The sequence below is a fragment of the Acanthochromis polyacanthus genome, chromosome 5, assembly GCF_021347895.1.
Source record: "Acanthochromis polyacanthus isolate Apoly-LR-REF ecotype Palm Island chromosome 5, KAUST_Apoly_ChrSc, whole genome shotgun sequence".
Classification (NCBI taxonomy): domain Eukaryota; kingdom Metazoa; phylum Chordata; class Actinopteri; family Pomacentridae; genus Acanthochromis; species Acanthochromis polyacanthus.
The window spans coordinates 27,964,238-28,086,181 of NC_067117.1; the positions used below are offsets into that span (position 1 = coordinate 27,964,238).

The 121,944-nt window shown below is 40.8% G+C and overlaps 4 protein-coding genes and 1 long non-coding RNA gene across 8 annotated transcripts; 2 read left to right on the top strand and 3 right to left on the bottom strand.

Annotated features, from left to right (window-relative positions):
* Positions 1-2,561: 2,561 nt before the first annotated feature.
* LOC110955761 (constitutive coactivator of PPAR-gamma-like protein 1) lies at positions 2,562-29,441 on the bottom strand. Of its 2 annotated transcripts, XM_022200885.2 has the most exons (17): positions 28,684-29,435; positions 25,392-25,638; positions 24,690-24,772; positions 20,559-20,687; positions 20,018-20,108; positions 18,767-18,855; positions 18,426-18,676; positions 16,367-16,451; positions 16,063-16,284; positions 15,744-15,915; positions 14,092-14,341; positions 13,817-13,931; positions 12,981-13,190; positions 10,019-10,220; positions 8,703-8,841; positions 7,543-7,639; positions 2,562-4,031 (listed from the first exon to the last, which is right to left on the bottom strand). In XM_022200885.2, exons 1-17 carry the CDS (start codon positions 29,155-29,157, stop codon positions 3,711-3,713), a joined length of 3,177 nt encoding a protein of 1,058 aa, XP_022056577.2. In that variant the 5' UTR covers positions 29,158-29,435; the 3' UTR covers positions 2,562-3,710. The 2 variants fall into 2 exon arrangements, with proteins under 2 accessions (XP_022056577.2, XP_022056578.1); XM_022200886.2 differs by lacking the exons at positions 2,562-4,031; positions 7,543-7,639; positions 8,703-8,841; positions 10,019-10,220; positions 13,817-13,931 and having other exon boundaries at positions 13,007-13,190; positions 28,684-29,441.
* Positions 29,442-32,616: 3,175 nt separating this feature from the next.
* On the bottom strand, positions 32,617-49,090 carry cass4 (Cas scaffold protein family member 4). Its single transcript, XM_022200887.2, has 7 exons — positions 48,920-49,090; positions 37,391-37,813; positions 36,663-36,746; positions 36,445-36,561; positions 34,704-36,017; positions 34,498-34,578; positions 32,617-34,094 (listed from the first exon to the last, which is right to left on the bottom strand). Exons 1-7 carry the CDS (start codon positions 48,920-48,922, stop codon positions 33,678-33,680), a joined length of 2,439 nt encoding a protein of 812 aa, XP_022056579.1. The 5' UTR covers positions 48,923-49,090; the 3' UTR covers positions 32,617-33,677.
* Positions 37,807-43,488, top strand: LOC127534100 (uncharacterized). Its single transcript, XR_007942056.1, has 2 exons — positions 37,807-38,839; positions 43,350-43,488. It is a non-coding gene; the product is annotated as an uncharacterized LOC127534100 (long non-coding RNA).
* A 742-nt stretch (positions 49,091-49,832) lies between the features above and the next one.
* cstf1 (cleavage stimulation factor, 3' pre-RNA, subunit 1) lies at positions 49,833-65,590 on the bottom strand. 2 transcript variants are annotated; one of them, XM_051948508.1, is made up of 6 exons: positions 65,491-65,590; positions 59,207-59,420; positions 58,844-59,121; positions 58,555-58,752; positions 58,035-58,425; positions 49,833-50,485 (listed from the first exon to the last, which is right to left on the bottom strand). In XM_051948508.1, the coding sequence occupies exons 2-6, from the start codon at positions 59,373-59,375 to the stop codon at positions 50,226-50,228; spliced, it is 1,296 nt and encodes a 431-aa protein (XP_051804468.1). In that variant the 5' UTR covers positions 59,376-59,420; positions 65,491-65,590; the 3' UTR covers positions 49,833-50,225. The 2 variants fall into 2 exon arrangements, with proteins under 2 accessions (XP_051804468.1, XP_022056581.1); XM_022200889.2 differs by lacking the exon at positions 65,491-65,590 and adding an exon at positions 59,763-59,877.
* Positions 62,971-79,166, top strand: znf831 (zinc finger protein 831). Of its 2 annotated transcripts, none has more exons than XM_051948448.1 (4): positions 62,971-63,163; positions 65,298-69,562; positions 72,558-72,841; positions 75,183-79,166. In XM_051948448.1, the coding sequence occupies exons 2-4, from the start codon at positions 65,347-65,349 to the stop codon at positions 75,966-75,968; spliced, it is 5,286 nt and encodes a 1,761-aa protein (XP_051804408.1). In that variant the 5' UTR covers positions 62,971-63,163; positions 65,298-65,346; the 3' UTR covers positions 75,969-79,166. The 2 variants fall into 2 exon arrangements, with proteins under 2 accessions (XP_051804408.1, XP_022056580.2); XM_022200888.2 differs by lacking the exon at positions 62,971-63,163 and adding an exon at positions 63,340-63,634.
* The last annotated feature ends 42,778 nt before the right edge of the window (positions 79,167-121,944 follow it).

Below are 121,944 nucleotides of genomic sequence, written 5' to 3' on the forward strand. Positions count from 1 at the left end.
ACGTTCAGAGAATAAAGGACGAAAACAAAAAAACGTAAAAATTCCTTACAAAAAAGATAATAAAATGCGTGTTTTTATTCATAATATTTAGCATTTTACTTATGTAACAATGTACTCTCTCTGTCTCTCTCTCTATATATATATGTGTGTGTGTGTGTGTGTGTGTGTCTGTGTGAAATTTATAATTTTCTTAAAATTTAGTATATTAATGATCTTTTTGTGAGGAATTTGTTTTTGTTTGCTATATATATAAAAATAAAAATAACCATTATAAATAAAAATAGATTTATATTAAAAACTATTAAAAACGATTAATAACTATTATGTTTTGTGTGAAATACTCAGGAATTAGTTATTAATTATTGTACATTATGAAGAAAAGCATCTTTCTGTGTTTTTTGTTTTTGTTCCTGATTCTCTGAAAGCTGGACAGAGTTTGGTCTTTGAAGCCTGAGATGCTTCATGTTGTACATAAAATTGTAGCCATCATGAATAAAAACATATTCATATTTAAACATATTATCTTTTGTGTAAACTACCCAGGACTTGGTCATATATGTGAGATTATTCTGCATGACTAATAAATAAATTCAAAATATGATGAATAAAAACACATTTTATTATCTTTTGTTGCAGGAATTGGTATGTTTATGAAAATAAATAAAAACATGCATTTTTTTCTCTTTTGTGTTAGGAGTTGATTAATATTATGAAGAAAATACCATGATGGAGGGAAATAAAACATGTAGCTAATACAACTGAAAATTCAGCTAATAAATAAAATGTGTTTTTGTGTTTTTCCGGCACTGAAAGTTATACAGAGTTTGGTTATGGACCTTGTTGATTTAGGTTTTTCTACCGTGGCATAACTTATTTTGTACACTGCTATGTAAATAACGTGCATTAACTTTGAATTTGGCCTCAGTAGAAAATAATAAAAAATGAAAAGAAAACACAGTATAATATCAAGCATGATGCAGTTGTATCCAAATGAGCAGTAAGTACATTACGTAATGACAAAGGCTTTGGTCAAATATGAAACAAACGTATGTTCTTTTGTGTAAACTGATCAGGAACTGATTATATATGTAATTCTTTAGCTATGAATCAATCTCCTTTTATGTTCTCTTAAGTAGAACGTGACATTAAATAAGGATCTTTAAAGAGTGTGAAAAAATAAAACTATTATGTTATGAAGAAGAGGACACCTCAGAAATAAGTACAATATGTAACGGAAGAATTTTTGGAAGACTTTTGTGTAAACTGGTCATGGGTTGGTGATGTTTGTGGGGTTATTCTGCGATTATGAGGCAGAGATCATGATGCCTGAGGATAAAAAAAAAAGCATAATTGAATACGTCATTAATAAACAAAATATTTATGGGCGTTTATAATACGTAGTTACATTAATAATTTATGGTTTGCCCACGTCATACTGTAAATTGTAATAATAAGTATACACATTTCTCAGAAAATCTATTATTTCAGAATAAAAAATGAGTTTACAGTGGTATGAAAAAGTATCTGAACCTTTTGGAACTTCTCACATTTCTGCATAAAATCACCATCAAATGTGATCTGATCTTTGTCAAAATCACACAGATGAAAAAACAGTGTCTGCTTTAACTAAAACCACCCAAACATTTATAGCACTGTCATTGTTTGCATGCTATCCTCCTTAAAATATGAAAACCTATAAATGTTTGGGTGGTTTTAGTGAAAGCAGACACTGTTTTTTTCATCTGTGTGATTTTGACAAAGATCAGATCACATTTTCACATTTGATGGTGATTTTATGCAGAAATGTGAGAAATTCCAAAAGGTTCAGATACTTTTTCATACCACTATATGTGCTTTACTTTAATGTGAAAGACTAAAATTTGAGTGGAAAACGAGTGCAAATCAGATTTATATCAAGCATCAAAGTTTATTTTTGACCTGTAAAAAGGAAATGCCAACTCAAGGTGCATGTACTAACTTTTTCTGGAGCTTTCAACTCCATCCTGTGAACTTCAGAGGATGGAGTTTGTTCCTTTGTTTTATTCACAATTTGCTCATCTGTTTGGATGCAGGGCCACATCTTAAATACTTCTTTTAATTGTCTGAACCATGGTTTTTGTGACTTTTTTGCACTCTTTGTGACTTCTTGTTTTTAAAATGCTTTTAAAGTAATTGCAATTGGATAGCAAGTTGCTGATTCATTCCCATTCATGTTGACAAGCAAACTCAGTAGTACAACAGATGCATGATCAAACTTGAAGAAAATGTGTAATTCAGATGAAAAAAATATCCAGACATACACCTTTGCAAGTTTAAAAATAGAATTTGTATGACAATTTTCTTAGCGTTTGCTTCACAACGAGCTTAGATTCTACTTTCCAAGAGGCAAAACCTTTAACACTGGTAAATTCATCATTTTGCTCACTTTACTGCCTTTTTAAAAATACATTCAGGGATTTAAATATGCAGAAAGTCATTAGGTGAGCAGGGAAAAGATGAAATATTAATGACTGCATGCTGCTGCAGTGTTACGAAGGATCGATAAACAAACCACCAACAGCTTGTACTAAAAGAATATAGTTTTATTAAGCATTGTAGCTAAGTTGCCTTCAAACACATCACGCCACAATCCATCAACATTCAAACCCAGCTGCTGTTCGTTCCTTTACAATCCATGGGTTAGGAAGAAACTCTGATCAACATACATAGAAGGTAATCTATATAGCTTGTTGCGAGGTCGACTGGGAGTGGGAGGGGTGTGGGGGGTGGGGGGGTTGAAGGGAGCACATCGTTTCTCTGATCACTAATGAAAAGATGGAAAGCTTCAGGAGAATTCGGTGGAAATGTTACATGTGAGAGTAAAAACAACACTAAAAGAAACCTCAAAACTGATCACTGTGGCGTCTCAACTGGAAGGTGAAGCACGTTGCTTTGGAAGCTACAAAAGGGGGGGCGATTCTTCTTCAAAGCCTATTCTATAGATTTTTTTTTCTCAGATATTTAATGCAGAAAACAGCAACAGAGAACAATATAGTATGAATACACTATTGCAACGTGGCTAGATAACTCTTTTTTTTTAATTAATGCAACAGAGGTCAATATCACAAAGAAATTCAAGGTCAGAACAAATCCGTTACTAACAGTTAACACCTTTTATGGGCTGTCGACAATATTAGCCACGTCTTTCATTTTGCGAATGGGCACTGGACTCGGAGGGATGGACGAAAACGGACAACATGCATAATAGCTACACACCTCTCGAACGGCGAAACCATGCACAAGCGGTAATACTGCAGCTCTACGCTTGATCCAAGAAACCAAGTTGACTATCAGAGTTTGATTTTTGTCTGATTTTAGAGCCGTTTCTTGAAATGTTACTTACAGCTAAAAGTGTACTGAAGTGGAGCTCGTCTGAACTAATGGACAGAGTTGCTTAAAGTCAACTGAAACTCAAAGTGGTGACCGAAGCGGAAGATTTTTGCTTTAGCGTATCAACCTAGAAGAACTAAAATATTCATTAAAGCTTCTTGAAGCTTTAATATGCTAATTCAGAAAGGAAAAAAAGCGTCATTCTTATAAACATGTACAAGTCTTGGTGACAAGGGAGTGAACGACTCCTTTAAACTACCAGTGTGTCCTATCTTGTGTGTTTACTGATATTCCTAAACCGGTTCCATCTTTCAACCTTCACCCTCTCTAGAAAAATAGGCTTACTCTTCTTTTTGTGAGACGGCGGCCTCCAGACCTTCATCTCTGTGGTAGCCGCTGTCTACATTTAGTGCATTTAAGTGAGGATTAGTATTGCACGTCTTGGAGTCACTGCTAAAGGCACTTTCAGGTTGGATGAGAGCCCTACGTTCGTCTTTATCTCCGTTCAGCTGCTCCGGTTCTTTGTCCTCCACACCGTTCTCTGTGGCTGAGCCGTCGCTCGGTGCAGGAGAGGATTTCTTCTCCTCTGACTTGGGTTTCTTTCTCTCTTTCACCGCATCGTGCCCAGATGCATGAGCAGGCTTGTGAGCAGTTCTGCTTGGCTACAAAAGGACAGACAAAAACGATCTTTTTAAAAGCTTCAAGCCAAAAAAACATCACACTGAAAGAATGATGGTGGGTGCTTTTTTTTTTTTAAATCATGCTACAAAGAGAAAATACAGATGTTAGATGGAAGTCCTGCTAACAAACCAAAAGGCTGGAGAGTCATTTAGTAGTTAATTAGCAGTAAAATAAAGGGGTTTTAAACAGAACAGACACCTGCTGAGAGGCTGTTTTGTTCCCACTCATCCCATGCTGAAAGCTCACACAATGGTTGCGTGTTCTGTTGTTGCACCGTAATTAAACAGTGAAAAGAGCAACAGCTGTATTTTGATCTTTGTGATACACACAGATACTATCCAGTGACTGAGGAAATCATCCCACATTTCTAAAAGGTGTTACTGGAGGTTGTTTTTGCAGCTTTTGTACAATTTTAACTTCCACAGTACCATAAACTGTAGGTCTTCTAAGGATAATTTGTTTCAGGGAACATTCAGATGCCTTCACGTTTTTGTACATTTTATGTTGGAGTTTTGATTTTACATGGAAAATTTGGCATTAAAAAAAATATCTAGTGGGAACAATTTTTTAGGGAACATAAAAATCAGAAACTGAAATTTCTCATTTGCCATTCAAATCCCTGCTCCAAACTGTGGTCAGATGCATCCTGTTTGCTTTGATAATCCTTGAACTGTGTCCAGAACCATCTGTGGCAATTCACACTGCATGCCGGGACAAAAACCAACTCACGAAGTTGGAAAATGGAAGAAGTTTGGAACCACCAGGGCTTCAGTGGTGGAGCCAGAAGGGCCTTTGTCAGAGAGGAGACCAAGAACCCACCACAGTCGCTCAAAAGCCGGGCTCACAATAAGGCGTTTTAAAATCCTAACAGATTTTGAAACCAGGTGCATAAAGAGAGGCTTCACAGGTCTTCTTTCTCATCTCAGTCATACACACTCTACAAGATTGGAAAATAACTGCACATCGCACACTACAAGATATTAATAACATAATGGTGCCGGTGGGAGCAATCAGGATGGCGTGCATCGCCTCACCTGATCTCATGGGGAAGCAGATCTAAACTAAATGGAGATTGGTGCAATGACTTGCTGTGATGTTAATAATACTTTGCAGAGAGAAAAAACAAAAGCAGAAGGCTAAATGAGTCTGGAAGAAGCAGTCAGCATGGGTTGTTTATTCTTCAGGGATAATCCAGGTGAGATACTAACTATTAGTTTTAATATCTGCAGCCAACATTAGCCTCAAGGGATAGAATGTTTAGCATTGCTTGGCAAAAGCATCCGATTCATAATATTAATTCATAAATAATAAGCATGTTTGACATTGCTTGGGGGGCTTCTGATGAGTCTGCAAACAGTTCAGGATTAAGACTGGATCTGTAAATGTCACACATTACCAAACAATTTAGGCTAACCATCGGTTCAGACGAAGACTCCAGACCAGATTCTCTTCCAATTGGCAGGAGGGTTTCAATGGGAAATCAGCCCAAAACTCCCGTAATATGAGCATAGTCTTAGAGAGAAATGGATGAACCTGTCCGAGGTTCTCAGCAACATCAGTCAGGTATTTATGGTAGGGCAGCTGGGCAGAAAAGATTACTTAAAAGAGGCATGAAAACCTGATTGGAGTTTACCAACGAGGAAAAAGATTGCCTGGTGTTACGTGACAAAGCTTGAACTTTTGGGGAAGAGTCTAAGCACTCAGTCTATACCTACTACTGACAGCAGGTCTACCATCTCTACAGTGATGCATGGTGGTGGCATCATCAAGCTGTGAGGAGATTTCCCAGCAGCAGGGACAAGGAGAACTGAGGGAAGGATGAACGCAGGAAAATACATAGAGGTCCACATGGACGTCAGACTGGGGTAACAGTTGACCATTTAGCAGGACACTGACCCAAAACAAACAGCCCAGACACCACTGGAGTGTTGTCTGGGCTGTTTGTTTTCGATACATTTACAGTCTACAGTCAGAGACTTGGCTTCAGGACAAATCTCTGACTGTGGTCCAATCAAAACCTAGACTTAAACCCTGATGACAGCAGAAGCTAACACTTTCAATCTGACAGAGCCAGACAGGATCTGCAGGAAATAATAAGAAACTGCAGAAATCTAGGTGTACAAAGCTTGTAGAGATTTACTTAAGAAGACTGGAAGCACCAACAGCTGCCAAAGAAGCTTCCCTGTGATGCTGAATTGAACATTCCAATATTTCAAAAATGAGAGATTTCAATTTAATAAATTCCTAAGAACCTTGTCCAGATTGATTTCTGAGTGTGGCTGATAGACGACGGCGCATTTTATACACTTACAGTCTACAATTCAGTTTGACAAAATTGACTCCCTGACATTTCTTCTACAAATAGAGAGCTCAGCGTCCCATTAAATTTGCAGGGGATATTCTGGGTACATGGTGTGTGACCCCTAATGTTTTTAGAGATTCGCTGACTTTTCCTCTAGCACCACCCTGAGGACATTTACACCTCTACAAAAGAAGCTTCAGTGCAGTTACTGACTACAGCCATGGTTCCCAGAGGATTTTTTTTAGCTTTTTTTTTATACAAACACTGCAGTATCTGTGGATCCCTGGTATGTTGTATTGATTTAGAATATAAATATAAAGTCTTGCACCTTTGTAGAAACAGCACAACCATGACTAGAAGGGTCGAGAACTCAGAAATGTTTTTTGGTGCCACAGATAAAATGGCATATTTTAAAAAGAAAAAAAAAAGATTTCAAGCTGAGATTTGGTTAATTTTCCTGGCATAACTGTACTTTACACATGATTAGTTCAAGCACCATCTGAAAGGTGGAAATCCAACAACTTTTAGTTTTATTCCAGTTTTTTGTGTCTGATAAATGGTGTCCTTTTGGCAATTTAGATATCATGCCTTTCAAATCTGCCAGCGGGTTTTGGGGTTCAGAGGGTTAATGTGTGTGGCATTCATTCATCAAATGAGCTTTTGACAGCTTAATTTAAGATGAACGGGAAACCCACAATAAACGCTGCTCAGTCTGTCTGGCCTAAAAGGATGACAAGCAAAGATCCATCTACCTGCCCCGTGAATTTTATTTTGTAATAAATGAAAAGAAAGTACAGGCTGTTATATACCGTTTTTAATGACACAAAAACAAACGTGGCCTCAGCTGGGTTTGCACATTTCAAGTCTGTCTGGAATACAAAATTCCCCACATAAAACAGCGTCCTATTGGAGGACAGTCCTCTTGATTTGTGTAACAGCTGAAGCATCAGAGCAGCTTTTCCTAAACTGAAAAACTAAACCTGAGATGAACAAATGTGGGGCAAACAAGGAAGCTTACCCTTCATTTCTGCCTCTGCTATGTTTTTTAATTAGGCAAATACACACAGGTGGATTAATGAACAGGGGAGCACAGGAAAAATTCAGATTGCCAATGTGTGTAATTAACTGTAACGGCATTTATTGATTGTTTAAACTGTTTCCATGTTAATAAGGATTCATCACCGACTTACCAGGTATGCTCCCTGACTCTTGAAGACTCGAGTGTGGTACCTTCCCCCTCGACCAAACGTCCTTATGACAGGTGTGGAGATCACACCTCTGGGACGACTACAGCAAACAGAAACAATTCCACTTGAGGTGCGTTTCCATCCATTTTTATACACATTTTTTAATAATCTGCACATTGAAATCCCTCAGTGGACATTTCCAAAGATCTAAAAGTAGCTGCTAATTGTACTTCCAGAAGATGTAGAAGTTGTTTACTACAGATATATTCAGAACAGTCATAAAGTGTATTGCAATAAGGAGAATTAAAGAGGACCCCTGAGAGCTCATGTTCATTACACTCTATTCATATTTTCTATTTTTCAATACGACACTTTCTCAGAATAACACATTTGTGGACAAGTGCATTAATGTACATTTTCTTTTACATACTTTCTTGTAATTCTGTTTAAGTTTGCACCACATTTGAATGAAACTAGGGATAGACTGATCGCTCTGGCTGATTATTGTGGCACATATTTGACACTTTTTCCGATTAGCTCTATCGGTAGATTATTGAGCGATAATTGATGAATTAAATGCACTACTTCAGGTCTGATGCAGTCTCCTCTCTGTCTGTCATCACTGTGTGGTTTCAGAAATTCCTCTTAAAGACAGACTGCAAAAACAGGTCAAGAACACACAAGCCAAAAACTAGGAAATTAGCTCCTCTCACAGTAGCTAAGGCTACGTTAACAGCTAAGTTAGAAGGCAGCCACAGATGAATCTGAAACACAGTCTGGACAACAATAATTGATAATGCTTTAAGATATGGACCTTAGTGGACAATAAAAGGGATATAACAGTGAAAGTGCTACTTTAATCACTCTTGTTTCTATTTTACATATTCCATTAGAGTCACCTTATTAATGAAGAACCCTGGTTATGAACGAGAGGCTCTCTGCTCTCACATGCTGTTGAACCATTACATATAATGTATATCAGTCCTAAATCTCTGCCTTTCTTGATTACCTGTCCTTGGCATCGGCCCTGAAAAACCCACATTAGTCGATCACCATATAAAACCCAGCTACCCTTCATTTCTGAAGGGTAGCTGCCTTACAACTAAATGATAACAGATCAACACAACTGAAGTCCATGAGGCATATAATCTTTCTGTTCTTACCCTCTGTTCGGTCCACCAACAGACACCACCTGGACAGGGAAGCCTCCTCTTCCTCGGCTGTGTCTCATGCCGGCCCACTGACCCACCACGGTGCCGGCGATCTCCAGCTTCCCACCTTGTGCCGAGATTCCTTGAAGTCCTTACAGAAAGAGCGAGGAAATGATCAAGGATGTTAGACTTACGCTTTTTTCACAATCATCCACTCCTGTCGTACTTTCTACTTCCTATCTAGAGACCACTTTACAGTGAATGATGTAGGGCAAACGTAACCCTTTTGAACACTATCCAGTCTTGGTGCTACTAATTATGTCACTGCTGTCGCTCAGTTAAAACGCATCAAACCAATGCCAGCTATGGTGGTGAATCGACAGAAATTTTTGTGAAGGAGTCATATCATACAACGCAAATTTTCAAATTGAATAAATTAATCTAACTTTTTTTTTTCTTTGTGTTGTGATACACCCCTCTTCTTCCATTCAATGCAGCTTCGCCCCAGTTCATACAGGCACAGAGTCAGGCCAGGCACGAGGCTGTGCAATCGTGGTCGTAGTCACTCCACTCCTCACAATTAGCACGCCTTATAACTGAGGCAGCGTTCATTCACTCTGTATGCTCTGTGCTTGCCCCATTGCTGCTGCTTCAGCCTTCGTCAATCGTCAGCCTTCTCCTCCTCCTCCCCAGCCTCCTCCTTGTCGTAAGAAAGATCTGTGCATGTATAGATTTGCAGCATTTGCTTCCTATTCAGACTGTTCCATACTGTATTCTTTTAAAACACTGTCGATATGCAGCTCTGCCGGGGAATTGTGATCTCAGAGACTGTCTGTGTCAAGCTTTCGCAGATCGTTTCAGAGCATCACCTGAGCAGAGTCGCTGCCAAACATGAATGCATGTCAGTCTGAAATAAATGGTGAAAATATGACAGTGTCTTATCTGAAATATATTAATATGAATTATCATTTTAGATTTGACAACCCACGGCTCATGGATTTGTCACGGACCTGCAAGATAGCCGTCTAATCTGTGGAACTGCCACCAATCCTCAACGGCTCTGTTGATCAACTGCAACTTTCCTTCAACGCAATGCATGATGGTACATATTGTCGGTTAGTGACCATCGGCTGTACACTTCTTTTCATGTTGCATTATGGGATACTTTCAGTGGGTGTACAATCATGACTTAACATTCAAACAGCACTCAAAAATGGCAAACAAAAAACAACAACATTGTAAGAAGGGGTGTCACAACGCTCTCAACAAGTCAAACTATCAACGCATGAAAGCCCAAACCTAAAACTAGGCGGCCTGTTCTCACTCACCGGCCATCCCCCTGCCTCTTCCTGGGGGCGGTGGCATCATTGGTGGCGGGGCGTAGAAGGAACCAGGTGGGGGGTAGAAAGGCATCGCGTGAGGAGGTGGTGGCGGCAGTGGTGGGAACGGAGGAGGATGAGGCAGGCGGGTGAAGTTGAGACCTTCCAGGATACTCTGACGCATCTTCTCCACCTTGGCGGCCAGCTCAGCCTGAAGAGAAAGAAGCCGCACAAGTGTTTCGCGACTGGCTGCAACATCTGAATACCTCCTATCGTCTCGGTGTGAAACCGAGCATTGCTGTATTGGATATTTTTAATACTGGCTAAAAATAAAAGGTAGTTATCAACCTCTCAAATCAGCAGCTGAAAAAAATCAATATCAGACGACTGCCTGTGTTTAAGTGTCTCTCTACAACAGACTGCTTCATTAGCCCTACTGGCCTTAATGGACAAGAAAACCTTCCAGCACGAAGAATTAAACCATTATTTAGGTTGTCAGCTCATGCTCGTAAATGTCTGAAAGCCAACTAGTGCTGTACAAGTAATAAATGAGCTCTGACAAAGGTTTCAAACAGCCCAGCAGGGCTAACAGTGGTATGTTCCACTACTGTGATGTTTGATAAATACCCCAACTCCACCTTCTATTGGCATGTTTCTGAATATTTATGTGGACTGGGAGGAATTATATGAGGAAGTATGCTAATGGGATATACAGACAACACTGAGGTTGGGTTGGCATCACCAGATCTTGGATCTCAGCTGGGGATGAATGTAGTTTTATGGCCAGTGATACGTCTCAGTATCGACATGGAGCATCAAATTCTTACGAAAAGCGCTATAAAGGAAGATATGGCAGCAAAAAAAGTATTCAAAGAAAGATCAACATCAGCTGTATGAAAATATTTTGACTACTCAGGATGATGCTGGCTTAAAAACAGGTACTTCATCAGCGGCGTCTTGCAATTCCTGCCACTACATGAAACAACACAACTAATCATTATATGAAGCTCAGTATTAGTGCAAAGCAAGATCTGAATGCCATCCAAAGCAAAAACCTATCTTTGATGCCTTTACCAGTGTAATACCATATGAGAAAGATTCCAAACAGCTGGGAAAATCATTTTCCACCTCGTAAAAGTTTTCCAACCAGACAACGGAGCCCTACACAAGTCTGGCCAACCTTTTTATCAATGAGGACTTCCAACTGAAAAAGTCTCCGTTTGCTAAAAGCATTTTTTCTTGTGGATCATACAAGTGAGAAAATCACAGTAGGGATGAGAAAGTGTTGGTTCTTCTTGCTGAGGATCAGACAGCTACAAATTCCCAACATCACATATTGTTTTTTTTTTCATAGTCAGCTATAAAAGCCTTTTAGCCCAGTTTAACCTGCAGGAGTTTCTGGAGGCTTCGTTATTGTGTTCTGTGAAATAAACGCATGACAACTGAAAACAGCTTCATAAAGACATAAAGAAATGAGGCAAGCAGAAAATCTGCCCAGCAGCCAACAATTACAGTTGAACTACAGAATAACAGCTGTCATGGATGATGGAAAATGATTCGAAGCCTCAAGAGTCTGCGATGGAGAAACAAGATAAATGTTTCACTTCTGTAAGAGAAAAGTCTGTTGGTTTGGTGGTAACCAGGACGGGTCCTGAAGGGTTGGTGTTGTGACAGACTGATAGGAATCAAAGAAGACTTAAGACTAGTATTGGTGAGAAATCCATAGAGCAAATCTTCAGCACCGTTTGCCATCAGGCTCACTGGGGTCCAGTGGAGGAAGGGTTCTCAGTTATTTGAGCAATCATTGGCGAACGTCATAGTGAGCCCCAACTGAAACATGAGTTCAGTTTAGTGGTAAAAGCTGTCGCTGGATTGCGTTTTGGTTCACATTCTATCAGAGTTTCTGCCATCTGGATGGCGTGCTTAGCTTCTGTGTTGCCAATTTGGTGCTCTAGTTTCTCCATGAATGTCATTTACGCTTTTAAAGCCTCATTTTTCATGCTGCAGCCTGTGTTCTGAGATCAGCCCAGTCCTACGCTTCCCCTTCAGGCTTGAATTTATTTGAAAGAAGACATGCAGGGTTTGGAGTTGGTATAGTTCATGATTGTTTTGATTGGTATATATAGGTAATTAATGCAGACACTGATAAAGCACATAACAATTGTGGCCCTGCTACTCTCTGCTGAAGGTGTCCCAGTGAGGTCAAGCCAAGGAGCCTTGGAGTTGTGTAATAGCATCTTCTATCCATGGTGGGGTGCTGTAGGACTGTGGCTTGTTATGTTTAAGTATGTCTTTGTACAACAGAAGTACTATGTGTGGCTGTATGCTGTCCTTACAAAAAGGTTTGTTTTTGTTTTTTTTGTTGCAATATAGCGTGAGGGACTGAAAGAACATCCTTCCTTTGCAGTCTGACAAACACAGGCATCTATTTAATTCACAGCACAGACATATTTGGTTAGTCAAACTATTATGGACCAGTCTTTCAACAACATGGACTCATTTACAGAATTCTTTCACGAATAAATGTATTCTATCTACTGCATAGTTGGATGAAATGTATTTTAATTCATGCAGATATATCAGCTTTAAGACAAACCACATAAAAATAATATTGCTGCAAAGGTTTCAAGTTCTAATAAATTGAGATCCCTGGTGCAGAAGCACAATGTCTGTTACAGGTGAAAAGTTTACTTTTGGTCCGTCTGAAAACAAACTATTCAGATGATCCACGTAAAAATGAGTTATTTGGACCTCACACTAGTGGCTCTGATATGCACCTTTTGTCAGACATCTCTCTGAATCCCTACATAGAAGGTGAAGAATACAGAAAAGATACGACCCACAGAGCCACAAAAGACAGCAGGCTGAAATAAACCACAACCATCCCTTAAAAACTACTTCTAAGAAGCCCCAACCCGGCCTTCAGTTGCAGCATGTTCCACTGACATGCGATGGGTGTGGATTAATCTACCTGACCATCACAGAGGTCGATGAGCTGGGCCTTCTCCCTGTTGGCCCTGATGAGTTTACTCTGAAGCAGCTTGCCGTCAAAGTACATCCAGGGACAGCAGTGCTCCCAGGGAATCGGCTGTCCGCAGGCGTCGTTGGCAAACAGAGCCATGTCCACCCCGCTCATGAACAGAGCTGCCAGCTGGACTCCCCGGGGGTCCAGGTTGTCGATCTGTGCAAGACATATACAGAGGCTTGTAAAATTTAGAAATGAACAGAACAAAAAACGTCTAACATAACACCCACTCAGCATTCAGATTAATCAAGTGCAAGGCAAAGCACAGAGCAAGCAGAAGCAGCCGCATTCACGCCTGCCTGCTAAGACACAGCGATGGACGATCTAATCCAGCCAAGACAGAAAGCCAGCAGACACAACCTACATGTTCTGACATCGGCTGACAGAGATACACACAGAGACCACAAGGAGCAAAGCACACAGCTTGTGTGGATGGTTTACATTAAAAAAGGCCGAATGAGAACAGAGGTCCGGCTTCTGTATGGCTCAGGACGAGGGGTAGAGTCGATAAACCATCCACACGTGACACGAGAACCCCTCAGAGCTCTACAAATACATCCCTTAGTGCAAAGCTACAGCTTCTGGAACAACGTGCTGGTAGAAAACAGCATTTTGTACCAGCACAAAACGCAGAGCAGGTTGTTTAGTCTGCGGAGTATGAGGAGTGTCCAGAGAATACAGGAGAGAAATCGAATACATAAAAGCTGAATTGTAGCCAAGATCTTCCTGAACTTGTTTGTGTTTCTCGGACACGCCTCATATAATAAACACTACAAAATCACCTTCAGTTCCTGCAGCTGGTCAGGCTCATAAAGTTTAGGAGAAAGTGCTTGGGCTAGGAAAGCGTCAAGTTCGTTACGACGCAAAATTCTTACTCCTGGCCAATGTAACATAAACCTGAAGCAAAACACAGAAGGTTAACAGTGTTATCAAAAGAGCAGGAACTGGTCAACACTGTCTTCATAAAGCCTCGCTCCCTTTCACTGTGCATCACACTGGTTTCACCTAGACTACAATCTATGCATTAAGGCCACGGGCTTTCCTGGACCGTACTCACCGGAGCACACAGCACAGCACCAGGAGGGGCGTGGGGACGCTGGCTGGGTTCAACATGGCCGGAGTGTCGGAGCGCATGCAGGCCAGGAACGCCCTCATCCTGCGGTTCTTGTCCTCCACAGCCTTCCCCAGCCACAGCTTCTTCAGGTTGGGACAGGTCCACTCCCTGAAGGGCAGAGCCTCCACCAGCTCCGGAGTGTGAGGAGACTTGCCTTTGTAGGCGGCCCACTCTTTGACCATGATGTGTGTGTCTGGGAGGGAAAAATCAGACATCACACATCATCAGAGCAAGACACTTAAAAAACACAATGGTCTGAATACTAACTTTCCGACTGTCCTCGAACTAATCAGAATACTTTAAATTTTACTGGGAAAAACATACACATTAAATCCCAATATCATGATATTTCATCAAAATCACTGTATACTGCATGTCTGACTTAAAAAAAAAAATAGAGCTACATTCTATAAAAAACTTTTTGGCTCAAAAAAAAAAAAAAGCCAGTAATGACTCAGCTGCCACCAACAGCTGTGAGACAAAAATTCAGGGACTTTTCAGCTGAACTGGAGGGTGTGTTTGCACAGTGAAGATATGAGTCATATATAGAAACAAGGTAAGATCAAAAATAGTGAAAGATCGACGGCATGCAAAGCCACCATTTTTTCCCAGTGTTAGTAACATTTTCAGGCTCTTAGAAAAAGCTATATATGTTGATTACAGTCTTCTTAGTTTGTGTAAACTGACTAATCAAAGAAATCCATCCATCAATTCATTATCTATACACCGCTTCATCCTCATTAGGGTCGTGGTGGGGCTGGAGTCTATCCCAGCTGACTTTGGGTGAAGGCAGGAGACACCCTGGACAGGTCACCAGTCTGTCTGAGGGCTACATATACAGACAGACAATCACACTCACATTCACACCGACGGGCAATTTAGAGTCACCAATTAACCTCAGCATATCTTTGGACTGTGGGAGGAAGCCGGAGTTCCCGGAGAAAACCCACGCATGCACAGGGAGAACATGGAAACTCCATGCAGAAAGATCCCTGTGCAGCCCTAATCAAAGAAAGTGAACTAATATTTTCTTTTCTGATTTATGGCATTTGACTTTTGTTATGCTGCAGAGAAGATGACATGCAGGCCCCTGCATTTAATTCCAGTGTCCAAAACATATATTCTACTGCTGAGCCCTGAGGCGAGTACAAAGTTTGCATCACCCATAGAGTCACATTTACATCTGATTGGGGGGAAAAAGGATCATTACTGATTTGTGCACATTATCTGAGGTGGTATATGAGTGAAGCTGGGTTTACACAATCTTCTGTGACGTCATGCGTTTCTAACAGAAGACACCATTATCTAGAGATCGTAGATATCAGTAAAATGGGAGTCATTTTCTTGGTTGATAAATACTTCTACCCACTGCCCTATAAGGACTGACTTCCTGCACCTGAAGGTCGTTAACATGACTGGAACAGGAACAAGAACACAAAGATATGTTGTATTTACTGCTTGACCTAAGCCAGATCAGCTGCATCAGGATGGGCACTGAAGCCTGGTATTACATAAGCTTCAAACACAGAAACAATTAACACAGACCCAGAAAGCGATACAGTGACAGAAAGCAGCTCTCCAGTCATTGCACTCACATTCAGGGAGGCAGTTTTTCCTCATGGCGAGTCTCTCAGCCTTCTTCCTGGCCTCCGCCTGGCTGAAGAGCACTCCGTAAACATACTGACGGATAGGTCGAAACAGCTGCACTGCTGAAGGCAGGTCTTTGTTAGCTTCATCTTCAATGGTGACAGATAGCTTAATCTCTCCCTGCAAAGACATACCGTTACCTCAAAGGCGCACAGTGACTCAGACGTGGATATTTCACATTCCACCTACAAGTCTGGTGTCTGTGTACAAGCTACGAAAGCTACTAGCAGCATCACTCCAAACATTAGCAGAATCAGTGTAGAGGACCTTGGTGAGGACGTGGTAGATGTAGGGGTACATAAGACCCTTCCTGTGTCTGTGCTCGGCCACTCGCAGGACCTCGGGGGCCACGGCAGGGAGAGGTGGGATGGTGATGTCCATGTGGTTCCTGGTTGGCATGGAGAGCAGGGAGGGGATCTGTGCATTCAGGCTGTGGAGACCACCGGCCTGAGATCCTGGACTCGCAGCAGAGGTTCCACAGAGATCGGACTGAGGGCAGAAAGAAGGCAGTTGTACTTTAGCCACAGTTTAATGCTGCAATCCTCTGTTAGCCAATTAACGCTGAACTCACGTTTGATTGGTCCCCCAGGTTTCCCTCTGGTGTGTTGTAGGAGTGTCCATTTTTCTGCCACCCTTCCTTAAGGTCGTTAACGTGACTAGAACAGGAAGAAGGAAAAAAAGTTCTGTTACATTTAGTGCTCGACCCAAAGCAGATCAGGTTCATCAGGATGGAGCCTGAATGTCTGGCATTAAAATGATTATTAAATACCAGAGGATCAGTTAGCTCTGACATTAATGGTTCTGCTATCAGTGCTGGAGAATTATTACTATTATTGCTACATGACCGTTATCTTGCACACTTTATCTTAACAACTCTCAGAATTCTAAGATGCAGTTTAGCCTTTCCCAATCCAGAATGGCAGTTAAAAATAACTATAAGTGTGGTTGTGTTTCACTGCAGTCGATGAGAAGCTTCTTAGTCGACCAACCAAACTCGTATTAATTAACAGGTGCTGCCTTATGGCTTTACCTGTGTTGAAGCGAGCAAAGCAGTGGTGTTCCAGCACATCCTGCTGGTTACATCACCTGTCAAATGGTATTTTACTGGCACATTCAATCTGGTGTTTCCGCAGAGTTCATGTTGCAGATTTTTACTATACTGTTCTTGAGCGTCTGAGAATATGTCAGCATAGATTCTCATGCATCCATGAGAAAGAAGAAGAAGAAGATAACTGGGTTTACAAAACAAAGTCCTTTTGTGACTGTATTTGAATTTGTATTGCTCAAACTTGTACAACTGGAGAAAAAAAAAAAAGAACAACAGAACGATACAATTGGCATTCGTATGTAATAAATTGAAACTGTATTCCAATAAACCTGAAAACAAAAGGAAGTCTTGGAAATTGATTTCTGTTCAGGGCTGAAGGTAGGATTCAATAAATAATAATAAATACAATTTTAAAGTGACAGAATTCATTCATAATCTATTACACTCTCTTTCAGATGTATTTCAATGCAGTTTCAATTTAATAAGAACAAAGTCCAATTATGTGATTCTATTTTACATTTTTATTTCAATCATTGAAGCTGAGCAACACAAACTCAAATATAACTCATTCAGACTCAGTATCTGGTGGCACAGATGTCTCCATCCACCTCAGGGTTCTGCTTTCTTTCTTTCTTTATTTGCATAAAGGTGAGATCACTCCTTTTTTATCGTTTCATGTGCATATCGTTTTAACTTTTGTGTGTACTTCCCTTTGTTGTGTTAAATTATCACCCGTGTGCATTAATACATATAGGCTAAAAGTAGTTCAATCCGAAAGAAGGTGGTTAAATTCACAACAAACTTTTATCCTCTTGGTCTTTACAAAAATAGGTCAATCAATAAATATCGACTAAAATAAAACTTTTCATCAGGATAGACTTTCCAGCTATCTCACCCAGACAGAACAAACTGTGAACTGAAAGCAAAGAGACAAAACTTTTTTTTCCTAAAACCTCTTAATGCACAGTTATCATGTAATAAACTGTAGACCAACAAATGCACCTGATAATTACAATGGGTTGAAGCTTCTGGAATAAAAACGGGCTGAAAGCATGTTTCAGTCACTGAATGTTCTTGAATGTGTCTTTTGGTGTTTTTGTGTTCTTGCATAAGATAATCCATAGGTTTTTAAACAGTGCAGGTTAGGTATATATGTATACAGTCCAGATTTGGAATGAAGATGAGGTTGTAAATGGTCTAAGAATCAGGCTAATTCCTGAGTATGTTTTCTGTGGTGCAGATGAGGAAGAATCTGGGGTGACAGATGATGTTTCATCAATATTTGTGCAATACTTCTGTCACTGAAATAGGAAATGCTCTTTTAAGTTGCATTTTTACACTGAAATTTTTTTGCACAAAGTTACTTTCTGTAATGTTGATCACAATCGTTCTCATTTTTTGCCCCAATGGTCATGCGCTGCTTCATTAATCACCTTAATATTTCCATTTTTCATTCAAAGGGCCGTGGGACCCTGCACAGGACAAACTGATAACATCTGAAACCATGAGAGCAGCGACGGGGCCTCCTAATGAATGAATGAAAGGCTCCAGTAACAGAGAGAAAATGCTGTGCTGAACTCACTTGGCAGTTGTGCCTGAGCTCTCATCGTTCTCCGAGGAGGAGGATGTGGAGGAGGCGTTGAAGAAAGCGGCCTCTGTGTGGTTGGGGCTGCCGGCCTCGCCCGGGTTGATGGGAGAGGACCTCTCGTACAACGGTGTGTGCTTCCCTTCATCAGGAATGTTGCTGAAGCTGTTTTGCTCCAGGAGGCCTTTCTCCACAGAGTCCACAGACAGATTGCGCTCCACCAGAGGCTCTGGGTACGAGTGCTGGGCCTGAACACAGCCATTAGAAAAGCAACGTGAAAGCTAAAGCACGTGCAGCAGTACATCGCTGGTGTGTTCTGTGCTGTACTTCGGTCTTACCCCGGGTTTTACAGGCAGCGGCACCTGTGGAATGTTGAGCATTTTTGGTGATGGCACTGCAGCACACACTTCTGTGTGTTTTGGTCTGACTGTGGAACAAACACAAAGAAATAATTCAGAGAATGAGGTCCAGATTTACAGCATTTCTACAGTTTTCAGGCTCTGTCTCTGATCACATTCACTGCATACTATAGTACATTTATTTCATGTATTTACTATTGCTACTATTAGTCTTAGTTGTGTTTGGGAGCTTGCTCTTTCTACTTGGATTAGGTATTTCATTATTTTATCTGGCATTTTTGTATTGATGAATCTTGAAATTCTTTTACCATGTTTTACTCCGTTTCTCCACTTTTTCCTCTCTGGTCTTTGTCCTTTTGTTTGGACTGACCAGCACTCTGTTGCTTTTATTTTTTGCCTCATTTGTACAGCACTTTGTAAACTCTGGTTTCAAAAGCTGTTTTATAATATAATAATGTTACTGTTGTTAATACTAACTATACCACTACTATTACTACTGCTAACAATAATGATGACAATAATGTGCCAGTCTCAGTTGGAATTTGCTTCACACCAAGATAGAAAATGTAGAAATACTTGTGTGGGAGGTGCCACCTTTTAACCCATAACCTGCAGAGCTTGAATGATAAAAAGTAACTCGACAAATGCACAAGAAGTCAAATAAAAATCATCTTGGCCTCACAGACATCAGCAGAGCTTTCATATCTTCCTTTACTGCACAAACTTTCAGCTCTTCTTGTTGTTGGTCTCCCTGCCTTCAATCTGGTCCTCAGCAGGACTGCAGCTCAGCTAGATTGAGATCATTTGTTGGAAATGATTCTGGCCTCACAGAATGCTCCTGTGTATTCACCCTGCTGCTTCTGACAGAAATGAAATCATCAATAAATGTCAGCGTGCCAGTTCCAGCTGCTTTTGTGTTTAAAGGGCTTCATTTCCTAGATATGGCACTTTAAGGTAGCATCCATCATTTTATTGAAATTGGGCCAGTTGAAGTGCAGAACCCGAAGGAATCAGAAGGCGTAAACGTCCAAATACAAGTACCACTGTAGTCTGAATACTTGAAGAAAAGATGTCCCTGTTTTTATGTAGTTCACCGTTACAAAAACACAGATAACAGCGCTGATGGTTATTTAGACTGTTTTGTGTAGGCATAGCATGAGACTTTCCAGACAATCTCCAAGAGACATGGTGTAGCGGTATTCATTAGAAAAAGATCAGATAGAACCCCACCTAGGTGTGGAGGGAAGTGAGGGGCTTCGCTGGCTGCTGAGTAGTACTCCACTGCCTTCTTGAAGCGAATGATTTTGTCATCGGTGCAAGACTGCAAGAAAAATGGAAAATCAGTGCACAGTTCAGAGTCAGAGAACAGATCAACGACTGGTCTTTGTAGGGTTCAGTTAAATTAAATTAAATTTCATTTATACAGTGCCAAATACAATTCAAATTGTTTCAAGAAGCTTTACAGAATCCATATGCCTTACATAGTGGCTGCTGTTTGCTTTGTTAAAAGGTTTGTTTAGAACCTGAATTTTAAGAGCTGAGCAGCTGGGGAAGAATTACCAGTCCACTAATTATCTGCTTTCCTGTTACAAATCTGTCAGCTGATTGTACTATTTATTGCTCTGGGTACTTTGCATTTTCAATTCTTAGCAAAGACAGATGTTCAGATGTTTTACTACTGTTCCTCTGTACATTCAGTACATTGCAATGAAACTTTAAAGTAAGTACTGGCAGCCAGCGTTGCATGAGCCTCAATGTTTACTTTTCCTACCTGCGAATGCTTGAAGATGTCCTTAGCGATGGCCTCCAGGTTGGAGATGTCTGGGATGTTGCGGACGTAGTCGGCCACAGCCTTGATTACGACGTCACAGGGAGGGAGCACGAGCTGGTGGGCACGAACCTGAGAAAGATCAGATGAGAAGATTAGAACGAGGGAGCCAAATCGGATGTCCTACACCGTCATCTCAAAAACAGGAGGATTTACGTGCTGACATGCTTTCATTTCCAGCAGGTTAGACTAATAGAACTGTCTCTTCTCAGGCTCATTGAGGGAGCTGCTGCTAGACTCCCAACAACAACAACGAAAAGTGAAGCAGGACTTTTCTCAAGTCTCTGAACTGGATTCCAGTGAGTCAGATAATGAAGTTTGAAGATCTGGTGTTTGTCATCTGACATACATCTGACTTCCACCTTCTAAACCCTTCTGTGGCTGCTGAGTGTTCTAAGAGTACAAACTAAACACAGAGAAGCAACATTTAGGTACAGTGGGAACAACACTCCCACTCTGACCACCTTTAAATCCGTAGCTTCTTAGGTTTTGATTTCTTTGATGTGAATAGTGATGATTAGATGTAATTTAACAAGAAGAATCTTAAATGCTTTGTTGTAATGAACAGGTGTGTGTAAATTAAGTGTTTTTCACCGAACAGCAACTGGCAAGGCAAATGTGAGTCTTGTTTCTGGAACAACACCATGACAACAAACCACCACTCCACCATTGCTGCGTAACAGACTAGCATCGCCCTTTGTTGTGCTGATTTCTGATTCTTGTCCGACACAACGAGCATCTCCTCCATTTTCTTGGTAACCAGGGTGATGAATTATACCCATATGATCGAAAGCTTTTGAAAAAGAACAACAGTAGCGCCCTAGTGAAAAGTTTAGACATTCAGAGACTACGCTACGATACGCTGTCCCTTCATTGAGGGCAAAAAGACGACACGCTATATGGACACTAACCTATTTCTTTTATTGCTGTCCTGTGTGCACTTCCAACTACGCAAAAAAAGATTCTAAAGGATTGAGATTTGGTGAGAAGATTCAAAACTGGACATTTTAGAGCAGATTCTCTACAATTCTGTCAAACCAAAAGGTTCTGTTGATGGTCAAAATGCTCCATTTTACCTGGAGTTTGACACTTACATAAAAAAAGCACAGGACAAAAACAGTAAAGCCGCAGTTTCGGTCAGCTGAAAACCACTTGAAGGAATAATTTCAGTTGATTTCTATTTGGCATATTTCTCAGTGTGGCTGTTGTTGCTCGAGGGGTCGTGCTAACTCTGCACTATTCACTGCTATTCTAGAGACTCAAGGAAATGACGAGGCTCAGAAAAGTCAAGGCTAAAAGCACGAGCTCCAGGAATTATGCTGCAGCCATAAACACAAAAGGAGGACAAATACTGAGACATTCTGACATTTTTCACTTATCATTCAAAATGTTGAACTGATTCTATCCTTTGTAATGATGAAACACGATCAATTCAATTCAAAATAAATGAGACATAATACAGAAGAATCTTCCAAAATTTGGAAATGTTAACTCTGAAATGTTCCATATGTTACAAAAATATGCAAGATGCTTTCATTTTTTAAATTCAAATTAAGTTAGAGCGTCTCTATATACAGATTTCGATCTGACTGGGGCCCACTGATGGGAGGAAGGGAAAAAATTCAAGTAAAGAAACATGCGCAGTGAGGATGTTTGTCCTGTTGAGTCCCACTCGGTAGTGGAATGTAATGTGTCAGTATGCGTGTAGCTGAGCCTCAGTGGCACATGTGAACCAGATGGCTTTCTGTTTAATCGCAGATAGTCATTTAAAAACTGGCAGCTGAGCCGTTTGCACACTGTGCCCTGAAACTGTCTGCCGCTGCTGCCATGCAACTGTCACACTCCACCGTTCGCCGATCCGTGGATGTGCTATTTCTGTGTGCTGCGCTCTATCAGACATTAAACTCCAGCAGCTGGTGGATAAGCGCCCAGTGATCTCCTTGTTTAGAGCTGCTGAAGTTTAGTCAAACTAGCAGTTCAATCCTTGAGCACTGATGTGGTTCAAGCCTACATGAAAGCTACCGATACGTGCAGGTCAACAGGAACAAGGCTTCATAGGCTATATTTTTCAGACAACAGGGAGGAAATGAGGACTGGAGTTCCCTCTGCTTGCACTCTACTAACCAACTGTATCTGTAATCATCAGGGAAAGTCAAGGAACTTATGCTGCATCTAAAAATTCTTAACTTCCATGCACCACATCCACTGAAGCAGAACTGATTGGTCATCTGTTACCTCAAGTATAACCTGCATTGGATCATGTTAATTGTGCAGTATGAGTTACCATGGTGATGTAGTCCAGTAAGAACTGAATCACTATCGTAGTCATAGAAATCCAGGGTTAAACCTGAAGTTAAATCACCAACCTTAAATCCTACTTCATAGTACAGACCTTGGGATTAAGGTTTTAAAAGAGGGATAGCCTGATTTTCAGCCTGGCCGATTATCTTGGCTGATATTTGGCATTTTTCAGATTATCGATGTTAGTATTTTAATAGACCGATTATCGATGAATTGAATGTGCTGCTTTAGGTCTGATGCAGCCTCTCTGTGTTTGTTGTCACTCTGAGGTCTCAGAAATGTCTCTCAAGCAGCAAAAACTGACATGAAACACAAGTCGTCGCCACAAACCAGGAAATCGGCTTCTCTCACAGTGACTAAAGCTATGCTAAAAGCTAGCGGCTAAATTAAAGGCAGCCACAGATTAAAGTAAAACAAAGTCTGGAAAAAATAAATAGTAAAGCTTTAGGATTTGGACCTTAGTGGGAAATAAAAGTGATAGAACAGTGAAAGGTTAAGATAGGAGAAAGGAACTGCAGAAGACAAACTGATCAACCTCAATAATCTCAAATAAACAGAAGAGAGCGTCCTAATTTAATCACTGCTATTTCTATTCTACATATTCAGTTACAGTCACCCTTATTAATGAAGAATCCTAGCTATGAATGACAGGTTATCTGCTGTCACATTCTGTGAAAATATTACAGAAAATATTACAGTGGCTCCACAGATCGGTTATCGGTCTTACTTTCTACCACCACAACAAAAATAAAACCCATATCTGTCAAACCCTAGGTACAAGCACAAACAAAAATGGGACACTTTCAAAACTCGATCTAAACTGGGACAGTGCTGTCCATGTAAACAAACCGACTAGTTTATTGTTGACCGGGATCAAGTGATATAAAGAGAATAAAGGTCAGAGCACCAATCACAGTTAAAATCAGAATGGGTAGTTATCAAAGCACTGCTTCATAGTCCTGATGAAGCAGCTTAGCTCATCATGTGAGTCTTAAATTCGGAGTAAGTATAATTATCAATAATACGCTTTTCCTGAAAATCATCTTGCAAAATTTAGCTGTAGTGAATTTATCGTTACTACCGCTACCTTTGTCTTACTATTGTCATAGCCTGGTTTTGACTGCACTCTGTATCATTTACATTCCTGGGCTGAGGAGTTCCTGTTAACTTCATGAGAAGCAGAGACTGTAATGTTTAAAGGAAAAAAGCTACAATAACTTTTACTGTCTTGTTGGATTCTTAGTCAGACCTCTGAACATCTGAACTTTCACTTGAAATATTCCCTCTGCATTTTTACCCTTTATTAATCTCTTTTTGTACGTTAAAACAATTCAAAAGACAAATACTGCTACGCCTTGACAGTTTCAATTATGGCTCATCCAGATTTCCACAACAGTTGCTAATTTAGTCAAATTAGCCTTGCAGACAAATTAAATTTGAATTTCCCTCGGGATCAATAAAGTATCTATCTATCAAATATGTAATACTTTAGACAAACGCACACAAAAAAACACAAGTTTTCATTGCCGATAAAGCTGTACATGTCTCTATAGATGTGCATCTCCACTCTGGTCGATGAATCCACTGCTGTGCTGGAGGTGTTATTTTCTGCTCCACAGCTACGGGAGACTCTTGACAGGCTGAGTGGTAGCTGACCTTTGTGCATATAACTGTGGAGTTAACCTTTAAAACCATTTTTCACACTGCAGGAGCAAAGTACTGACTTGTGATAAAAATGCGTGTTGCAGTGACTTTAAAGAAATCATCCTTTACCTTCAGTGATGCTAATGGATGCTCTGGACCAAGTAGGTTCCAGTGAAAGGCAGCCAAGTCTTCATCAGGCAGTATGTGATTCCCTGTGCAGCGCATGAACATGTTAGTAGGCTTCTGTTGTCATTGCACAATTAAATTAAGCAGCAATGAGTCAATATTATTAAAGTACAGCAGGAGATGTGCAATTTTAAAACATTTAAAATCTAGAAACAAGTGTATCTGTGAAAACTTTTAAAGACAGCCGATTTGGTGCATGAAGAACCATAAAAACACTGGTGTGACTTCTAGATATTGCACTTTTCTCAACATATATGAAACATTATGGCTCAAAGTTTTACAAAAATTACATACAAGGTGCAGCTGTATGTACACGTGTAGTTTCAATAAATACATACAAGGTACATAAGGCAGTAGGTGCATCTGATGCACTTTTACAAAATGTTTCAAGATTCTCTAAATCTTACAGTGAAAAGATAAAATATCACTGAATTGAGCTTCTAGTCGGCACTCAGGTCCAGACAGCTTGAGAAGACCAGCAGCTAGTGACAGTTTAGTCTCTTTCTTCCCCCAAAATTTGCCAAAAAATGACTGTCTGCCCTTCTTTTTGAAGCCATATTTACATCAGTTTACAGCTACTTTCACCTGGATCAGGTCCAGGCAGTCAGTCTGAGCCTCATCCATCCGGTTACTTGTGCCACCTACCTAGAAGTGATGCAAAAATGATAAAACGATTTGGGCTGAGATCAAGCTGCCGGGCCACTTCGTGCATTAGGTACTGGCTGGTGGTGAGGCTTTTGCCGTTGCGGCTCAGTTTGAGGGCGTGGGCGCTGAAGTAATACGGGATGTTGCTCAGAGCGTAGTCCGAGTCGTAGGCCACCAGGCCGTGGAAGCCGCCCTCCCTGCATAAGGCTATCACTTCCAGGTGGTGGTCCTCCATGCTCTGGATGACCTGAAGAGGTGCACAAATGAGAAATAGGCTTTAGGACGGCAAAGTCTCAAAATAAACCTCTTACACAGACACACCGGTGTATGAAGGCACTCGCGTAAAGAAAACGAGATTATAAACAAAGAGCAGTTTGCTTTGACACTACTCAGATAATTGAACATTCAAAATGAGAGACTAAAAACAGGTAGCGCACTTAAAATGTGGTCCAGAATGCCCAAATAAAAATGCATTACTATATGAATTCTCATCTATGCATTATGAAAAGCATTTTAACAGCTGAGCTGGTTCCTATTTTTACTTGAGATGAAACTTTAGGCGTCCTCATGAACTGATTTGTGAATTTTAAATCCATACACACATTTCAGGGAACTCTATGGATACATCTTACAATGAGGAAACATAGTGGGTCAGCCCAGACTTAATAACAACACCAGGTTGTGGAATATGGAATAGCCAATAGCTGTTTGTTTCACCTGTATCTGCCCAACACTGAAGCCCATCGGCAACACAACACACTGCTGCAGATGGTATCCTGTTTGCTTTCAGGGATCGAGGTTAGTGGTCATGTAGCCCTCCAAACGGCCTTCTTTGGAAGGATAGATGATCACTGATCCTCCTTGCAAAACAAAAGGGTGGGACCATTTGGGTAATTGGGACTGTGCCTAATGTGGCAGATTGGAGCACCCCTAACATTATACATACCAACAACATGTAAAGCTGCGTTCTCTCGTTAGAGATCAACAACATTGTGCTCTTTGTGTGCAAAAACAACATATTAACACTGGTCTTTAATTCCTAATTAACATCTTAACTGCAATAGACTGATTAACCTCCTGGCTAATAAAGGTGAACAAGATTGGCTAAGTTAATCAGTATTAGTATTTTTATTGATCAATTACTGATAAGTTAAATTTCAGAGCTGATGCAGCCTCCTCTGTCTGTCGTCACTCGGTGGTCTCAGAACCGTCTCTCAAGCAGAGTTTGTAAAAACTGAAGAGAAACACAAACAGTGGCTATGGCTACGCTAACGGGTTAGACGAGTTAGAAAGCAGCCACAGATTAACCTGAAACAGAATCTGGAAAACAATAATTAATAAAGCTTGAAGATCTGGACCTTAGCAGGCAATACAAGTAATAGAACAGTTAAATATTGAGAATAATAATGAACAGCAGACAGAAAAGCACAAGACAAACTGAGTAATCACTCCAATTTCTACTTTACAGATATAGTTTAGTTACAGTCACCCTTATTAATGAAGAAGCCTAGTTATGAATGAACGATTCTCTGCTATCACACTCAGTTCAAAACGACTGTATATATAGTGGACGTAGCATCTGGCTCCAGAATTGAAGCCCACCCGGAAGTGTCAAAAACTTGCAATATCCCGCCGTCCGCTAGGGTTGGCTCCAAAAAGCTTTTCCTCCATAGACCCCAATTCATTTTTGGAAAAAAATAAAATTTGATAGACTGATTTTCTACAGCTCAGGATTTTTTTCCCGTTAGTTTTCATGGTCAAAATGAGAGATTAGGTGGCCGATCTTAAAATAAATCAGTACTGAATTTTAAATAAATCGTTAAAGTTGGCGGAGCCAGGGGGCGTGGCTATACTTGATAGACAGTCCCATTGACTGGTCCTGCCCCTAGTTGCTCTCTGGTCCAGTCTGTTTGATGACGCTTTTTATGTCACTGGCTCCAAAAAATCCAAAATGGCGACCAGAAAGTAGCAAAATCCGGGCTTCATTTTCTCGGCTTTGAAACCAACGGGTGACGTCACGGTTAGTTTACGCCTGGTTCAAACATTACATTTAATGTATATCGCTTCCACATATCAGTTATCGGTCTTTCTTGACTACCAATAGCTGGCAATGGTATCAGTCCTAAAAAACCCAAACATATATCTATATGTAAATTCATCATGCCTTGTACATTGCCATTATCATCCTTTTTTAGCTTTAAAGTACAGCAAAGTTTTAGCTTTACTGTACTTTTGTAATTCTTGTCCTGCTTCTACCATACCTCATCTGTATCCAGCTGACGTAAATTTCCCTGGTGAGGCATCAATAAAGCTTATCTCATCTTATAATGGATCTGGCATCTTTAAACCATGCAGATACACAGCTAAAGTAAAGAGGTTTTGTACTCTGCCATGTTCCATGACAAGATAAGTCTTAATTAGTCCCACAGTGGGGAAATCTGCATTATTACAGCAGCAAATACAGTGCAAATAATTAAGGAATGTAGTACAAAGTTAAAAAGTAAACTCAAATATATATAAGTACTAGTAATCCAAAAATAATTACTATACAATAATTAATGCACAGATTGTCTATATTGCACTAATTACATGTAAGTAATGAACTAAACAGAGCACTTACTCTTGTGTATGCATTAAAATATTTTTTTTCCAGCAAAATATTCCTAATTTATAGAATGTATTGATATTGTACCAATGCGTGACAGTTTTGTTTGTTTTTAGGGAGCATTTTAGGGCTGCAATGTCAACTATTAATTGCAAAAAGAGTGCAAAAACATTTTTAAAGGTGTTTTTAAATGCATGTATGTTCCAATTACAGATGAATAAGACAGCTGGAATATGTTCACATTTAACAGGCTGGAATGAAGTTTAGGGTCTTTTTTAAGTGCATTAATGTCGACTTTTGTAATAATAAATTTCTACTTTCCAGCACGATTTCTTCTTACAGCTTCTTTTTCTTAATTTTTTACACCTCAGTGAGTCAGGTGTTTTCAGGACCTGGCAACCCCTGGCCTCTTCTTAATGACCAAACTGCATTACAGTGCATGAAAACACCCTGATCTCATGTCACTAAATCACAGCGAGTAAAACCATTAAGGATGAGGCCACGGCTCCCACCCCGAGGCACAGATTGACTCGGCGTGGGAGCAGATTTGTCCGTGGATCGTGCTTAAAGTGGTGAACATGGTGGGCAGCAGCTAGCAGGCTAACGGCGGAGCTAACGTCTGCCGGCGGCGCTCACACACACCGGGCTACACTCAACAGGCACCGGCAGGCCGATGTTTCCACTCACCCCGACCCGGAACCTGAGGAGAGCCAGTCGGATGCAGTGGGCCATGCACACCGGAGGGAGGAACCAGACTTTGGGTGGCGGGGTGCCCTTGTTCTGGACGTGGCTGATGATCTGCTGGGCGGTCTGCCTCTCGTTCACCTGCCGCTTGACCCACTCGTGAAGGCGGCCTTTCTCCAGGGCGCCATTGAAGCACACCAGGAGCTCAATGTTGCCGCTGAAGCAGGCCTTGGAGAGGGCGGCCAGGTAGCCCAGCATGTGGTTCCACTGGCCGCCGCTCACCCAGTCGGTGTAGAAGCCGCCGTAGAGCCGGTGGAGGCAGTTCTCGGCGTCCACCAGCAGCCTCAGCGGACCCTGAGGGGGTCTCTGCCGGCCACCTCCGACCATACTCCCCCGGGCCAACCTCTGGAGCTCCACCGGCACCACAGCGGCGGGACAGTGCTTTTCTATGTACTCTTGGAAACCTTGGACCCCCATGTTGAGTTTTAGTCTGAACAGACGAAAAACTTAAAAGTAAAGAAACCGAAATATCAGCGGGTCGCGTTGCGCCTCTCTCCCCGCTGACAGGGACTGACAGCCGGCTGCTGGCTGCAGACAGGGCTGCAGGTGGTGGAACAGTCTCCAAAGAAACGAAATGAGGCTGCTATTTAGACATGGTCGGGGTTTTTTTTGTGAGTTCTTTCTTTCGATTCATGGCTTCTGGCTGCCATGTGTCGGTTCACGGAGCCATGTCTGCGGCTGTGAGTCTGTCCGGAGGGACGCAGCGAGAGGGCGGCCCATGTCGTCATGACGCACAGGCAAGGCGTGCAAGAGCAGGAAGCAAGAGGCTGGACCAATGACTGGGCTGGACCGTCACTAGCTTCCGGTGTAAGCAAAAAAAAAAAAAAAAAAAAAACCTATTCAAAAAAATGCCATAAAGAGATCATCTGCTCTTCTTTCCTCATTTATATCAGTCTACAAAAGAGAGAGAAACTTTTTTAAAAAAAAGCAATAATAACACAATTGTAATAACATAATAATTTTCTATATGTTTAGTATTTTGGATACATCAGACTAGTTTTCATGTGCAATATCATAAGACTTTTCTTTAATAGTCTCATCATCTGTATTATCATTGTCAAGTGCAATACTTCTATACGAATACGTCTGTTTGCTTTCAGTTCACTTTCTGTTTATCTGTTTTTTGTTTTTTCATTTACAGTTTACATTCTGTACTTATATTATTTTCTTTTATTTAGACACTGTTCCTCGGCACTTAGACAATGCACACAAATGCTTAGACACTTTCATCTTGTTCACTGTATTCTTTTCATATTTCCATTAAACTATCAATCTCTGTGTAATTGTGTCTATTTTCACTGATCTTTGTTTATTGCACTGTGACAATTTCCTCCAGGATGCATGAAGTTGATCTTATCTTATTTTATTTTGATACGAGTGGTGTAGCTTAGACATACTGTACATAAACAAAATAAAGGCAAGATAAGATAAACTATATTTTTCCCTCCCCAGGGAAATACACATGTTCCAGCAGCTAGATTCAGATGAGGCGTGAAAGAAGAAATCATAAAAGTACAATAAGACTAAAATAAAGTAAACCCCTGTACATGCTACATTTTCCAAAAAAGACCAATGGAAGAAATGCTGAATTGGAGATTGCATAAAGTTCCAAAAGAAAATGGATCAGAGACTGGCCAGTAATGAGCAAAGACTGGATGTAAACACTCTTGACAACTTTGACTCTTCAGGCTTTGAAGGTTTTGCTTCCTGATTTATGGTGGATCAAAGTGGATTCAGGTTTTATCTCCGGACTTCTGGTGCATAACAACCAATTAAATGACTTTCAGTATTCCAAAGCTCAGCAAAACCTGTAAGTAAGCTATGCAACCATTTCAACAAACTGCGCTACAATGCTGTAGTTCAACTGTTTTTTGAAGAAATTCCCTCAGTGCCTTTTTATATGCTTTTTGTGTCAGTATGGAATAATATATCTCCAGCTACTGCAGAATGGTGAAGGTATACATAATTATACAGCAGGTTTTGGTGTCCTTGCTAAACAAAATCTTATGGTTCCACCAGAGCAGTCCCCTTATCTTCAGTTTGCAGTCCAGAATATAAATGTTAAACTTAAAGTTATTGAAAATGTTACTAGATTTGAATACCTCAGTGGATGAGTTGATCATCAGAATTTGCTTCAGCTTGAATAAGCTGCAAAAACCATGTGATTGAAGTCATTCTCAGTCAGCACTGATAGAGGGCAGCATCAAACCATTTACTACATTTTCTCCACATTTTAGCCAGTAAGACTGAAGGAGAAACACAGAGCTGCCTTCCTTCAAACAAGGAAACACACTCAAGCGTTAAAAACCAACAGCCACTTTCTGTTCAATGCACACCATTGCTGTTTGGTAGCTGAAAAGCTTTTTCTTTCACATTTTGATGCTTTCCCATCCTCACTTAAGCAAGCGTTTTAGATTTATTTATTTATTAATCAATTAAAGGTTAAATAAAAAGCATATTTCACTTCAAATGAGTTTTCTTGTGCTTCTACATGGCAGTGTGGCCTACAAAAGGAAATTGTAAGACTGATTTAAATGAAAATTACTGAAATATAGTGAGTGAACTGCTGAGAGAAAAAAAGAATGTGCTACCCTAATGTGAGTAATGATCTTAGCCTGGTCCTCACTATGCAGACTGTTCTTGTTATATCTGTGTACCTAGGATTGTATTGTAATTAGGCCGTCTAGCCTGTCTGAAGAAGCCTACTTGATTGAGGAAAATCTTTAAATGAAGCTGAACCTGCAGGACCTGTATGTTTATATTACAGTTCATTAGATACATTTTTTTCCTTTTTCTCGGGCAACTTAAACTAAACCCTAATCTGAGGTTCAAAATACAGACTTTGCGTAACTAAACAATAGCTCACTTTTTTAAAAAAGATAGTGTGAGATTTGTCCTGCCTTCACGCTCATCATGTTTAAAGTGGTTTTCTGTCCAACTTGCAATACATTTACGCATGAAACTTCATTTTCCGGTAGGACTGACAAACTGCCTTTTCAAATATTTTAGTTGTGGACCGTGACCCTTGTACTAGGATTATTCCAGTGACAGGATTTTGCTTTTAGAAAGACACAGTCAACACAGACAGCAGATACCACTAGCTGTCTGAAAGGCAAAGTCCTATACTTTGTCCACATTCCTGGTTTTTATTCTGTAATGACACTGACCTCTGACATCCCTGACAAGGCAGCACAGTGGAAAAGTAACTAAAACTAAAAGCATGTTGTTTTTAAACCCTTCCTCCCTCCACATCTTTCTAATCCCACACCCTCAGTTTGTGATGGATTTCTGTTAGCAGGCTTGTGAATACCACAGATCTGTCTACATTCAGGATTCATTGTATGCTACAGAGTGGAGGGTAGTGTAAGACCTCTGGAGAGCTGTGCGCAGATACTGAGGCTAAGCTAACTGCTACTGGTGGCCCGGTAAACCCCTCCAGATTGTTTTGCCATCTGTTTTTGCCTCTACAAAAGATGCGACATGTGAGTGTGGAGGATTTTAAGTTGCTAAAAGGCACCCGGTGGAGTTGGGGTGAGAAACCAAAGTGTAACACTGAGTAATGTAGCATAATACTTTTGGGTGTAACGACTAATCGATTGCCATTTTCAAGCAATTTTAATAGCACTGGCTGAGATAACTGTGATATTGAGATCACACTCTTTGGTCAGATGATGATCAGAATAAATTGGCTCAGATAGGGTCCTGCATGTTTGGTGTGAATGTAGTCAGGACTACCACTGTGAATGCATAGACCTGGCAGTGAAGCACGGAGGTCAAAGTGTTGAGGAGATCACATTTGTAGATGGCACTGTAATTGGGTGTAATGAGAAATAAATTGCCATTTTCAAGTAATTTGTCCAATACAACAGATAACCATGACAGTGGGAGCACATTCTTTTATTCAAATGATGGTCAAAAATAAATTTGTTTGGCTCAGATGGGGTCCAACATGTTTGCTGTGAACATAGTAGAGACTACCACAGTGAATGCATAGTCCTGACAGTGAAGAATAGAGGTGGAAGTGTGACATGTGGGGCTGCATGAGCGCAAAAAATATTGCCGAGGTGAAATTTATAGATGGCACTATTAGTGCCTATGAATGTATCAGAATAGTGGCTGAAAGGATGATTAACTTTTTAAAATATTAATGTAATGTTTTTAATATTGTGAGACTAAACAGATAGTGACATCAATCTGCCACCCTACTGTTTAACTTAGAAGTAACGTAATTACTGTAATGTGACACAATTTAAAATCAGTTGACTTTAAAGTGATATTATGAAGTAATGTACAAACAAATGTATACTGTACATGTCTTTTCGACACAGGTCACCCTTTTTTTCCTCATGCATGCTGTAGGTAGATGAAAACAATAGAAAGTTTTCAGTTTTTAATGTTAATATCAATAAAAATCCAACATGTGCTGTACTCAGCCTTTTTCTCAAGTAAAATTTGGGAATGCATGGCACATTTATAACAATATTTACATAGATATTCACAAAAAGTAGACAGTATCAAACTACCCTGGAGAATACTTACCAAATAAAGTAAAATACAAAAAAATCCATGTGACAAACAATACTCAAAGAATATAAAATTGTTGTAAATTATAACAAATTATATTTTATACTTAAATTGTATTTTAATATTGGCTTGAATACACTATCCTAAATGTGCAATTTACTTCAGAACTCGGCTGCTTTAGTACAAATGCAGCTACTTTTTGAATCACTATGCCTGTCCCAGCGGCTTTTTCTATCATCATTAATATTTTAAACAGCATCTATATACATTTACCATTTAGCAAAAAACAAAATCTTAGCAAAGCTCAGAAAACTAAAATGATAAGATTATTTGAAAAAAACAAAAAAGCTACATGACTGATGAATAAAACAGTTTATTTTGCTGTATAGTCCATATGCTTGATCTGTGCGCTCTCAGACCTCAAGCGATATCCGAAAGTGCTGTGCTCTTTGGGCCAGTTCCTTTGCAAACTCCTGAGCCTCTTGCAGAGCTTGCTTATCCGGAAAGTGCAGCGCTGCCTTCTTGGTGGCCACGGCCAGCTGCTTCAGGAGAGCACACAGGTGGTTGCTCTTACACAGGAGACTTTTGCTGGAGCCTCCACGATGAGCCTCCCTGCACAAAGTGTCTACCAGTCTCTGGCCCACCATGATCACCAGCTTGCTCTGCGAGATGAACTGCTCTGGTGGCTGGCCATCCTGAAGGCTGCCCACAAATCCTCCAATGGCTTTCTGGAGAGCACCAAAATAAAGTCGGCAGTGCTCCGATAGGGACGGTGGTCGATGTTCCTCTGTGCCTTTGCCAGAGTCAGAGGAGTTGCGCTTGTTATCAGCCTGAACAAATGAGAAAAAGAATGTAAGAAGGTGAACATGTCATGTCTTTTGAACTGCTGTGTTTCCTTTCCTAAACCCTGGCTGATGGATATAGATAAATAATCTAAATTTCCAAGACACAATATGGTTGCTTTTTTGTGATATGAGCATGAAGTGTCCAAGTTGTGACTCTGGAGAAAGACTGTTGATATTTAGCTAGTTTTCCTCTGTTCTGTGCACCAGTTTGAAGGTACACAGGTGGAAGATAATGTTGTGTTGATTGTGATTGGTCCAAGATTTTCATAGAGACTTCACATGGATTTCACAGGTTTTCACAGAGTTTGACAAAAAATGTTTTGAAGCAGTTTTGCTGACTCCACTTTTAAGCATGAACAAAGGCTTTGTCTTAATCGGACGTACTCACCTCTGCTGTGTTAGTGGTTGGTGTGATATTTTCTTTTGGTTCTTTCTGCTCGTCCTTTTTCTCCCTTTCTTCATTCTTTGTCTGAAGAAAAGTCAAAAGCAAAAGCATTATATTAATAGGTATGCCTTAGGTTTTCTTTGGCTGAATCTCACCAGTCTGTTACCATATTACCTCTCTTTAGGAGGACAAATAACAGAAGCTTTTACCTGCAGCTCTACATAGTCATTGTCATCCTCCTCCAAGTCTCCTCCTTGTTCAGTTCCATCAGAACTCTTCTTTGTCTCTGGAGGATCTGTGGTGTTCACAGACTCTGGATCTTTCTGAGGAGCTCTGAATAGAAGCTTGCCATTGGCATTGATGATGGACACCAGTCTCTTAACGTCCTCTGGAACAGTGCGTGCCACCATAACAAAGCGCTCTAGTTGGTCAGGTGTCTGGATCTGCCCTGGATCCTGACAGAGCGTGTTAAGTGGCCATCCAGCCATGTTCAGAGCGCTCACTGTTTGTTGTAGGATCACACCAGAGTCCTCTATGATGGACAACTGCTTATAGATTCTGGTCTGCAGGTTGGCGTCGGTCAAACGACGGGCATTGCCCTTAACGTCCAGGGCAAAGTTTAGGAAGCATGTCAGAGAACATGCAATCGTTTCTGCTGCTTCTTTGACCTCCTTGAGGTGTTTCTCCAAATGTTCTCTGCACCTCCAGTTACTGCTGACAAAGTCCATGAGTTGAGGCACAGCCTTGCAAACAGACTCTTGCAGTTCCAGAAGTCTGCGGCAGGCCTCGTCCTGGCTGAGTGTCAGCTCTCGTAGAGGCTCGGGGGAAGACGAGCTTAGGGCCAAAGAGTCACAGGAACTGGTGGAGGAGCTGGAGGCTGTGCTGATTCTTTGACTGTCTGCTGACGTGAGTAGTAAGGTTCTACCTCGCTCATCCTCCGACACTGAAGATTTCCCACTTCCTGGAAGTTCACTGAAAGACGTACAGGCCAGAAAATTCCTCATTCGCTTCAGACGCACATTTTTGAGTTCATAGATATTTTTTGAGTCACCCCTGCATTCTAGGGGTTTATGATCACTGGGGGCATCATTGACAACTCGCATAAGGGGTTCCTCTTTTGGTGGAACAGCATATATCAGTTCCTCTGTAAGACTCTGTGGTGAGTGTTTGCTGGGAAGTGGGACCCTTGGCAACACTCTGGGTGGGCTCGGGATTTCAAGAGCACTGGATTTTGGTATGTCATAAAGTGAGGAAGGTGGACTGTCTCTTTGAAGGGACACAGCATGTGCTGGGAGAGTGTCATAGAGCTGCCTGCAAACTGCTTTGGATGGCATAGTATCATAGGAGCCTTGGGTTGGACTTAATTTCTCAGGACCCACTGGCACATCATAGATCCACTCGGGCTTGCGAGGGTTGGGAAGGGTGCTGTACCCGCCGATCATGTTCTGTTGGGGTTCTGTGGTTGAGGGAACAGGGATGTCATAGTTTGGGTCATGCGACAGAGGTGGTGGAACTGCATACACCTGTGAGCAAGGAGAACATTGTCAGTATCACAGTTTTGCAGAAAGAAAGGTCTTCAGTAATGAGGCAGACATTCTTTCTCGCTTAGAGGAAAGTGAAAGTCTCAGTTTGTTTCAGGTCAAGTGTTTGTTGGATCATCTAAGAGTATTGACTATCACATCTACATTTATTTCTGTCAGCAGCTGAGTGAAACACCACAAGAAGAGGAGTTAGCTCTATTTATATGACTCATAGCGTCAACTATTAAATAAATACAAGTTCTTAGAGGATAAGAAATCTAATGTCATATTTCCTGTACCTGTTTATTTCAAGCATACTGAACCCTTTATAGGACAATATGTAAAAATATTGCAAGAGACTGCATTTCAAAATGAATACATCATAAATACCTAAGATATTCATTAATCCCTCAAAACATCTGAAACTCACATAAGCGTCTCCTGGACTGCTGCACCTTAAACTCTCCGGAGAGTCAAATCTCTTTTGCAGCTCTGAAATTGGAATCAGCGAGTGTTTTCGCGGTGTTTGTCTGGAAGTTGGTGTTTCCTGCAAAAAAAACATGAAACAGTGAATACATCAGATCAATACCTCCTCAGGTGGCCATAAATCTGTAAATGGTCTCAACTTTGACAAATGCTTGCACTCACGGTGAAAAGAGAAACTCGTCTTGCTTGGCTCGGGACATCGTAGACCTCCCCTTTTGGACTGGATGCCATGCTGAAGAATGAAGGCTGCAGACAAGAGAGACGGGCTGTAATATTAGGGTTGACTGGCAGTGTTGCTTAGATCAAAGCTACATCTACCTCACTGACCTGTGTATTAACACATTTATGGAGACAATGTTTGCTCTGAAGCCTGTTGAGAGGGCCGGAGAAGCCCATTATGCGTACACTTTGCCAATTAACGCAGCTCTGTAATAGAAACCATGCTGCTCAATGAATATTAGGTGGCTACTGCAGAAGGGAACAGGACTCCCCTGGAGCAGGAGAGGAAATGGTGAACATATGGGTATATTTCTCCCCACCTTTTGCTGCACAGGCAACCGTACAGACACTTGTATCTTTCTGGGGTCCCTGGCGGCAGGGGCTGCTGTTTGCAGTTAAAAGTGTCTGAAGTCTGAGTCTGTTTGTCTTTTACAGGCCCATAAAGAGCCCGGTGCTGCATGCCTGTCCCCATGGAGAGGCCCCTGGTCCCCATCTGCAAGCTCTTTTGCCAGCAGGAGTTTCACAGCATTGCATTTCTGCAGCAGTCTACCTCTCTAATCATGAGAGTTAACACTTCCCAAGAAGGAAGGCCAACTTTGACCTCAAAGCAACAGGCCAACTAACATCTGCGTTTAACTCTTTTTTGTACAATCAGAAAATTCTATTTGTACCTTGTTCCCTTCAGGTCCTTCTGCGGTGTGCTTCAGTGCTGATGGGTTTGGACTTTTTGAAGCTGATAAAGGAGTGGACGGGACTTTGTAGATCAGGTCCATGCGTTCATAAGCGGGGCTGTTGGTGGGTCGGGGTACACTTGGGATCTGGTAGATATTTTGCATACAGTCACCAGCTTTAGCAGGAGTTAATTTGGGTTTTTCTGCAACATAGCACAAGGAGCCTGCAATGGTTCCAGTCTGCGGTAAGAGCTTCAGTCTGTTTGCAGGGGCCAGGCCATGGCGTCCGTACAGGGAGCACATCCACCAGCCGCTGGTGCCGGCCACATTTTGATCCATCACCGTGACGATGTCGCCCTTTCTGAAGGCCAGCTCATCTGCACACTCTGCCGTGTTGTCATACAGAGCTTTCGCTAGTTTGTTCTGAAATAGAGAAGAGATAAAGTTGAAATAAGGATCATGTCATAATACCCACCCACACACCTGTGGGCAGACAGTATGTGACACTATTACATGAGATAACATAATACCTCATGACAGTCTTGCAAGACATGACTAGATGTTACACGTCTGAGTCTGCACCAGCATTTCACAGCTCTTAATGAAGACAACTGCACTTTAAAATGGCATTTGTGTCTAATTACAGAATCTTTTCTTGCTACCTAAATGTAAACACAGAAGTTATGTGAATCTCGAGTTATTTCAGTTTGAAACATCCTGCTTTTTGTCAGATAAAGATAGACAGATGAGGTCTTTTGACTTAGAATTACAAGTTGAAATAATCTACAGCTGAAATCAATTCATTAAATCAAGTTTAAAAGAAACACGACTATAGACCCAGCAGATTTCCCACCATGCAGACACTTTGTAGCTGTCTCACAATGAAAGATGTGTGAAATCCTGTTTCTTTCTTTGCCTAATAATGTCAGCAGTAAAAACCATGAGGTCAAAGTCACTTGATACTCACTGTGCACCCTTTTTAAAACAAAGAAACAGGAAGCTGCCATATCTTGTCTCAAATCTAAACTGATTTCAACACTTGAAGGTGATAGTATTTCATGTCAGATAAAGAATTGAGTATTTAAATGAGAAAATGTAGAAGGAAAGCGAGTTGCAGCTGATTCAATGATACATCTTAAGCTGGCTGAACTTGCTCAGCTAATTTTACATGTCAGGTTCACTTAACTCACATTTTTAAGGCTGTGGGGGAATTTGAAGTGTTTTAAAACTGCTGTAGTTGTCACAGAACTTTTTTTTTTACATTTTTGTTACAATAAATGTGTGTTTTGAATGATCTGTTTTTTTGCTCTGTATTTTCACTTCTTGTTTGTGCTTCCTACACAGAGATAAATGAAAAACAAGTTTCTTCACAGCTTCCTCTTGCAGGCTTGCAAGCATCCTATCTCGTCACTCATATGCAATGAGTAATGCAAGTTGGACTCTGCAACGGTAGGATGACCATCAGTTTTAATGCATATATCCCATTTAAACCTCCTGTGCTGAAGCATCTTAACCATTATTAGTTTTGCAGTTAGTAAGGCATCCAGCTCCGAATGTGACAAATCTAAGTGTGATTGGGCTGTGTGCAATGTGGGCGAGTTTCCTGTGTTCAGAGTTGTGGTGGCTCTTCACTATGAGTACAACGCTGTAAATGCACAATATAGACCTCGAAAACCAAACCGCTGGGCAGAGCAGAGTGTGGTGTGATGTGCAAAGGCAGCCCCTCATGGGAACGCATGTTCATTTTAACACATTTTGACGTGACTCTGACCACAAGACAGTGACTAATGAATGCGCAAAATTAGTCAGCAGGCCGCTAAATCTTAGAAAAGTTTCACCCTGTAACACACTAAAGATATTTGGGGTAAAAGTAGAATCGAAATAAAATATGACTAGAAAATATTCTATGTGTTTTTCCTTATAAACTGTGGTACTTGTATTTGTTTTTTTGGTTTTTTTTGTTGTTGTACAGATCCCTCACTGGTGAAATTAACACGCTACAACAGCTGGATACAGAAAAGGGCATAAAAGAAACAGAACAAGAATTACAAAAGTAGAACAAAGCTATAAGGTATAATAGAGATACGACATAAATGATAAGGTAGATAAATGTATAAAAAGGTATTTTCTAATCCTTGTTTGAATGAAGGGAGAGTCTAAATCTGAAAATAATTATATTTATATATATATATACAGTATTGTATTGTATTGTATAACATTATATTATATTATATTATATTATATTATTTTAAAGTTTGGACACATCTTTTCATTCAGTGGTTTTTATTTGATTCTTTTATACATTGTAGATTAATACTGAAGACATCAAAACTATAAAAGAATACATATAGAATTATGGTGTAAACAAAAAGTGTTAATCTTCAATATTAATTAACAATGGAGAAATTTGTACAAATAAATAAAAAGCATTGAATGACGAGATGTGTCCAAATGTTTGTCTGGTAATGTATATTTACGTGTATATTACATGATAGAAGTCAGTTGTAGTCAATAGTTGGCTTTTTGATCTGAACTGTTTCAAAATGACCACAGATTTCTCAATGTGGTGCAGAAGAACTTGACCAACCTGCACAGAGCTCTTTTCCCCATCCAACATATATGTGACTGCTGAGTCAAATCTTCTCACCGTACTTCGGTGCTGAGGCTCTCTAATGCTCTTGCGAGCGAAAATCTCATGGAAATCTTCCAGAAAACTGAGGCTGTTGCAAGATCCCTGCCATACTCGCACATGTGTGGAATGCTCAGATGTCCGCAGACTTTTGGCCCAAGTCCTGCCCTTGAAACATTCATACACCACTACAACTGAACCTAAAGCACATGAAGGAGAGTAACTGTTATAAATAATGACAGCACACACAGTCGTGCAGACCCTGGAGTAAACAAACACACCCGCTTCACACACCCACACACTCTGCCCTCTCCTCTCTCTGAATCCTTTGCAACAAAGAGCCCATTGACCATCAGAGACCGGCACGCTCAGCACCTGTCGGGATGCAGGCCTGTGCAGCACACTGACCACAGCAGACCCCCTGCAACACACACACCAAACTCGCTGCCTAATCCTCGGGGTCATGCTACAGACATGCAAGTGAAATACATAGGGTCAGATGACAGTCAGCAACCATCCACTGAGGTTTACTTTGTACTTTCTCCTCGGACTCATCTGCTATCCTGAGATCGCGCTGGCAGCTGATCGCTTTCATGAGCATCACCGCAAACTCTCTGTGTACTTCACCCATGTGTTCTATTTTATTAATAAGGTACCCACTACACGTGTGAGTTTCACAAACATCACTTAAACCACAACCTTTTCTCTGACCCCATTACAGGTGGACAAAATTGTATATTTATACAGTCAAACCGCAACCCAACATGTGAAGCTATCAGAATTCAGGTCTCGAACACAGGCCTCCTCCTTCACTTTGTGCTGTGTTGCTTTTTTGTTCGTTTATTTACTCCTGATTCTGTGTGTTGATCAGTGAGTTTACAGTAACAAAGTCAGATTCAGCTGTGACTCTTTTGGATTCCTGCACACGCCTGCTTGTGCAGATCAGCTCCTCGGACAGCTGGCCTTTAGCACTCCGGCCGCACAGCTGCCTCCGTCTCTCCCTTGACTCTCCCCACCTCTGCGCTCCGTCCTGTTCACAAATTAACATCGGACCACCGGACGCAACGCAAGAAGTGCTTCTAAAAGTCACTGAGGGCAGATTCTGTTCAGGCAATAAGCCGTGTCGCAAGATTTCTCTCAAACTTCCCTAAAAAAATGCAGAGAACGTTGTTTTTATGACACACTGCTAGATTTAAAACAAAAATGTGTGTATTTCTGTTCTTGACCTCATCTCAAGCAGTGTCCTTGATTAAAAAGATAAAACTAAAGTAAAGAAATAACATCTTAAATTGTGAAACTGCAATAAAATGACGTACTACAGTACTAACATTTGATGACATGCTCATAAAAACACTGTCTTGTGTTCTGAATCCAAGAAAGACAGTGTGTCTTTGAATATTTCTATCAGTGTCGTCATCATAGAGATTTGATAAGGGGTTGGAACAAGCTGATCCTGTCAGACAGTGAGGAATGTGATGATTTTAACAACTTTAAAGCTACTTAGCTGCTTCAGTCAGTTACGGCTCCACAGACCCAAGATCGAGGGAAAAGCAAAGAGGAAAACTGCACGTTAATGGAGTTAACTTGAAGTTACAGGATGTCAGACCTTCACACCAAACAATCTAGAAGAGCTGCAAATGCTGATAAATTCCATCACTGGTTAATCTGTTGATTACTGTCTCCATTGATGAATTATTTTGTCTTAAAAAATGAAAAGAAAAAGCCCACCCCAACCTCCCAGACCCCCAAGGTGACTTTGCCAAAGGGCTTCTTGTTTTCCACTACTCAACTTGTGATATAAAGTATAGGAAAGGGAGCTGGGATCTGACAATGCTGATGACATTTTAGCTCCATAAATGACTTGAAGGAGCCACTGTGGGAATTAGGAGATCATGTTTAAACTAAAACTTACTGTTGTGGAGAGAAAAAAGAGTCATCAAGTCAGTAGTTTGACTCAGCGGATGTTTGTAGGTTGTGGGTATAAACCTGCCATTAGCCGTGCATTTGCGTGCATGCTACTATTTGTAAAATCCCTTCGCTACAGGAAGGAACTAGATTTGAGAAGCAAATGACCACACTTAAAATGCCAAGCTTTGTTGAAAGTTTCGATATTAGATGCAATAAAGTAATAAAAAGCCTGCTGCTTTTTACTGGCAATTCTGCATGCAGGAAATGGTTGGTGGAATTGTTTACCACTATTTTAAGTCAACACTATCAGTGAATCCTGTTATCAGCTCCACTCAAGACAGTTGTGATTGGTTTAAAGAAATACAAACACACCAGAACTTTGTTTGTTTGTCCTGTGGCAGAGAGATCACGAGGAGCAGCAGACCATTGTACACATCCCAGTGTCACAGAATGGTCTGACTTTGCGAGACTATCAAGTCAATACAGTGACCCAATATTGTCTAAAGCTGGCTAACATTAGCCGATGTATGCTACCAGTCATACCAGACCAGGTTAGACTGCAGCTGCAAAACACATTTCAGTATAAAACAAAAAAAGAATATGCACTGAGGTGAAGAAAGGGGCCTTTACTTGCTTTTGAATTCAACGTTGCGTTTGTGAAACTAGAAATATAGACTGATTATATGTACTCTGCCGTTCAAAAGTTTGGGGTCACTTAGAAATGTTGTTTTTGAAAGAAAAGCATTTTTTTTCAATGAAGATGGCATTAAATTAATCAGAAATGTACAAAGTGTAGACATTGTTAAGGTGATAAATGACTATTCAAACTGAAAACAGCTGATTTTTAATGGAGTATCTCCATAGAGGTACAGAGGAACATTTCCAGCAACCATCACTCCTGCGTTCTAATGCTACATTGTGTTAGCTAATGGTGTTGAAAAGCTCATTGATGATTAGAAAACCCTTGTGCAATTATGTTAGAACATGAATTAAAGTGTGAGTTTTCATGGAAAACATGAAATTGTCTGAGTGACCCCAAATTTTTAAATGGTAGTATGTATGTATGAAATGTGTTTGTTTGTTTATTACGTTCTGTTTCAGATAGTGTGAGGATCTGTAGAAACTGCATTATTTTGCTATTTCGTAACTACTGTTCACCCTTTCTCTCTGACTGGGTTGTTATCTAATAGTATTCAGTGATTTTGTTGGTATTTCTTCAAACAGCAGGTTGTAAACAGAATACTTGCAAGTCTGGGCCCCACTGTGAATGCAGCTGACGTGAAGTATTTCTTTCCTAGGAGTTCACCAACACGATGTAAAGACGCTGCGGAAATATCACTTTTGTTTTTGTATGACTGTTGAACCTCGTGTTCTACATAGTATGAAAAATAATCTTATTTCTTTTTTTTTTTACCTCTCTAGGGTACATGGAGTTTGTTCATTGGTGGCGGAGTCAAACCAACTCCCTAATTAAGATGTCTTCTGGCTTTGCAACAAACTGTTTGCCTGATGAAGGTCTAGCATTGAAACACTGCACCAATAAATGCATTTTTGCAGGTTAGGCAGTGTAGAGGAGTCTGTTTGAACTTTTTATTTATTAAAAAAATAGGGGGAATGTGTTACTTCTATGAGAAATGATTGATCAATCAAAATTGTTCACAGTTTTTACTGGTCTTAAAGTGACTCATGTCCAGGCTGATGATTTATCCTGAGTGCACTCATGAAGAAACTAATCATTTCTAGTGTTTCTTCACACTCTATGGAATTAAGGTAGCTATTTATCTGTCACTGACGTGCATTTACCAAGTATTTCATAAAGAATGGAAGTCCCTGTTGATGAAGGGAGATGCTATGAGGTAATTGCAATCTTTTGTTCCCATACAATCACCGTGGGATCACCTGTAGAGACACACTACTGCATCATCTTTCCAATCCCAGAGAGCCGGTGGACCAGGAACCAGTCCAGGAAGCGGTTCCCAGTGTGGGAACGACACCCTCTTGGTACACTCTGACCTTTTGCTCCTTGACAGCCAGGTCAGGAGCTCTGGGGGCAGGTCAGCGCCTCATCCATTAGAACCCCAGACACATACCAGGACCGGAACGACACCCGCGGTGGTGGTGAACAAATCTGTCACACACGACCACAACTTCACTAAAATTTAGAAAAACGTTCATTTTCCCAGGCAGAGTGGTGGGAGAAGACCGTCCAGGATGAGTCACTGCACATAGCTGAGATCAACTCCTCTCTTGGATCTGGACAGGAAGTTAGCCTGTAAATATGACATATTAGACTTTCCCACAGATTTGTAGAAGGAGGAGGGGAGTCATGATGAGGAGAAACGGGGACAGACAGATAAACGAGGAGAGAGATTCTGGTATCATCATAAATTATCTTTTGAAATGTTAGGAATTTGTTCCCTCTTGATGAGTTCTTTCACCTTAAATGATTCTCAGATGTGGTGCATGATGGAAAATCACCTGCGTCAACCGCAACTCCAACCCAAACAACTTTTAAGAGGAAGGCTTTGGAGACAGATTCAGACTATGTGGCAGTGACACTGACTTGCTGGAGCTGCCCTGGTATTTCCTGTATGGGAACTGGTGAGAACTATGTCAGAATCTCATACACAAATGCGCACAAACTGATGAAAACTTCCAAGAAGCTTTTAGGGGACAATTAACATTCCACACAGAGAACTAATCATCTTACAACAACATAGGCCTAAACAAGCAGTATAGATTTAATGCGTTTCCCAACTAAACACAAAACAACCCATTTCAGACAACTGAACTGCTGTAATCTCCAATTTTGTTCGTTTTGGATGCAGATTTCAACCAGTTTACGTGCAGTTATGTTAAAATTGTCAGTTCCTGCGAGTCAGTTGACTTAAACAGAACTGAACACAGGGAGATTCAGTGGAGAACCTTTTATAGCACAGAGGATAGAATGAGTTCTAAAGATACATGAGTGCAGCAAATCTGCTTTTTACTCATGTAATTTACTCTTTTAAAAGATGTGGGTCAAACTTGTGATGCGCTTAAAGAACTATGAAAACTCCCTTCAGGAAATTATACACACTCAGGGGGTTTTCTTCAGAAGCTGTATTTGGTGTGGTTTAACATATAGGTAGTAGTGGGCGATGAGAGAGAAGAGAGAGGTAAGTATTTGAGTGATTTATGACGAAAGTAAGACAAGAACTAAAAAGAACTTTCAGCTGTCCTGCCTCTGATCCAGTCTTTGCCAAATGTAACGAGACAATATGGGTAAATATTGCCATATTGCAGTCATTACTGAGTCATTTTACTGACGCGATAGTCTTGCAAAGTCAGAGTATTTTTTAATGCTGACGCTGCAATGTGTAGAATGGTCTGCTGCGCCTCATTATCATTCTGCTGCAGGGGGTCAAGTTCTGCAACGATTGTATTTCTTGAAATGGGGACGCTTTGATTCAGATACTGCGGTGATGTCAGAAGTCTGTGTTAAACAAGGTTAAAGATGCAAAACTTTGGGTAAGCATAGGTAAAAAAAAAAAAAAAAAAGTGAAAAGTTTAGCATATTTCAGCTTCAGGATCAAACAGGAGAAAAGAAGTGAAATCTGTTGCTTGTTTTCATAACCCCTGGAGTCAACAGTGGGTGGGCTCATTGTTGAGGGGGTTTAAAGAGAAGAGACAACAGCTAAAACAGTCTGCATAAAAAAAAGCCTGTATATGATCAGCAGGGTATTTTTGGAAATGTAAATCATGTACAGAGATATCAGTAGAGCCCCAGAATGAAAACATAGACAGAGTGAAGTACATGATTTATCCCCTTTACAGTAAGTACAGAATGTCTTGGGCTAAGAAGAGAATATAATGCATAGTAACCATAACATGAGTATGAGGTGTTCTTTGGTGAGAAATATTCATACAGGTGGAAATAAATGGGGACATAAACAAAACATATCACCATTTATACAATTTAAGCTGCAGATTTCACTAACAATGTCACTTAAGAATCAACTCATTTTAGCCGATTTTGGCTTCGTTTTAGTGTATTACGTGCCATGGCTTCCTATTACCAGGTGCGACGGCGACCACAATGAGTACAAACTGGAAGAAATGCATGACAGTGAGCATCAGTCATCTCCTAGACAGCATGCCAGAAGAGTCACAGCAACAGTGGAAGACAAAGTGAGGAGCAGCGCTGTAGATAACGGGCCGGCTGCAGACTCGCTGCTCCCTGACAGGAACTTATCTCACTGTTTGCACTCTGGTTTTATTTATACTCACACTTCCTCACGCTCATCTTCTGCCTTTAGTCACAGGACATATTCACTCAGTGCCCATCTTGCTGCAGTGGGCACAGTTACATGTTGGGTGCTTGAGTCTGTGTATCAATGTATTATTACTTATCATTGTAACACCCAGTTCGCTGTTTTTTAATGCGCATATTTGATTCTGCTTGTATTTACAGAAATGGTATCAGTATGGACCTAAAGGAGCCCCATGAAATATGTAAAGACCGCAAACAGATAAGGAAATTGCACCATCTACTTGGGGGAAATTTGTAGCCTGTAAAGTTCATGATGACAACTTATCTATCGCCATGGCAACTGACAAAATGATGACCACAAGATGCAGTAGAAAGCACGGATCGCATGCTACAAATGTTGAAAAATTTTCAGGAGAAATTCCCTTGTACGACTGAGAAACCTCTAGCGTGTTGCGACTGCAGTTTCCCCTGAAAAGATCTCATCATCAGCATATTGTAACATCCTCAGGTGTCGCCACCGTTTCTGTTTATGTTGTGAAAACATTCACGAGTAAGAATGCGTCTTCAGGAAGGGCCCAGTTGCTAGCTGTCTGCTTTGAAGAAAATGATTTTACTATACTGACAGTCAGTAGAAACTTTGAGGTAGAAATGTACACAGAATTCTACTTGTAGGGGGGTTGTAATTATTCATTGTGGATTTACTGATGATCTAGTGCCCTGGTAGTTGAGATAATGATGAGTTGTCATTTTGTCATGATTCATTGCACATGGGTTGGTCACTTTGCAAAAGTGAACCAAATACACACCAAGCAATACTCAGTGAGTATCTGCACAATTTGAGAATGGGTTTTGAAGGCCTATATAAAGGCCCAAAAAAGGCCACCACTGTTAGTCCAGTGAACAGCATCATGCCGCGTCTATCACATGAACAACGTCTCCGGGCACTGGGTATGGTGGAGGCCGGTTTGAGCTACAGTGACCAGGCGTATGGGCTGTTCCCAACCCACAATCAGAAGCCTGGTCCAAAGCATGCGCCGACTGATTGCTGCCTGCATCGAAGCAAATGGAGGCCATGCTCTGTATTGACTGTTGTGACTTTGTGTTAGGCAGGTGCCGTTTTCTTTTGTGAAATTCTTTATTTTGAAATCATTCTTGAAACTTTAGATTTTTGTTTCTGTATGCCAATATGCTAAACAAATGATTTATATGAAGAAAATCCAGTTTTGGGCTTCAAAATAAAAATTATGTTGAAAAATATGGTCTCAAAGTTTTTAATGACTGTCAGTGTATAATTTTCATTCATTGAAAGAAACTTACTGCTGGAAACAATGCGAATGAGAGCTGTGGGACTCAACCGAAACAGTGCAGTTGAATGTACAACCAAAACAATGAGCTGGAAGACACTAAAAATCCCCTCTGTGAGGTTGAAACAATGAGCAACACCTTTCATTTTGCACAAATTAAATAATAATTACAGCAATTTCAATCTCAGCCCAACACCTCCAACTGAAACCGATCATTCTCTGTTTAGCCTGTCAGTATCCAGTAGGTATAATGATGACTGTCTGTGTTAGATTAACAATCCTCAGCAGTTAAACACATGGATCTTCCTTCAGAAGAGGATGCTGCCACTTCTCCTGCTGTGTAAACCCTCATGACTGTCTACTGACTCCTGCTCCCAGATGATAAAAACAGACACACCATCAGCGCATTAGACGGGCCAAAAATAGCTTTCTAAAAACTTGGGAAAAAAAACAACTAATTCCAACACAAGATGCATTTATAGACCGGAAAGAAGATTGCTTAAGCTGAGTTAGTCATCGACCAAACCGGTCTGTCATTTTTAAAGAAGGCTTGAATAAGATGAGCTCAGTCGTATAGTTGCTTTGTATAGGGGAAATTTCAGAGTGATGCATATCCTTTCTTGAGCACTGCTTACTCCAGATAGGACATGAGAAGGCTGTATGTTGCTCATACATTAAATACGTCAGTGTTTTTGAGACGGTTTCTACGCTAAACCAAACACTGGCTGGTCTGGCAGGCCCCTATCTGGAATCTAAGAGCCTTAACACAGGAACTAAAGCAGAATTCTGCAGTTGTTTAATGTTTTCTCCATCTGCTGTTGGCTACGTTGCTGCCCCATTTTGTTGCTCCAGGGGATCCTTCAGCAAACACTGATCTGTTCTGTGCAAATAAAGCCCAAAATAATAAATTCTTGACTTAAAAACTAGTCCTGTCAGTGTCGATTTTTGGAACATCTGAGGCTGAAGCCGCAAAAGATGCAGTCGGCACAGCAGCAAATGTGCAAAGAATGTTTAAAAGACCAGAGATGTGTTTGGATAAAGAAGAGCTAGTAAGAACTGGGGGTATTTAATGGTTTTGTCGGTCGTAAATCAGCAGACTAATGACATGCAGGTTCACAAATGTAAGCTAAACTGCCACCCAACATCCCCAATTATCTGTTCTCTGAGCAGATAATCTCACTTTTGTGTTAATGGGGCTCATAAAGTTTCACTCTCAGCCCGGGATCAGCCCTCTCAGGTTGCAGCCTACAGTGAAGCAGGTCAGAGAGTGTGAGTAGAAATAGGTGGTATCTGACACCGCAAGCTCAAGTGAAATCCAAGCAGGTGGTCTACGGGGACATTCCTCTGGGTGGACAACAAACTGTACACATTCAAAAACTTCAAAATGACAGTTTTAATTTTGTGTTTCTCAGTGTAGGAGCGGCATCAGTACTCACCATGGTTGCTAAGTAGTTTTGTCCACACTGGGGGAGTTAAGTCCGTCCACAGATGGTCACTCTTCCATCTCAACCAGGAGTGTGTGTGAAAACTCTCGGGGCGTCACTCCTCCTCCTCCTTGTAGTCTCTCAAGCATATTGTCTGAGCTGTCACAGAGAGCCAGACTGCTTTACACTCTGGGCGGGGAAAACTGAGCTCCATGTCAGTGACAGAGCGTCTCCTCTGAAGCCTCATTGGTCGCTGAGACTCCTGCAGCTGCCCCACTTCACCGCTTTTCTATTTTTTCTCAACCTCTCTTCATAGAATTCTACATTCTCTTCCATCTTTCCGGTAAAGCAGAAGTAGATTAGTTGTTGCTGGTTTATTGTTCTGAATAACTGAGGGGGGTTTTCGTTGCCGTCTTTGATTTTTTGCTTCCTCTTTTCGTATAAAATTGGCACATTCCTTCATAAGCGTGACTGATTGATAAAGTTGACGTGGGAGGGTGGAAGGAGGGGGGACAGGGTTGTTTTAGGCAGAAATTCTTGTGGGTTTCCTCGTTGTTGTCTGGACAACACAGACAGCAGCGTCTGGGAGAGCTGGGTAGGGGGTTGGGGAATGCAGAGGGGTGATGGGGCAGCGTGACCTTCCAGTCGGAGGGTTCAGGACTCAGTCTAGAGGGAAAATCAGGAGCTTTGACAAGTCCTGAGCTCTCTTTTTCTTTCATTTTTTTCTCTTTTGTCTCTAACTGCTTTATGATAGAAAAAAAATGCAGTGTGACTACATTTGTGTGTCTGTGTTGTCGTAACAACTGCCCATTTGTGCTTTTCTGCAGCAGCAAATGTGGTCTTAAAATAATTCCAGGATATGACTAGAACTGTGGTAAAGTTCTCAGGGGGGGATTTTCACTCTCAGATTCACAGAAGAGGCATCTTCCTTTTCACTGTTTAATAAAAATCTGAATTACAACAACGGGTGTAGACAAAATATAAAAGTGGAAAAGACAACAAAACAACTTTGCGGTCGATTACAGTTGAGAAATGTGAGATCAGAGCGTTACAACTCAAGTTTATAAGCAGTGAAAAGAGCTTTATAGGTCAGACTGCTACTTAAGCAAGACAAAACAGAGTATCATTCACAAAGAGGAACAGAGCCCCATCACTTTTTACTCTTTTGATTTTGCAATGACAACTCTTCGTGTTTATCAGTACTGTACCAAAAATTCCACTGCCCCGGTTTCAAACAAAATACAAATGAAAAACGCCACAGATCAGACAGTGACAAGTAGCTGAGGTCATGGCAGACAGCATCCTGTTTAGTGGAAACTCAGTCTGTGGTGGTGCGGCGGTACCAGAATCGGGCCCTGAAGTCGTCGCTGCAGGTCATGAAGCCGGGGTTGGTGGGCGAGTGGACGATGCAGCGGACAATGTTGTTGTGGCCGAGAGAAAGCAAGTTTTTCCTCTCGGCCGTGCGGGAGTCCCAGCAGCAGAGGCTGATGGTTCGCTCGTCGGGCAGCAGCACGTAGTCCTCAGTGTGGTTGAAGACGCCCTGCGTACGATGCATCTGACGGCCGCTCAGCCCGGCGCCTGGAACAGACGGGAAGAGCATGACACATGACATGATCACACAAATTAAGTCTAATCACAGCTGGACATCGAAATTTAACTTAACAGAAACTGAACATTCACTAAACTCTCAAACCTTTAGTTACTGCTGCTACACCTTTCATGCTTCCCGTTAGGGATGGACCGATTATCAGCCTGGCCGGTAGTCGTGGCCGATATTTGTGATTTTTCTAATTATCAGTATTGTTACTTTTATTGTCTAAATATTGATGAATTAAATGCGCTACTTTAGGTCTGATGCAGCTTTGTCACTCTGTGGTCTCACTAATGTCTCTCAAGCAGAGATGTGAAAACTGATCAACAAACAAGCTAGGACATTAGCTTCTCTCACAGTGGCTAAGGCTATGCTAACAGCTAGCAGCTCAGTAGAAGGCAGTCACAGAATAACCTCAAACAGTCTGGAAAACAATAATTAAAAAAGGTGTAAGATATGGACCTTAGTGGTCAATAAAAGTGATAGAAAAGTGAAAGATTAAGAAAATAAAGAACAGCAGACATAACTACAGAAGACAAACGGATAAATCTCCATCAATTCTACATAAACAGAGGAGAGCGTCCCAATTTCATCACTCCTGTTTCTATTTTACTGACTGAGATATGGCTACAGTTATTACTGAAGAATCCTATTCATGAATGGCAGGTTCTCTGATGTCACAAGCTGTTAAAACATTACATGTCATGTATATCCTAACCCTAACCTAACTCTTACTGGATGAATAATGATACACTGTTCAAAATAAATGCAAAATTGTATGCATTTCCTTCGTTTCTCTTCTGTACCAAAAACATTCCAAAATGTGACCCAAGGCACGACATTACAAGAGAAAAAGCGAACTAATATGTGGCTAATTCAACTAACTGGTAACTTTAGTTTCGGGACTGTAAACTTTACTAAATGAAAACAGAAACCACCAAACAATGATTTTATCAGAACCGTGTCTTTTTTTTCCCCTACAACCACACTACACATGTAGAAACCTCTGACTGTTCTGTACGTCTGCCAAACCATCACTGGACAATTCCTGTTCAAGGGACTTATTTCGTGAGTCAGTGAAACTAGTCCCCGTCAGCCAAACCTGCTGTTTGCCAACTGCCAAAGCACCTCTCAGAAGAAAAAGAAATAAAAACGGGCCCATCTAAGACATAAAAACATAGAAAAATCTTCATTAACTGTCTTAAAGCAAGCATCCCTCTAATTATTCTTTAATGTCTAGCTGGTGTAGGCCGTGTTTCATCCTGTCCAGTGGTATCGTCATTAGGGCTGGCCTGAATAGTGGTTTCTGGCCTCCGAATATTCGGGCCCTATTAAAGACGAATATCCAGATATTCGTTCCGCCCCGTAACGTCCGACCGGGGAAAGGGTTGTGCGCGGCGGCGGAGACGGCCCGAATAGTCGGATCCGTTCGTCTGGTCTCCCGGGTCCACATTTTGCCCTCGTTTAGTCTTTAGTTAAACTGAAGAATTCCCAAACACCGGTCTTCAGTATCTTGTCTTGTGTTTATGCAACGAAGTGAAGCGTGACTTCAGAGTTGGCAGCCACCCGGCCATTCGGGTGGTGTTTACAAACACGAATGGAGGAGCCAAAATGAGCCGAAGAACACGGCGGAATAAGCCGAAATGGGCCGAAGGCGCAGGGAAGAGACGAGCTCCGAATATTTTCGTCTGGGGGGAGGAGGGAGTGATCACATCGACATATGTGTATATGTTATAGACATATGTGTATATGTTAAAGACATATGTGTATATGTCTATGTGATCACAGGACGAGATGAGCCGATGTGGGCAGAAGGCGGAGGGAAGACAGTAACGCTGGGGGGAGGGGGGGCGCGCGCGAATATTCAGATACCAAATTAATATCCGGATAGTGCCTTAGCGAACGAATATTCGGATATTCAGGATATTCGGGTCCAGCCCTAATCGTCATGCAAATTAAATGTCACAATTTATTCAATAACAGTTTTTAAAGTTTCAATAACATAAGAATACAGTCCAACTAAGAAAGATGAAATGGCCCAAGTTGTGGAGAGATGCCAGCCAGGGCAGTGAGTTTGGATGAGGAAGTGCTTCCAGAGAAACTCGATGCCGTGTCGGTTGTGTGGGTTTGCTTTGGCTTCAATAAATATAGCACAGAGCAAAATGAAAGTACAAGCTAATACTGTCAGGAAATTCAACAGGATTTTGTCACACTCTCTAAATATCACAAACAGAACAACACAAGAGAAACCTTAAAGATGATATTTATGTACACTACTGTTCAAAAGTTTGAACTCACAAATGTCTATTCTTGAAAGAAAAACATTTAAAAAAAAAATAAAGATAACATTAAATTAATCAGAAACACAGTCCAGACATTGTTAATGTGGTAAACGACTATTCTAGCTGGAAACGAATTATTTTTAATGGAATAATGTCATAGGGGTACAGAGGAACATTTCCAGCAACCATCACTCCTGTGTTCTAATGCTACATTGTGTTACCTAATGGTGTTGTAAGGCTAATTGCTGATTAGAAAACCCAAGTGCAATTATGTTAGCACGAGTAAAAGTGTGAGTTTCCATGAAAAACATGAAATTGTGTGGGTGACCTCAAACTTTTGAACGGTAACGTACACCTAGACAAGTCATATTTTTACTTATGGTCATTCCTCTCTCCTTTTAAAGGTATCCTCCAGTGTGTGTTGCTTCGGTGCCGCCTTTACCTGAGTTACTGAGTGAATTCGCTGTGTGTCAAACTGGTAGTATTCTGTCAGTACCACTGATTCAATTTAAAATAGTTCCACACTGCAGACATTTTTGCAGCATCCTTCCATAAACTGCGCTCTCTTTTCACATTTCTGTATGCTAGATGGTGGTCATGCACCTTTGAGCAATTACTGTGCTCCCCCTTATGACACCTGTGTATCAGTGGACGTAACCAAAGAACCAGGCGTTGGCTCATGCTTAATAAAGCTGATATCAATGGTTGAAAATGCCTTGATGGGCCCTGATTGCAATTGTTTGGATCAGATCAAGACATCCATATGCAGAGCGTAAGATTGTCAGATTGCCAACCTCTATTTCCTGATTCCTAAAAATGTGTGCAAAGCTTCAGTCAATTCCAGCCGTTTTCAGTACAAAAAAATCGCTAATATTCTATTTTTAAATAAAAAAAATTACGAAAAATACGGGGAATATTGGACGCGCATCGGGAGGTGCATTTCCTTGAAAACGACCGATTCGGGGATTTTATTCCGACTTCAGGACATGTTTTGGACAAAATAGTTTACTGGCTTGTGTCATCTGGATGTAAAAGGTTGGATTATGGCCGTTTTTTGTGGAATCTTTTTTTTTGTGTGTAATAATGAACCCGGAAATGTGAGTCGCGCTGTGTGCGTTGAAGCCGTGTATAGAGAACGGATGGATGAATATTTGTTTTTGTCGGACAAATGTGTTTTTCTCACCCGCTGTGGTAATCGCATCTGAAAGTGGTTTATACCGGCGGATTCATGAGAATCTAAGCTTTCCATCGGTGTATAGTGTTTGTATAATCGCGTTTGCACCCGTCGGACATTCTTGAAATTCCTATGCAAATTAGTAGGTGTACCGCCGGCGGTACACTGAAGCTTAAAGGGTTAAAAGAGATGCTGTTTTAACAAGAAAAGCAAAGAGAGTGCAGTATTGCACAAAGGCTGTTCAATCCCCCATATGGCATTGTCAGAAATTAAAACATCTTTTAAAATAAACATAGCATTTGTTTATTAGTTATTGATGATCAGAAATCACGGCAACACAGAATATGGCCATTTAATATAGATGTACCCACAGACAAAATGACCTGAGCACAGGCGTGTGTCAAGCATGTGTACGTTATGTACGGACACCGACTTGGCTGACCGAAATATGTAGCGAAGCGCGTAAATTGATGCAGGCAGCTGATGTAGTCTTCACTTCTTGTCAGAGTTACAGTGACGCTATCTCACAATGATACAGAAACCTTTAACAAATCCAAGGATCCAGACTATAAGCCGCATCGCTGCCAAAATCTAATGAGGTGGTCCTTATGTCATTTCTGACCTTACCTGAAAATTTCATCCAAATCGGTTATTTTTGAGTGATGTTGCGCACAGACAGATTCACAGAATAACAGAAGGACAAACGTACTCTGATCGTCACATAACTAATAAACGGTAAATGGTCTGTATTTATAGAGTGCGTTAATATACCTGAAACGATACCCAAAGCGCTTTACATTATACATCACATTCACACATTGATATATGACCCATCAGGAGCAGTTAGGGGTTTGGTGTCTTGCTCAGGGACACCTTGACATGACCTCTCCTGACCAGGATCGAACCGGCAACCCTCCGGTTACAAGACTAGCCACTCTACCCACCGAGCCATGTCGCCCCCTAATAATCTGATGTTGATGTGAAAACACATTAAAATCAGTGCTAAGAGTCAATGCTTTAATGTCAGAGTCACTGCTTCATTATGAACTCATTGTGCCGGATTACAGATCCAACCCAACAGAATGTTTTATTAACCTAATCCGATGTTAGCTGTTGTAAATTACTGATGAGTATTAAATATACAACTACGAGCAGTTGCACTTAAGTTCCACAGTAAGAGTTTTAAGTCACATCAGTGTTTCTAAAGAAGCTCCAACTCCTGAAAAATTCCTATTAAAACTAAATGACTGCTGTTTTCCTTATAATTCACTCATGAAATCTAAGAAGGATGTCCGATTTCAAAACATAAAAACATCCGTGTTTTCGTCCCCAAAGAGGGTTACAGGGGGGAAAAAAAGCGTTCACACAAACAAGGAAGGAAGTGTGACTGCAAGATGTGACTGTAGACCCCGAGGAAGATGGCGTCATCGCTCAGTCGGACTGTCAGGTTTGTTTTTGCAACAAGATTTAGCAGAGTGACAGCTGAAGATGCAACCGTTGTGAACAAAAGGAGTGAGATTGAGGACGTAGGAAAACTGTATTTCTGCAAGCTGCTGTTTATTTGAAACCTCTGATGCTGTTTTTGCTTCCAAAATTTCACTTAATTTTTGTTCAGTTTGGCGTTACACCGGCAGGTTTCAACATATACGTGACTCTACAATGATTAAAATGTGGTCTAACACTCAGCATTTTACAACCAGCTCTTCAGTGCCTCTGAGCAAAGTTAAAATAAAAGAAGTTCCTCACTTTTTTTGGCTAGAGGGCGCTGTTTTCAAAGCCAAGGAACATTCTGAACATCAACATCAGTTTGGTGAGAGATGGTCAGTAAATAAAAAAATGGCAAAAACAAATACTAGGTTGAGTAAATATACTTGAGGTGAAAATATCAAACTATGGGCAGCAATTTGTTGAGTAAGTGCTTATTGGTATGTCATAAATAGCCTTCTAGACCTCTATATGTGCACTGTTTGACACATGAGCCTTTATCTTCCATATATCTGAATACACTCCCTCAACTATATTTGCATTTTTCCATTGAAGCATTTTAACTGCTGCATCTCGTCGCTGTATGTTGGATTATTCTTGTCTCTCCACTGTCTGGTCAATATACTACTTAGAGATATGATGATGTCTGGTTAAAGTGCTCTCTGCAGCTGGGGTTTGTATTCAGCCAAAGATTATTCGTTAAGAGAGACGCTCCACTTTGTAGCACCTTTTTACGATTGCAAGTGTGTTTCTAAGTCCCATAACTCCAACAGAGTTACATGTCTTCTCTCTTGTGAGTTATATCAATAATTTAATCTTATAAACTTAATCACATTGCAGCAGGACCTTCGGTATTTGAATGAAGAATCAGATTTAGCATCTAAAGCTGTCAGATTTGTATTTCATCATTTTCATGGGATCAGAGCCAAAAAAACCTGATCAGACTATACTACCAGTATTTAGTGCTTCATTTAGTTTTTCATACTTAACCTGATATGCGCACACTTGTCTTCATTATGCTTCCGTTTTTGTGCTTCATTTTCTGTCACAATCAAAAAGGTTTTATATCTTAATTTAATTCTATTTTAAAGCCACTGCAAATAGTTTTTCTTTTTTTGCAAAAGACAAGGAAGGTTTCACTCATTGCCTGAGAACTTTGACTATTTTTCTTTGAGTCTTGTTCCACGTTAGATTCACAAAATTTCCTTGATTGCATAAGCTTGTCATGCATTGCTTAATTTAGGCCGATGAATATCTGGTTGTGACAAGATGCACGTTTGTAAGGTTTAAACATTTCATCATCAAAATAAATGTCCCTAAAATATCCTTATTAAGCTAGCTTTTCTGGGAAAAGCAGTGATTGATAAGAGAGGTGATGAAAGTCAGTCTGTCTGTAATACCAGAAATTTTAGACAAAGAGTACTGACGTGTACAGTCGGTGATGTTTCACTGCTGCTGGACCAAACCCTTCATAAAGACACTGAAGCAGCTGTCACACTGAATGAATGCAGTACTGAGCTACTAAAGCCTAAACACCACTCAGTAAATTGTAAATTTAGACGTCACCACTTTAATTCCTAATACAACTGATGGCGTTTCTCCCCTGTCAAGAAAAGCAATCTGTCTGTTCCTGACCGACTGCTCAATCAGTTGTAAAAGTTAAAGGTATTTTTCGTCTTATTTTCGTGATCAAATACTTTGTATTAACTTGTGCTCTTTGATTATTTTGTATTATTGTGACATGCACTACATATGGTTCAGAAAATATGACTAGTTGACTTCTGCATAGTCATTTTAGTTCATGTGTGCTCAAGGATGGGAGTTTTTGACTTCAGTTTTTTTCCGTATTTCAACTCACCCATATTTAGAGTCTATTTGATCTGCTTGTCCTGATTCTGACTAAACAACGTGATCAGAAACAACAGGGGGAATTTTAGGCTTTCATCTTTCATAGTTCCTGGGATGGTGCTGTTGAAATACAGCCTCAGAAGCAGAAGGTGCGAAAAAATGTGTTGAAAGTGGGTTGGCAGGCTTTTTTTATGTTTATGTATGTCAAAAAATAGTTAAAACATCAATTATACAAATAACTTCATCAGTGTTTTCTGTCATAAAAACTTCAGGCAAATCAGCCATGGTTGAGGAAGAAATTGTTTTAAGAATTTGATGATTTGAGATGGAATGACCCAATTTTCTGGATACTTTTGTTTTTTTCCCTCTTGAATGAAAAACAAATTGCAGTAATTACAATGTTTTAAAGTGTATCTGGCTCAGTTTTGCATTGAAGCGCAAACCATGTGGAAAGATATTTCTTTGATCCAATTAAACATGTTGACAGTTTTTGTAAATTTTTTCACTGCAGCTGCATCCTAAAAAAATGTTAGGTCAACTTCTGCAAATTCCCCTTGCATGCCCAATACAAATCACAATGTGTGAGTCAGTTCTAACATATGAAACTACATTACTGGTCAAAAGTTTTGAGACAAGTTCTTATTTATTTGAATGAGAAAGTGTCTCAAAACTTTTGACCAATAGTGTACTCTTGCATCCTGCTCTATGAACCTGCACTGGGGTTGAAACAAAGCATATCCACATTACCTGTGTACTTGACCAGCGTTCGGCCAGTAGAGATCTCCCACAGCTTGACCACGGAGTCTTTGCCGCTGGACAGGATGTATTTGGAGTTTTTGGAGAAGATGGCAGAACAGACCTCGGCTCCGTCGTGGGCCTTGTCAAAGGTGGTCACGCAGCGGTTAGAGATGCCATCCCACAGTTTGATGCTGCCGTCCTTGCTACAGGTGACGTAACTGTTGGCTGTGGGGTTATAGCTGACGCCACTGATGGTGTCTGTATGCTGGTCCAGCGGGTTGCAGGACACGAAGCACTGGAAGGTGTTGACGTCGTAGAGGCGCAGCGTGGGGTGCTGCGTCCCCACCAGCAGGAAGTCACCAGACGGGTGGAAGGAGATTGACCGCAGCATTTCTGCTTCCTACAAGGAAGTGGATAAAGAGAGCATTGGTTCGCAAAACAATTATAGTGGACCCCAAAGATTTACGAAATTAAAACGTTGTGATTTTAACCAGTGCTAAAAGTTAATCCTTAGCATGCAAAAGCTGACCTGTATATATTTAAATGCTCTTTTTGCAGAAGGCTTTGAGTAGTCAAATAGTTTGAGGGTGTAATCTCTTGAGCCGGATGCTAAAATCTGTTCAGTGGGATGGAAGGCGAGGCAGGTGACTTCATCAACGTGGTCGTACAGTGTCCGAATCACAGGGTGGTTCTCCATGTTTTGCTGCGCTGTCTCATTCATCATCACCTGACATCCAGAGAAACAGGAAGAAAATAAACAAAGTGAGCATGCTGGCTTAAAAACAGCAAGTCTACCTTTAATCTCCAACCTGCCTCACCTCAATGGGCATCGCACTTTTGGCCAGCATCCGCTCAGTATCCAGGATCTTGATGGAGGCGTCAGCAGAGCCGGTGGCAATCAGCTGCCCATCCCGACTGTATGTGGCAACACGGCATGGACCCTTGTGAGACGTAACATAGCAGGTCTCATACTCTGATGCTTCTGGAGACATAGTCTGGACATCTGCATCAAACTCCAGATCGATGCCAACACCGGGTGCCACTGTGTCAGAGCGTCCAATAGCATACTGAACGGCGCTGTCGTCGTTCTCCATCCCTGTGATGAGTTGCAGATTGCACAGTTAGAGCAGCTTTAAACATACATCAAAAACGCACTAAGACATGCTGAAAACAACTCTGACCTATCTTTGCCAGCTGCATCAGCTGCTCAGAGGGCGACACCACGTTTTGTGGTTTCACCTCATTGATGAGACTGTTGGCAATGTTGGTGTATCCATCATAGAGCAGCTGGCTGATGATAAGCTTGTACAGGTGCTGTCGGTCCTTCAGAGTCGGTTTGTGACGATACATGCTGGATCACTTCGACTTGAGTGCCAGTAGTAACAACTTAGCAGGCTGTAACCAAACACACAGAGTCAGCAACTTATCTTCAGACTGGGTAAGCGGCTGTTGAATAATCTCATCTCATAATATATGTTAGTTCCACATCGTTAGCTGTGTTATGCTAACGTTACGGTCAGCTACAGCCAATGAATGGGACTTGTGCTTAGCCGTGCTGCTAACAAGGTTAGCTTTGTTGCTAGAGTTAAGACAAAACAACAGTATACTAACTGCGGATGCAACCCTGAACTGGCTGAGCGCATGTGCTTTGCAGCTACAATATTCTGTGTTCACTAACAGCGAAGACTAAAGTAGTGTTTTTGTTGTTTATAATATGAAAATATACAGATTTCTAACCCTCTTCGAAGTTCCAACGGCGCCTCTTGACCCAAACGTGCAATACGTACGTTTTGCGTCCTGCGTCACTACGTACGTAACGTCGACATGATCTGCGGCTGCGCTTCAACTGAATAAAGAAAGCAAGCAAGAAAGGAAAAAAAGCTTCAGCAGCACGGAAACACCTTTAACGGTGTCTGTCGTCTTTACTGTAACTAAAGATAATATTCTTTCACTATTTAACCAGATTGAGCAGATCGGATCAGAATAACAAAATAAAACAACAAAAACAACAACATCGTACTGTTGTTTGTTGCCTAGTAACAGAATACCATTAGTGTAATTAACACTCGAAAATGCTGCAAATAAGACCTTCATCAGTAACATCTGAAGAAAATGAGCACTATTTAAATAAAACACGTAAGGCCCTTGATTTGGGTGGTTTGCTTTGGGGCTAAGGTTAAGAATAGCTATGACAATAGTAATAATAATAATAAATGTAGACTTTGGTATACATATTTACTGGTGTATGCATTAGCTGTGCAAGTTCTACAAAAAAACGAATGAAGCACTTATAATAAACCCTGGAGGCTGGGTGGTGATAAACCTGGGTCACAGTAAGCTTTCTAAATAAGTGTTTCATTAAATGGATGGGAAATACAACATAGATACATAATATTTAATGTACTTTACAATATGTGCACACTGTCAAGTTTAAGTGTATGTGCAATGTTCACCTGCTCTGTCATGGAGCCAAAAACCTTTATTTTTACTCAATCTGTAGATTACCAGCATCAGCTGTCCAGTTGCGCCAACATGTCAGACTTGTGCTTCAAATGTGACCAGCAGCTCTATTGTTCTTAGAGGTTTCTCATTTAATTCTCAGTCTGAGAGTCTCATAGTCAGTCTGAGGATTCTGTGGTTGAGGTCCTGATGCTAATGAAGTCCATCAAAGCAACTCCTGCTTGGGAAAATGTGCATTAGAGATTATTCTGTTTATTCCTGTGTATTGCAGGTGTGTTATTTACATGTGCTACGTATAAAACCCTGAAATTGGACAAAATTATGCTTTAAAAGTTATGTTCTTAAGTCAGCAGCTTACACTGTGCACAGAGGAAAACAGAGAACGAAAGCAACAGAGGAAATTATGCAGCGTGGGTAATGAGTTCTATTACTGGGAAAAGAGACAGAAATGGATGATCGTAACTCGTGTTAGAGAGATAGTCCGATTTGAATGATAAATCTGTCATTTGTCACTTCAAAGTATGCAGCAAGGGCCCCATTCAAGCACAAATGAAGTAGGCTGGATATTTCCCTCGGTGCTTTCAGTGTAGGTTCATAACTTGAAAGAGATGATCTGATGCAGTGCAGAGGGAGACAATAAAACAATTAAAGTAGGTGAAATCTGAGAGTGAAGATATTCTTTAGCTGCATGATGACATTAGGCAGGTGTTAGGAAGTATTTGGTACAATGTTGGACAATAACACTTCATCGCTAAAAAACACAACAGCTATAATCACGTGGATGAAAATCGAAGTAACAGCAACACAACAGGTCTCTGGAGCTATGTAGGGCAGCTGTAAAGGCCAGGAGGGGCAGCATGAACACATGTTCTTGTCACTGCTGACCATCAGCTGTGAAAAATGATGCAACCTTGTATCCTAGTAACCTCAGCAACATGACTATAATATCCTCCATCAGCAACAGCAGACGCCTGCTGGCTGTTTTGGAGCAGGAATCTGCACAGATCCATAAAAGACGACCCACATATGGCAATTTGAAGTCATTTCATTATAGTGGTGTCCTTCTAAACATCCCTGGAACTACACTTCCACCCTGTGGGATTGTGAACCGTATGAAAACGGCAGAAAACATGCGTGGTAGGAGGTGTCTTGTTGCCATGTCAACACAATGCATGCTCTCAGTGGACCAGCCTGCAGTTGCCTTGGAGACCGGCTAGAGTCTGTAGTAGGGAAATGATATAAAAACTATTTGTTTTCTTTCAGCAGATGTCATCTGATAATTGCATGGTCGATCCCACACGATGAGTGAGTGTTCACAGAAAGAGTGAACATCACTAACATCGGAGGATTTGAGTGTAGAAATATGTTGCTCGAATGATTTTTTTTCATTATTTACATCAGAATCAAGGAAAAAACAAAAGCCTAAAGGAGCTGTAGTAAATCATTTTTTATAACCAATGAATCAGATTAGTAACATGACACAACAAGTTGCTGATAGAGGCAAAGAATTATCACCTGATTCTCAAGTTCTTCTCACCTTTGTGAAGTGTGGTGACAGGTTTTCTACAACAAAGCTGATTTACTCTTTCCTTCAGCGTCATCTTCAGCAGATTTACACTCAAAAAACACAAACAGTCAGCATGAGAGCCATTTTATTTAGAAGTTGGTGGCAAGATCAAAACCAGGTAGTGATATTGAACCTAGTGTGTGAATTCATCAGATGGCACTAAACAGTATTTCGAATACATCTTCCATTCAATTTATAAATACCCAACAGTGTGCTAACACATTAACCATATCGTCTTTGTAAGGTGATGCAATGTCAGCTTACTGCACTGCCCTCAAACGGGCAAAGTTGGAATTAATTTAGGTTTTGAAATCCAATTCTCTGCAGTTTTGCTAGTTTGTGGTGCAATTCTGCTGTTTCTTTATTATCAAGTACAGATCATGTACTAAGAGGCCACCAGAAAGGTGTAGTTATTGGACAGACAGTATATGTAAACAAAAACTGGATTTGTCTTTTTATGCTGCCATGAACTGGAAGAAAACATGTAACTATAGGGCCAAGCTTCACTTTTCATTATTGCTTTCTGACCACTGTGCAATGAAAGAAATTTGATTTTAATGTAAGATTTGAGAGAAACTCATCATATTTTTTTGTTGACCGGGTTACTCCGGGAGAGATGAGGGAAAACCACTGCCAAAAATATCACATACTTCCCCTCTATTATCTGTCTGAAACAGATCAATACTGCTTCCAAAATCCAGTTTGTCTCACTAAACCAGTCGCAGTTACTGCAAAAGAAGGCGAGTATAAGGAATATTTGGCTTAAAAAAAACAAAAAAAAACATTGCTGTATAAGCATGTGCAGCCTGAACTGCTGTAGCCCTGCGAAAGGATCCACACTGTATCATGGGGGCTGTGGTTGGAGGTGGGAAAATTCACTCCAGCCACTCACAACTCATCCATTTGTTCTCTGCCTGAGAGAGTGATAGCTTTGCACGTGCAGCCGAGCAGCCACATCAACATTAGCTTTGCTGCACCCTTGTCTACGTGGGTGTATGAAATACGGTGTGTGGGAGGAAGTAGGTAGGTGGGGGAGCGAGTATATAAGTGAGCCAGAAGTCAGGTACAGCCTCAAACTGTTGATGGTAAATCAGCCATTCAGCTGTTGAAGGTAAGCTCGCCACTTCCTCTAACCAGGCTCACTTCTTTCCTACACAACATTTTATTTTGTATCAGCCTTAAATTCTTCCATCTGTTCTCAGGGCCTCGTTGCTCTTTCACTCCTGCTGATCTCTCCCTGTTTCTCTGTGTAATCTGTGTTTTCAACTTGTCCTCCGGAAGTCTTTGTTTGACAGCAGCACACCCACCCAGCCAGCCTTTCTCCTTCCCTCACTCTCCTCCTCTCTGCCTCACCACTTTCAGAGTGCATCTTCTCTCTCATTTGCATTTCTTCCGCTTCCTCGTGACAAGAAACACTTCATGTCAAAGGGCTGTGAGAGCAGATCAGACTGGAGAGAGGGAACACACACACACACACAGCCTGGTTGTGAGAACAGCCAAAACTGAGCAGGTACACAGAGGATGGGACTAAAGGGCTTTCTGAGCTGGATAATTGTCAGTGATTGGAGCGCAGAGCAACACGGTAAGTGACTTCAGCTTGGTTGTTCTCTGCAGTTTCTTTTCTTAACTGTTGCGCTTGAGTTTTGGCCTAGTTAGGAACGACGTGTTCTGGTCTGTTGTGGTGTTATTCTTACCTACACTGTGTGTTTTGATATGCTGCCAGATATTTCCTCTTGTCAAACTTTCCTTTCAGAAAGTCAGAACCTCAGTTAACAGAGCAGATAAGATGGAGCAAGGATTTTAATTCCTCAAAACACACAGTGTTGAAAATCTTCCCTTTTTTATTATTTATTATTTAAGAAAGCAGAAGCCGTTATTTCCAGGAAAGCGTGACTTCTTTTTAAAGCTGTTTCACCCAAGACACACATTTTAAAACAGATATCTGATCGCTTGTACAAAAAAGCGTCCCCACAGTAATTTTTCTGCACAGAGCTGCATCATGTGTAACAATATGCCATATTTACATAGCTGTAAGGAAGTGAAAGCACGTTACAGTAAGGAGGGCAGACCTAAGTGAAATCATGTTGGAAAAATAAAATACATTCACAGGGTGCTCCTCATGAACTCACCCGAATATGATCAGAAGCAAACTTTCCTCAGTTCACAGTACAAAAAGTCTCCAACGTGGGCGTGCTCATGCTGCACAACCAACAAAAGAGTGTGCTTTATGCCAACTGTACCTCTGTGGGTGAATTATGCAAAATCACCATACATGCAGGAGAAGCATCACAGCAACAGGAAATGAAATTTGCTCGCCCTATTATGCAGCTATTTGTCTTTTCATGAAGGTGGCTTTACACTTTGATTAGATTAAATGACAGCCTGTCAGGAGACAAAGCCTCCACATGTTACATGTGAATGCAATTTCAAATCAATTTAGTTCAATTGTATTTATATAGCACACAAACATAAAATATATTCTCTAAGGGAACTTTGCATAGAAAGGTCAAGACCTTCTATTATTATAAAGAGAACCTCCCCTAGAGCAAACACTCCCCCTGGCTTGTCTGGTTGATCAGTATAGCATGTAAATGGTGCAGACTGGTGACAAATGCAACAGCTAATGTCAGCAGACACATTATATTTAGGGAGATAAAAGCCCCTGATGTACTGTATGACTGTCTGATCTCACTCCCTCATCCATCTCCCGATGTGACTCACTCTCCTACATCATCCCCTGCCCCTCTCTGCTGTATGTACACATTTCTCTCCATGCTTTTGTCTCATATTTTCACTGCCTGCACACAGAAAATATCTTAAGAGTTGGATTCCTGCACTACCTGCCCTTGAAACGAAACAGCAGATGCCTCTGCTCTCTCTGTGCTCTGTATCCATGGCTATTATTGCTCATCACAACAATGAAATCACTCAGATGGAGATGTGATTTCTATTTTGGAGGCAGAGAATTGATGCAAAAACACATCTCCCTCGATTTTATCACCATGTAAGATCCAGGCTGGATTAATTGCTTTATTAGCCATCTGTCCTGAAGGATGCTGCGTGTTCGTCATTAATAACTACTTCAGGACATTAGTGTGCTCATTCTCTCTGTTCAATTGGTGTCATAATAAAATATTTTCTTCTTTAAGAGAGACATGGAAACACCCACAGTTAAATAGACAGATCTGCCCCTTTTTGATGTGAGGCATGGCAGAGGTCTAATGCAAACTGTTCTTATCTTACAGGTAATTAGAGACCCGGCACTGGTACATCACGACAGCAGCAGCAGTTACCATGGAGACTGGCAAGCCAGGATTGGCGAGTGCTCCGGTGCACATCAGCTCCGTCGCAGCGCAGGCAGAGAAAAGGATGGACATCCAGGCCCCTCTAACGGCTGTTTACATCCACACAGTGCCTGCTTTACCAGCGCAGCCTTACCCTCAGCCTCCTGCAGCTGCCCGGGAGCCGGCTACACTCCATCTGGCCATGCCACCGCTCTACTCCAAGGAGACGCTTCCCTTCTTGACACTCCATATTGCTGGTGGGCTGCAGTCTCAGCCAGGATTGAGTCTGGCAGCTGCTGCTCCTGCAGTTAGACCCAAGTCTGCAGGAAAACACGTGTGTCCTCACTGCGGAAGGGACTGCATGAAGCCCAGTGTACTGGAGAAGCATCTCCGCTGCCACACCGGGGAGCGACCCTACCCCTGCACCACCTGTGGAGTTTCTTTTAAGACTCAGAGCAACCTCTACAAACACAGACGCACTCAGGCTCATGCTCGTCTCTCGTCCGAGTCCGAGCAGGGCAGCCTGGGCAGCCTAGACAGCATGTCCAGTTCAAGAGAGACTTGTACCTCCAGTTTGTCTTTGGATGAGTCGGGCAGCGTGGAGAAGGAGGCCACACTACCTGCTGTCGAGAGCATCAGTCCAGCCAGTACTACAAGGTCCTTCTCTGTAAAGACACAAGGTTCTGGCAGTGAACAGAGTGAGCTGACCCTCGCAGTTCACAATACAAAACCAAACGAAAGCGACAAAGTAGCAAAGGAAGACGAAAAACAGCGGCTGGAAAATGAAAAACCTTCTTTGAGTGTTAGTCGTCATCTTCCCCTCCAGAGACAAGAGGCCACTCTGTTCTCCAAGCAGTGGGAGAGCTCAGTATCCAGAGGGAAATCACAGAGTCATGAGAGCACAGACTCGGGCTTCAGTGAGAGCAGCGACCACTATATGAGCCCCAGCAGCATTTTACCTGACCAGAGCATGGATTCCCTCACTGAATCCACCAAGGAGCATCTCGAAGAAACTGCCAGGACGGACACACCTTCAGAAACAAGCCACAGCGGACAAGAGGCCAAAGACACCGTGAGGGAGCAGGAGACGCTGGAGGAGCGAATATCGAAGCTGATTTCAGAAAATACAGCTGTTGTGGAGGACAAACAGCTGGAGAATGTGAGGCCACGGAAGACAGTTTTATCAAAGCAGGGCAGCATTGACCTCCCCATGCCGTACACGTACAAGGACTCCTTCCACTTTGACATGAGGATCAATCCGAATCAGAATTTTGGCTTACAAAGAAACAGAAGGCCAGAATTGTACAGTTCTGTGCCCACTCAGTGCTCCTCCACCATGGAGCATGCCCCCTTAACCCGCAGCAACTCCCTCCCCTTCAGTGTTACCCTCCTGCAGCCTGAGAGAAGCAGCCCAAACTCCTCCTATCAGAGCGATTATGTAACACTCGCACGGAGGGGAAGCTCTGGCCAGATAAACCCAACAGGTTTCACGATCAAGCCTGTGAACCAGCACTCGTCCACCCACCGCCCACTGGTCCGGCAGACAGCCGTAGACTGCAACCACGCAACAGACGGTCTCTTCAGGAATTCATCTGTGGAGGAGGCGTGCACCAGCAGTCTCAGCTGCGATGGGGACGGCAGTGACATTTGTGGAGAGCCAAGCAACAGAAAGTTCCGGAGGAAGAAAGCACAGAAGTTTGCCTACAACAAGTGGTACATGTACGGGGGAGGAACGTTCAAAAAGCTCTACAATGCTGAGAAAAGTGGTGACAACAGTGTTATCAAAGGCAGGAAATGCTCCACAAACCCAGAGCATGAGGTGGTTCAGGGTCTACAAAAGAGGTTGTCAGTGGTTCATAAGGAAACGATAGCAACAACTGGCTCAACAATAAACTTAACAAACAGCAGTGTAAAGGTGGGCCACCCAAGCTGCCCTCCTGCCAATCTACCGCTTGTCCCTCCTGTGGATTGTAATCTACAAACCAGCTGTCTTAATTCATCAAGCAGCTCTCTCAAGGCTCCGCTCCGGAGAAATTTGTCTTTGTCAGTTCTGCCATTACCTTCCATTGGATCACTGATTAGTCACAAAACAGACTGTGTAAACAGAACTGAGGCTGGGAGGTTGATTAATGAAGAAAAACATACTGATTCTTCCTCGCAGATCTGTGGAGCCCATATTCCCTCGGACAGGAAAAAGCAAAGAACTGATGACAAAATAATTTTCCCTCTGGACATGGAGACTAACCCAAAAACACTGACTCATCCCTCTTCGTGTGTCACTGGCAGTGTGTCTAAGCAGGATACAAATCTCACTTACATCCACCCTCAAAAAAATCCAAAGCATACTCAGCTCCAAGGAGCTCTTTTCCCATCATGCATAATCAATGCAAATGCAGCGTCTGTTAGCACCTCACCAGCCACTTCCATCCCACCTGCTGCCAAGAACAGCTTCCTGCCCAAATACCAGCTCAAGTTGCCCAACGCTGCCGAACATGATTCAAATCCATCACCGCGAGTTGTAGATACCCCGACCCGCACTTTCACCTCTCCTCCCACTGAGAAGGCCTCACCGTCGATCACAACCTGTGAAAAGAATGGCAGGGATTCTGTTACTTCACCAGTGATGCAAACTTGTGAAATCAAGACAACAAGTGCTTTTAGTTCTCTGCAAGACAAGCCCGTCCTGCCATGCACAGCTACAACTTTTTGTCAGTCACAGCTCAGTCAAAATTCAGCACCTAGCTTAGCTGTAGTGCACAACAGGCAATTTGCAACAACCACAATAACCACAAGCTGCTTACAAAATTATCAGGCAGGATTATGCAGCACTTTGATACAGTCTTCGAAATCTGCAGTGCCTTTGCAGTTATCCAAACCTGTTGCACCTACAGTTGTGAACTATCCAACGACACCCGCTGTAACCACAGCAAATAATCAGACATCTGCTCAAGATCAACCTTACCTTACTTCTAACCCTCCCCTGTCACAAACACATCTCTCTACAGCAGCAGACTTGTCGAACCCTGGAAACAGAGCACACGTCGGCCCAAACACCCCAGTCGTACCTTGTCACATTGTACCGTTCGACCAGGTACAACCGGCTGCTCAGAATGTGTTTCATGTCCACACAGCAGACCTCCAGATCTGCCTCCAGATCATATCTGATGAGCAGCTAGCCCTTATTGAACCTCAGATTGAGCGACCATCAGGTTCACAGAGGGTCAACATGGACGCAATGGCCCCGGAAGTTGTTCAGAATAAGGCTCAAGGCTTTGCCACCATAGAAAGTAGCAATGAGAGAAGGGACCACAACCACTCAGGTCATGAAAGGGAGATGGACAAAAGTGAGTCTTTACCCCTAGTCAACCCAAAGAGAATAACATCTCCACTCTCTGTTCAGTCTGGAAAAACGGAACAAGACGTTCACCTCACCAAGGACAGTAATTCCACCCAGCTTGCAGCACCAGCTGAATCTATTCCCTCTGAAACTTTAGACTCATCACTACAACCACAAAAATATGGTCATGTAAACACAGTCGCAGAGACTGAGAACTCTGCGGGCGATGTTATGTCAACTGCCGCTTCACTCAGAGGTGTAAAGTCAGCAAGGAGCCAAACTTTAGAGGAGCAACAGGCCCTTTCTCCGAATCGTGCTGAGGAGAAACTTTTACCGGACAGGAAGGTCAGCCAAGGTGGAGTGGTCTCACAAACACTCTCCAGCCAACACAAGCTCAGCGTGAGCTCTCTTTCTCCCAGTGCAGTAAATCAAACTAGCATGAAAAGAGAAGCACCGAGCCAACACAAACTTAAAAATCAAGGAGCCTCGTGTAAAGTAGGCACAACGAATGCCAAGGGCGAAACCTCGGCATACAAAGGCAGCAGGTCAGAAAACAGAGAATGCCTCGATCAGGCTGATAAACCGTCAGTCCCTTCATTATCCATCAATAAATGCAAACCTCTAAGACGTTTGAGCCCTCAAGCATCCATCTACTGCAGTGATCAAGTGGAATCTACATTGTCTGAGAATCTGAATTCATCCAAATATTCAAACATGGGAAGTGATACAGCAGGAAATCCAGACGATTCTGTCCCTTCAGTGGAAATTAGTCAACATGAATCACAGGACATGATCAGCTCTGCCCAATCAGAAAGACGACTGGGTCAGTGTACATCAGTGGAAGAACCCAAAGACACTCCCGCTTCAAGCATTCAAAGCTCGACTGCAGGTATATGACTATTTTAACTTTATGAGATACTTGTGTGGGATTTTACAGAGCAATTTAGGAACCTGCCATTGATTTGGCTCCATATTCTATCACACAGGATCAAACATCAAACACTGACTCTTACTAAATGGCTTATTTTAAGTGTGTTTTCATCCAAATAGTGAGAAGTTAAAAGCTTGCTCTAAACATCCAGCATAGGCCAATCTGACTGGTTCATTCTTACTGATCACACTGACAAACTTCAGTCTCAGCAAATTTAAAGACAGAGAACTATTTCTAACACAAGGTGGCAGTAAATGATCACAGGTTTGTAGAACATCTGAACTGTGCTCTGCAGAATCACCAAAGCCAACAGTGAGCGTGTTTTTTTTTGGTCTTAATTGAGGAATTAAAGGACTTACCGGAATTTTAAGTTTCGGCATAAACAATTAAATGGTGCTTTACTTAACAATCTCCCTGTGGCTAAGCAAAACAACCTGTTTAACAGTCCATATGGGTTTAATTTTGACAATAAGTGTCCTTATTACTGTGACATATGAGCTGCTCCCAAACCTGTAGCCTCTTGCAGTATTTGAAAGTGTCATTTGACCCCCATCACAGCACAAATCACCCACTTTCCCACTTTTAAAATGAAAGTATTACAGACAATAACAGACTGTGACCTTCATCCACTGTGTCCAGACTAAAGCGATTGTTGTGCATCCGTTCACCGCAAAGGCAATTTTCCTTCAGATTGTTATTATCTCTGCCAGGTTATGGTTAGTAGTTATTGTACAGTAGCACTGTTAAATTATTGACGGAGAACTTTAAGAGAAGTAGCAGTGGCACTGCTCCATGTGAGTTTTTTTTATTTATTTATTTTTTGCACTAAATTCAGTAAGAGTTTGCCAAACCAAAGAAATTCTAGAAGTTTTATTAGCTCTGACTGGTTTTTCATCAAGACTTTTGCCTTTTTGCCATCCACAACATTTTATATCTGATCCCATGTGTACATGTATAGCAAAAAATATGTTTTCTGAGTGTAAAACATTCTTATTGCTCATTGGTCAGTCCATTGTCCTTGTAAAAGCTATAGTTCAAGGTTGAATATAAAGGTTATGCATAAATTTGAGAGTTTAAGGTGCCTATATGAACACTGAAACAGACTTTGCTTGTTGTCATCCTCCCTGCTGTTCACACTGGTCTTTCAGGTCTCTTTTAATTAGGTATCCACCAATATGAGCTGTTTTAAGGGCTGATACGGATGCCAGTTACTGGTAATCAAGAAAGGCCAATAACTGACATTTGATCGAGATACATTAAATGTAATGTTTTAACAGCGTGTGACAGCAGAGAACCTGTCATTCATAACTAGGCTTCTTCATGAAAAATGGTGACTATAACCGAAAATGTACAATAGAAATAGGAGTGATTAAATGACGATGCTCTTCTCTGTTTATGTGGAATAGGCAAGGATTGATCAGTTTGTCTCCTGCAGGTCCGTCTGCAGTTCTTCTCTACTTTCTTAATCTTTAACTGCTCTGTCACTTTTGTTGGCCTACTAAGGTCTTAAATCTTTATTAATTATTGTTTTCCAGACTCTGTTTCAGGTTAATCTGTGACTGTTTTTTAACTTAAGCTGCTAGCTGTTAGTGTAGCCTTAGCCACTGTGAGAGAAGCAAATTTCCTGGTTTGTGGCAACAGCTTGTGTTCAAGTTCAGGTTTTGCTGCTTGAGAGACATTTCTGAGACCACAAAGTGACAACAGACAGAGAGGAGGCTGCATCAGACCTAAAGTAGCAAACTTTATTGATCAAAAATCGGGCAGTAAAATCCAGACACTGGTAATCGAACTAATTGCAAATATTGCCCATGATAATCGGCAAGGCCAATAATCATTCTGTTGCTACAACCCGTTGCACTTCAGCGGCCCGCCCACGGGACGCTTTGAGATCTGCATAAGCATTTCCTTTAATGTCTGAAGCTGCAAACGCGATTATACAAACACTATACACCCATGGAAAGCTTAGATTCTCATGAATCCGCCGGTATAAACCACTTTCAGATGTGATTACCACAGCGGGTAATATAAACACATTTCTCCAACAAACAACAAATAATGTAAACAGCACAACTCACCTTTGAAGGCTCATAACTAGTCACAGATGAAAATATTCCACAAAAAACGGCCATAATCCAACCTTGGACATCCAGACAAAACAAGCCAGTAAAATATTTTGTCCAAAACATGTCTTGAAATCAGTAAACAATCCACAAATAGCTAGTTTTCGTGAACGTGCACCTCGCGCTGCGCGTCCCATATTTGGGATAGGCTACAGCACCCCCTGCAACCCTAGTGAGGATAAAGCGGTGTATAGAGAATGGATGGATGGATATTAGCGAACTTCAGTCAAAATTTCAGGCGGAATTGACTGCAGTGTTAACCTAAGGTTAACATGAAGCTCCATTAGTATCAGTGTTAGAAATCAAATGGATATCTTTTGAAGTTTTACTCTTTTTTAGTGCAAAATTCCCTCTATTGTTTTCTGTCCCAACACTGCAGGTAAGGAAACACATAGAAGGACTTAAAAAATACTGGAACTTTGGAAAATACACACTTTATCTACCAGAGGCTATGGAAACCTTCTGTTTTCTGAATGCATGCCAGCATGGTGGGGGTTCAGCAGTTGGGGCTTTGGGCTATTGATTAGAAGGTCGAGGGTTCAAGACCACCAAGGTACCACTGCTGTGCACCTGAGCAAAGCCCTTAACCCCATTTCCTTCACAGGTGCCTTAGTGTAATTAACCTCAGCTAACTGGGATCAATAGATTATATCTATATTACTATAAATGTATATTTTAAAAAATCAGTTAGAGCAAAACTAACCACAATGAATGAAAAACAAACATCATACCAAAACTTGTTTCAGCATTCAAATATGCACTGACCGGACTATTTGTGGATTTAACACCCTAAAAAAAAGCAATTGCAATTTCTTTGTTTTCCTTCCCCTCAGGGCTAATGGAGGGAGCCACCCAGGAGGGATGTGAAGCTCAGAAGGAGCCACAGACACGAGACCATGAAATGATTCCTGGGCAGCCGGACAACACCGACTGGAGGCCGAAGCAGAGCCAAGAACCTGAAGAGACAAACCACCAGTACTTGGAGGAGCAGGGCTGTAGTGGGGTGTTGGGAGAGGACAAGGACAGGGAGGTCAAGACCACTAAAGTGCCATCCCAGTGGGGCAAGACTGAGTCCAACAGCAGATACTCAGTTTTACCACATGTGACAAAGCCAGAGGTGAGATGCAGTCTATTCAATTGTAGGTCACTGGATGCATGTTTTCAGTGCAGTTACTTTATTTTTTGCCGTTTCAGTGTCTACAATACATATGTGATAGGTAGTTGCTAGAGGTACGGACCCGTACCCGTAGCCTGTGGCCTATGGATACGGCACTTTACATTTGCCAATCAGATACGCGAGATCTGGTCACGTGACTCCCGGTAGATGCTGGAGGTACGGACCGTAGCATCGGTACTACAGGTACGGACCCTAAACCTAACCCTAATCTTAACCTTTGTTAACAGTTTGCAGTGGTTAGCAGCTTCTTGACTCGCGAGACTCGCGTACAGGTCCGTATCTGTCTGGCAAATGGAAAGTGCCGTATCCGTAGGCCACAGGATACGGGTACGGGTACGGGTCCGTATCTGTAGACACTACCTATGTGATATTCTTATATGCATATGAAAAGTAAATCCTCAAGGGAAGTTGAAACTCTAAGTCTGGATGTCACATTGTAGTTTTAACTAGTCATGAGTACAGCTTTGATCTGCAACTGCTAATATCTTAGTCTGAAACATCCAATTATTGTTATAATTATAATATCTCAAAACGTATGGACTTAAAAAATCTGCTAAATTTGAGTTTGATTGTCAGGATTCTAATGAAGCTGCTTCACATTTCTGAAAGACAAAAACGAACTGTGGATATGTTGAATTAGTTTTCCTAAAGTGTTCAGTAAGCTATTCTTAGTGGCCAAAACACAATGGTGGATATCCTAAATTAGACTTGTGGTCAGTCATAAATGCTCTGTGGATATCAGGAAGTCAGTTTAATAAAGAATAAAACAGCGTAGTCATTGCAGATATATCCAAAAAGCAATTCTTAGAAGTCAAAATGTAACCAGGGATCATGGTTAATCACAACATCATTTCCATTCATCAAAATGTATTTTCTTAAATAGAATTTGAACTTAATCATTGTTAAAAATTCCTATGTATAGTATAGCCCCTGTAGACAGAGCAAGCAAACAACACTTTGCATTTGTACTACTTACGCATGGTGGTGAAAAGTACCTTTAGTCAAGTTTACATGAATTTGAAATGCGCTTTTTATTCTACTGCTTTTATCTGACAATTGCAGGAACTGTTTACATTTCAAGGTATATTTTATACTTTTCATTTGCATCCCTATTAGAGATGCAAACAGAGTATGGGTAAGTATCTGACAAGAAAAGATTTTTGTCCTTTTTTGTAACAGAACTTGGTTTTATTTCTTACATACCTTTTTCATTAACATCTCATAATCCCCCAAACTTACCTTGACACTTTTTAGAGGATTTCAAACAAACTTATGGTGTAATATATGATAACTTATAATATAAAGGCACCAAATACTTTTAATGTTTATGCTTTGAGTACATTTTTTGCTCATACATGTGTACATTTGCCTAGTACATACTTTTAAATAGTCCTTTTCTTTGTAAAAAAAAAAAAAAAAAAGAAAGTACTTTTTTATCTTAAATGATGGATTAATATTCTTTAAAAGAGGAGATGAGTATTTTTTCCACCTCTATTTAAGCATAAACTCTCTCCAAACCAAAGTTAGTGGACAAATCACACAAAAATAGCAAAATAAAACAACAAATAAACACAGAATGTACAGGCTTCTTTCCAGTCTAGCATTCCTTCTGAATATATTTTACTGTTTTAATTACCCTCTTAAGGTTTTCCACAGCTCCCTCACATTTTCATGCTGTTCTTGTTTAGGGATCGTGTGGAAGCAGGTTTCAGGCGTAAATGTTTTTGCCATCACACAGTAGTTTTTTCATTTTTCAAAAGGCATTTAACAAAAAGAATGATACAGCCAAGCCAAAACTTCTCTTCTTGTTTTTTTTCTCATGAAGTATTTACAGCATGATGAATCTAAAACCCCCCAGGATGTGTCACAACACCGAAGACAGTGGTGCAAGAAAAAGGAAAGGATTTACTCAACCTGACAAATACACTTAGCAAAAATGCATATTACAGAGCCACACATGGTGGAAAGTAGACGATGAGGATTAATTAGTCTTTTGCTGACACTGAAATACCAAAACTAAGCGACTGAGGGCAATTACGCTGGCAGAAGTCTGTTTTTATGAAAGAATTTCAGACTTTGGGGGGGATATAATTGTAAATAGTTGAAGAGCTGAGCTTGTAGAAACTGAATGTTCTCTTTCCCTCGGATTGTTTTATTATTATTCAAACTTCTGTGGCATTCGAGCAATGTAGGAAGCTAATTAGAAGACTCAGTGAAGAGAGGATGCTGTATTATCACAAAGATGTTAATATTCCTCCTCATATTCTTCTTTTATTAACAGGGAGAAGACAGAAAGGTCAAGGCGGATTCCTTTAAAAACTCCTGGTTATCCGAGCAGCATCTTCAGCATCTTTCCCAGACGCACTCAGGAATGTCTGAATACCCTCCACGGAGCTCGACAAATAACCTCAGTGTACCTGCCAGCAGCGCTCTGGCGAGTCTTTTCCATTCGCCACAGCCTCCCCTGGAAATGAACCACTTCTGTCTCTCACAACAGAGCTGGGAAAGCAGCAGCAGCAGCAGCAGCATCCACAACCAACAAACACAGCTTCAGTCATCAGAAAAAGATTTTGCAAGAACTGACCCTTATCTTCAACAATGTCAGACATTCTCAGACCAAACCAGCACTACTCTGTCTGTTCAGCATGGAAACAGCAGCAGCTTTTGTAATAAACTACCGTCATTAGATCACAAAGATCCAAATTTCCCACCTGATGTTGGATTACTATCCTCTAGCCAAGTTTCTCAAATGTGCAGAGCTGCTGCTGGATTTATGGGAGAAATGTCAAAGAACAACCAGAACACTGGGTTTCAAACGAAGCCTTTTACAGAACCTGAGGAGAGGCAGGACACTATAGAGTCACCGAATGACTACACCAGTAACAGCAGCAACTCTGGGAGACCCGACTTCACCAACAAATACCAGTCGATCTTCTTGACTGGTCCGCTTCATGGCTACCAGCCCGACTGTCTGACCGGTGCAGTGAGGCCTGTGCAGAGCTGCCAGGACTACACAGAAGACACCAGCAGCAGCGACGACGAAGGAAAACTCATAATAGAGCTTTGAGCAAAGGCTGAACATACCTACATGTGCTTTATTTGCTGTAGATATATATTTTGCAGAGGCACAGTTGCTCAGGAGGCAGAAATAAAAGCAGTGGTTGAGTTTACTGAGTGGACGGAGCACATGAAACTGAAAATATGTCTAAAAGTGAATAAGAAAATGGTTAAAATATGAAAATATTACATTGAAAAGTCACATAGTGCTGCATTCCTTTACAAAGTGTAAGTATAAGCAGAAAAAAAAACTCATCTTCTGCTGGTTAGACTGTCAGGAAACTCAGGATTGATATCTCCCACATGGCAAAACCACAGCTACTGGCACTTACAACCCAATAAAATCAAATTAAGACAAATCATCTTCTCATAGTAATGGAAAACAATACATCGGTTGTTACCAAACCACTGCACATATGTAACCTGATAAAAACAGCTAATTCAGGCCCGCTTTACATGTACCTGGGGTGACTGCACAGCTCGTAATGGGGATAGTCATCAGAGTGTAAACACTTGCAGTTTGGAGTAACTCAGGGTTTCAGCTTCATTCTCATTCTTCTGACAGTATAACACATGTAGGAACTTGCTCACAAACCTGTCATGCCCCCAACAAGCTCTCATCTGTTAGCCGCAAGTGTGCTAGTTTTACATTCCCTTCATCTTTTTGCTTCACTTCATGAGCACAGACATGAAAACTGCCTCTACTCCTGCTACAGAACTCTACATAATGTGTGAATATTATGAGTTGAGATAACTGGAGTTTTTCCTGCCATTTTTTTTAAACTTTTATTGTTGCAGCTGCTCTGTCAGCTCAGTGCAGCCCCAAAACAGCTCTTATGCTCTGAATTGTTGGTCTAAGTTTAAGTCTGTTTTCTGTTTAACCACATTCTTAAAGGCATTAGAGGACATTTAATTTCCTACGACTTTGAACGTAGCATGCGCATGCGCACATACAACCTCTCCCTCACCCCCCTCTAACCTCCCCCCTCTTAACATTTACGAAGAAACGCCCCCCTCCACAAACTTGCGTAGCACTCGTGAAGTTGCCTACAGCCGCAGTATAATACAATAATACATTTTACCAGTCCAGAAGGAATTTAGCAACCAAGGCATCTGTCTTTAGGTCCATTTGTTGCTTGAGCTGACGCCATCGCCCAAATGACTTGCCAATAATCACTTTTGTTTTTGCATTCTCGCGATCCAGTTGTCTTTTATTTTCTCTGACCTCAAAAAAATGACTTTCTTTTACGGCTGGGTCCCCCTGGATCTTCATCTGGACCCCCCCATGTCCAAGGTGTACGTAATCTACGTAACTAGGCCTGAGCCGGAAGATTTTTGATTGACAGGAAAGGGAGCAAACCAAACGCCTCGGTCCGAGCACGTTGATTGGCTGATGTTTTTCAGGTCCTGCCATGTCCACAGTTATTTTTTTAAATTTTTAACTCTTTTAGAAACCATACATACAAGTCCACTAAAGGTCAGTATATTCATTTTATGTGAATCAGACAAATTAAACAACAAAAACATCCTCCATAATGCCTTTGTGAATAAATACATTTGTACTGAACTGATTGGAATCGATTCGTACTTGATTTGGTGGCAAACCTGAAATCCCCACAACAAACCCAGTGGCTGTCTATGAACTTTTAAAAGAAATATTAAAACAGGCCATCAACTAAATAAGAAAAGGAAATCATGGAAAAGTATTAACATGTTGTTTTTTGTCTCTATAACCAACAATCATAAATTTCCAAAGCATGCATGCCAAAAACCCTCACTGTAAAAATAGTTCAAGGAGTTAATTAAAAACAAAAATAATAATTTCCGTATAAGTTGCAATCATTATTTTGATGGATTTTGACATAATAATGTTGCATCAACTTAATATTGTGTGTTATTTAAACTCTGTTTTAGTTGATTTAAAACCAAATTCAAGTTGAGGTAACTTAATAAAATTAGGTTGATACATTTTCTCTAACCTTAAGTTCAAGATTTCAAATCTGCTTCCTTAATATTGGAACAACTTTTAATTCATTTTTTTAAAAAAATATGCCAACTAATTATGATTTGAGTACATACAACTTAATAAACATTATAAATTCAATGGAACTTCTAGTTGGAATAGCTTAACTTTTAGAAATTAATCTGTTTGAAAGTTGTGTTTATGCTGGCAATCATTCAATAAGCGGTAATAAAAATACACTTTTAGATCGATGTAGTTTGCTGGTTAAACGCAATTTAATTAAAAGTTGTCATTACTCAAAAAATTGATGTAAACATATTTTTTTGGAGTGCAGGAAGCTTTGTGCTGCTTGTAGTCTGACAATTTGGTCATTTGGGAATCATTTGTGATCTCTAGAAATGGAAAAACAACATCAATATTTATTATGTTAACAGTAAATGAGCTCGCTTTAAAATACAATCATGTCCTTCCTGCCTTTTAAAAAAAAAAAACGGGAACATTGTGGCTCCTGCTGCTATTTACCTCAACCAATGAGATTATTTCTACTCCTAAAAATGTGGTTCACTTCCATTCTGCTGACAAACCCTTACATGCACACATATTTTGCCATAATTGGTCTACCTTCCCACAGTGACTCCCGCTCATAAATTGCACTCTGTAACCTTCCCACACAACACCTGTTTGTGTGAATCACAAACACATGCTGCCAGATAATGGTTAAGTGAATCTCTGCTGACAGTCAGATCACCCAGATGAAGCTGCTGTGGCTGGAGGGGGAATGACCCTTTTACCTGTCTGGCTTTTGCAGTGAGTCAGCAGCTCTGACAAGACAGCAGGAACAGGAAATGTGTGGATGCGTTGGATTTTTGTAGATAAATTCACAGCTATAGCTCACGCTGACTTGCCTGTCACTCCTCAAGTCCATTAAGTGATTAGAAAACCTTTCTGGGTCTGTCAGTGCATCTGTTCAGGCCTGTTTCCTGTATGATGAGCCAATAGCGTTTTCTGACACACAGGAAGGGAAAAGGCACAAAAACTTTGCTTGGTCGAGCTGATTTATTATTATTATGTTAGAAATATTATTATCTGTTTTGTGTTCTTTTTTGTAATTTTATATTCTTGCTACAGATTGCGTTCATGAGCATAACAGACTAAACAAAGGGATTCATCTCAAGTTTATTGCTCATTGTTTTCTGTTTTCAATGAGTTTCACATAAGAAGTCAATTAAACTTTACCCAAAAATCTTTTGTACTCTCTGATTATGTGTTTGTTCTTCAATTAAAATCCCAGAGCGGTGCCTTACAGTTGCTATAGCTACCATAAAGAGGCATTTTATCCTTTTTATTTACATTTACACTGTTATATTTAAGATCAACATATAGAAATGAAACCAATCAGACACACAGTTGTGATAATAACATATCAACAGATACATTACATTATACACGGTATTAAATTGTTGTTGTTTGGAGTTCATTACATTTTAGAAATTTATCCCACAAGGTTGCTCAGTGCCAGTTTAACCAAAAACACCAAGCTGAAATGCATTTACGCAGATGTTTCAAGTGGGTGAAACCCCTACATCTTGTTCCCATTGCGACTGAGTCTGGCAATTTACACCTCATGCACAACATTAGCATTTGTTTGTAATATGGTAGAAGTGATAATGTAACGGTTACTTAGTTCTTCCACCATTTTGACATAAAAGACGGCTGTAAATTCATCAGTATCACCCCCGCTACAGTAAAGACTTGTCATTCAGCAGGGTAGCAAATAGAAAGTAGAACTGAGTACTGAAATGGAGCCACAATCCAAAGACAAACAATTTTATGCCCTGGATTTGTTGAGTTTCTCTGTTTTTGATTTTGTAAAATCTTCATCTTACTATGTGAAGCGCTATGACAAAACATTTGTTGTGAAATGGCACTGAATTGAATTCATTGCTCCTTAACAATTGGCATAAAATGTAGCAGTAAAACCGCTGATAAACACTTCACAAAGGAGACACGTTGCTCCAGTACTGGTTGTTTTATACTATTTTCCCTTCTATAATAGATTTCAGTCTCTATGGATCACTTTTAAGTCTTTATGTGGCCTGGTCCCGCTACACAAGAACTCTTAACCCCTTCTGCTGGACCTACTCCCAAATCAGAGAGTAATAAAATATTCAGGGTCCAGATTTAAAACAACTGTGGAACAAGCTCCCCTTTAGAGTCAGAACAGTTCAGTCAGTTCAAAATGATCTTAAGGACTCATTCATTTCAATTAAATTTAAAGATGTTCTTTTGTTATGAATTGTGTGAAGCGCCTTGTAATTGTCTTTGAAGGTGCTACAGGATTTAAAACTTATTGTTGTTTTAAGAAAAAGTACCTCCTATCTTAAACACATCTGTAGTGGAGATTCAGCTCATGCTATTGGAATGTTCCCAGTTGGACAGCATTACAAAGAGACACGCGTGTCTCTGCTAGATATATGTCTGTCAGCAATGAAGAGAGTGAAAACAAAGATCCACACTGTGTGCAAAGAATTACAGGGCATTAAAAAAAAATGAAGAACCTACTATACACAGAAAAAGTTATTTTCTGCTAATGTTTTTTCTGAACTTTAGCACTGCTTTGATAGAAATTCTTCAGTCTGTAGATCCAAAATTAGCACCGTGGAGCACGACTGAATATACATCCCTACATAGCACTGCTGAAACACGGCCTAAAGATGGACATGCTGCTAGAGTGTCCACCTCATTCCTGTAGGCTTCCCTGCACCACCAGTAGGAAACCACATAAACTCTCATTTTAATGACTAAGACGTTACTGCACAGGTGAACAACCAAATACAACAAGCTGCTGTTGTATCTCATTTCCTCTGTGTATGATCAGTGCAGTGTGAACTGGCTGATGTTCAAACTCTGGTTGACATGACATTTAATTCTAGCTAATGAGAAATGTATTGATGTTATCTGATCTTGAGTCTCTGGATGTCCATCCATCTATTTTTTTCATGGTTTCAACAGGATAAACAGAGCATTCCAAATGTTCTTCTCCTCGGCAGTCTTGTCCAGTTCTTCCTGGGGGATCCCAAGGTGTTCCCAGGTCGGATGAGATGTGTGATCCCACCACTGAGTCCAAGGTATATACTGGGGTCAGCTCCCAGTTGGGCATTGCTGAGGAAACTTCAAGCCTGGGTTCGAACCTTGAGTAAGACAACAAACACACTGCTGAGTTGTTAATATTAGTTGCATTACTGAGAATGACATCATTACAATCAGGGAGAGACTTCACTCCTGTCTCCCCCAAAGAAGTACAATGATGGTGAACACAGTTAACATTATAACTGCTGGACAGTGGTGTGACTGTATAAATGTGTAAATTTGACATTAAGAGACTGCAATTTTTGCAAAATTTCCAAACCTCCCATTTGATACTCCAGTGCCTGTTCATGCCTGTTCAACTGAAGAATGTGAACTTTTCTTCAGATTAAACTCATGAAAATAGAAGGTGCGAAAGCTCTTGTGTCTGTCATTTCCTCTCAATTTTGTTGATCGCTCTGCTGTAGTAGCAAATATTCATATCCTGACCATAAGAAGACAAGTGTCTTGTGGTCAAATTGTGGTTTGCTTCATGCTTTGAATTCAGGCTGTTAAACCTGTATTATTATTATTATTATTATTATAATCATTATTATTATTATTATTATTGTTATTATTGCTTCCACACTTGATTGTATCTTTGACCCCAGAGGTATTTTTTTCCACTGACAGACCTGTACGTAATTAAACCACTTTAAATCTCTGCAGCTCTTCACTCTCCGTTTCCCTCTGAGATGAAAATTACTTTAATTGCTGCTCTTGAATTGCATCAGATTGGAGCATCTTTACTGGCAGAGCTAAACAGACTCTGGTTCATTTCAGTGTAAATACTGCCAGCTTCTGTCACAGCAACAGGTCAAAGTTTATTTTATATACTACCTGTCAATAAATATACATTGAAAGAAACCACATAGCTATTGAGGTTTTGATAGTGCAAAAATGCAAGTGTTGTATAGATACTGAAAAGGAGAATAGAAGGCTGTAATCACTTTTCGAGTCCACCAAAGAAAACCACAACTCTTACCTAACCTTGTGTGTTTTGGTCACCTAAACCTGACCAGATGCAGGATGTAGAACTAGGTCTATGCGTATATACTATATATTGATTTTTAAAATTTTTTAAAAGCACCCTATTGATCTTAAATTAGAATAGTTTGTATACTAACCTTTACTGTTAATTGTTGCTAACCTCCTTTTTTGTTATTTTATGTTGTATGTAAGCTGCTGAACACTTAAATTTCCCTCAGGATTAATAAAGTATCTATCTATCTATCTATCTATCTATCTATCTATCTATCTATCTATCTATCTATCTACTTTCACAGTCCTTTGTAAGTGTAGCATTCTTCTCTACCACTTCTCTACAATACGACATTTTCTTTTTCCAAAATGTGACTGACAAAACCAGTTCGTAAGCTTACAAATGGAACACAATTCAATCTTTGGGGTTAAACGGTATCTTAAAAAAATACGACATGTATTTAAGATACATTTTGTGACTTTTAAATACAAGCTCAGATGACTAAATACTATTTCAAATGTTGCTGAAATATGATACACGGTGCACATTATCTTACAAAGACAACTCCCTATATAAAAGTTTCTAAATAACATTTAAAATGAGAAGCTTGCTGGTTAACGTCCGCATGCTTGTCCTGAATGTGGCTACACATTTCTCTGGTTAAGCGGTTCTAAGCCAGTTTATTCCGACGCAGCCCTCAAACAACTTTATTTTCTCAAAACGCTGCCAAACCACATTGGTTTCATGAGATGTTGTCCCATTTTCCACTTTGTTGGTTTAGAACATCTTTAGCCCAGGGAGTGCTGCAAAACATCTTAGACACAAATGTTTACCAGTGTTGTACATGAGTGAAATATTAATTACTTTCATTACTGGTGCTTCTTTCAGTAGCAATGTTTTACTGTTTAGTCAACTAAGCGCTTGTTTCTGTCCTTCATTACAAAACATAACAAAGCAGTATAGCGAATTTGAAGACACCTCCACGGGCTAAAAACAACCATCACTCTTGGATTTTAAACTTTTCCCTTTGCAGAAACTACTTTCAACGGTGTTCACAGTCAGGAACTAATTGCTGTTAGTCATCTATGAAGATACTCCTGAAAAAAATGTATTTTTAAGCCTGGCACATGAATGAATGAGTTTCCATTTGTTTAACCCAGTATTGAGGATAAGATGTTTACATGGAACACATGAGCATTTTTCAAAGTTCCTACAAATGGGATATGTTTTAATTGAGAATTCCAGATGTCCAGACACAAAAAGCCATGCAACATCATGGTTACATGGTTTGTTTGTAGTAAGAACTTGAAGATGTTAAAATGGATGATTAGGCAGCATCCATTCAAACAGATAGAAATGTGAAAACATTTGGCATCAGCATCTGGTAAGCTCCTCTATTTTCTTTAGTGTGTTTGGTTTCTTCTTTATGTGTGAAAATTGTCTTTCAGCTCTGCCTTCTTTGTTGGTGCAGTTCGACCTCCTTCCAAGTCTTTATGGTAGTAACTCAGGTCCTGTCTGTTGGGCGACACCCGGATCATGTTCCCCATGCTACAAGCTATAATTCTGTCATCTTTATGTCTATGTTATAAATCTGAACATCTATTGCATGTCTGTCTGTGCTCATGTTTCTCCCATTTTGTTTCCATCTGCATCAGAGGGAGATTTAGTGAGCTCATAGGCGTTTCTAGCCCATTTTTGGGGGTGCTCAAGCACCCCTAAATTGAATCCCAGCACCCCTAAAGTTTGAGAGATTTTTTTTGAATTGCATGGCCTTTTTTAAACAAACCAGAAAAGTGTAAAAATCATGCAGTACTTGGTTGATATGTAATGTTTTAACAACAAAAATACAGCACTCCTCTCCCCCTATCTTGTCTCAAAAATGGTTTGATCCCGCCCAACTTGGGCTCTGAGCCTCTACCTGCAGAGCGAAGCGCTGCCTCCCACAGAAGCATATGTTCCGAACATTTGGCAGGGTGTCAGAGTGGTTTCAGGAAAGGCAGGAGCACTATGGATGCAGTGGTTAGATTAGAGTCGGAAATAAGGATGGCCCAGGTAAATAAAGAATCAGTCATAGCAGTGTTTATTGACATTGAGAAAGCTTATGACATGATGTGGAAGGAGGGGTTGCTGATAAAGATACACAACATGGGGATTGGTAGGAGAGTTTTCAATTGGGTGAAGGATTTTCTGTTTGGACGGAAAATACAGGTACGCATAGGGTCAGATTTGTCAAACCAGTACGCAGTGGGAAACGGTACACCACAAGGGAGTGTGATAAGCCCACTGCTCTTTATTATCATGATAAATGATGTATTTTTAAAAGTTCCAGTAGATATAGGGAGATGGCTCTTTGCGGATGATGGGGCATTATGGAAAAGAGGAAAGAACATGGAGCACGCAATAAAGAAAGTCCAAGGTGCAATTGACAAAGTGGTAGAGTGGGGGAATGAATGGGGGTGCAGGTTCTCAGTAGAGAAAACACAAACAATACTTTTCACTAGGAAAAGGATTGAGGAAGGGATGAAGTTGAGGATGTATGGGCACATGTTAGAAAGGGTTAAATCATTTAAATTTCTGGGTGTTTTGTTTGACGCACAGCTAACATGGGCAGAGCACATCAGGAGAGTTGAAGGAAAGTGTAAGCAGGTAATTAATGTAATGAGGTGTTTGACTGTAGGGAATGGGGAGCAAGCTGCTCAGCATTGAAGCGGTTATATGTAGCGCTGATAAGATCAGTGATTGATTATGGCAGTGTGGCATATGGTTCTGCTGTCAGGGTGGCTGTTGCCAGGCCTGGATAGTGCCTTTCCCTCATGTCCTTTTTAGGTGTTTCCTGTGGCAGGGTGACAGGTGATCGCCATCTCCTTCATCAGCGGGATCTGAGACAGGTGGCGCGCCTGCAACCGTGGCTGCATAAAGGGAGACACCACCCACCCTCCTTTGCTGGATCGTAATCAGTGCTCGTAGGGTTCACTGCCTGTGTTTTAAGATTCTGTTTGTGTCCTGTCATCTACTAACCGCTGCTGTCCTCCGTTCGCTACAGAATTGGACTATCTGGTCTGGCGACCACTCACCTGGCAGTCATTGCGCCGTCTTCCACCCGGCACGCCGTCCCCACCGGTTTCCAGTCCTGCTGTGACCCATCCCGAGCATCCCCCGTAAAGACGATCCATCCATCCTCTATACACCGCTTTATCCTCACGAGGGTCGCGGGGGGTGCTGGAGTCTATCCCAGCTGACTCGGGCGAAGGCAGGGGACACCCTGGACAGGTCGCCAGTCTGTCACAGGGCTACATATACAGGCAAACAATCACACTCACACCTACGGGCAATTTAGAGTTATCAATTAACCTCAGCATGTTTTTGGACTGTGGGAGGAAGCCGGAGTGCCCGGAGAAAACCCACGCATGCAGAGGGAGAACATGCAAACTCCATGCAGAAAGATCCCAGGCCCACCCCAGGATTTGAACCAGGGATCTTCTTGCTGCAAGGCGAAAGTGCTAACCACTACGCCGCTGAGCAGCCCCGTAAAGACTAGTATTGTCGTAATTGTAGTTTGGTCTGGTTGAGACCGTAACCGTAAAGGAGAGACCCGTAGCATTGCTCACGTAAGAGCAGCTGTTTGTTACTGATTTTGTCATAGTTTGGTCTGCTAGAGACCGCCGTAGTATTGGAGTGACTCGTAGTATTGCTCAGGAGGGAGCAGCTGTGTCTGATTGCCTGCTGGAAGCTAAGTGCGGCAATCGAGCCGCGGAGTATTGCAGAGGTTCCAGCTTTTGTTATACTGTTATTTCAACGCCAGTTAACGCTATAGTCTTTCAAGCCGTGTGCTTTCGCTTTCCTTTCCGTTTTTATTCATAGCCCGTTCTGTAGCTCTTTATTTTGGTTTGTGAATAAATTTTGGTGTTGCATTCATGTGAAGTCTGTTCATTCCCTGCACCTGAGCTCTCCCACGCATACCGTAACATCTGCATCTAAGTCCCTATTACGCAAACTGGATGTGATTCAAGTGCAGGCTCTGAGGGTTTGTAGTGGGGCAGTCAAAACATCACCGGTTCCTGCTCTACAGGTGGAAGTGGGAGAGATGCCTCTAGAAATTAGGAGAAGGCAGATAATCCCTAACTACTGGGCTAACTTGCAAGGGCACAGTCAGTCTCATCTGACAAATGGAGTTTTGCAGGGGTTCTGGGAGGGTGGAAGGAGTTGGAGGCAAAAGAAGCAAATAACATCGCAAAAGAATTTGGAATACTTAACCTCAAAGTTAGTCCTACGGTAGTCTATCCAGGTGTGGCCCCATGGATGCTAGTGTGGCCTGAGGTTGATTGGGGTCTATTAGAGGCTAAGAGGAGGGGAAAAGGCATGGTTGATTTGGTTGGTGAATTTAAGTGTCACATATTAACAAAGTACAGCAATTTTACTTGCATATACACAGATGGGGCAAAGCAACCTGAGACAGGGGTGACAGGATTCGGGGTAACAGTACCGGAAAGAGGAACTGGGATCAACAGAAGAACATCTAATAATCTTGCAGTATACACAGTGGAAATGGTGGTGTTTTGGTTGCACTACAGTGGGTGGAGAAGACTGGTCTAGGAAAGTCATTAGTGTGTTCAGACTCATCATCAGTGCTAGCAAGCCTCGGGTCTTTTCATTCAAACAGCCGTCAGGACATCCTATATTCAGCCCTTGAGTCACTAACAAGAATTGTTCACCAGGGGGGGTCAGGTAAAGTTTCTGTGGGTACCAGCACATGTAGGGGTGAGGGGGAATGAGAGGGCTGATGATCTGGCCAAGAGAGCTTTACTGAAAAGGGAAGTAGAAATGCAGCTGAGGATCAGCAAGAAAGAAATCAAAAGTATTATCTGGGAAAAAAAGCAACTCAGTGTGGCAAGAAAGGTGGGATGGAGAGAAGAAAGGGAGGCACCTGTATCAGGTACAAAAGAGTGTCAGAGGTGGGAGGGTGAGTAGTGGACACAGGAGGGAGGAGTGTGATGACCAGGTTAAGGTTGGGGCATAGTGTACTAAATAAAACACTGAAACTGATTGGGAGGCACCAGACAGGTTTATGTGAGGGTTGTCAGGAGGATGAAGAGTCAGTAGAACATGTCGTTCTGAGGTGTAGAAGATATGAGGTGCAGAGAGGGGAGCTGATGGATAGGATAAAGGAGTTAGGGGTGCAGGAATTTACACTGAAAGAGTTGCTAAGTATGGAAGAGAGGGCACAGGTTAGGACACTAATGGATTTTTTTAAAGGGGACCGGGGTTTATAATAGAATATGATGGTTATGTAGGGATAATGATAGGAATAAGGGGTTGTAGTTGGCTTGGGTGTGGAGAGTGCAAGTTAGAGTTTTTTGGTTTTTGTTTGGTCTTTGTAGTGTGCGTGTGTGTTTGTAGATATGATAGTTTGAACTAGGTCGGGTAAAGTCTGTAAGTCTACTGTCTGGTCCACACTCCGGAACAGAAGGTGGCGGTAATGCACCAAGAAGCTGGATGCCAACTGCCGTAAAACAAGAAGAAGAAGAAGCAGCAGCACATGTTCCGTAGTAGTGTAAGTACCTGGTTTAAATCAGGATACGTGGCACAATTCTTAACTTCTACCATTCAATAACAACACATTATTATCATTACAAGTCCTTGTTTATGCTGCATTTAATCACAAGTCACTGTTTATGTTGTTAGGAGTTAGCTGACATTTTCTCTAGCTAGCAAACGTTACAGGTGGTCAGTGTCTGAACTGGACTGAGAGAAGCTAGCTGTTGTGTCAGTGCATGTGTTAATATTAAAGCCAAGGTGCTACTGACTAGCTAACTGACTGGATGCCCATGTGTAAGATCAAATGGTTTATCTATCATGAGTAATGTTGTAAGTTGGATCAATGTATCAGTGTTTACATCTTTTATTAGATATAAAATGCATTGTTTGGTTATTTGCCTTTAGGCTTGTCAGGAATGGTGGTGATAGAACCCAGGCGCAGATACCAACAGGCAGGCAACAGGTGTAGTGGTGAAAATAGGGTTTATTGAACAAAAAACAACCTCCAAAAGGCAGCGAAACAACACAAGGGACACGTACTCACAAAACAGAGCAAATCCTTTTCAGGGAGGAACCAGCTTAGGCAAGTCCAAAAGTGTCAAGTCCAAAAAAGGGGTGAGTCCATAAAAGAAAAACCAAGGTAGTCCAAAAGGGGAAAATCTTCTAAAATCCAGAGTAGGGGGAAAACCAGAAGGCGAAAGGGGTAAACCATGTATGCGACGGTCTGTACTGTGACGCTCCCACACACAAAGAAGGGAGCAGAGGATATTTAAACTGAAAGGGAAGGCAGGTGAATAGTGTTTGCTGATTGCTCCACAGCTGAGTTTCATAGCACAATTAGCTGTCCTGCAGCAGGCGATCAGCTGGGAGCGAGAGAGGGAGACAGGGAAACAAAAACCAGGCAGGAGCTGCAAAAGCATCCAGCCAGAGGCAAGAAACAAAAACCAGTCAGGAGCCGGACGGCTTCCTGACAAGGCTGACAGCACAAAGAGAGAGAGGATGTTATTTATTTGTATTCTTATTGGTATTTTTTCATATTTATGTAATTTTTCATCTAGTTGAATGCAATCTATTTATGTATGATTGTCAGTCCAAAGAGGGAGAAGAAAAAGGGGGAGGAGAGGAGAGAGTGCAAGGTCAGGAATAACCAGGTAAGAACACAAACAGAAACTCGAGGCATGCACAACAGCACCTGTTAAGATGACAAAGAAGAACATTCCATTCACGATATAATTTTACATATATGTCATGGAAGTTATGTGTTCTCCCCACAGTAAATGCTTTCCAGAAGCACACTTAACAGATATCAGTGGACTTCATTCTAAACAGAACATCTTCATTACATTTTCCTAATTATCTATATGCTTTACTATTTGCTTAATTTCACTATACAAGGAGGAGAAGATCAGGGAGATGCTCTGGGAGATGAGAGAGAACAGACCAGGGAAAGAGACGCTGTGCATCGCTTTTCAAATAAAAGTCAAAAATTAAGTCCAAGGTCCATATTTGGTGTTTTTGGTACTCAGTATAGGGGGCAAGTTTACTCCACAAACATACATGCTGTTTATGTGTATGTTAAGGAGCTGCTGCATCTAAATTAGTCACTTTTCCCAGAAATGAGGGTTGTGATAGGTTTCTTTTAAGATTCCGGAGCATTCCTCCTTTGCTGTGACTCAGCATTTAAATACCCTTTATCAGATTGCATGGTTTAGTCACAGACTTTTTCAAAAATGTTATGCTTTTCTTTGACAAATGTGGGAATGAAATTGCGTTAAAATGTATAAAACAGTGAAACTTATCTTGCCTGGCCAGGCACCTCTGGGTGCTCAGCACCCCTAAATCTCTGATCCTAGAATCGCCCCTGCAACAGATGCAATATTTGCTTTGAGGATGTTGATAGAGAAGTACAGAGAAGGTCAGAAGGAGCTGCATTGTGTCTTTGTAGATCTGGAGAAAGCTTATGACAGGGTGCCCAGAGAGGAACTGTGGTTTTGTATGAGGAAGTATGGAGTGGCAGAGAAGTATGTTAGAGTGGTGCAGGACATGTATGAGGACTGTAAGATAGTGTTGAGGTGTGCTGTAGGTGTGACAGAGGAGTTCAAAGTGGAGGTGGGACTACATCAGGGATCAGCTCTGAGCCCTTTCTTGTTTGCTATGGTGATGGACAGGATGACAGACGAGGTTAGACAGGAGTCTCCATGGACTATGATGTTTGCAGATGACATTGTGATCTGTAGTGAGAGCAGGGAACAGGTGGAGGAGAAGCTAGAGGTGTGGAGGTTTGCCCTGGAAAGGAGAGGAATGAAGGTTAGCCGCAGCAAGACGGAGTATCTGTGTGTGAATGAGAGGAACCCAAGTGGAAGAGTGAGGTTACAGGGAGAAGAGATCAAGAAGGTGGAGGATTTTAAGTACTTAGGGTCAACAGTCCAGAGCAATGGAGAGTGTGGAAAAGAGGTGAAGAAGCGTGTACAGGCAGGCTGGAACGGCTGGAGAAAAGTGTCAGGTGTGATTTGTGATAGAAGAGTTTCAGCTAAAATGAAAGGAAAGGTTTACAAAACTGTGGTGAGACCAGCCATGTTGTTTGGTCTGGAGACAGTGTCCCTGAGGAAAAGACAGGAGCCAGAGCTGGAGGTAGCAGAACTGAAGATGCTGAGGTTCTCTTTGGGAGAGACCAGGATGGATAGGATCAGGAATGAGTACATCAGAGGGACAGCACATGTTAGAGACTTTGGAGATAAAGTCAGAGAGGCCAGACTGAGATGGTTCGGACATGTCCAGAGGAGAGAGAGTGAATATATTGGTAGAAGGATGCTGAGTTTCCCACTGCCAGGCAGGAGGCCTAGAGGAAAACCAAAGAGGAGGTTTATGGATGTGGTTAAAGAGGACATGAAAGTAGTTGGTGTGGGAGAAGAAGATGCAGAAGACAGGGTTAGATGGAGGCAATTGATTCGCTGTGGCGACCCCTGAAGGGAAAAGCCGAAAGGAAAAGAAGAAGAAGTACTTTCATTATTATTCATAGGTGCATGAGACACCGATTGGTCGGGTGATTCTGCGGAATTCTGGGCAGGGGAGGATGCGGTTGGCGGAGAATTCTGGAGAAATGTGGAGACGCAGCACTGTGATTTGACGAACGTAAAGCAGCCGGACAGTCCCGAGGTAGAGCCACCCACTCAGATACTAATTCTTCCTTTTTTTGAGCACTTATTATCTATTTTTTTTTGTCGTTTTCGAGTTTTTTTTTAAACTTGAGTCTCATCTCGACCGTTTTTCTCAGAAAGTTGGACTTCAGCCTTTGTGCTGGAGGGTTGAACCCTCAGTTCCAAGACTTTCCAAAGCCTCCAGACCTCCCGAGTCCTCAGGACCTGAGCTTTCACACAGTCTGAGGCAGTGGTGTCGTCTACGTGATACGCAGGTATACGCCGTATACTCACTAGAAAAGGTCCCGAATTTCCGTATACCCACTTAAAAATGCGCAAAGATACATATACCCAGGGGTGTAAACACGCAGGTATACGCCTTATACTCACTAGAAAAGGTCCCGAGTTTCCATATAACCACTTAAAAATGTGCAAACTTATGTATCACTATGTTTTTTGACATAACATTCGCTTTCCCGTTCAAAAATTCGTCTTCTCTGTGTCAGGAAGCAGTGAAGTTGTATGGGACGTCGGAAGGTGTCTGGTTGAGAACAGGGCTCAGGCGGATCCGGACCCAGACGCCGTCTCTACAGGTGTAAATTTGACAGGTTGCTTCTATTTTACCAGTGCAGCTTTCCAGTGTTTATCATTGGTCTATCAGCTCAGAAACACACAGACCAATTGTGTAAGAGTTCAGGCATCCCACGTGATGCTATTCAGCCAATGACGTCGATACATTGCATCGCAGCTCTGCCTTCAAAAACCAGTTGAGAGGTGAGGGACAGAGAGGAGGACAGTAGTGATGGAGGTTCGGCTTTGGTTTAGGAGGCCGGAGTATACCCACTAGAAAAAAAATAGACTACACCACTGGTCTGAGGGATGAAATTTTCTAAATCCCACAGTAGACCTCTGTTAGATTTAACTTTCAGACAGTCCAAGGACTGATATCTTCAAAGTTCCTGAGTAATTCACTGTTAATTTGAACTTTGTGGTTAACAGAAGCCTTAAAACTTGTGACCATGAGTCTTGCTTTCACATTTAAACCATCGATCTGAGTTCTTCTCAGACTTTCACCTGTGGGTTCTTTAGAAATCCTGAACAAACTTTGATTTTCTTCACTGAACAGTAAAGTTTGTGGAGATCAGAAGGTAACATTAGTTTGATCGATGCCTTCAACTACTAGTAGACTTTATCTGGAAAGCAGTTTTTTAAAATTAATTCTTAGTGAATCTGTCCACAATAAAACCAAGAACATAGAAAGAGGAAATGTTTGAAGAAACAACTTGATGTTTTCATTTCAGACTAGAAAGTGCTTTAAGATCTTTATTTGTTTTTGCTCTGTTTGATCGTTTTATTGTCTCTTCTGTTTAATTTGATCTTCTAAAGTCTAACTGGTGTCTTTTCAAATGTTTAGTCTTTAGTTTGATTCGTCTTAAATGTTTAATTTTGCTCTTTTCTCACTTTTATTCTTTTCTAAGGACTGATTTGATTTTGAAATGTTTTCTCTTTTTAATGTTTAATTGTTGTTTTTTTAAATGTTTTATCGGCTTGTTTGAAAAATTTCCTTTTCTTTCCCAATGTTTAATTTTTAGATTAAATCTTTAAGGCTTTTCTTTTTAAAGAAATGTGTCTGACCAAAAACCTCTAAAGACTCACTACAGCCAAGATAAAGACACAACTCAGCTGCACCAAATCCACTAATCATTGCACACATTAGCACCATGTGCTAACTGTGGCTAAAGAACCACATTTACCAAGACAACTATCCAGTAAAAAGCCCTAAAACACACCAAGAAACATATTAAAGAGGATTTTACTGCTGGAAGCTGCAAGCCAACGCCTAAAAAAACAAACTAAAGCAACAGAACCAAACCCGGTTCAGTGAAGAGAAGCAGAGGAAATGTTTGACTGCAGACATAAAGTAGGAAGACACTGGGCTGCTCAGGTGTTCCTGATAACACCAAGCAGCCACCTGGACAGCCAATAGGAACACAGCTTACTGGATGTCCAGAGGGCTGGGTTAGTAAAGGAAATTGAATTTAAAGTTGAAGCAGAAAATTAATAAAGAAAGTTGAAAACCACCTTCTGATACCTGAAATCTCTGAGTTTTCACACAAAGAACGCCTGAACATGTCAAACTGGTTAGAACCATAGACTGTATATAAAGATGGACGTAGCATCTGGCTCCAGAATTGAAGCCAACCTGGAAGTGTCAAAAACTTGCAATATCATGCCGTCCGCTAGGGTTGGCTCCAAAAAGCTTTTTCTCCATAGACCCCAATTCATTTTTGGAAAAAATAAAATTTGATAGAGTGATTTTCTGCAGCTCATGATTTTTTTCCCGTTAGTTTTCATGGTCAAAATGAGAGATCAGGTGGCCGATCTTAAAATAAATCAATACTGAATTTTAAATAAATCGTTAAAGTTGGCCGAGCCAGGGGGCGTGGCTGTACTTGATAGACAGCAACAGAAGCCTCTGCGGTAAAATGTGGGCGGGATAAGAGAGTCCTCAGCCAATCCTGCCCCTAGTTGCTCTCCGGTCCAGTTTGTTTAATGACGCTTTTTACGTCACTGGCTCCAAAAAATCCAAAACAGTGACCAGGAAGTAGCAAAATACGGGCTAGAACCATCATTGTAAAAATGTCACAGTATGGTGTGTTGCTCAAAAACATTATGACCTGATTGTCTAGGGTCGCAGAGGAACAACACAAAAACAGGACAAACACTGGTTTCCAGGAGGTTAGACGGCTATTTATTTGACTAAGTTTACAACAACACAACATGTGAGCAGAAAAATCACAAAGCTTGTCTTTAGTTCAGCTGAAAATATTAGTTTTTGTCTCTTTTATTGACCAAACTTTTCAGGAAGTAGATGAAGAATAATTTAAAGCTCTCATGTAGAAGTCCAACTTATTTTGGATCCTTGTGGAGAGTTTAATCTTAGAGTTTGTAAAGCTGTTGAGTTTTTAGAGTCACATGGATTGTTGACTCCTGAAATAAAATCACAGTTGTGGATTTATGTCATTTAGTCTGGACTGAACAAATAACAGCAGCATAAATCTCAAATGTCATTATGAGGAGTCTGGAATGAGGTTTCTCACATGATAATGATCAAAACATGATTTAGGTTGGTTTAAAGGAATATCCCACCTTAAATCTTTGAATGTTGACCTAAAAGGTTGGTTTCAGGAAGTACTCCACCTACAAGGTTCTCACACATCAACCTTGAAGGAACATTCCACCAAAAATCCCTGGACATGCACTTAAAATGTTGGTTTAACCGAGTATTCCATCCAAAATCCTCAAAGATATCTGAGGGGCTGGTTAAAAGGAATATTCCACCTAAAACCTCAAATATAGACCTGAAAGAGTGGCTTAGAAAATATCCTTCAATGTAGACTAAAAAAGTTTGTATGAAGGAATATTCCATCTGATATGTAGACCTGAGAAGTTGGTTTGGAAGAATATACCATCCTAAACATCCTTAAATGTAGACTAAAAGATGGTTTGGAAGAAAAAATCCACCTAAAATCCTCCAATGTAGACCTAAAAGGTGAGTTTAATGGTATATTCCACCTAAAATTCACTAAAATTCACTACTGTAGACCGTGTTTCCGCTGATGAAGAAATCAAATACGATGCCAAAAGCACCTTTCGTATTTTTGTTTTCACATGGCACATTAGCACAGCACAGGTTTAGGGTGACACTAAAAATGCCTCAAAATGTGGCGTTGAATCCGAGTTTGAAAACAGAAACTGTTGCTGGGGGGGAAGCCATCAATCAAATTTTGGATTGTAAAAAGTAGATTTAAGCCAAGAACTAAAGTAAGGAGACAGAGAAATGTTGTGACAGCTACTCACAGCCATTTGATTTGTGAGTGGGTGGCACACCGCCACTGTGGTTAGCACTGTTGCCTCATAGCCAGACCAGTCTGGGATTGGATCTGTGTGTGGGTTTTTCTCCCACAGTTGAAAGACATGTTGGTTACTTGAATTGGAAGCTCCATGTTTCCTGTAGGTGTAAGCGTGAAGTTGTTCTATATGTGCTAGCCTCAGAAAAGACACCTTGTCCAGGGAGAAAGCTGCTTCTGCTCTGCATGCATACTGGGACTGGCTCCAACAATTTAAGGACCCGAACAGAACAAACAAGAATAAACAAGCTGGGAAATACATGATCAGAATGGTTATGTAGAGCTGCAATTACCTCCTTCAGATTGTTTAGGGCAGGGGTGTCAAACTAATTTTGGTCCAGGGGCCGCATACGGCCTAATTTGATCTCAAAGGGGCCGGACCAGTAAACTTATAGCATAATTACCGAGAAGTAACAATAAGTCTTAAGTTTTTCCAGTGTTTTAGTGCAAAGGAGAACAAGTATATTAGAAAAATCTTTATATGTAATGAACTGTCCTTTTAAAAATTATATTAGAAAGAACCACAGATTAAAGTAAGTGCAATTTCAACAACACTATGACTCAGTCTAACATTTATTTGTGTGCATTATGCATTACAACTGATCACAGTGATTGTACAATGACACAACATATTTAGTCGCAGGTATGTGTAACTTAAAAACATAGTCCTGGAATTTAAAAAAAAAAATCTAACTTAAGACAGAAATTTTTTGAAGTCCTTTTCCCACATCTGGAAAGTAATTGTGAACACCTAAATTAACTCTGCACACCTTTAAATCTTCAGTAGCAGCTATTTTATACAGACAGTTAAGAAAGTAAAGTTGTCACCTGCCTTGTTTATGTATAAAATGTATATATAAAATATACATAAAAAACTACGTACATAACATGGATTCATCCATTAGAAATAATTTTCCACTGAACCAAACACTTCTGTAGTGAATCTGAAGACCAACACTGAATTTCACAGTATTTACTGCAGCAAGTTTTCGTTTAGCAGATTCTTTTTTCCCGAGAGCAACAATGTTTAAAGCAGCATTTTACAGGATTTATTCTTGCTTCGTATTTGCTCCTGAAACTTGACATCTTTTAGCCTGCACAAGTGCATCAGTATCAGGCGTCATGTCCTGAGCAGCAGCCAGCTTCAGCATCTCAGTTCAGTGCTTATGTGTGAGCTTTGTGTGCAGTTTTGTTTTATTAATGTTCATTACTGAGAAAACTTGAGCACAAAGATAGGTCGTCCCAAACGTGCACAACATTTTTGCAGCCAGTGCTGTTAATTTAGGGTAGCCTGGAAGGAGATGCTGATCAAATGTTTCCAAACCCACAGAGACAAATCTGCCCTTCAGTTCTACATCACACTGAAAATCCATTATTTGAAGTTGCATGTCAGAGGGCACATCAGAAGCTTCGACTGTGAAGGGTGAGCGGAAAAAACTGCGAATTCCATCTCGAGTTCGCTAAAGACCTGAAATCGTTTCTCAAACTCTCACAGCAATCCCGTAATCTTGTCTTTGTACTGGCTCATGTCAGCATTGATGCTGGCTGCGCATACATCTCTTAAACAGGGGAATGAGCAGCGTCACCGCTTGCAAGCTGCGTCTCTCACAATGCGAGCTTCAACTTGAATGCACGTATGCTCTCATAACACTGGGTGATCATTTTTTTTGCGCCCTTGTAACATTTTGCTCAGATTATCAAAGTGCTCTGTAACATCAACTATAAATGCAAGGTCCCGCAGCCATTGTGGGCTTTGTAATTCCACAACAGGTTTACCTTTTTTCTCCGTGAACTGTCCGATGTCCCACGAAGATCAAAGAAGCACTTTAGCACAGCGCCTCGGCTTAGCCACCTTACTTCAGTGTGGTACGGTAAATAGAAAAACATTCTAATCACCCACTGGACAGCTTTTTTGATTGTCACATTATTAGCAACTTTGCTACAAATGTTTCATCCCTCATAGTGACTAACCAATGACTGGTGCTAAGCTGAAAATAACTCTAATGTTATTCATCACATCTGGAGCTGACTATAAGCAGGATCTGACTCACAAATAATGATAAGAGTCTGAATAAAGCCGATTACTATATATGGAGGATGTTGAAACTGAATCACTAACACCTGTTATTGGGTGTAAAAAAAAAAAAAAAAAGCTTGAGTGTCTGTCTGCTAGTTACTGTAACATAGTGCTGAAAGTCATGGCATTTATTTCAGCTTGTAATCATGAACAAAAATCTGAAAGATCATCTCTCATGAAACATCTCTCCCACATATTTCCACTTTTTCCACATCTGAGACTTCAAGCAGCAGACTCAAATGTTTCTCTTTTGTTTAACCATATTAAAATTGATTTTTGTTTTTAAATTGTGTATTCCAAAATCATAGACTGTGGTGTTGAGATCAACATGCTACACTATGAACTAAGATGTAAAATTTAAGTGGGATTGTAAAAACCATTGTGAGAAGATATGAGGACACATAAAAAAAAGGATAACAGTGTCATCAAACTGACATATCACCTTGTAGATACAACAGGGAAACTATAACTAGCAGGTTTTGTTCCAGTTGTAAGAAAACTTCATGCAAAGTCACACTAGTGTTTGTAGCAATACAGACTGCAGGCAGGCTGAACCTCCAACCTTTAGATTACCAGCCCAAAGCTTTTAACCAGGGAGCTACACTTGGTCATATTGGTGCAAGTGAGTCCCTCAAGTTGAAACTGTTGGCTCTCCTCCTGCTTATAAACCGATCAAGAGTGACCTCCCACATTGCATTTGAAGTAGAAAATTTGTAAGGTCTTCACCTTTCTATGTTAAGTGCTATGAGGTGACACGTGTTGTGAATTGGGCCTATATAAGTAAAACTGAATTGAGAATTGAATTGCATTAAATCATTATACATGTACTGTAACTGCAGTGGCTGCTATTGTTGTAGAGGTTTTGGTTTCTAAAAAAACAAATCAGTCTTTCAGTCATGGGGTTTTCCAATTTCAAATGATGTAAAACCCAGGTCAATGCTATTCAAAATAGTTGACCAATCATGGCACAAAGTGAGTGTGAATGTCAGGTCAGTGATTTCAGAAAATTACAGAAATGACTGGACATAGACCCCCACAGTTTGGAAGGAGTAGAAAACCTGTTCTAAGGTCATGTTTTGCTTTTTCAACAAGGATGTTGAAGGAAGCCACTGTGTTGTGGACAATAACTGCCGTCACTCTCGATAAAACTGTTGCTGTGGGTTTGTCACTACTTTCTCACATTAAAAATTGAGGTTTATGTTTTGATGGAAGTTTTACATTTATTTCACTTTAACAAGAACACTTTACAGCATATCACAGTCCAACTAAGTGAAACCGGGTATTGAGGTATTCAATTGAGGTATTCAGCTGTGATCTGTATCCAGGTATCTGCAGGAGGAAAACCACACGTTAATGCAAAGTTTTTGAGGGGCACCACATTTACATCAGTATTGAATCTCAGACAGGTAGAAATGCCGTCCAGACACAGATTGCTGATGCTCATACTGAGTGTAAATGAGTGTCACTAAGGTAATACTTACCTTTAGACTTTTACCAATGTTATTCCCAATGACTGATATGACTCATTTATAAAAGTTCACAGGTCTTGTCTCTTACAGCCATCTTGCTAAATATTTCAGGATATTGTTTTTGGATACCTTCCATGTCTCAGCAAGACCAATCCTGTGATGAATACCTTGATACTTAGTAACCTATCAGTGTGTCTGTATGAGCCTTAGCAATGCTACAGATTCTATCCCACTGCAGTGTTTTTCCATAGCTTTTTGGTTCATTCTGCTGTGGTGACAGGTGTGGAGATGACAGAAGTCAGAACAGAGTGAAATAATGTCATTTTTAGCCTTATGTGCAACAAATTTTACCCATTTATTCAGCGTAGGCACTGCCCCTAAATCCTAATACACAATGTCCCTAAAAGTCCCGTTTGGTCATTAGAAGTGTAAATTTTACTTTGTAATCTGGTCCTGACTGATAAGTTTGGTCAAGACCACACAGGTTGTTTCTACTGATTCTACAGAGTCGATGGACAAGTGCTAGAAAGCTCTGATAGGCCTTAAAGTGTTTTGGATTATTTGTGCTATGGATTTATGTGGAACAGCGGCTGTAAGTGCAGGCGATGCATTCCCATGCTGTTCAAGTTAAAGACATTGTGGAAGACATTCCTCTACCACAAACCAGAGCTGCACCCCAGACATCATTACCAATGTGTGTTTTCTTTCAAAATACCTCCAGACTCAAGAGTGAAAAACCCCTGCTAAGATAAAATCTACAAATCCTCCGTTAGTAAAAACACAACTCTTAGATGATGACTGAGTGAAGTACAGTTGAGCGGTTTGATGTCCGGAATGGAAACTCACCGAAGGATTGGATGCTTTTGTTTACTTTTGGGCTCCAGGCTCAGAAATTAATGAAAGAAGAAGAAAGTTCAACCTGCTCCGTCTATTAGTGTTTAAAGTCTGGAGGCCACATGTAATGTCTAATGTTGGCCGCCTCATGAACCTGCTGTTCTCCTGGGATTTTGGGCGTTTGGTGGCCAAAAATTTCAAAGTATGTGCCTGTAAAAAGCAGAAACTGTACCTGATGTAAATTCAAAGTTATCAAATTATGCAACAAAGCACCACTAACGACACTGACAAGCTTGAAACGCTACCAGGACTCACCATCACTGGATTTCAGCTAAGTCAAAGCAGCAACCCTTCAACTAAAGTTAAGTAACCTTTAAATAATTCTTGAAATCTGCTGTCACTCTCTGTCATGCACTGAAACAAATGTAGAATATCATCTTCTTTTTTTGACTGCATCAAACAGCAGCAGGATTCAAGATCCAAGGGTTTGTTTTTGTCTGTGCAGTGAAATGAAACGTGACTGTTCCTCAAGGCTGTGCAGTAACAATAAGACATTATAAAAGAGCACTTCTTTAACAAAAAATTAGCTTTCCACCAATACTGTCTCCAAGCTGAGGGAGGGTGCTGCAGTTTACACAGGTGGCACTGCAGAGGTAACGTCATTGATCATTTACAACTTTTCATCAAACTAAAAGCTTTTATTCTACAGTAAACAGAGCTGTTGTGAATACAGATTTCCAAGTTCAATGGTGAAATCATGGAGAACAAAGCAGTCGTGGTCAAGATGAATCCATCAGGTCTCTCTACATTTTAATTTTTGGCAAAAAAAGGCAAAATATCACATCCTTCAGAGAACACAACACATGCAACACATCTGAAACACACATCAGACACACACATTGTTACTGATATAAAATTACAGAACATTTAATGTACTGTTTTCATTCTAAAGATAAATTTGTCAGCATTCACAAGCCCACTCGGGAGCTGAAATGCGTGATTAGAAATCAGTTAGCTCACCTCTCCCCAGGCTCAGCACGACATTTTCAAATGCGATGCACAAAATTTTGATGCACAAAATTAGGCAGAGAGGTGACACAGTGAGGCAGGGTTTTCCACTTCATTCATGACAAAAAATGTTTCTTGATTTTTACTGATTTAGGCTAGGAGAAACCAGGTTTTAGGCCTTTTCTTCCTGAAGGCAGAGGGGACAAATAATTTTGAACGTAGGGCAAGAAAATAATGTTGTCATTTACCATGATTTGTTTGTACAGTTTGAGCATCAGTGGCTTTAAATGTTACATCACTTACAAACCTTCTTTTTACAGGTTAGAGGCACCTTTTGCAAAAACAACATGCAGCCCCTGTGAGGCAGCGAATACACCGTAAACCACACACATAGATGGTCCACATCAGCTGATGGTAACTTTAGTTCTGCTAACCACAACAAAAACATTCACACAATTGTCTTTTGCAGTAATTGTAATGATAGTTTTACTTTTAAAGATGCGTGGACAGACACAGTTATAACAAACTCAATGGATTCAAGTAAATAATGCCTAAAATGAATTACCTTAATGAATGTCCTTTAATAAAAATAAAAAAAACTCAAATTGAATTTACAAAACATCACAATATTAAAAAACAAAGCTATTCAGGGAGAGAATTATGTATCCTCCCTAAGTGTATTTTTCTCCCTTATTGTACACATTAAATGCTACCTTCAAATACTCATTTACTGCGTAGCAAACAGCTGACACATGAAAGCTTTGCTACGTTTTGCTCAGGGCCACAAATTAACCGCTGCTAGTGGCCTGGAACACCAACTAATCACTGTGGAGAAAGTTATTGAGTTGAGTCAAGTTAAGTAAGTTTGTTGAAGACAAATTCATCTGATTCCTAAAACTACATTAGACAAAGATCTCCTCCTGTCAACAGTTTTACAGGCTGACAGGCAGCAAAAATGCAATTTGTGATTTAGGGGATTTTTTCTGTTGTTGCAGCACCACAGCTCCCACTGGGGCAAATCTGGAACAAGACTGAGTGGATCCATGTTATGCAGCTGTGTTATAATGAACTTCTCGAGAGTTACATGCAGCTCTGTTTGCTAGCAACTGCAGAGATGCAAGTTTAGACCAGACAGAGCCTGAGACTTCATATTATGACCTACTTTTACATAGTCGCCAAAATGTTATGTAAAATAATTTGCCGTAAGCGAAAGCTTTTTCCATACTGGACCATCATACAGTTTGTAACTCTGTAAACAGCATCTGTCAAAGCTTCTGTTTAAACAACCTTATATCTTTCATTACCTAAGAATATCTAAGATCTCCTTCAGATAACTCAAATTGAAATAACACTGATGGTGGTCTGTTGATTGTTTGGTTGTGGATCGTGGTTCATGGCTTCATACTGATCCCTGTTGTCAAGAAAACTTTGTATGTGGGAGTTGCTAGAGGGCAAGGGGAAATAAAAATACAGCTACTGTCATACTTAACTGGTTTCCTCTGAAGTAATGTTGTAACTTGTATAAGCTGATGTAATGCTGAAGAAAACACATCAAAGTGAAAACATCTGCATGTCTTCTGCATTTGTTGGGGAGGAAAATGGTGAGCTGTTATTGTCTTATTACTGGTCTTTAAGTTAAGCTAAGCTGAGTTAAGCTAAGCTAATCTAAGCTAAGTAAAAGTAGTTGAGTTGAGTTGAGTTAAGGTAAGTTAAGTTTTTTTTTATCCTGAAGAGAATTTTTGTGGCAGATATTGCTCAGAAAAAACTAAATGACATAAAAAATGCAATGTAAGTTGACATAATAAGCAAAAAAAAAAAAAAAACAAACACATGAAAGTGGTGACCAAGAAGAAAAACATTTGCATAGCTTCTGCTAGGAAGATTGTGGACTGTGATTGTCTTGTTATTTTCTTTTAAGTGAAGTTAATTCTGTTAATTCCAAATTTCTTGTGTCAGACATTGATATTATTGTTTAGGTCTAAGTGTCAAGTTCTGGAAATCTTCACTGCAAGTGCAAACAGCCTCTCTTGGCTACCTCTATATCTGGTTCGTAGTTGGGTAATGCAGGTGGACATTTCCTACATCAACCTAATGGAAGAAGCTGCTGTTACTTCAGATCAAGTGATGATGATAATAAATCCAAGAAGGCTCGTAGGCAAGATATCTTGAAAAGGCTAGTACTGCAGGTACATGCATGCTTACTGTAGAATGACCCATATGAAAGAATTATTCAGAAGCCAACTATAGTGACATGTAAAACTGAAGAGAAAGCATGAACATGACCATCATGTCACGAAATTCGCTACATGTCACAGCCAGTCGCTCTCCATCCATGAAAAAGGCTTGAGGATAAAAGGCATTGGAGTCAGTAGCATTTCATATCCATAAATAATGGTTGGAGGTGTTCACGATGAGCTCTACCACAGAGAGAACAAGCAAAAACAAAACATGGGTGGGAAGTTTTTCAGGGACAAGGCTACCTTCAGAAGTGGCTGAAGTGCTTCTTGCTGTCCTACAGAAATGTCCCACAGTCAATCATAAGTTTTTCTAAAACCACCCAAAAATAAAGAGACTGTTCTACTAAATCAGTAAGCTCAGGCAAAGAGCAAAGTAAAGGATTTTCAATGCACATGATCATGTAGATAACCCACTGTCCAACTGCTTTAATGACCTACAGCTAACTGTGGCAACTCAACTGGTGTTTTGTGCTGAGCCTGTCGAACATCAAGGTCGAGCTGGCTAACCCAAACTGACCCAGAATAGAAACCTCTTTTATCTGAACTAGTTTCTTTGGGTCTTTTAAAGGCTGAACCATCACCACTTTGCATTGACATCTGTTCCTGGTAAGCAAGAAGCAAAGAGCAAAAAGAGAAATGTAGTGTGTTCTTTCTGTAATTGCAATAATATAACTTTTTCAATCTTATTTTTAGATCATTTCATGTTCTTTGGATGTCAGTAGTCAATATGTGTGCTATTGCACTTGTGCATAATCTCCATCTGGACACAAATTTCGGGCTGCATGTGGAGGTGTACCGTTGGGTTTGTGCGGACTTTACAAACTCGGGAAGATTTTAAAATTTCTGTCAAGTGGACCCCATCCATCCGTCCGTCCGTCCATCATCTATACACCACTTAACCCTCATCAGGGTCGCAGGGGGACTGGAGATCTCCCCCTCCTCCAGCTGACTTAGGATGAAGGCAGGGGACACCTTGGACAGGTCACCAGTCTGTCGCAGGGCTATACATAGAGACAAACAAACACACTCCCATTCACACCTACTGACAATTTAGAATGATCAGTTAACCTCAGCATGTTTTTGGACTGTGGGAGGAAGCCGGAGTACCAGGAGAAAATCCACATATGCACAGGAAGAACATGTAAACTCCATGCAGAAAAATCCCAGGCCCAGACTAGGACACTAACCGGGAATCTTCTAGCTGCGAGGCGCTGGTGCTAACCACCTAGCATGTGGACCCCTTGTGTAATTATATACATTAAAGCAAAAGACCTTGGTTATGCTACCTAGTGGACCCAGTAGACATATAGTTGTGGTTATCGTACTACTTTCCTGTTCTGCGGGAGTCCGCATTAGGGAATCTGTTACGTACATGTGCAGTTGGTCATATCTAACTGTGTAGCACTAGTGTAAAGCATGCACCCACTGGCCTACTGCATGGCCATTACACACATTATCGGCTTTTTTGTGCAAACTCTCTTGAAGATGATTAAACTTAAATCATGCGGACGCTCACAAATGCAAAAAGTATAACCCTGGATTTATACTTATCAGAACACAATGCATGACTGCACCCCTGAAGAGGAGCTGACCCCTGCATGGAAGCACTACATTCAACCATCTACTGACAGAGACTGCAGAAGCAGAATGAGCCTGCTTCAAAATAAAAGTATATTATATAAATAAGGTAAAAATGAAGCGATATGAAGATTATTTCTTAGAGAAATTAACATACCTTCCATATGTAACACATGCAAAGATGCAGAGATCAAAGGGAGAGAAGCTGTTCATTATTTCTGTAATTGCAATAGTATCATTTTTTTAAATCAATTTTGATTTCAAGTTTTGTCTTGGATGTTTATGGATGTGGTTAAAGAGGACATGAAGGTAGTTGGTGTGAGAGAAGAAGATGCAGCAGACAGGGTTAGATGGAGGCAACTGATTCGCTGTGGCGACCCCTGAAGGTAAAAGCTGAAAGGAAAAGAAGAAGAAGTTTTTTTCTTGGATGTTTGTGGCCTGAATAATCTTTAATGAGTATTGATTTTTCTAGTGGGAGGAAATCATAACAAATGGTGTTAGGATATACTAATGCAATATTTATTTTGACAGTCAAAAAAGGTCTGTAATTTTTCCAGACATGCAAATCTTTCTTTTTCTTCGTCTTTGTCTTCTTCTTCTTCTTCTTAATATTATTATTGTTACAATTATACTGTGAACATGAGAGTCATCTAGAATAATATTTATTACTGTTACAACTCTTTTCAGGCAGGTTCAGGTGTCTCGAATACTCCGGGGGCGTTTGACAGTGAGTCTTTTATTTTGAAAAGCACTTGAGGCAGCTGGGAGCTCATAATAAAGCACAAAGTATCTCCGATGTTCAGTCTACGGTCTGACTGCAAACGAAGAGCCACAGGTTGTCAGAAGGTGTGTCGGCTTCTATCTGGACTCCTGAATAACTTCACTGTGGACTTTAAAAAAAAAACAACCCTTTTTAATCCTCTTGCTTGCTCATTTCAACCGTTTTTTTTTCTTGACTGGTTTTTATTCTTTTTTTTTTTTTTTACACATTTACTATTGATTTCTAATGTGTGATGGCTAATGCATCATCGGTTGATGTGGGAGTTTTGTTTCTAATCGTGGTGGCAGCATCTCTGGCAAACGGTGAGTAGTTGCTGTGCTTTATTATTGTGCACGAATACTAAGTAGATAAAAACAGTTATAGAGAAGCCAGAAGACATGAAATCACACATGCAATTAACCTTTTGTCACTTAGTTAACTATGGGGGGTAAAGATCTGTTAGTGCACTTTAGATATTGTGTAAATATACAACACTATATGTGAGATAAACACATATTAAAATAATGTAACAGTAACATTGCTGGTCTGTTAGATGTTAGAATCAGTCCAGGAGCTGAGTTTGCATTACTTTAAACATTTATCCATGCAATTGAATTAATGTTAATGATAAAATCTAGATATTGTACTAGTAATACCAATCAAAAAACATAAGTAAATTAAATTGACATGTAAAATATTCAGAAATCTGTTTTTGACGATTAAATGATTTTAAACAGTCTTTATTCAGAGTGTAGCTAAGTAATTAATTGGAAGTAAACCAACTGAGATTTTACTTGCCACTGTTTATATGGGCAACAGATTACTCCCAATAATGTCTTTATTTCTGCTAGACAATCATTTGTGTTAATCTGTGTCATTATAATAACTATTTATCAATAACTTTGGTTTATATTCTCCTGTTCTTTTATGACACCGGCACTTAAATACTCTATAAATATAATGTTTTATACCCTGGTCAGCTGAGCTAAGAGGTTTCACGGACACACTGTACGGCCCCCATGCCGTTCACTAATGCTATTTAAGAGAGAGAGCTCTGGGATTGCTGTGGTCCTGACGGTTCTTCATCCATCAGTGTAATGTACAGAGGCTATTATAGGGGGGAAAAAAAACCATCATGGAGTGTAGTACGGTCATATGAACTCACTGTAAACAGGCGCACACTTCACAGCGTGTCCTTCCCAGAAAGTGAAGATGAGTGAATTTACATGCCGTACAGCTATCTGAGACCGAGGTTATGAAAAATGAAGCGCTCAAATGGCTTTCATCTTGCAGGTTCATTGTCTAGCAAAGATGTGAGCCAGAGGAGGGAGGTGGAAGCGGTCAAGATGCTGCTCCCCGGCGGCAATAAAGACCTCAACGCTGCTGCAGGTTCCCACGGTGGCGAGGTGAAGCCCTGCTATACCTGCGACCCACCGGTGGCCAGAAAACGCACCAAAAGGTGTACGTGTTACACCTACAAAGACAAGGAGTGCGTGTATTACTGCCACCTGGACATCATCTGGATCAACACACCAGAGTAAGAGTCCAAAGCAGTTTTTTTAGTGAGTTACCAGTTGTTGGGTTGTTGTTTTTTACAGTATGCTTTGTGATATTACTGCATTACTCACATACATGCATCAACTTGTACAGTGTTGCGTTGTCGCCTGACTTGTCACCGCACCCACGAGTGTTTTCTTAGCTGAGAGTTGCGTCCGCTGTGGGAGGCACAGATATGTGAGCTGTGCAGAAATATAGGAGTCCCTGATTTGGGGAGACCTGCCCTTCAAAACAAAACAGGCTTTTTCCTCACATGCCGGCACGTTCTTGTGACTTCTTGAACTGTGAGAAGTGCGTGTAATCCGAAGAGGTCTAGACTCTGAGCTCTCAGGTATTTTAATTCCCTGGAGGATTTGTGACACACAGCAGGGGAGGGGCGGGTCCACCTTTTGGCCATCTGAGAGGGTTTGATTGTTGTAAAGGAGCCTTTCAATTTGAGAAAGAAGAGACCAAAAATTTAAAGTTGCAGTTTGGATTTCTTGCGTTTCTGTGGTCTTCACTCTACTATAAAGTGCCTTGAGATGAGTTATGTTGGCAATGCCTATATGAATAGAGCTAAACTGAATTAAATTTAAACCAGAAGTCTGATAACAGAGATGGTTCTTCACACCAAATCCAACACCCTCAGGTGCCTCTGACCACTGTTTTTCTTTCATTCAGCATTCTTGTCCATATTCCAGTGATTGCTTTTATTTCATATCAGCTTCACAATCTGCAGACCTCAACATTTTACACTTAGCTCGCCACATGTGGCGTCCCTTTGAACTTTGTGGTCCCTGGCATGTGAGACACCGAAACAAAAAGCTAATCATCTGCACTGAGAGGCACCATCTGAAGCCCACCTGCAGATTAGCAGGCAGATGTATTCACCCTTAGTTGACACCAAACAACAGGCCTCAGGGCGGCTCTGGGTTCATTTGGTTCTGAAAGAGTGCATAAACACACAGAAAGACGTTTGTGGGAGATCTAGGAGTGGCATGTAAAGGGATGATATTGAGCCATTCCTCTCCTATCAGACCTTTGATTCCACAGATTTGGACTGAGGTGCTGCTCCAGGTCAGTAGATTTAAAGCATTTGGCCTGCAGAGTGCAGTACAGCAACTGTTTTCTGCTCTGCTCCGACAAAGACACGCAGAGTTCATTGGAAAAACACTGAAATTAAGTGCAGGGTTTCCATTCCTCGCTAGTTGAAGTCAGTTAAGCATGCAACTAAAATGTATTTAACCAGCATCATCTGCAATGAGATCAAAGATGCTGCGTTTTAGTAAACAGTAACATCACACAGATCAAGCTGCATCCTCTAGGCTTGTCCTTTTCTGTGCACCCAGAGGGGTTTCGCTCTGTGGAATGACCAGAAACTCTTTCATGTGCAAATGGGTTGCAGAAGTGAATTGTGAAAAGTCACAACAGGTTGAGGGCTCCTGGTTAGACTTTGCATATGACCACATTCCAATCGAAAACGAGCTTGTCAGCACAGAAGGGCCTCATTCAGCATCTGAGCAGCGTTGTGGAGCTCATCCATGTGCTGCACTCACATCTGTTGCAGTATAAATCCATAAGCTGTAGTGAGCGATTGACATGGGAGCACATGAGAGCACTGACGCTTATTTTACCTTGTTACATTTAAAACATCTGACCTCTCTCTGTCCTCAGCTGTCATATTGGCCGCATGATCTAATCGGTCAAACGTTCAGATGCTGAGTGTGAAAGCATAGCACTCAGGAATAACAAAATGTTTCCTAATATCACGTTTCAGTCAGTCTGTTACGATGTGTTTATTGTGCATATTGCAGGCTTGCTTTTGGAGGCGTAATTTATGAGCAGCTGGGGAACTTCACATCTTTAGCTGTGACTGATGCGACTGTTGGCCCACAGTAAATAAAAAGCACTGAATAAATCACAGAAAAAGGTAAATGGTTTGGGTTTGCACTCCAGATTTTGCAGATGTTGGGAACAGATGTTTACGGAAATGTCCTAAAGTGTGAAGTTGAAATCATTTAGTCAGGAATGAAAAAGTAGCTTGAATCTCTGTCAGAGTAGTAGTTACTTTGGCCAAGTGTTTTCTCAAAGGAAATCATTGGATTTGTTTGGTTTCTTCCTACCTATCTATATCTGCCTTACTACTGGAATTCCTTGACATTGACTATGCTGTAAATTGGACTACAATGAAACTGTAGATATGCAAGTAGTTTCTGTGACCAATCCAATCCAAGTCAAATCAGTTTAGCCAAAACAACTTCAGAAGATCCACAGGAAGAGTCATTAATACTGAGGATAAGATACAATAAAACTGAACTTAGGCCAATGAGAAAAACTAGATTTGAGAGTTGAACACAGGTAGTGAGGATCTAACCTAGACAAGGAAGCAACGTTTCCAAGAAAAACCCAAAGTGGAAATGTCTGGATCTTGGAACTACTAAAAGCAGCTAAGAAAACAACGTGTGGCATCAGGATGCAACGAGTCAGAACTTACGCTAATACCAGTCCATTCAAATAACAACATTTGTAAATGAATCCTGGATTAAACAGGTAGCCAGTGTTAAATAATAGAAACCAATCAGTGTAAGGCAGTGCAACTCAGCAGCAGCACAAACTGCATCCTGCAAAGTCATCATGTAAACTCACACAACTCCAAGACAACAAAAACCTCATGAGCATTAGATTTATTGCAGGGTTAACTAGCTTATTTCACAAGCTGCCTGCTGAGTTCATTTGACAGTTGCCTGACAGTGGAGATGTTTACTGAACTTCTGTTGCATTTTCCACATTGTGAGGTCTCCTTTACTGTCATAAATGTGGAGAACAGCTGGGCTTATTATAGTTAACTTTGAATGACTGAGGTGCCCCAAACTGGGGGGAAAAGTCACATGTGAGTAAGAAGGTTACTCATGCAAACATTCTAATCAGATCCACACGGTTATAAATCAGAATCAAGATACAGACAATACTGTATGTGTGCGGGTCTTTGACTCAGCAAGTTTGACACACGTGATTGATGTCGCAAGGCTCCGAAATCCAGGCATGTCAGCTATAAATCCAGATGTTTGCTTCTGGGATGACAGCTGTCAAAGTCACACCACTGTGTTCCATTAAAACACTCAAATCTCCACCGAGCCCCTAATGCATTAAAACAGAGGTTAATGTCGGTTGCAGTTAAATCGCAGTAAACAGCAGTGGATGGAGCCAGACAGTGATGTTTACCACATGAACACACTTCTGCAAATCAGATGTTGGACGAAAACTTAGTCTAAGTATTTTGTTTGTGTTTCTGTCCAGACCAGGGGTGTAGGACGACTTTATGAAGTGTAAAAATTCGAGAAGACATTAACTGCAAATTGTGCATTTGTAAAACTGGAAATTTAGAAAAACAGTTTAGACCTTGTTTTGATTAAAAAAGTAAAAGACCATATTGTTCAGTTCCAGATACCTGTGACTGAATGTTTTATGCCTTTTTGTAGATACAGTGTGATCTGTTTGTTGTAATGTCCATCCATCCATCCATCCATCCATCCATCCATCCATCCATCCATCATTTATACATTGCTTAATCCTCATTAGGGTCACAGGGGGGCTGCAGTCTATCCCAGCTGACTTAGGGTGAAGGCAGGGGACACTCTGGACAGTACATATACAAACAAACAATGACACTCGCATGCACACCTACAGACATTTTAGAGTTTTATCACACATAAAGGCCGGGACGCAAACCAGGGATCTTCTAGCTGCGAGGTGATGTGCTAACCACCAACCACTGTGCAGCCCAAGTTGTAGTGTCTCAATGATAAACTGAGGCATAATATTGTTGAAATTGAACTTATTTTCCTCAAGAAATTTCAAGTTCTTTATCATATTTTGTAAAAAGATAGTTCAATAAATGTGAACATTTTCAGAATGTACTTTTTTGCACTAAAACAAAGGGAAAAATTAGGTGTTATTTATAAGTTATCATGCTGTGATTTTACTGCTCCGGCCCACTTGAGATCACATTGAGCTGTATGTGGCCTCTGACAGCCCTGGTCCAGACCTTTCTGCTCTTATAGAAAATACTACACTGGATACTAAAGAAGAAATACAAGCAAAATGTGTTGTATTGTTGGTCTATAGTGTGCACTGTAAGTCGTATAATGAAGGAAATAATATACTTAACAAAACTATTGGATCATAAGATGCAGTCAGGACATCCTTATGTTAACACCAGCTGCTCTCCAGTTACTGATACTAAAGAAGAGCTGATTTGTGACCAGCATAATGTCAGGAGTCATACAGAGCTATGAATAATCCAGTTATGCTCTACCCTGAATGTGATTAAATCAGTTTGCATCTAAAGATACAAACTGACTCAGCTGTTTGTAGGCAGACTGTCTCTGCCTGGGGAAATCTGGGAGCAGAGGATCAAACAATTGAATAAAGAGCAGCTTAGCCTCTTGCTGTGTCTGTTTATCGTAGCTGTAGAGGTGAAGTTGTGTAGCATCATGATCAGAGTTAGTCCTGGGGAGTCTTCAATGCCAAGACTTCCGTTGTTAAAGAGAACCACTTCTGCAGTTCAGAGGAAACAGGTGACACAACAGGGTTTTTAGTGAAATGAAGTTCTCCATTGTTTTCCATTTTGTTTTTGCTTGTTCTCTGCAGCAGTTTATAGACATACGGGGAGAATATAACAAGACTTGAGGGCGGAATCAGAGGCATGAGGTTGCCATGTGCAAACATTAAAGGCAAACTCTGGTTCAACTCAGGTCTTTTTGTTGTGGTTTGGGCCATTGTTCCATGTTCTCCAAATAGTCACCAAAAATCTGGTAACCATAAGACAAGATCTGATAAATTGTAAGAATTTCACAACTGTAAGCTTCGGTGATTTATTTAGAAAGAGAAAAATAAAGTGAACCATTTATCTATTAGCCGGACTGTCTGTTGCACTCACATGGTTTTTAGTGCACGTACATTTAGTTTTCAATCAGAATGAAATGGTTTTTACTACCTGTCCGACTGTCTGAATGTTTGTGCAACACAACAAAGAGGCAAAGATGTTCCCAGGTCTTTGCAAATACTCTACTTCAGTGAGTCTTATCATAACAGATACAAATTATGAACCCAAGTTGCAATAAAGTGGAATTATCCTTTAAGCTGTTTCATTAAGTGACATCTTATTGTGGTATTTCCTTTCTGCAGCTGAAGTCACTGTAACGGAACCTTACTGATTGATTACCATTATGTTACTATTATTATTAATAATACAGCCTCTATGGTTTTCCTGAACTTGAAATGACCTTTGGTTTCCACATCCTGCACAGCACACATGGTAGCCTAGCCGCGCTAGACCCATGCTCTGAAGACGCAAGGGTCTAGGCACGCTCGACAGGGAGGGAGGCGGGCTAAAAGGTTGTCTATCAAATCACTCTGCAGCAATTGGGTAGGTATACAACCAATCAGCGCAACGAATAGGCTCCTAGAGCGCCGGAAATCAGAGGATGCGGTAGTTCGGTGAAGCCTTATTTATACAGTCAATGGGTGAAGCTCAAGTATATTACAGACATGTTAACAGAAAGATTATTCAGAGTCGGTGCTAATGGAGCTCAACGACTATTGTCGTTTTTGTTGTCGACCCTGGCAGAGAACTAAATTCGTTGCCGTGGGTTGTCTAGCGCGGCTAGGCTAGTTGTTTCCGGTTGTTTCTGTCAGAATCGTCGTGCCTCTGTCGTCACTTAGTTACGCCCGCCTTCTGACTCTACACTTCATGGTGATTCATCCGGCCAGTTTTAGGAGCATCCAACCTCGAGCCTTATGGAGGGTAACTAGACCCACCCTGGCAGAGAATTAAATTCGTTGCCATGGGTTGTCTAGCGCGGCAAGGCTACACACATGGTACAAAAGTGTGAGAAAAGAGTTGTGAGTTCCACATAGATGAGATTTTCAAATCTCACTCCGGCCTGGTGATGGGGACAGAGAGACTTATTGTATTTCAGATTATCCCAAGTATGTCTGATCCATGGAGCCCAGTGGCCTCACAATCTCTGAGCTGTTTCAGATTGAATTCAGGGATGTCCCTTTAAAAAAAATACCTTCGGGCTTAAGAGCTTAATGGGTGTTTTTGTAAAAATAACCATGCATGGGTAAAAAGTGATGCTGTAATAGAGACAGCACAATGTTTACTGTCAAATCAACTCCTATTAACTAGGGTTTAAATAACTTAAAATCCTCTACAGCTTTTACTACCAACATGTAAAAAGTAATTTTGATTTCAGTCTGTGAATGCAATGCATTAAAAACACACCATCTTAATTGGTGCAACTTGCAGTCTGTTGAATCCAGCAGCAGATCTGGTATCAGTCACACAAATGTGATGCTTTTAATAAACTGTTCTTTACATTGAAATTAAATACAACCATTTTTGAGGTGTACTGGATTGCATTATTTTTTAAATGTGTGTCATATATTCTGCCATCATCTTGTACACAAACGGTGGAAGTCAGAATACTAGAAACACCCCTGAGTATAACGCAGTCCAGTACCCATAGCATCTGAAGATCACTCCTCCAAGATCACTTACACATCTGAATTTACAACTTGTATGTGCGTGCAGTGCTGCTGCATTGGATGGTGCAGCTGTACCTACTAACCAGGTTCTGTCTGGTCACTCAGTGTACTGTATGTGTGTGGGTCTTTTTTTAGGCACACTGTACCATATGGTATGTCCAGCTACCAGGGATCCCTGCGTATGAAACGCTTTGCTGGGACTGAACGGGGGACGACAGGGGTGGAGGCCCAGCGCTGTGTTTGTGTGCGGCAGACTGACTCAGACTGCAGCAGCTTCTGCACGAACAGGTAACTGTGCTGCAAGGACAAACAAATTGCAATGTATGTTAAACAAACTGTGTTACAGCGGTGAACCATATTGCTTGTTACTTCTATGATTCTCATTGTTAAAGCACATATTAAATTGACCTACAAATGTCAAACCAAACTGTTAAAGTACAAGCCTTTAGTGGTATTCCACTACAGCAACAATGCACATCTTCAGTGTTGAAAGTCAGATTTTTTATGTATTTACATTTGATCACAACACAGTAATGCTCCTAGTAGAGCACAGAAAAACTGATTTCACATAAAGGCATTAAAACGTTGCACATTAGCAATATTTTCTACATTTAGGAAAGAAAATACCACAATATGTGCAATATGAGTTGGTCATTTTTAGCAGATATTGCACGGGGATGTTGCTCACTATCAATAGATTTTGCAAAGGGACATGATAAGATCAATAAGACAGCATGACATTAGTGTGTAAAGTCAGATTTGAACAAACTAGAAAACATGCTTTCACTTCCTTTTTTAAATAACTAAGTAAAGGAACTTTTTGTTCTTTCCACCTGTTGGTTTGTGTCTAACTATACATCAGTGAAAACTAGGGACTTCAACGCATTAATTCCAATTAAATAATTGCAGAAAAAATAATGCATTTAATCTCTCCATTCTCAGTTCCCTAATTTCTGGCACATCGGTAACACTGATGCACACTCCAGCCCAGTAGGGGGTGGTAATGAACCTAAAATGTGTTTGCCAGTCATGAAGAAGATGCACAGGACGCATTATCACCTCAATGCAAAACATGTTGCTGCGAGCGTGGACACCAGAGCTAACGATAGCTACGACTGCTAACAGTGTAGCCATCCCATAATAGATGACTTTTCAAGACACTGAAAGTGGCTGAGTTTACAAAAAGTCTTAAAAAGATGACTATAATGGTTCCAATTGCACTTTGAGCTTGCAGTAATCTGTGAATTTAGTAGATGTAGTAAATGCACAGGTAAATATAAATGAAACATTAACATTTTTGTTGTTAAAGTTCATGGATATGTCTGTTCATCAATTCAGCCGCCACCCAAAATTTATCTGAATTGAAAAACTTTGCTTATAATATGTGTTTATAATATGCTTATATGTATGTGTCAAATATTGCTATTTGACAAAAATGCGATTAGTTGCAATTAATTAATGTCAAAGCCTCAAATTAAGTATGTCGTATTTGCACTAGTAAGTCGCTGGGTTGTGTTTTTTCTCTTTCTTTTCATTCTATTTTTTATTCTTATTATAGTACTTGTTCTACAGTTGTATATATATGTATCCCCATTTGTTTTATTTATGTTAGTTATCTTTAATTTCTTTGTTTTCTCCTCAGTTCCTTACATTATTGTTGCACTGCCTGCTCTACGTGCCTTTTTAATCACCCTCTGGGGACAAATAAAGTTTTGTCAATCTGAATTAATTGGAGTAGTTTTTTTTTAATTGCTTCCCATTACAACTTAAAACACTTACTGTCTTGAGGTCCTATATAAGAAATAATTCTTATCTGGCTAAATAAGTAACAAAATGTGGTTTTAAGCTTCTGTGTATTTCTTTTCCCAGCAGGAACAGGACTTCACCTCCAGCGGTGCCTAAAATAAACAAGAGGACGAGACCTGTGCGCAGTGGGCCTTCTGTGAAATGAACATAAAAGTGACATGCCTGTAATTTGAAACGTGGACATACTCAAAGCATCCTGCTATTCTGGGTAGTAGCACGTGTATCTACGTTTCTGTAGATAGACAAGTTTTATTAGTGTCCTGACATCAGACTGATGGATGAACACCCTCAAAGCTGCTTGCACAAAACCCTGAAAGTGAGGGGTCTCAGTAGGGATGCTCATGGAATGCGTGCCCCTCCACCCCTACGGCGCTCTCTGCCTGTTGGACAGGTGTCGATGATGTTTCTCATTATCCTGTCACAACCGAGGATCTGTTTATGTGGATCATAAAAGACTTTTGGTAGAGCTGCTCACACGTGTCCATACCACGTAATGTGGAGCTGCTGTCATCCAACCCGACCACCTCAACAGCAACGGAAGAAACGTATCACATGACTTTGGTTTCTCTACAGTGGATGTTAACACACCATCACAGTCAATCCCTCTTTACAAAAGTCAACATTTGTCACAGTCACTGAAAAAATACAGGACGTCATTATGATTGTTCCCTCATGACTGTTTGTAATTGTTAAAAGCACGCATGACATTTTTTCATTTTATAATAGTTGTCTTATAAGCTGAATCCATGTCTTGAGTATACAAAACGTGTCAATATATATAGGCTATAAATTATATTTTCGTACAATGCCTACAGTCTTTGTGCGATAAATGTGTATGATAAGATGTTGTATATAAAACTATACAGTATATGTGATCATAATCAATTTTATGCGCTAAAGCACAGAACAACTGTGTACCATTCAGTAAATTTATGGTGCGCCTTATTAATCTTCTGTTTCTTCTTATTGATATGCCCACTGAGTATTCCTCTCTCTGCTGGCCATTAGCACAGGAAGGATGTTAGCAACAACAGCTAATACCAGGGTTTTGGTGTGTGGTCTCCCCAGAAAAGCACGCATAATGACAAAAGGAAGACATGGGTTCCTTGCTGCATATTTTACATTTTCTGATGCACATGTGGCTTTATTGAAACATATTTAAAATGAATAGTTTACCCAATGAATGTGTCAGGAAGAATAGTAAAGAATCACAATATTTTAGTGTGATCAGATGCTCCGTTTCACAGTTGGATATACTGAATTAGGCTAGCTGTAGCCCATATGCGTCAGGATTGACACATAGTCCTATATTTTACAAATGGATATGCAAAGATGTGCAGTATCACAGCAATTCTCTGCAGTTGTGCATATACTGTATCTCTTTATTTAGAACAGAGATAGAACAGTTCTACCAGTAGTGCGCTGAAGCCCCTGCGCCAGGTCAATAATACAGCAAGTATGCATATAAACTGAAGGATATATAATAGGCTCTTCAACCAAGAGTATTAAAGCTGATTTGTACCACTAAATCCAACAGTAGCAGTGTTTTGCTCTACCAGCCCAGAAGCAGTTAGAAAAGTTTATTCTAAGTCAGTTTGACAAAGAATTACATCCATATTTGCCAATTGTACAATGCAGGAGTCAGTTGTCATAAATAAAGGAGGAAAGTAGCAACGTAGATGTCAGGTTAATTGATCGATCTGTAAGAAGACCAAAAAAGAATTTGCATCTTTTCACAATCCAGCAGTTAATATTGAATTTTTGTATTGTATCCACAGAACAAGAAAAGTGTGAAGCCACTTTTTTTCAGACTAGAGTTTGTGTGTCCCCAACACTTAATGTTTGATTTGAACCGCAATTAGCATTTATCTGCCCGGTCTTAATCATGTTTTTTTTTTTTTTTGCTGTGACCACAGTTGTACCGCTGTATAGCAGTGGGTATTTACCCCCTAAGGATTAAGCCACTTCTTGAAATTTGAAAAACACCACCAATAAACATAAATTTGTGCAAAAAAATGAAAATGAAAACAAACATAATGAATAAGTGGCACTGACGTTATTTAACCTCGTCTAAAAATTGTCAGCTGCAACGCTGTCAAATTTCTTCACCTGAAATGAAGCAGAACAAAACTGAATCCATTTTAGTCATAGTAGTACTAGACAATATTTTTACTGAACGTACAGCAATATTCAGAACTGGCAGTGAGCTGTTTTAAAAACATAAACAATGTGGTCCAGCTCCAGCGAGCTCCAGCGTGAGAAAGGTTAAAAAACATTATCCCCTAACATCTTCATGTAGAATTGTCCAGGAGGTATTGCACATCATGGCAGAGGCTTGTGTTTTGAACAGAAACTCGACTGTCATCCTCTGTTAGATCATTCTGTTGCCAAAAAAACAGTTCAAGAATGTTCCACATAAATTCTCAACGAGCCACTTTGCCCAGAAGAGGTTGTAATGACAGAAATGCTTGAGTAAGGATGGTAAATGATCCTTTATACAACAACATTTAAAAACAAAAAAGGTTTAATATTGTTTGTGACTGTTCCTGATATCTGCAGAGGACTTTTTAAAAACCAAATAACATGTTAAGACACCTGGGAAAATGCTAGAGTCAGTCCAGGGTACAATTTAATCAAGCCTGGCACCCTTAAGCTTTTTCATTATCTTTTCATCTTCCAATAACACGTGGTATGAGTCCTGCTTTTGAAGGTAATGAAACTGGGACTGCTTGTTGTCAGGAATGCACTGGAAAAAAGTCTACAGTAAAAACTCAGACTTAGTGCTTCAAAGTAAAACCGCATTGGGAGTAAAGCCTTGATTGTTTAAGTTCAGACAAAATTGTAGCCTAGCCATGCTATACCCATGTTTCTGATGGCACAAGGGTCTAGGGAAGCTCGACAGGGAGGGAGGCGGGCTAAAAGGTTGTCTATCAAATCCCTCTGCAGCAATTGGGTAGGTATACAACCAATCAACGCAACGAATAGGCTGACGTAGTTCCGAGAGCACCGGCGGATTGTGGCTAAGTCCCATTAGCTTCCCAACCAGCAGAGCCAACTGGTATATTAAGGATTTGCCATATCCCATCGGCATAAGTCCAAATACGTCTTTCTTCTCAATGAAACACTTAAGTGCCGTCCTTTGTTTATCTTTCAAGTTGAATTTTAGCTTCAAATCTTTAAGGGCTGTGGCCAAAGCCGAGTCGAAAGATAACTGTTTATTGTGTGCTGGTTGTTTCTGTCAGAATCGTCGTGCCTCTGTCGTCACTTAGTTACACCCGCCTTCTGACTCTACACTTCATGGTGATTGGTCCGGCCAGTTTTAGGAGAATCCAGCCTCGATCCTTATGGAGGGTAACTAGACCCACCCTGGCAGAGAATTAAATTCATTGCCGTGGGTTGTCTAGCACGGCTAGGCTAACAAAATTGTGTTTAGAAGTTCATATCATAGTGACAGTCAACACTTACTTGATACTTTGTCTTTGATTCGATAGTATATTGACAACTCAACATTATCCCCCTGGAGATCCTTGTAATAGTACCAGGTTCTATCTGTTGCTGTATTTACATGCAACCGACTACCATTTCTGAAAGGTTTCTGAGCCAGGCATACTCAGTGAAGAGGTTGTGTGGTGTTACAAGAATTAATATGTGCATCATTTCTGTTGCATCAAATCTGGTAGCATCACAGTTGAAAATCTTCCAAGCAGATTTAACTGACTTATTGTTATAAGGCTGTTACTCTCTATTTTACGGGTTTTATTAAGTAAATGTAAAAATGACTATGTCTGTGCAAACTTGTATGAGACTTGTTCTCTCTCGTCCAAAATTTTTTACATTGGTCTCACAGTCATTTTTCCAGGTGGCAATTTAAAAAAAACAAAAAAACGACAACAACAGCAACAAATCAATGGCTTAAGTAGCTAGTTTATTATTTTACCAGACTGTAAGAAATATATCCACCAAGTCATGTTGTGTTTGCTCTTGGTAAGGCAAGCTTGATGTTTTCTTTTAAACTTCAACAAATGTTTCTGTAAAAGGAATAGTTTTCACTTATCAAAGTATGAAAATCTGAGAAATCTGAAATTGAGCGATACTCCAGTATGAAAGGCCTCTACTGTCAGTGCTGTTGTTTTTGGCATGAGAGCATTTTTTTTTTTGTCCTGACAATGAGTGATGATTGCAAGAAGCTACTTTCAGTCAAAACTGTGTGACACATAAAAACTCACGGTACACGGTGTGTTCTTACACAAAATATAACTACATTTACCAGAATTCAGAACAGGAATGTGTGTGATGTTCAGTGCACAGAGAAATTAAGACCAGTATTTTGTCACACTGTTCTTATTAATTTTTGAACAAGAACATCTTTATGAAATGAGTTTCATGTGCAACTGAGCAATTAAAAGTGTCCCATCTGAATTAACTGTCAAAGATAATTTGACAGTGTACTCCTTAAAGAGAAAAACAAGTCAGCAGTTAAGTGTTAGACATTGTGTAGTGAAGCATTTGGGGATATTTAAACATAATTTCCAAGAACACTGTAACACTGCAGGAACATGACATGTTGAAATCTGTCTTGATTAAATTATTAATCAAAGCCCAACATGTGCAGCCGTAATTCATCAATCCACACTCATTTACCCCCAATGACAACATAAAAACATGTTGAAAATTTATTAGGAATCAGAAACAGAAGCCTATCATTTATAAAAGCATTTAGCTAGTAGTCACAGTTCAAAGGGTTTTAGATAAGTCTCTACAGGCTTTCCGCACCAGGATTTTTCACATTCTTCCTGACAGCTGACTGGATTGGGAGAGTTTGTAAAGGGCCGTCTTCAAGTCTCGGTGTTCTGTTGGGTTGAGGTCAGAGATGTGGTCAGACAGCTCAGCTATAGTCAGAGATTTGTTCTAAAATCATTCCAGTGTTGTGTCAGCTACAGGTCTGTACACTCTGCTGCAGGTTTTCTCCAAAGACCTCTGTATACTTGGATACATCCAGAACACTTTATACACTGATGCTGCCACCGCCATGCCTTACTGAGGATGGTATTTGCTAGTGATGAGCTCTGCCTGGTGTTCCACTGACATTTATTTGCTAGTGATGAGCTCTGCCTGGTGTTCCACTGACATTTGCCCAAAGGGTTATTTATGTTTTTCTTATTAGACCATTGCCTTTAAATGTTGTTTGACAAAAAACCAAAGCAGGCCTACTCAGAATGGCTTTTATTCAACACTATATCAAGGCCCGATTGATGGGATGCTGTTGAGATTTTCATCTAGTTTTATTTATTTTAAAGAGATATTTTAATGCTTTAAAGAACAGGCTTACCTCTACAACATGTACTACAATGATCTTGACAAAGTTACTCTGATTCTAGATGTTAAACCAACGTGATAGTATTTTACACTTAGCTTCCTTGTCTATCTCTAATAAACTTGTTTGCATTAAGAAGTTTATTATGAGTTGTAGGGACATTCTCTGGTTTCTCAGACATCTTTCAGTCTATGAAATAAACCATGAGGTTAAGCTGGATTTTCAAACCCATCTGCTGATTGAACTATGTTTAGGACCTGAAGGAACAAGTGCAGCCTGATAATCATATATTCAATGTCACTGAATTCAGTTAAAGAGAACCTAAATAGCCTTTTAAAATTCTGGAAATCAGGAAATCCTTGTCAGGCATACATGTTGCTTTAGCCTCACTGAACACAAGCTGGTCAGCTTAGATTAAATAAACTCCAAAGCACCATTGTCAGACAGCTCAATAAGTATTTTATCTGTCCTGGGTATGTCTTTGATAGTTCAAATGTGAAAACATCAATCCCATGTTCTACTGCCATTGCAGCTGCTGGAAATATGGATTTTTTTTTTAGTTTTCAACCTATTTCAGTTGTTTAAGTTGATAAAGCTTTAAACAACACTGATCACAAAAAGTCTATAGACTCAAACAATCTGGGTCTTTGTCTAGGAGTTGTGGTGGCAGATATTGTTACTGAGTCCATTGTGTTACTCAGCACCATACAAAAAAATTCAGAAAATTTGCTGATGTTTGTGCCTTACTTGATAGTAGGGGCCACTCAGAGTTCAACAAGGTCTTTGAAACCTGGTCAATTGGTACTTAAAAAAAACAGTTTAGATGATAATAGCGTTTTGGCAGGTCTTCAAGGAGGCAAGCAACATATGGAGGTGAGGTGGACCTGGAGGAGTACACTAGCTCGGTCCTAGGCTTCATCTCCAAGTGTGCTGACGACGTCAAGAACCACCAGGACCATATCCACCTACCGCAATGACAAGCCACGGCTGAATGGAGAGGTGAGAGCCCTTATGAAGGCTAGGGATGCTGCATTCAGGGCAGGTGAGGAAACAGCACTAAGAGCAGCAAGGAGAGCTCTAGTAGCTGGCATCAAAAGGGCCAAGGCCACATATGGGCAGAGAATCCAGGGTCACTTCTCATCCAGTGATCCCAGGAGAATGTGGAAAGGCATAAGGTGCATTACTGACTATGACGTCAGAGATGCACAATGCCCCAAGGAGCCATCCCTCCCAGACAGACTCAGTAAATTCTACGCCCGCTTTGATGATCCAACACACCCCCCTGCTCCAGGCTCACCTCCTCTCCAGATGACACGCCCCTTAGTGTGACCCAAGGAGATGTGACAAGGATACTCCAGAGGATTAATCCCCACAAAGCTGCAGGCCCTGACAACATCTCGGGACGAGTACCGAGGGACTGTGCACATCAACTCTCCGAGGTACTAACAGACATCTTCAACACCTCACTTCAGGTAGCATCCATTCCTGCTTGCCTGAAGGCTGCCACTATCATACTGGTCCCCAAGTCTTCCAAAGTGACGGGCCTGAATGACTATCGGCCTGTAGCCCTCACACCGACAGTCATTAAGTGCTTTGAGAGGCTCGTGATGGCCCACATCAAAGGTTCCATCGACGCCACTTTGGACCCCCACCAGTACGCCTACAAGAAAAATCGCTCCACTGACAATGCCATCTCTTCAGTGGTGCACACAGCCCTCACCCATCTGGAGAGCAGGAACGCATGCGTCCGTGTGCTCTTCCTAGACTTCTCCTCCGCCTTCAACACCATCATTCCACAGACGCTGGTGGGAAAACTTTCCACCCTGGGGCTCAGTCCTTCACTGGGGGACTGGGTCCTGGACTTCCTGACAGGCAGGTGCCAAACTGTCCGGATTCACAGCACCACCTCCTCCCCAATCACCATCAACACTGGCTCGCCCCAGGGCTGTGTGTTGAGCCCCCTCCTGTTCACCCTGCTCACGTATGACTGCTCTGCAAAACATCTGAGCTGCCATATAGTGAAGTTTGCGGATGACACAGTAGTGGTGAGATGCATCACTAACAACGATGAGTCCCACTACAGAGAGGAGGTAGAATTCCTGGTTGGCTGGTGCAGTGACAACAACCTCTGTATCAACGTCAAAAAGACCAAGGAGATGGT

Excerpts from the sequence above, each read along its gene's own strand:
- cstf1 (XM_051948508.1), bottom strand. The coding sequence starts at position 59,375 with ATGTATCGTCACAAACCGACTCTGAAGGACCGACAGCACCTGTACAAG. Across the intron at positions 58,753-58,843 it reads AAAGTGCGATGCCCATTGAG|GTGATGATGAATGAGACAGC; the intron begins GTGAGGCAGGTT and ends TCTGGATGTCAG. Across the intron at positions 50,486-58,034 it reads AACGCTGGTCAAGTACACAG|GCGCCGGGCTGAGCGGCCGT; the intron begins GTAATGTGGATA and ends CGTCTGTTCCAG.
- cass4 (XM_022200887.2), bottom strand. Across the intron at positions 36,747-37,390 it reads AAGGACCTGAAGGGAACAAG|CCTTCATTCTTCAGCATGGC; the intron begins GTACAAATAGAA and ends TCTTGTCTGCAG. Across the intron at positions 36,018-36,444 it reads GCAGTCCAGGAGACGCTTAT|GTGTATGCAGTTCCACCACC; the intron begins GTGAGTTTCAGA and ends CCTTGCTCACAG.
- LOC110955761 (XM_022200885.2), bottom strand. The coding sequence starts at position 29,157 with ATGGGGGTCCAAGGTTTCCAAGAGTACATAGAAAAGCACTGTCCCGCC. Across the intron at positions 13,932-14,091 it reads GTGCTGTGCTGTGTGCTCCG|GTTTATGTTACATTGGCCAG; the intron begins GTGAGTACGGTC and ends GTTTTGCTTCAG. Across the intron at positions 7,640-8,702 it reads GTTGGTGGACCGAACAGAGG|TCGTCCCAGAGGTGTGATCT; the intron begins GTAAGAACAGAA and ends TGTTTGCTGTAG.
- znf831 (XM_051948448.1), top strand. The coding sequence starts at position 65,347 with ATGGAGACTGGCAAGCCAGGATTGGCGAGTGCTCCGGTGCACATCAGC. Across the intron at positions 69,563-72,557 it reads CATTCAAAGCTCGACTGCAG|GGCTAATGGAGGGAGCCACC; the intron begins GTATATGACTAT and ends CCTTCCCCTCAG. Across the intron at positions 72,842-75,182 it reads CACATGTGACAAAGCCAGAG|GGAGAAGACAGAAAGGTCAA; the intron begins GTGAGATGCAGT and ends TTTTATTAACAG.